The sequence below is a fragment of the Galleria mellonella genome, unplaced genomic scaffold, assembly GCF_026898425.1.
Source record: "Galleria mellonella isolate WM207_F2 unplaced genomic scaffold, CSIRO_AGI_GalMel_v1 utg109, whole genome shotgun sequence".
In the NCBI taxonomy this organism is placed as follows: Eukaryota; Metazoa; Arthropoda; class Insecta; order Lepidoptera; family Pyralidae; genus Galleria; species Galleria mellonella.
The window spans coordinates 706721-823981 of record NW_026441972.1 but is presented as its reverse complement, the minus strand read 5'-3'; the positions used below and the strand labels follow the sequence as shown (position 1 = coordinate 823981).

The window sequence follows — 117261 nt, the reverse complement described above, 5'->3', positions numbered from 1 at the left end:
TCTTAGAATAACTAAATTTATCGTTTATAATAAAAACTATTTAACTTATTTGGATGTTCCATAATTAATTTTAACGGTGCATAATTATTATTATACTAAAGACATTTTGGATTAAAAATTACGCTAATTTAGATTTTAGACTTTTTTATTAATTAAATTTTTTTACGCAACTTCAAAATAGATGAGGTTGTTAATTCGCTTGGATTTTTAACTTAAGGAGAAGTTTAGAGAATGTGCCATTTATTTATTTTAATACCTAATAATTATAAATAAAATACAAGGAGTAATCAAAATTAGATAATTTTTTTATTGCAACTTAGAATGGCAAACAAGCTGACGGCCCACCTGATCCGTGGTAACGTCCTATAGATATGAGCAGTACCATGGACATAACAGAGTATAGTGTTTCGCCCATACCCCCCATGCGTTGCCATTCCTGAGAACTCAGATGTTATTCATCTGTACCCTATAAATTCACGCCAAGCTCCAAGCTCATTTCACTTTTCTAAGTTACTTAAGTTCATTGCCATACCCCACCCTTCAAACCGAAACAGCTATGCAACACAACAGCTTCACGGTAGAAACACGAATGGGACAGAGGTGCCCAAGGAAACGACTTTTGTATAATCCCCTTCTGGTAGAGGGAGCTCACCTTAGTTTATCTGATGGTAAGTCATTACCAGAATCCATAGAGACTAACATATGCCAGAATTGCCTGTGCTTTGCAGATCTTTTAAAAAGATCTACTTCTCTTCTTAAAGATCTCCAAGTTTTACTTCATCGGAAACACCATTGCAGGTCTCTTTATTTATTTCTTTTTTCGTCTGATTTATGTAAAAAATAATAAAGTTTTTATACATTTCAATAATAGGAATCGGATGAAAAAAATTTTCTTACAAAATTTTACTTACACATTTAAATGTTTATACCAAATGTAGATTCAAACTCTTTATTTGCATTAAACTATGAACATTCATCTGTAAATCCCCTAGTATGTAATTCGTTAAGTTAACCATCTATTTAAAAGTGTTTCTGGCAAATAAATGTTCATTTCATTTCACATTACTAAGTAAAGTTAATAACAATCTTGTAAAAATATTGGAAAAAAAAACTTTTAATAAAACGTAGCGAATTAGTAATAAATGTCGTATAAAATTAGTGATAATTCAATCAGATAACTTTGACTACAGTCCAGGGAACCCAATATTAAACTATATCCTAAACAGCTAAATTTTTTATATCCATTTTTAGATAATTTAAAATAATTAAAACTGTGTACCACAAAAAACCAACTCCAATTGTCTTAAAACCAGTTATTTTATTTTAAAAACTAAACTATTGGACGAGTTTTGATTAAATTTCTATGGGATCAATCTGTAAGTTTAACCTTTCAGATAAAAAAATAATAATTTTCTAAATTGGTTTACAACTGACAGAGTTATGGGGTAACAAACATAAAAAAACTATTGAATTTAGAACTCCCTCTTTTATAAGTTAGTTGAAAATAACTGCCACTTTTGTATAATTTTTTTATACAACTTTGAATGGTACGACCGGATGGAAAGTAGTAACCGTCGCCTATAGACATGACAGACATAACAGAGTATCTGATAACCCCCATGGTAAGTCATTTATTCCTCTGTACCCTATAAATTCACGCCATATCCCACCCTTCAAACTGAAACACAACCACGCAAACACAACTGCTTTACACATGATGCCAGAATTGCCTGTGATTTGGCAGATCTTATAAAAATTGCTTTTAAATGCCTCTCTCGTACTTGAAATGTTATCTACTAATCATATTATGGAATGCAATAAGAAATAAATAAATAAATACGTTATAGGAAGCACGACGACCCGGCCCGCCACGCGGTCACCAGCTTAGGAAATAGTAGTAAAGTAAATTAATATGTAAATAAAAAAAATAACTACATTTCAATAAATTACCATACTCACCATACTGGGTAATATTTTATTGAGCCATGTATCTGTCTATGTAGTAGTTTATTCATGTCACACCATGGATAGACAAATAATTGCTACGATAAATTTCCGGCCACACAAATTAATTCACACTATCGAATTCAAAACAGCGCCATTGAAGCGAAAATTTTTGGAAGATTTCACAAATTGTTGCTTTCACGATAAATGTACATGGTATAATTTGTTTCTCATGTTTGCATTTGTGTTGATTTATAACCACAATTCGCATATTAAAGTGAAATTAACAAAAAGGCCGTAATTGATTTATTTAACGGTTTAAGATTTAGTAATATCAGATTGTTATTAACACTGATCGATGCAAGGAAAGCAGCGTAATTGTCTTCAATTAATTCTTCTTCTATGCATGTTGATGGCAAGACAAGTATTAAATTTCTAAAAATGACCCTGGGCTACATTTGGGCGTCTATTCTATTAGCTATTTCAAGTCAATTTATTTTATGTTTATGATACTTAAAATGGCAAACAAACTGACGGCCCACCTGATGGAAAGTGATAACCGTCGCCTATAGATGTGAGCAATAGTATAGATATCACAGAGCATATAGCGATGCCCTCTGGATCAGACAGCGACTCTGTCTATAGACAAGTATAGAGTTAATATATGATAGGTTACGAAAAATTCATGAACTCTCTGTGTTTTGTCGTTTCCGACAATTGTTTCGACTCTATTCGGAAGTCTTCTTCAGGATACATCGAAAAAAATAAAAATACATTTTAAAAGTATTTGGTTCTTTGGTCACATTTTAGAAATATTGCAGGAATTTTTTTTTATTGTTAGGGAAGCAAACGAACAAACAGTCTCTCTGATGGTGAGCGACTACCGTCGCTCATAAATACTTGCAACACGAGAGTTGTTGCTTTTGCGTTTATAGGTACGTGTTTTGAAATGCCCTATATTATATTGTAAAGGGAAAACTACAGATCCTTTCTGTAGTAGCTTATTCCACGACCTAAGTATACGAGATAGAAACAAATGGGATGCATGATAGTGGTAGTGATGGCATGTATCCAAAATATGTGGGTGAACTCCAGCTCTATGGAGGTACGGTAGTAAAAGGGTGATTAAGGCATCAGGTCGTATAATTCTTTGGAATATTTCTCAGTATATTGATGGTAGAAATTGGATAAATAAACAACACTCAGTCTCGAAATTAGGGAGTCCAAACCGTTCATAAGCATGGAGTCGTCGACCGCCCAAACCATACCACGCTGTATGGAATCAAGTTGAAGGTCAACTCTACTTAAGCCTAAACATCTTCTGTCTTATATCTGTTTCTGTCATGTCAGTCTAATAGTAAAATAAGTCACTACTGCATATTTGTAGAGGTCATTAAGTGCCTTTTTACGCAAAAGGCTTTCTAACACTTACTCGTAAATTAAAATTAAGATCCCTTATATTGTTTTGAATTAATGGCAATGTAAAGTAAAAATGTTGCTGGTCTCAATAAATGTCCGTTACAAAATAAATTTTATTACACAAATATTAACGAACAATAAAAGTATTTCTGTTTCCGCCAATAACTGTAACATACAAGTAAATTACGTAAAGATTGACAGGCAAGAATGTACCTACATTTATTATTATTTTAGCCATTCACTATTCACTGCTGAAAATACGTCTTCCCATACTTGTGCCAGTAGTTGCAATGAAATGAAATGAAATGAAATTATTTTGCTAGAATGTAATGTAGTAAATTCCATTATCTTTTTGAAACTCACGAACGTAACCTTCGTTCCAATAATAGTCTCCAATTATCTTTCCCCTCTCACTGTACTGGTTACGCTTCAAACTCTTTTCTCCTACATTCTTCACGACTCTGGAACGCGCTTCCTGATGCCATTAAGAGACTACCGACTAAACTGTCTTTCAAAAAAAGCGTTCACGCTCACTTTTTATCTTTATCCGAGCAGTAAGTGCTTTATATTATTCCCAAATTCGTGTATAATATAGTATATATAATATATGTGTAAGTATATTTGTTATTCATATATATTTATTCGTTTATATATGTAATTTTAGTATGTATGTATATCAATAATTAGTAGTACCGCATTCGAGTATTCTGACACTTCCCTATGGTTGACTGGGAGAGAATGTTTTTAGCATTAAGTCCGCCATGTACACATATTTGTACTAATGAATAAATAAATAAATAAATGTAGGTAGTTTTCGATGAAAGAGGTTTACATTTCCCATATACGTTCTGCCTCTATGTCGACGTGCAAATTATTAACAATGTCAGAAATTAACATATATTCTACACTATATTTCTTTTCATTAGTCATATAAATCAAATACATACATAATTTATTACAATAAACAGAAAATAAAACTTAAGAGCAAAAGTGCCAATTACATCTTTAGTATAGGTTGTCAAGTACATTTGTTTTTTTAGTAAAATATTCATTAATATTATAAAAACTATTAAATAACAGCCAACGTAACAGCAACGTTTGGCAGACAGGTTGACAACCGTGATTAAGCTTTCAGAGATGTTTTAAGAGGGACGATGCTGCCCATCCCTTTCCCATAAGCTCCCTTAGTCGCCTCTTACGGTACTCACGGGAAAGGAAGGGATGAACTATTCTACGCCAGGACACACATGGCGATATATCAACATAGTTATTTTTATCATTTTTATTTGTATGATTTTTGGATCACAATCTCACATGATCTTAAGTGACGATAAGTGTCCAAAATGTTATACGCCACAGACATAATATAACTTACTACATACTGACAGACTGGCAATTCAATCATAAGAATGAGACAAGAAAAAAGTTACACTAGTGTGCGTGTTTTGTAAATGTGTGCACGTGACAGGTTTGAATTTATATGGAAATATAAATTGCAAAAATAACAAAAATTCGTGTATTTATTATAATTTATATTGCAACTCGCAGACATTTAGAGGACTTTATTCACATTGAATTAGATATTGCTTTCCTATAACTCTTGTAAAATATATTTCTGACGATTTACTAAGTATTTGTTTCAAGAGTAATAATATTTATTTATCAAATACTTCTTTTAATACTATCGAAAGATTTACCAAAGGAAGACTGTGTACATAAATCGTTTGCTTGGGCACCTCTGTCCCTTTCTTGTTTCCACCGTGAAACATTTGTGTTTGCATAGTTGTGTTTTGATTTTAAAGGTGGGATATGACAGTGAATTTACAGGGTACAGAGGAATAACATCTGAGTCCTCAGGAATGGCAACATATGGAGGGTATCATGGGCGAAACAGTATACTCTGTTATGTCCATGATACTACTCATGTCTATAGGCGACGGTTACCACTTCAGATAGGCCGTCAGCTTGTTCGCCATTCTAAGTTGCATAAACAAAGATGCAGTTCCAGTTCAAATAGTTACAGGATACTTTTAACCTAATTATACGTACGTACGTATACCACTACTGTCCATATTATTTCCTTTAAAAAAAAAAACAATAACAAACCACATGCATTATCTCAATTTGGTTTACGGTTAACTCTTTTTTGTTTGACCAATGATGCCACATCAATTTCGTGTCCCATTACCTTCTTCCTCGAAACACTGTAATTTATATGAAAGATAACATAAATACTTAAAATACTGTGATTAAGATGTAAGAGGCAGTGTCTCTCCTTTTAATCGATTATAACGAAGTTAGCGAATTGGTTAATTATAACCGGTTCTGAGTGGGGTCACTGCACTGTAAGTGATTAATGTAATTAACGGACAGTTAGTGTCCTTATATTATATAACTGGTCTACAATATGTATTTGTGTAAATATGGTCCCGGATTCGATTATCACTTAGTTTAATTTAGACAGTTATATTTTCAATATTTTTAGTTTCGGACGGTATTCTAAAGTTTACGAGTCTTTTTGAATTTTTTTTTTAATAAATGATAATGGAATGGTAACCCCGCCTGCACTATCGGTATACACTGGCGGGGCACCAGTGAGGGATGACAGACGTGGACGAAAGCAGGTCCGTTTACCCATCGTAACGAATTCAACAATTAAACATGATGGTTTCCAGGTGGAACTGCATGAAGATCAACCTGATAGGAAATATTGCTAGCAATAGGGCTGTTGGGCTACTGACCACTAATAATCCCTTCCCCCCTCCCCCTCCCATTGATATCTATAGACGACGGTTACTCTTCTCCATCAGGTCAGCTGTTAGCTTGTTTGGCATTCAAAGATGTTTAAAGAAACTCAGTTTAAATAAATAACTAACATATTTATCAACACAGACCAACACAACAAATCAGTTTGCAGTATCCAAACTATTCAATTTCGAGTTAAACCAACTTTAACTTACTAGCGGTTAAACTTATTCCAATTAAAGTTAACCGAACAAACGATACAGAATACCAGGCTAACATAGGAGTAAAGGAGGTTAGCATTCCAGTATATCAAGCTATAATACAAATGGACAGGTTTATTTCAGTCCAACTGTAGCTATTTATAGACGTTGCTGAAAAGTGTTAAAGTTTGCTTATCTTTATTGTCCACTGCTGAATCCCATAAATTATCTATGTACTACCAATATCATAAGGAATAGATCCAAAATACCCGCCTCTAATAACTCCCTACTACACATACGACCCCCTTTTTTAAAAGTAGAAGGACGTGAATTCCCATTGCTAGAAATATACACTACGTTTGTCCATACGGATTCGCCACACAAAAATCTTTCTTCTCCATCGCTTGTCAGTTCTTCGGGCTATGTGACCAGCCCATTGCCACTTCAGCTTGACTATCAATTGGACTATGTTTACAATATTACAAGTCCAGTTTCCGTATGGTCCCGGAATAGAATGGGCCACTTCTTTCATTCTCGTAGATGTCGCGACTAAGAGAAGTTAATGGTCGAGACATGAGCAGCAGTATTCTTCTTAAAACATCACCAAAACCAAACTGCGATTGTGAACCCGGGTGCCAAGCGTGGCAACTACTGGCAACGTCCCCCCTATAGTAAGGGAAAGGACATTCCTTTAGCCTATTCCTATTCTATGCAGGGACCACACAGCAAATATTAATATATAATAATAATAAAAATGTTTAAAAAAAATATTTTTTTATAATAGTAATAATTACGTTTCTTCAAATTATATATTATATCTACCAGATGGAGACTTTGTACAAAAGTCGATTGCTTAGGTACCTCTGTGCCATTCGTGTTTCAACCGTAAAGCAGTTGTGTTTGCATGACTGTGTTTCGTTTTGAAGGGTGGAATATGGCGTGAATTTACTGGGTACGGAGGAATAACACATTAGTCCCCGGGAACGGCAACGCATGGGGGTATCATGGGCGAAACCGTATACTCTGTTATGTCCATGGTACTGCTCATGTCTATAGGCGACGGTTACCACTTTCCATCAGGTGGGCCGTCAGCTTGTTTGCCATTCAAAGTTGTATAAAAAAAAATATATATAGGATTTATATTTAGTTTAATTTTTATATTAAACCGTGAGAAAAACCTGAGCTTTAACAATGAAAATAAACCTTCAATTCTCGAGAGAAGAGAGAATTTTAGTCGAAAACACTTTGAATTATCGTAATTCAATTGTTCGAAACGAGCAAGTTTGCACTGGACATATTTTACGAAATGGGGGTAGTAGGTGAGTGGGGAGCACATGAGTTATGGAGACCATTGTTCGTGCCATTCTATGGTGTGTAAACGTGTTTATGGTACCAAAAGGGGTCAGTCATAAACAAACTATGAATGAAAGCTTTGCTCTTCGGCGTTTACCTATAATAACTAAGATTGGAGTTAGTAAGCCGCGGCCAATTGCAAATATCATTTTCTATACATATACTATACTACAGGCCCGTCCCGGCTTCACACGGGTAGACTTTTTTACAACATTTTAAAAACTAGTTATTGTGACATAACGATAATAGTTGGACATATAGTGTCGCGAAGTTTTTTATAGTTATTGATATTTTCTTCAATATTGTAGAACATACTTTTGTTCTATCATCAATAGTTTCCGGAACCCACGCGACGAAAGATATTTTATAGCATTTTGTACACCTTGATTTACGTTACTAAAGCTTTAGTAAGGATCCCTAATGTTTTCTAGCAATAAATATAGCCTATGTTACCCAGGGTAAATGTAGCTTTCTAATGGTGAAATAATTTTTAAAATCGGCAAAGTAGTTTTTGAGTTTATTCATTACAAACATACATAAACACAAAAATACAAATCTTTCCTCTTTGTAATATTAGTGTAGATAAATAAGTAGATAGATTAATATGAATTACTTTGTATATAATCTTACGACTAAGTATGATAATCTAAGATAATGTTTCTAGGTCTATATTCCGTTTCCCACTAACTTAGGGGGGGGGGGGAGAAGGGATTATAAGTAACGGATACTAACAAAATAGATGGATTGACAACCGCAGTTAGGCTTTGCAGATGTTTTAAAAAGAACACTGGTGCCCATCCCTCGCCTTTCCTTAGTCCTTTCGACACCCACTGGAAAGGAAGGGGTGGTTTATTCTATGCCGGGACCATAAGGAACAAATACTAATTATTATATATTGTTAAAATTAGTATAATTCATGTCTATCACTTTCCATCAAAAGGCTTTAAACATTTAATTCTTTAAAAAAAATATAGGAGATCATAAACCTCATATTTGTAAACTGATAGCAATACGACTTAAACCCGTTGATATAGAGTTCAAAATCGCGTAATTTAATTCCAATCGTGCAACAATTGACTCGATCAGACCATACTTTCGAGAGACCTTTCGCTCAAAGCCTATATGCGAATGCATTTACGGCGTTCATACTAAAAAGAAGAAAGTGTATAAATGCAATTAGCAAACAAAATGTACGAAGTTTATGCTGATATATCTTGAATTGCATCGCATGACTCTTTTTAACACGTTGTTTTTTTTTTAATGGGTGAGAATTAAATGGTCGAAAATTAAGTTTTACCAGAGTTTTTAGCAGAGGAAATTTTTTTACAGAAGTCGTCTCTGTCATACTCTTAGATTATAATGTATATAGATTGGCAATACATGAGACAGAAAATACAATAACCCGTATGTTAGAGCGAGAGAGACAACAGGATAATATTTTTTTTATGCAACTTAGAATGGCAAATAAGCTGACGGTCCACGTGATGGAAAGTGGTAACCGTCGCCTATAGACACGAGCAGTAACATAGACATAACAGAGTATACTGTTTCGCCCATGCGTTGCCATTCCTGAGGACTCAGGTGTTATTCCTCTGTACTCAGTAAATTCACGCCATATTCCACCCTACAAACCGAAACATAGCCATGCAAACACAACTGCTTCATGGTAGAAACACTTTTGTACAAACTTTTGTACAAAGTCTCCCTCTGGTAAATGTGCTTGCATGGCTGTGTTGAATTGTATGCATGAGTGGAATTTGGCAGTGTAATTATAGGATAAAGAGACATAATTTATTAGCCTTTAGGAATAGCAGTGCATAAGAAATACTGTATGGTCATAGTGTATTCTGCGATCTTCATATTTCAATACGACATTTAAAATTTCAAGCCTCATCTCATTAATATTAGAAATACGAAATTTTAAAAAGATGGATATTTAGATGTTTGTTACTCTTTCACGCAAAAACTACTAAACAGATTTGAATGATATTTGGTACATGGGTAAGATATATCCTAACTTAGCACATAGGATACTTTATATACTAATTCACGCGGATAAAGCCGTATCATATATCTAGTATTAAATAAGTTTGTAATTCTAGCATATCGTACTTTGACATACATTAGATAAGTACGGGTGTCTTTTTCTCGATTCCAAAATACATTTTGCCCCATAAAATAAGACGGCGAATAGATATTTAAAAATAATTATTTTTATTCCTATTCATTATTATATTTTTGTCATAGCAATTATAATATTTTACATTAGTCTATTGAGAACAATCCATCAAATTAGCAACCAGCTAATGATTTCATTATGATTGGAGATATTTGTACTCCAAGACACTTTTTAATCTATTTCCTTCTACTAAATGCTTCTTGTATATCGACATTCGATAAACCTTTGGTTTCTGGAACTATTATATAGCTAACAACAGCATTAATCAGGGCAAAGCCGGCAAATATATAAAACGCCCCGTGCATTCCTAAACAACTTGTGATATATGGAAAGATCGCTATAATAGCAAAATTTAAGAACCAAACCCATTCTCCTATTAATAGCGAGGCAATATTTTGTACCTGGAAACAAATAAAACATATTATTAATAAAACAACTCACAAAATCTTAGATAAAATCTCAGTCCTAGAGAATGGTAATATATGAGAGGGTACCATGGGTAGTACAACATATTTTTCAATGTTTATCAGGTGGGCCGTCTGCTTGTTTACTATTCCCTGCAAACAAGCAGACGGCCAATCATAAAAAAGTACGATAAAACATGTCACAAAAACAATAAAACAACTCACAAAATTATTATTGTGAGTTGTTTTATTAAAGACACTTATTTAATAAATATTTATAAAGACGGTTAATTTTTTAAAGAATGCAAATATTTATTTTTAAATATTTAAATATCCTTCGAGGTTTTAATATTAAAAAGAAGAAACTTCAATCAATGAAAGTAAGTTAGTATACAGGTGCAATTGAAAGGAATTGTGCTTTCAAAGGAATATTCAACCAGTAAAATTAAATACTTTAAACGGCATTTTTTTTTATTGATTTTGATTCCATGTTTATTTTTATTTTAAATAAATGTACAGTAGTCACCCTGTATAAATAATTAAAAAACTAATTTTACCATAGTAAGGTACAACTCAACATAATATTGGAACGACAGATTCCAGCACTGACTTTCTGTTAAGCCCATATTTATGTTACAAAAACCAGCAATATGAACAATTAAATTATATATATTAAACTATATTATATCTACGATAAGAACGTTATTAGTACATTACTGCAGCGGCCAGCAACTGAGGCATTGATGGACGAACGTACAAATGTGGGCCGAGGTGTAGCCGAGGCACACATACGTGAGTCCATCAATGCCTAGTTGTGGCCAAGGCTTGTATAGTACTTTTCTCAAACAATGCGCGGAAATCAAAAACTGAATTTTACTTTTTAAGTTCAATGACGAATAACGAACAATAATAATTTTTCACGCGCCATAATGTTCCTTTGTTTTTTTTTCAATAAACAGCTTTCTATTTGCAAGCCAGTTCGAAATTTAAATAAAACCTTTTATTAGTTATCTCCTTGGTAGCCATATTTCGAAGTAAAAGGTCATTCCATTTTTTAAATATACGAGACAGATATGAGTTTACATAGTAATTTATCTGGCCGCAAAACACGACAGATATGGATTTTCATACAACTTTTGCCGGCCGCTGCCCGCATGTAATTGACCAGTACGGCAATTTTGATTTATCTCGAAGAAGATTGTCAAAATAATGCTCACATTTCCAAGCATGTTTGAGAAATAATAATTATAATCACAATAAAGATTAACAATATTTTTAACAATAATGTTAGAGTCTCCATCTATGTTAAGAATAAAGAAAACAGTAAGAACGGAATGAACGTAAAGCGCTTGCTGTAACCTCGGATATTCGGATTATACAATAAAATTTTGTATAGATGGCGTTGTAACGAGATACACTACACGAGATACATTTATATATTTTAAATGATATAGAGAGATTTATTACTCTGTGTAGTCATAAATCGAAATAAATTATAAATTAATTACTGATTACCCAATTAGTACTGACATTAGAGTATAGAGTCTGTGAACACCTAACGTATTACTACTTACTAAAATTATATTTTTTAGCATTTGTGTCAGTGTAAATAACTAACTTATCCAGCTAAAGATTCGTGATACCTAGTTAGGTTAAGTTAGGCTCTATACCGATAAAAAGTAACACTTACTTTGCGTAATGTACAGCAGTAGCAACTGCTATTCAAAATTAAATTGCGAACAGATTTACATACCTCAAACTATCTTTCATTGCTGCATGATATATCTACTTCGCCATTGTTTCATCAAATATTAATTCCATATGCACAAATTCATTTGCAATCTAACATAACCTATGGGTCTCACTGCCCTATTGCTAGCAATACACCCTATCAGGTCGACCTCTAAGCGGTTTCCCTAGAAACCATCGTGGCTACTTCTAATGGAATTCGTGACTATGGGTTAACTGACCTGCTTTCATCCTTACCGATCATCTCTTACTGGTGCCCTGCCAGCGTATACCGATAGCGTAGGCAGGGTTACCATTATCACCCATTAAAAGAAAACATAACCTATTTGGGGGGAGCGATAGTGAGTAATGTGGAATACCAGTCCCAATGCCAACAATATACCCTATCATTTAGATCTCTCCGTGGTCTCTCTGGAAATCGTATCGTGCCAAAATTCAAGTGTATTCATCACGATAGACTAACTAACCCCTTCCTTTCTCGTGGGTGTCGTAAAAGTCGACTAAGGGACGGCGAGGGATGGGCAGCAGCGTCCCTTTGAAAACATCACTAAAGCCTGACTGCAGTTGTCAAACCGCCTGCCAAACGTGGCAACTACTGGCAAAAGCCCCCAAGGGGAGGCTCATGTTCAGCAGTGGACGGTTAAGGACTCATATGATATGACGATGATGATGTTAATAGAAGATATAAATACAAAGATAGTTTTACATTTGAAATTATTACTAACCTCGGGAGTAAATATTTCTGACATCAATACATAAGGGACCGTGCCAGCTCCACACATGAAGAAGAAACAGTACAATAGTATAATGACCACCGTCACCCACGGAGCACCCAGACTCTTCTGCGTCTGCACGCCGAGCATGACCATGGATATCGCTACCAAGCCCGATGAGTTGATCACCAGAACCTGTGAAGGTGGAGAAGTAAATAAATAACCGTCAAGATATCATACTACGTCATTTAGTTTAAAACTTTTTTTATACTATTTTGGTGGCAAACAGGAATATTGCACATGCGTTTCCAACCTTTAAGAGACCTTAATACACCCTTTTTGAAGAACCCAATGCTTTAAAGAAAACTTTGGCAGGAAGATTATTCTACAACCGCGGATTGCTCTCGGAGTTTTCACGGGAGGAAGCTTCTCTGAAACCGCACTGTGCGTGCAATGGCGAGCGGTGTGATATTGAAAGCTAGTCGTAGGCATCATATCGAAAAGTTCTTCAAAGTACAATCCGTTATACAGGCGGTAGAAAATGTAAAGACTCGATACCGCCTGTTAACCTGGGATCGGCCTCGGACCAAATTAAAAGGACTAAGCTGATGTCCAGGAGCTCCCGCCCATAAGTGAGAACAGTACTCCATATAAAGTAAGTATACTTTAGCCACTACTCGGCTCATAAACATACTTTTAGTACTGAAGAACGAATATATTAAAAAATTTTCATTGTTCTTCTCAAAAAAAGATACAACTACATAACAATATACACATAAAAAATCAGAATTGAATATGCATTAATAAATAGGAAAGTACGAGCAATATTTCTTATTGTTGTCAAAAGTTTTCCCAAGAGACTACAGCATGGGGTTCTTCAAAAGGGGGGTATAGAGGTTTCTTCAGGGTCAGCAACGCGCGCGTAATACCTCTGGAATTGCAGATGTTCATAGGCTACGGTAACCACTTAATATCAGGTGGGGCGTATGCTTGTTTGCCACCTCAGCGGTATAAAAAAAAGCTTTTCCAGAGATTTTTTTACAAATTCAATGTTATTAACCTGTTATTAATTTAAGATTATACTCCGCAAATAGAACAATATTTATATAATAATTTTAATCATAAATTTATTTTATATTATTATTATTATCAGCCATTAACTGTCCATTGCTGAACATAAGCCTTCCCCATAAGGGGAGTTTTGCCAGTAGTTTCCGGGCTTGGCAGGTGAGTTGCCAACCGCAGTCAGGTTTTTACAGATGTTTTAAGAGGGACGCTGTTGCCCATCCCTCCACCATAAGTTCCCTTAGTCGCTTCTTACGAGACCCATACGAAAGGAAGAGGTGACCCATTCTATACCAGGACACGGCGATAATCTATATCTATATTTATAATAAATCTGTAGAGAGGTCAATTCTATACATGAAATATATTTCCAAAATAACTATCAAGGGGTGATTAGTGATCGATAATGATGCCAAAAATGCAATCAGTAAATTTTTTGTTTTTCTGTCTGTATGTTCGTTATATAAATAAAAACTATTCGACGGATTTTAACAAAACTTGATACAATTATTCTTCATACTCCTGGGCAGGTTATAGTATACTTTTCATCACGCTACGATCAATAGATGCAGAGCAGTGCAGAGAAATGTTGGAAAAACGGGAGAAGTTACTCCATTTTTAAGCTACTTTTGAAAATGTAAAAATGTCCACCCGTGCGAAGCCGCGACGGGCCGCTAGTCAATAATATAAAAGAATAAACTCACCCTTCGTCCAGCTTTATCAGATATGAATGCAGTAACAAAACATCCGAATATCAACATTAAAGCAAATATAACTGAAAAAAGATCCGCTTTGCTTGGATCTGCTTCGTTGAACACCTTCTTGGCGAACACTTGTACTGGTACTAGACCCATGAAGACCTTAAATGAATAACGGAGAAGATAAATAGAAGAACAGAATGAAATGCAGTGTGGAAATGCAGCAAGTATCCTAGGCACCCTACCAGCTGGCAGTGATTTCAAAGAAATTTTTTATCTTTAAATATATATATATATATATATATATATATATATATATATATATATATATATATATATATATATATATATCTCTTCTATACTTAATAGAAGATAATTTACACAAACTAGATAAAATTGAACAGAAGATGAAATTAAAAATTATATGTGAAAATGTTTGAGGTATACAAGATGTAAATAGCATTATTGTAGGAAACCAATAAATTATTAATCAATTAAAATGTACCTGTAATGTTATTATAGTCAACAAAGTAAAAAAAGCTCGGCGTGATGACGGCGATGCAACTAAAACCAATAAAATAAATTACAGAATATAGAAATGACTATTTGCATAATTAGATTTAATCTATATCTAAGATATCAAAGAATGCATTAGCCTAGTATTATAACTACAGTAATACAACCAAAACCCAATAACATTGCCAATGAAATTGAACAATTTGTCCCAAAAATCGAACAATCGAAATTTGAAAATAATTTTTCTAGATTGACCCCATGACACGATATTGAAATTTTGAATTTCTTCCATGTAGAAAGTTGTTCAGTTTTTGAATCATTGGGTTTCGAAGCTCTCTTTGTGTTCTCTTTACAGCTAACCTTGTTGTTCCTACTGTTTTGTATTCGAAATTATTTACTTAGTATTAATGTTTTATCTACAGTATTATTGTCAATGCAAAAATCAACAATCTTGTCTATTGTAACAAAGATTATCAATAATATTACAAGGTGATGTTTATAATTAAACTGTAACAATAAAATTTGATATAATAAAAAACGTATAGCAGACAGTAGATGCTTGTATCAATGGTCATGCACAAATTAAAATCAACATTGTTAAACTCCCATTCAATCTGATAGATAAAGTCTCCAGAAAATTAAAAACAATTAAAGCTAAACGAAATAAAAGGAAATCCAAATAAACACCTTAGCATTCAGACAATAGATTTGATATACATTTCTAATGAAAATTACTTTTTTAAAGATTAGAATAATATTTATATAAAACAGGTGGAAAGGTGCTCAACTGAGCAATTAATTGAAATCAATTAGTAACATACTCACATAATGATCTCCAAGACGATTGTTTTTGTTGTATTTCAGGTATGACGCTATCAGAGTTTAACTTCTCCTTCTCTGCTTCCTCGGTCTTTGATAAAGAATCTAAATCAAGAAGAACATCAAACAGTTGTAAAAAATCTTAGGTGACAAATTTCAATTATGTTATATTTATATTATCTTCAATTGCATGCAGTATACCAAATTCAGTAATTAACTAGTTTATACACGTGACTTCGTTTGGGTAACCAGGATAAAAAGTAACCTATATCTATCCCAAATTGTACATGAATGCCAAAGTTAGAGACGATTATTTAAACCGTTAAAGTACTAAGACATAAAAATAATTTCATTTTGACCTTTTTATTATTAATTTTTATTATCATTAATTCAAACTAATTGTATATCATCATCATCATCATATCAGCCTTTAACCGTCCACTGCTGTGCATAAACCTCCCTCTTGGAGAGTTTGCCAGTGGTTGCCACGCTTAGCAGACGGATTGGCAACCGCAGTCAGCTTTTAGAGATGTTTTAAAAAGGGCGCTGCTGCCCATCCCTCGCCCTCCCTTAGTCGGCTCTTACGACACCCACAGGATAGAAAGAAGTGGCCTATTCTATGCCGGGACCACACGGGACACAATTGTTTACATATAATTAAGCAAAAATATTGTATAAATACATATAATATAAATATCTACTAATATATATGTATATTTATTATATATATTATTATCAACCATTAAAATTTCACTGTTAAACTGCTAAATGATTTTGGGTTCTGTAAATCTATCGATTTGTTATAACACCTTTAAAGTCATCGCTAAGATTAGTATTATCTGTTTATTTTTATAGCAAATCCTTATGGAGACATACAGCACTCTGTAACTGATAGAAAGCTGAATAAACCTTATCAGTATTATAAATGTGAAAAATGACTTGGTTTGTTCATTAACATTTGGTGTCTTAACGGCTAATCACTAATCATCAAAATATTTGGTATACGTGTACTATTTTTTTTTTGATGAGTGAAAATGGTACGGTAACCCCGCCTGCGCTATCGGGATACGCTGGCGGAGCACCAGTGAAGGGTGATAGATGAGAATGAAAACAGGTCAGTTAGCCCATCATGATGAGTTCATCATGGAATTGACCATGATAGTTTCCAGAGGGAACCGCGAGGATGTCGACCTAGTTGGGTATATTGCTAGCAATGGGATTCTCAGTCTCCATTACTAACAATCCCTTTCCCCCCTACGTGTACTATTTGGGACGAAGAAAAACATAGATTACTTACAATTTCAGTCAATCAATATATCACAGTTACAAAGTAGAAGTTGCATATAGAATAATACATTATAATAAACAATTTTATATATTACCTTCATTAATAGATATCAACTCAACAATTGGCGTTAAGCGTAATTTCAATTTAGATAACTCTTTCAACACAACCGTGGATGAGGGGGATGAACCTTTGTAATGGGCTATCGCATTTGTCGTGTCCTATAAAAAAAATTAAATATAATAATTATAATAAAATACATCAATCTACTACTATAAACTATGTAAACAGAAAGGACACAGTAACCTTAAATTTTTTTTATACCACAAAAGTGGCAAACTTGCATACAGCCCGTCTTATGGTAAACGGTCACTGTAGCCTATGGACGCCTGCAACACTAGGGGTGTCACGTGCGCATTGCCGACCCTGAAGAAATCTTAATATACCTTTTTCGAAGATACTGTAGTCTCTACTGAAAACCACGGCATGGAGTTCATCCCACAGCCTGAACGTTCGTAGGAGAAAATTTCTCTGAAATTGCACTGTACGTGACCATTTAGGCTCAAGCGTATGAAGATGAATTCCCTGTCGATGGCGAGCGGTGCTCTACTATAGCTATGACTAATATTTTTACTCAAATATCATAAATACTTGACCCGGATTTTCACATATTTGGTGAAAAAAAAAAAACAGCATTAAACTATGTTATACAGTTTAAGTACAATTGAATAATGAATTTAATCATTATCATAGCTTACTATAATTTACAAAACATAAAACTTACCTCTTCTCTGTTTTGTCTTAGTAAAAATATGGGACTCTCTTTCACAGACATAACTAGAAGGCAGCAGATTACAGCGACCAGTAAATTAATCCAAATCGTCACTGAGTAAGTGGAATACCATCCCAGAAGATAGGAGAAGAATACTCCTATTCCATAAAACAGATTTGGAACTGTAAGAGAAAGTATAAATATAATCAAGACTCATAGTAACATGTTCTACATTAAGATTTAGCGGATCATTATGACTTTCTTCCGCCATTCTGATATAAATTGTGTCTTTTAGAGCAAATATATTTTCAAATAACAACACAAATATAAAGAAATATAAAATATATCTAAGGAGTTAATCAATATTCTTTTTCTATTCTTTTAATTTGTGAAAAAGAGTATAACGCAATGCTTTAAAGCATTTTTCAATTACACAAGTTTCTTTTTGAATAATTTTATATTATTCGTGCGTTGTTCTTCCATTACTTTCCTCTAGTTCCTCTTTTTTAGTTCATATACTATTTTTCTTGTTATTTTAACTAAACTTAAGAAAAGTAAATTAGAATATTTCAACAGAAAAACCCCAGCAAAACATATTATCAAATTTCGATGAAATATTGAGGACACGTTGACTAATTAAGTATAAAGATAAGATAATTCAGGACATTACGAAGTAAATATAGTTGTAATTACATGTTGCTAGTAATCCTCTAATAGAGTCATCAGCTACTTCCGATATAAATACAGGTCCATAAATCAAATATGCTCCACCTGCTATGCCTCCTAGTAATCTTGCCGCAAGAATTAGGAGAGATGAAGACGATACATAAATTATAGCCCAAGACAGCTGCAATAAATAAATAATTTCGATACATAAATGTTGCAAAATATTCAATTAAAATATTAAAGTATTTGGCAAGAAAATAAATGTTATTATCAAAAGAACCTAGAATATAGATAAAAAGCCAGATTTTAAAGTATGAAACTTATAATTCGAAGTTCAGATCGTGAACCCTGAAGTCCAAATCCCGAACTCTGGACGCAGTACATTGGACTCGGATTTCAATCTTCAGAGTCTAATACTGGAACTCAGAACCATAGATTTGAACAAGACATGTTTATATTAGGGCTAATCTACAAAGATTAGACTATAGACTCCAGTCTATAAATCTTAAACATTAAACTTTAAACACTGAATTAGTATTATATATTATACTTAGTTTAGAAACTATTTCATTACAAAACGAGATAAATCGATTCTACGCTATTCATTATAAGTAATTATCGATATTTTAGTTGTCTGATGAAAACAAAGACAGCTTTATAATTCAACATACTTACCACAAAAGGAATCGTAATTGAAAGACCCCCTAATCTTCTACCAAATTTGTCAATTAATACACCTGTTACTGCAGTTCCTATCATTCCTCCCAAAGATGGAAGGCTACCCAATAATGCTACCTCCGAATCTGTCATGGGTTTTGCCAGATATACTGTGTCGTTAGCAGTGTAAAGATACTGCGTGTACGATGGCCAGACGTTAAGTAAGCCCATCGATGCAGAACCAAAAGAAGCTGAAATAAAATATTATAATATTTTAGCAAGTGACAATGACTATCGTCATCATATCATCCTTTAGTTGACCACTGATGAACATAAGTCTCTTTCTTGGGGGGTTTGCCAATAGTTCCCCGCTTGGCAGGTGGATTGGTAACCGCAATTAGGCTTTGGTGACGTTTTAAAAGGAACACTGCTGCTCAACCCTCGCCCTCCCTTAGTCGCCTCTTACGACACCCATGGTTGGACCACACAGCGACAATGACTATTATTTGATCAAAATTTATCCATTTTAGCTTTTAAGCTGTAGTACAAGCATTATGTTTGGTTCTCATAATGAGAAAGTTACAATAATAGAAAAATTACAAGAATTTAGTCATGAAAAGTGATCCCTATATAGGTGTATCGGATGTCATGAAATAGAATAGACGCTTAAACCACATTTGGATAATGTAGCATATAATACAACTGTAGTACAGTTGTATTATGGAGACCATATTAAAGAAAAGAAAGTTATTGAAAAAGGTCTCAAATAACCAGTAAAAAAAAAAGTTAAAAAGATTATAATTAAATTTTTAAAATAGATAATTTTGTATGTAGTAGTTTTGTGTAATTTTATAGATATAATACCTTACCTGCAATTGCTGTGAAAGTCTGAAACCATACTCCCGACACCATTTTGTATTTTTTACGTAAATACAAATTTGAATCTAAAATGTCCTTTTTTAACAACTACTAAAGATATACTGCGCGATTGTTACTATAATTATGAATGTCAACATAATGATATTAAGATATTAATATAATTAAACAAAGATTATGCACAGTTCAAATAACTTTAGATGTTGATAACACATTTTGTGCAAATTTTAATAGTAATTTTTCATTATTCTTTCACCGTACAGGCTAAGTAACTATAGGTGAGATAAATATTTCGAATTTCAACTCTTGCAATTGACATAAAAGAGATATAGTATAAAACTTTATTACGCAGATTTGTTCATCCTTTGTAGGCGTAAGTAGATAGATAAACAATACTAAAGATTATGTTGATGTTGGAGATTATTGGCACATTATGGAGTTTGTAATTAATGTTTATAAGTTAAACTTCTACATAAAATCTGTAAGAAGTAGTACAAGTGTTTTTATGATATAAATATAATCATTAAAGATTATATCATAGAAATACGTGAGACGCTCAGAAAGTTTTACGACACAAACAAAAATGTTCTATAGGTAAATATATTTTTTTTACATCTTTTCAAAATACTCTCCACCAGCCTCTATACAAAGTTTTATGCGTTTAAACCAGTTTTTGAAACACTTTTTCCAGTCCGCCACGGACACCTCGTTTACAGCCTGCTCGAACGCTGAGAGCGTATCATCCGGCGATGAAAATGGTATCCCTTCGAGCTGGTTTTTTTTATTTTTGGGAATACGAAGAAGTCACACGGTGCTAGGTCAGGGTTGTAAGGAGGGTAACCCATGAATTTGACCGGAGTGCTGTCTAGGAAGTCCCTCGTGTGGGCGGGCGCATTATCGTGGTGGAGCAGTAGCCTGCGGAGCCCTGTGTTTGGTCGCTTGTTGCTCACAACAGAGAAAACTTCTGCCAAGCATTTGATAGTATACTATTCGGCGTTAATCTTATTTGGTTTCGTAAAGGAATTGACACCAAGTAGCCAATCAAATTGAAAAATCTCGCGATCAAAATCTTCTCTCCGCTTCTAGGTCGCTTTACTTTGGTAGGCATTGATTCGTTTTAAAACACCCAAACCGTCGACTGGCGCTTTGTTTCTGAATCGTATTGATAAATCCAGAATTCATCACCTGTAACGATGTCGTAAACACGCCGAGACGAGCCTGCTTCAAATTTGTCTATCATATCATGGCACCATTCCACCCTTGCCTGCTTCTGAACATCGGTGAGGTCGTGCACCCAGCGTGAAGCTATCCTCCGCACCCATAGATGCATGTGTAGAATCGTGAAAACTTCCTGATCCAATCTGCAGTATATGCTGAATCTCTTGGTATGTGACTCGTCTGTTGTCTTGGATCAAAATTTTCACTGCTAGCACGTTTTCTTTCGTAACAGCCGTCAAAGGGCGACCACCTCTTTCTTCATCCTCCAAAGTTAGTCGACCGCGCTTAAATTCTTTATACTAACGATACACGGTTGCCTTAGAAAGGCCTTCATCTATGAATGCCATTTGAAGTCTATCGTACGATACGTCCGATTTCAGGTGTTACTTAAAATTGTAAAAAAAATCATAGCGTGAAAATGTTCTCGACGCAAATCCATTTTTCAATGAGACATGGTAATTTTTTTAAGTTTTGAATTTAGAATGTACCTATTTCTTAGTAGAAATAGGTACGTTCTATCATAGTAATCATAGTTTTAAATAAATTATAACTGGCCAGTCTCACATACATAAAAACTTTTTCTCGCAATACTTTCTGAGTGACCTGGTATAAGATAAATATACCATCCAAAAATGTCTTGGGCGTTCTTTAAGTTTTTTCAATCGCCGTGTTCTAATTTTGTTTTTTATGCAACTTACAATGGCAAATAAACTGATGGCCCACCTGATGGAAATTGGTAGCAATACCGTGGATATAACAGAGTATACTATTTCGCCAACGATACCTCCCATGCATTGCCATTCCTGAGGACTCAGGTATTATTCCTCTGTACCCTGTAAATTCACTGCCATATCCCACCCTTCAAATCAGAACACAGCCATGTAAACACAACTACTTCACGATACAAGTAGAAACACGGATGGGGTAGAAGTGACCAAGAAAACGACTTTTGTACAAAGTCTCCCTTCTGTCAGTCTGTTTTATTTTATTTCATTATAGTTAATAGTTAGCCTTACCAACAATAAAATTGTAGCAATGTGATACATTTTCTCATTGTAATAATTTCTTGTAATTGTTTGTATCTATAATAAGTTTACTACTGTAATCTTTCGGAGGAATCAGTAAAGGTTATCTATTTGTATATGGGAGGCATTTAAGATAAATTGTTACGAGAGGTCTTAATAAGGTTTTCACAGATATTACTCGTATTCTGAAGACTTAATTTAAAAACTGGTGTATGTTTTATCTTGATCTATCATATAAAAGTGGTATATACCATTTGTTTGAAGTAGTGGACAAAAAGCCAATTAATTAATGTATTATTATAATCATCCTGATGTTTGAACAATTGTCTTAGCTTATAGATAATTAGAACTAATATCAAATGTACCTTTACTGATCTCGAATAAGCCATTCCACGCCCCTTTTTAATCTTTTCTGTGATACGTTGTTCTTATCTACGAACCTCCAGTCACAATTATGACGTCAATATAACTAATTATAAATATCACATAAATCTATGATAACAGTATTAATCAAACAACAATTTTACCTATTGTTTAATGCAATATATAATATTCTCATCTTTAAGATATCATTATATAAATAACAATTATAAATTTAGCACACAATCTATTGTAATGTTTGTTAAAAAAGTTCAATACTCATACTGTCTTCACACATTCATATAACAATTTCTTTAATAAATAATTCTGTTTTGTTTGTATCAAAATCTACAACATGCTGTTTGAACAATTAAATATTTAAGGTATCTTCTCAAATAGTTTCTAATTTCAGAATGTCTGTCACATTAATTTTATCAAATTGTAATGTCATGAACACTTTAGATAATTTATTATCGTTATCAATTACATTTTACTAATATTTAGTTATGTTTTGTAAATCTTTTCATATTGTCATGATTGTGTCAAAAACGTTACATTTGTACTTCGTTGTTTGAATATGACAAACAGTGTTATGTTTTCCATTGATTTATTATTATTACTTTAAACGTACGTCTATTTTTTTCACGGAAATTTGTTAAAAGATCATAATTTGTGCAGTGTATAAAATACTTTTTAGTAAACTGGACAGTTATAAACATTTACAAACTTAGTGGCCTAAACTCAGGGAATTAAAAGAAAGAATTCTGAAACCTTTGGTGATTGCAGTAACGAATAGATATAATATAACTAATACTATAATATAACGAATAGATAAGATATAACTAATGATAAATTATCAAACACTAATAGCAATCTATGATGACAATAAACGATGGATTTGAAATATTGCTATTATAAAAATGCAGGCGTTTTTTACAAGCTTTCATTTCACATTCACGTATGTACATACCTACTTACGTGTACAATATTAAAATGCAATTTAATCATAATTTTGAATGTAAATTATTTTTGTATTACAGTAAAACAAATAAATGTTAGTTAGTAATATAATTACTGAAAATAATTTTAAACATAATAAAAACATTCCTAAAGCATAAACTAGTTATATCTTGCATTTAGATAACATTTAAAAATATTTAAACATTATCTCATAATGCCTAATAAAAAAGGTTTTAATTACTTTTCAAAAATAATAACTGTATAGCATCAACTGACAATCCTTTAGTTTCTGGAATACAGAAGTGACTATACACAGCACCAAAGAAACATATAACTGCAAATCCGCAAAATATAGGACCAAGTCCTAAACTGCTTACTAATGGATTGAAGATTATGAGAGTAATGAAATTCATTATCCACATAGCGGCTAAGACAAGGCTGTTGCAAAGACCACGGACCTGAAATGTTCAATACGCAATATTATTTTTTTTTTATACAACTTAGTATGGCAAACAAGCTGACAGCCCACCTGATGTAAAGTAGTAACCGTCGCCTATAGACATGAGTAGTATCATGGACATAACAGAGTATACTGTTTCGCCCATGATTAATTTCTCGAGAAATTAAAGTTAAAAAGTAAGCATTTCATTTTAATTTGCATAAAACAAAAACAAAATAAATGTAGCTGTTACATATTTTCGTTTTCCAATATAATTTAAAGTTATAATTCTGATTTATAATTAAGACTATGTTCAAAAAAAATAATCGACTTCAATTGGCATAATATAACTTAAAATGGCAAACAACCTGACGGCCCACCTGATGGAAAGCCGTCGCCTATAGACATGAGCAGTACCATGGACATAACAGAGTATATTGTTTTACCCATGACACCCCCCTTGCGTTGCCATTCCTGAGGACTCAGATGTTATTCCTCTGTACCCTGTAAATTCACGCCATATCCCACCATTCAAACCAAAACACAGCCATATATTGCTTCACGATAAAAACACGAATGAGCCAGAGCTACCCAAACAAACAAATTTTGTACAGTCTCCCTCTGGTAATATAAAACACAATAGGATTCTTAAAATTAAAAAACTTACTTCTGGCAGAAACACTTCGGCAGGTAATACAAACGGTACAACGGCTGCTCCCAAGTTATATACAAAACAATATAAATATATAAGTACCACCGTACACCATAAAGGTGCCCAGTGGAACCACAGCTGCGTTCCCAGAAGCAAAGCGCAAACACCTGATGCAACTGATGAGGAGGTCAACAAAGTCTGTCAAACATAGATTAATAGATACTTTTTATTGTTTCCTCTATAAGATTACAATAGTAAACTTATTATAAATACAAACAAATACAAGAAAATATTACACTGAGAAAACAATGGACGGCCTTATCGCTAAGACCGATCTCTTCCAGGCAACCTTTGGATGGAGAAGAGTTATAAACAGTTTGGCTGGAGGCATGACACGCTGTTCGTTTTACATACATACAACATACACCGGATTTAGAAATTTAAACAATATGATTAAAACAAAAATCATATAAAATATTACAGGCATTAAACTATAACTTTAATTAAGTCACTGAAGACCTAAGGAATCGAGACATGGTTCTACACGATAGCTTGTATGCAAAAGCTTCGAATTACTTAGCGAGCTATGAAGACAAATATGCTCGGAATTTCTCTACGTGACAAAATCCGAAATGAAGAAATCTGCAACAATACTAAAGTATATAGCCCGATGGATAATCAAGCTGAAGTGGCTATGGACCGGTCATATAGCTCAAAGAATCGACTATCGATGGGAAATAAATGGTCTTGAGTGACGATTCCGTATATGCAAATGTGGTGTGCGTTGTAGGGAGTCAGTGGATGTATGTGGCTTAGGACCGTTCCATATAGCAGTCTATGAGGAAACCCTAGTTTTAACAGTAGAACAATAGCTTATATGATGACAATTATTATTATTTTAATACCACTAAAAATCTAAGGAATAACATTTTTTTCTAATCTCTTTATAAATGACTCTTTGGCCCTTATCAAAATTAATTAAATAAACATTTTTTTTATTGTACACAAAAGGTTATTAAAATGTAAAAACAAACATAATAGTGCACAAAGGTGAGCTTATCTCCAATAGAGATTTCTTCCAGCAAACCCAATATGAGAAAATTTTAAATAGTGTATCAAGATAAAACATACACCAGACTTTAGGTTAGATCTTTAGAAGCAAAAGTTTAGAAACCGCATTCAATTTATTAGTGTTTGCATGACACCAGAACAAACCTACAGATAGACAGAGAAAATTTATAAAAAATATTGTTTTGACTACTTTATGAGATCTCTGATATTTTTTTTTTTTATTAAATCTCTCCAGATATATACAGACAACATCTACATAGTTACAGTTTTATTATATTAGTAAAAAAACATTATTACTTGACCTATCATATATCAGGATCTGATTGATGATCGGAAAAATATATATAATGTGTAAAAACAAAACAAATGTAAAAACTAAATACAAAATAAACTATACCTTACGTCCCAGCCTGTCAAGCATTAAAGCACATATCAGACTTCCCACCAATAAATCTGAGGCGAGAAGAATGGAACACAAATTCGATTCCAGCGACGGTAATGCCTCCTTGAAAAGTGGTTCAGCATACACTTGAATTACAATTGTTCCCATCAATATTGTGGCAGACATGATGACCAGGCATGATACGAGAGCACGTTTAGATGATGACGATTTGCCTATAAAGTTAATATTATCCAAAAATATAAGAATACATTATCTGTTTACATGCATAACGGAAATTTTATGAACTATCGTTGTTTCCAACAATTGTTTCGACGTCACCTGGAAAACTTCTTTCTGCAGTGCGAGATGTAACGTTCTGATGGAAAGTGGCATACGCCTCCCAAAGAAGACTTCTGGATGGAGTCGAAACAATTATTGAAAATGACAAACACAGTAACTTCATGAAATTAGCACCGTTCATATATATCGACATCGTTAAAAAATTTACGTAAATTTAAAAATAATAATGTAAGTAGAAAAATAATGAATAAATTTTTAAAACATAAAGCAATATTTCAAGCAAGAGAACCAAATTTACCAGAGGGAGACTTTGTACAAAAGTCATTTGCTTGGGCACCTTTGTCCTATTCGTGTTTCTATCGTGAAGCAGTTGTGTTTGCATGGCTGTGTTTCGGTTTGAAGGGTGGGATATGGCAGTGAATTTACAGGATGCAGAGAAATAACACCTGAGTCCTCAGGAATGGCAACGCATGGGGAGTATCATGGGCGAAACAGTATACTCTGTTAAGTCCATGGTACTGCTCATGTCTAAAGCAACGGTTACCACTTTCCATCAGGTGGGCCGTTAGCTTGTTTGTAATTTTAAATTGTTTAAAAAAAAGCAATCGCAAGCAGTTGCTATAAACTACAAATGCATATAGACCATTTATCAAAGACAATTTACTCGTAATACAATTTACTCAAGAAAAGGGACCAAATACTTTATGAAAAAAAACTTTTATTTTGTTTTCTAAATAACAAACTGTCTCTTATGCTAAATCTAATATAATAATAGTGATAAAACTAATATAAGAATTAAAAGTGACTCACAAAGAAACTTGATAAAACTAATATCAGAATTAAAAGTGACTTCACAAAGAAACTTGATAAAACTAATATCAGAATTAAAAGTGACTTACAAAGAAATTTCCATTCTGATTCATTATTTAATTCTTCATCCTTAGTTCTGTTATCAAGTAATGTCTCGGCAGCTTTAATATCTGTAACCAAATAAAGTGCCAATTTAATAATGCAAGTAACAAGTACAGAATGTGCATATTTTTTTACTATTATAATAAAATCGTAACTGATATCATGTACATGAAAGATATTTAAGATGATTTGTTTTAAAGATCGATAAAAGAAATTTGATATTTCTATATATATTTTTTTTTGTGATACAGTAGGCAACACTAGTGCAAAAACTACAGCAGCAAATTGGATATGGTTTCTATAGCTATGTTCCTAAAGGTATCATCATTATTTCAGCCGTTAACTGTCCACTACTGAACATAAGCATATAATATTTTATTTAAATTAATAATACACATTAAGCTAATTAATAGGTAATCATCTTTTTATTGATTTTTAGAGAGTTTTTTTGTTTTTGTTACATCTTTCTATTTTTAAGTCGTTTTAATTAAAAAAAAAAAAAACAGTTTGTTTATTATTAATTTTGTACCTTTCGTCTGTAGGATCTTTTCTATTCTCGGATCCAGCTGCAGTTTAATTTTTTTATCTCCATTTCAACTTCTTTAGATGTCACACTAACTTGTCTATAGAAAGCTATTGATTTCGCTGCATCCTGAAAGACATTTATAAATAAATACATATATAAATACAATAAATGAATAATTAAACTTTAATACACCTAGATAGTGTAAATAGCGGACTTAACACCGTATAATGTTTTTTTTTAATGAATGATAATGAAATGGTAACCCCGCCTGCGCTAACGGTATACGCTGGTGGGGCACCAGTGAGGGGTGACAGATGAGGATGAAAAGGCTGGTCAGTTAGCCCATCGCGATGAATTCATACACTTGGAATTCAGCACGATGGTTTCCAGGGGGACCACGGGGAGGTCGACCTGTAAGGGTATATTGCCAGCAATGGGACTACCGTATAGTGTTATCTGCCTATAACAGAAAATGCAAAAATGAAATTATATGCTAATAAAAAAAATCGTAATTGACATGTAACGGCTGATATGATGATGATGTATCATGATCCTAATGATATAGATTACTAGCTTTTACCCGTGACTTCGTCCGCGTAACCGGGATACGTTCACTGACCGGGATAAAAGTAGCCTACTGTTACTCTTAAAAAATTTTAGTGATTAGATTTACGAGCTTTTTTTAATAAACTTATATATTAGTTAGTTCATTTACATCAAGCCTTGCAAGCTAGATTTGAACCAGTTTATTTTAACTGATTTTGCTAACCTACTTCTGACGACAATATAATACGTTATAGTCAGTATTGTAATATTTACAAAATGGCTACCGCCACAAAATGGCGGATGGTATATTTTGTCTATCCTATCCTTTATATGGATATTAAATGAAAGAACTTGATAAGTATGTAGATCAAAATGGTTTTAAGCTGAATTATTCTGATTTTCTAATTTTTTTTTATTTTATTTCAATAGGTACACATTACAGAGAATTAATATGGTTACATTAATTTATACAGTACAATAATGTTTTGTTCAAGCTAACCCTCCAAAAAATATATATATATATATATATATATATATATATATATATATATATATATATATATATATATATATATATATTCTTACTTTAATTTTATAAATTTTATTAACAGTTCTTATCATGACGAGTAAATGCAATTGTTTATTACTTTACTTATTTTATAATATTGTACGTTTGTTTGCGTTTTAATTATAGACATATTATGATGTTTGTGAAGCAGGTTGATAACTGATAATATATTTAATCCACGCACGATCACATGTTGGTTTTTAAACGATTTAGAAATAATTAAATTATGGCAAAACCATGTTTTTTAAGTTAAAAAACTAATCTACTGAAGGGATTTTGATTAAATTTCTATGGGATCAATCTGTAAGTAATAACTTTGATGAAATTGTTATTGTCATTTTATCTCATATTTATATAATTATATACAGAACCCTCGGCGTGTGAGTTCAACTCGCACTTGGCTTATTTTATTTTTTTCATTATATAATATACCTAAAAAATTGACATTTCTCAAATATTTGAAAACAAACGACAAAACCTCATCGGGATCATAGTTATGAGAATTTATGTGCTTTTTTATACAACTTAGAATGACAAACAAGCTGACGGTCCACCTGATGGCAAGTGGTAACTGTCGCCTATAGACATGAGCAGTGCCATGGACATAACAGAGTAAACAGTTTCGCCCACGATACCCCCCATGCGTTGACATTCCTAAAAACTCAGGTGTTATTCCTCTGTAACCCTATAAATACGCTGCCATATGCCCCCCTTCAAACCGAAACACAGCCATGCAAACACAACTGCTTCACGGTAGAAACACGAATGGGACAAAGGTGCCCAAGTAGACTTTTGTACAGTCTCCCTCCGGTAAATATGTACGAGTACACAGAATAAAAAATATTTATAAACTATTTTTTTAGGATTCAACCTTACTTATATTACAGAATACTTGTAATTATTTACAACTAGCGTCATCAATTCATCCCAGCTGCGCACGAGTAGATAGGGGTTTGGAAAATAATACATAGCCTATATTACTCATTGATAATGTAGCTTTCTACAGGTGAAGGAATTTGTAAAATCAATTGAGAAGATTTTGAGTTTATCCGTTACAAACCATTTATAGATTGATATGTACTTTAGTACATTACTGCAGCGGCCAGCAACTGAGGCATTGATGGACGAACGTGCAAATGTGTAGAAAGCTACATTATCAGTGAGTAATATAGGCTATATATTATTTTCGAAACCCATATCTACTCGTGCGCAGCTGGGCTGAATCGCTAGTTATAAATAATTACAAATGTTCTGTAATATGAGTAAGGTGGGATCCTAAAAAAAGAATTTTACAAGCAAATACGTGAGTCCATCAATTCCTAGTTATGACCAAGGCTTTTATAGTACTTTTCTCAAACAATGCGCGGAAATTAAAAATACAGTTTTGCTTTTTAAGTTCAATGACGAATAACGAAAAATAATAATCTTTCACGCGCCATAACGTTCCTTTTGTAGCCATGTTTTTCATTCCATTTTTAAATTAAGGACAGATATGAGTTTACATAGTAATTTATCTTTTTGGATTTTAATACAATTTTTGCCGGCCGCTGCCCGCATGTATCTGACCAGTACGGCCATTTTGATTTATCTTGAAGAAGATTGTCAAAATAATGCTCACATTTCCAAGCATATTTGAGAAAAATAATTATATATATAAATGTATTATCATTAATTTCAAAATGTATTAATATTGTTATTTATCAAAATATTTATTTCATTTACAAATTTATTTTGTTAGATCAATGCACCGCCGTTTACTCTCTCACTCTCTCTGTTTCGTTTAGTATTACGGTTGACTGGTAGAGATTGCATTAATGAGGCATTAAGTCCGCCCTATAGATATATTTTAATGTATATGTATGTATGTTCAAAAGTATAATTTTTTTTCTACCACTAAGGTGGCAATCAAGCATACGATTCGCCTTATGGTAAACGATCACCGCAGCCTATGAATGCCTGCAATACCACAGGTATTACACGCGCGTTGCCAAACCTAAGCCTCTTTACCCCCCCTTTTGAAGAACCCCATGCTGTAGTGTCTTGGGAAAACCTCGGCAGGGAGTTCATTCCATAACCTGAGTGTTAATCAATTAAGACATGTATGAAATATAGTTATGTAAAAAACAAATCTTACCTCAATTCTTCCCTTTTGTACCAGAAAAACAGGAGATTCCTTGAGAAGCATTAACATTAATATATAAAGGACAGATATGAACAGAAATGCGTGCACCACTTGATGGTATTTTAAATAACCACCCATTATATAAGATACCAGTAACCCAACAAAATATCCTGATGCTACAGTGGATGCGAGAGCACCCCTTATGGAATCTTGGCATATTTCGGATATATAAATAGCTGATATCGCTTGACCAGCTGCCCCCACGCCAGCAAATCCAACCGCTGCAAGTACCAGGGGCACATAAGTTGTGAAAGATATCACTGTCCATGCAATCTGAAAATATCAAACTGCATTTTTAATTAGCCCTTTGGATGCGGGAAAGGGGTTGTTAGTAATGGGATCTAACAGCCTCATTGCTAGCAATGTACTCTAAATTTGCTAGCAATGCAGCTATCGCTTGACCAGCTGCCCCCACGCCAGCAAATCCAACCGCTGCAAGTACCAGGGGCACAGGAGTTATGAAAGATATCACTGTCCATGCAATTTTTATGTTTGTTACCTCATAACTCCATTAGTTCTCAACTAATTTGGAAAATTATTTTTTTTATCTGAAAGGGTATATGTATAAAGGTATTCCTTATGACATAGGTCTGTGTTCAGCAATTGACGGTTATTATTATTATTTCAGCCATTAACTGTCCACTGCTGGACATAAGCCTTCCTCATTAGTGGAGTTTTGCCAGTAGTTGCCACGCTTGGCAGGCGGGCTGGCAACCGCAGTTGGGCTTTTAGAGATTTTTTAAGAGGGACGCTGCTGCCATCCTCGCCCTCCCTTAGTCGCCTTTTATGACACTGACGGGTAAGGAAGGGGTGGTCCATTCTATGCCGGGGCACACACAACGAAGTTGACGGTTAAAGACTGAGAAAATCAGTTTTGTAAACCAACCTGTAACTGTTACAGATTTTTTTTTATACAACTTAGAATGGCAAACAAGCTGACGCCCCACCTGATGGAAAGTGGTAACCGTCGCCTATAGACACGAGCTATACCATGGACATAACAGTACACATGCATACAGTTTCGCCCATGATACCCTCCATGCGTTGCCATTCCTGAGGACTCAGGTGTTATTCCTCTGTACTCAGTAAATTCACGCCATATCCCACCCTTCAAACCAAAACACAGCCATGCAAACACAACTGCTTCACAGTTGAAACACGAATGAGACAGAGGTACCCAAGCAATCGACTTTTGTACAAAGTCTCCCTTTAATTATTCTTTAATTATTTGGAAGTCTGTTAAAAGTTGCAACAATATACGCCAAAAAGAAACATAATTACCACAAATGGCAATCCAAAAAGCATAGCCGCATACTTCCTACCAATTGTGCTGAGTATGTATCCACAAAATGGCGTAATGACCAATGCTCCAATATTCGTCAAGCTTCCCAATAGAGACACCTCTGTTTGTGACATGGGTGTTGATAGAACTGTCTCGTTTGACATGAAGTTGGCTAACGTGAATGATGGCCATGCATATATGAATCCTGAGAGACTTGTCAAGAGAGAAACTGTAAAAGAAAAATACAATACAACAATTTAATTGTATAATAACAAGAAAGTTAATTTACTTAAAATTAATTTAGTTAATTTCATCGTAATCACAACAACCGTTAGCTGTCGACTGCTGAACATAGAGTGCTCCCAAAAGGGAGGTTTTGCAAGTAGTTGCCGCGCTTGGCAGGCGGGTTTGGCTATCGCTGCAATAATTTAACTGTATTGAATGACAACTAAGTTAATTTAGATGAAATTAGTTGAAAGAATTTTTATATATAAAGAATCACTACATAGTATAAAACAAAGTCGCTGTCGCTGTCTATCCGTCCCTATGTATGTTTAAATCTTTAAAACCACGCAACGGATTTTGAGGTGGTTTTTTTTAATAGATAAAGTGATTCAAGAGGAAGGTTTATATGTATAATATATGCATAATATTGTAAAGAAACACTTATAATTTTAGAAGTTTCTAATGTGATGTGATGTAATGTGTACCCGCGCGAAGGCGGGACGGGTCGCTAGTATTTAATAAAAGAATTACGAGTAAGTTTCGTTTCGTTAAATATTTTACTTAACAGGATTTACTTTATCCATTTTTAGCGATCCACCTCAGCTTCACATACCCGTGTGAAGACAAAAAGATAAATGAATTAATTTACTATTAATTTAATTAAAGATTATATAAAATTAATTTGTCTCTTTAATGAAATTATAATTAGCTGTCCACTGCTGAACATAAACCTCTCCCTTGGGAGAATTTTGTCAGTAGTTGCCAGAATTGGCAGGCGGATTGGCAACCGCAGTTAGGCTTCGGGAATATTTTAAGAGAAACGCTACTGCACATCGCTCGCCCTTCCTTAGTCGCCTCTTACGACATCAACGGTAAAGGAAGGGGTGCTCTAGTCAATGCTGGGCTTACACGATAATTTATTATACTAGTTTAAATTAAAATGACAACTAACTGGCTAATGTACTAACTCCTTGTACTAGCAGTGCCTTAACCGTCACAGTTTCACCACTCATTTTTTGCACTTATCACTTCGATCGTGAGAGCTCCCTCTCTATCACTAACTTGAAGCTAATCTATACTATCATTTTAACATTCGCAACTAATGTTTATCTTTATAACTTGATCCTACATCGCACACAGATTATTATAATGGATACATTATGTTAACAATTGTACAACAATTTAGCAGTGTGCCATTGGATTAACTTTTTATGACATATTTGACGAGCTTGGTTTTTTTAAATACCGAAGAAGGATTGGTATACTCCGCCTGCGATATCTGGTATACCCTATAATCGGTGAGAGGTGATCAGGTCAGGTAAGCAGGTCATTTAATTCAGCGCGATGTATTTCACAAGAATTAACCACGATGGTTTCGAGGGGAAACCGCGTGGAGATCGACCTGATAAGGGTATATTGCTAGCAATGGGACTGGTAGGCCGTATTACTAACAATCCCTTTCCCCACCCCCCTAGATTAACTATTACGACATAGTTGATGAATTTAATGAGTGAACATAAAATGGTAACGCCATCTGCGTTATCGGTATACACTGGCAGGGCACCGGTGAGAAATAATAGGGGAGAATAAAAGCAGGTCGGTAAGCCCATCGTAATGAATACACCTGGCACAATGGTTTCGAGAGGGGACCACGTGGAGGTCGATCTGACAAGGTATATTGCTAGCAATAGTCAAGTATAGCTTGAACTATGTATCCTAGATAACTGACAGAAATACTATTATTATAAATAACGCGAAAATTTAATAACGGTGTTTTTTTTTAGGAGCGGATGGATGGATGGAGGAAGGTTGACTAATTTTATTATCATACATTAAAAAAAGCTCTACTTAGTTTGTAACTAGATGGCGTGAGCGAACATCTTGACACGGGATTTTATACATATCCCTTTCAGACCCAAGATTTTTTTTTCTTTCAGATTAAAAATATTTTCGTGTTTTGGAGCCAAGCCATCTTGCCGGCACGCACGAGACTACTGCACCACCTAACCGCTAAAATGATTTCTTATTGGCTGGTTTAGAATCTCACTATCATGTTATTTCAGCTTCGTGCGTAAAAATGAATAGCGCGCGGTTTTAGAATTTTTTAAAGTTACAACTCACGCCCGTATCGTTCAGCTCTGAAAGGGATATACATATATTACGGTGTAAATAGTAAACAGTGTGTCGATACATTTGTTATTTTTATTTTATCCAAATATTTTCAAAGAACCGTGTCCCGATTTGGGCCATGGTGCGTCCATTGATGAATCGCATACTAACGGTTAGGGGTTCACGAGTACAGTCACGGTAAAATATATTAATTAGGCAATTCAATATTGATGACTTAATTGACATTTATATCTGTGATGATTCTTCATCAGGACTATCAAACCTTAAAAATATGTCTCCCATTTCTGTTGATGTAAGTTTTATTGGCTGTGTCAGGTGCCTTGTATACCCAAAATCCTAAATAATAGTTACTATGTGAGGGCAACAGCTTACAGTTCTAGTCCCATTTTTGCAGAACGTATTAAATCATCATTTCCAGTAACTTGGCCGCTCAAAGTTTAAATTTTGACCATTACCACCGTCATCACAAGGAAGTGCTTTGGTCCCAAAGAGAATTACAGTGCCCTATAATATTTCACAGATAAATTATTGGCAATATTTTCACAAATGAAATGGGGTCCTGCCACCCAAATATAACGCAGTTAATTTTCTTGCTAACTAGGTGTCCCCACCAAATACGCTCATAGGAACAATATATTTTTTAAATGGATGATAATGGAATGGTAACCCCACCCGCGCTATCGGTATACACCGGCGGGGCACCAGTGAAGGATGATAGGTGAGGATGAAATAGGTCAGTTAGCCCATCGTGACGAATTCAACAAGAATTGTTCACGATGATTTCCAGGGAGAACCACGTGGAGGTCGACCTAATAAGGTATATTGCTAGCAATGGGGCTGTCAAACTCCATTGCTAACAATCCTTTTCCCCCCAAACAATATATTCTATCGATATAGGTGATACACTATAGGCTACTTCGGGACTCGTCATGGCCCAGAATCCATACTATCCGGAGCACGGTTGTTTACAATTAAAATATTATACTGGAACCAAATATATAATCTTTTAAATAACATCAATTATATAATATAATCGATAAAAACTGTAGTTATTCGAAAAGAAAGCTTTTTGATTGGTCCATTTTGTAGTATGTAAACTAAGCTTAAAAATTAATGTAGGCTGGTATTATCGGTCACGGACAATGTTACAGAACAATGTTATGGCGCAAAAACCAAAATCTTCAAAAATAACGATACGTATTACTTATACGTCCCCTGATGAAAAAGATTCGTGTATCTTTTTTTTTATAACACATGGGGCAAACAAGCTTGCGGCTCACCTGTTGGTAAGTGACCACCGCCGCCCATGACCACTCACAACACCAGAAGCATCACAGGTGTGCTGCCGGCCTTTTAAAAAGGTATATGCTCTTTTCTTGAAGGTTATGTTGTCGTATCGGTTCGGAAATACTACTGCTGGAAATTGATTCCAAAGAATGGTTGTGCGTGGAAGAAAGTGCCTTGAAAAACGCACGGTGGAGGACCGCCACTCGTCCAGATGGTTGGGATGGAACTTTAGTTTGTGGCGGGTTGCACGGTGGTGAAAATCAGCAGCAGGTATCAATTCGAACAATTCCTCAGAGCAACCCCCCATGATAAATTGAGCAATTTTAATATTTTTGAATAATAAACATCCAAATAGGTATCTCTACATGTATAAGTATATAATATTATTATAAACAATAAGTAGGCAGTTGTGTACTAATTCATTTAGAACTTTATTGTCCACAAAATACAATACAGTACAACAATAATAAGTTTACAGTAGGCGGACTTAGTACTAATAGAACTCTCTACTAGTCAACTTTAAAAAAATGAAAAGACAACCTGTTTATAATTAAAAAGTTTATTTATTATATTTATTGTTAAGTCTAAGCTTTATTCTACGCACCAATCAGATCTAATAAGTGTAGATGCATACAACTTAGATGTTTACAACTTAATCCACAATACATTCACAATGCTTTATTAATAATTAAAGATTGTGTCCCACAAAAAACAGACTTCAATTGTGACAGAATCGAATATTTTGATCTAAAGAAAAGATCGATTTTGATAAAATTTCTATTGGACTAATCTATAAATATATCCTTTCAAATAAAAAAAATAATTTTCTAAATCGGTTTAAAATTAGTGTTATAAGGTCATAAAACAAAACAGATTTCAAATTCAAATATAACAACATAATTATTTAATTCCCAAACGTTTCGATCAATGAAACACGAAAGCATTATCGGGAAACTCTTAGAATCACTTTTATAAGAACCAAAGCATACAAAAAATACTCATTCGAATGGCATCTCAATCAAATCATTCATTTTGATTTATTTCTCTTCAAGAATAGCACTTGTATAGCGTCTACAGACAGTTCTTTTGTCTCTGGTAACCTGAACTGACCATAGACAGCGGTAAGAAAGCAAATAGCTGAGAATATGTAGAAAACTGGACCGAGACCAAGCCTCTCCACCAGTGGATTGAAGACTAATACAGTAATAAAATTGCCCAACCACATAACGGACAGTCCAATACTACTGCAGAGGTCTCTTACCTGAAATAAAAAGAAATATTAGGCACAAAAAAGTAGTGTCCGACCGAACTTTCGGTTTCGGTTTCGGATAGTTTCGGCACGAAATTCTACTTTCGGCCTTAGTTTCGGTTTCGACCAAAAATTAGCCGAAACTTTCGGCCGCGCCGAAACTTTGTGTGTTTGTTTGTGTTGTGTGTGTGTCTAACTGAAAGTAGAAGAGTAAGTCGTAATTTTAACATGTTTTTACATATATTAAAGTATATAACAAAATTGTCATATATATTTAATATATGACAATTTTGTTACATACTTTAATTAGTGTTTATTATTAACCTTTAATTATCTGTGTATTTGTGTAAAAAAATTGTGTAAAAAATACACTACATATCAGTACAGAAGAGAAATTAGAAATATGTTTCAGTAAGTTTCGGTTTCGATCGAAACTGAGACCAAGGCGGTTTCGGTTTTGATTTCGGCTTTAAAATCTGTTTCGGTCGGACACTACAAAAAGTTTTGGTGTCAAGTTTCGGACCATTCTAATGGGATACTATGTAATAATAATTAAATTACAACTATTTATATACAGGGTGGAAAAAACAAATTTGCCAAAACAAAAATAGCTACTTAAGACGAATTGTCTGAATCAGATGGTAGATTATTTTCCCACCGTAAATGTACCACAGCCATATAATTAACGATCCATAGCTTTAACGCCGCGCAATGTATTTGAAATTTTACGATCCACACAACGTACCTACTACCTACATTTTCAAATAATTAATGGGAAATATTGAAAAATATTCATTTGTTTGTAAAGATTGACAGACAAATGCAACATTATCACACTTTGTCATGAACACACTTAAATAATTTAACAGTATACATTAAATTGTTGTTTTTTATAACATACAAACGAGCATGCAGCTCAGTTGATGGTAAGTGACTACCGCCAATGATCACTCGCAACACCAGAGGCATTGCAGGTGTGCCGCCGGCCTTTTAAAAAGATATATGCTGTTTTCTTGAAGCTTATAATGTCGTAATGAGTCGGAAATACTGCTGCTGGTAATTGATTTCAAAGCATAGTTGTTCGTGGAAGAAAGTGCCTTGAAAAACGAACAGTGGAGATCCATTATATAAATATATCTATCGATATAAATTCCGTGTGGTCCAGGCACAGAATAGGCAACCCCCTTTCTTTCCCGTGGTTGTCTCGAAAGAGACAACTAAAGGAGAGCGAGAGATGGGCAGCAGCGTCCCTCTTAAATTGTCTCCAAGGATCGACTGTGGTTGCCAATCTGCCTGTCAAGCATGGCTATTGGCAAAGGCCCCCAAAGAGGATGCTGACGTTCAGCAATGGACAGTTAAAGGTGTGTTATAATGATCAATATAAATATGTAATTTTACAAATATTACCTCAGGTAGAAACACTTCTGCCATCAGTACAAACGGCACCATACCGCATCCCAACGAGAAAATGAAACTATAGGCATAGATTAGGAACGCCGTGAACCAATGTGGCGCCCAGTGAAACTGTAATTGGCTTCCAAGTAGCAATGTACATAATCCACATATTAACGATGTGATGATGAAAAGATTCTGTGAACAAATATAAATAAAAATATTTAAACACATATTTGGATTTTAACTTATTACTTGCTATTACTTATTCCTATACTAGGGATGAATAATAATATTTATTTATTATTATTATAATATATATTATATTTGTAATATATATAGTATTATAACAGCACGTTGACAGCACTTATTCGATGTTCCATTACGAAGAACAGAGTTCGCTAAGCAAACTCCCCTATCTCTTGCATTGAAACTACTCAATGATATTTTGAGCCAATGGGATATATCTGCCTCCAACTTGCTGGAGTTTCGTCGAGTGACCACAGAGTATTTATGTTCAGACGTTTTTTGTTTCAGTTTAATATTTTTTTTATATTATTTTTTGTTCAATATTTTTGTATAACATTCCTTTTTTATATGTTATTGTGCTCATGCTTTCCTGGGTAAGCGTACTGGATGACTGTAAGGCTCACCCAGTGGATGTAATAAATAAATAAATTATAATATTAATACTATTTATTTTTATGGGTGAAAATGGCATGGTAACGATAAACCTGCCTGCGCTAACGGGATACGCTAGCAGAGCACTAGTAAAGGGTGATACATGAAAATGAAAACAGATCAGTTAGCCCATCATGATAAATTCATCAGGAATTAACCATGATAGTTTCTAGGGGGAACCGCGAGGAGGTCGACCTGGTTGGGTATATTGCTAGCAATGGGATTCTCAGTCTCCATTATTATTATTTATAACAGCCAAATCAATGTTATAAACCTAGTGTGCTAACATACAAAATTGGACTATTTTTCTTGTAAAGTAAACACCTATAATAATGTACCTTATTCCAGCAAATAAATGATTTCAATTTCAATATTCCGATATTTCATTCATCCTGCATTTAGTAAATAAATGTCGATTCCAAATTCTATTTCATTTCCAAATTATTATTTTATGTTTTATTGAAACAATTTACAATTTTAAAAATAGTAGAGAAATGTTTGTGATGGCAATTACTGATTCCCCTTATGGGAAAGGCTTATGTTCAGCAGTGGACAGTCAACATTCGATATAATGACGATTCTAACTTACCTTTCTACCAAACTTGTCAACGACCAAAACGCATCCAAAACTGGCTAACAGAAAGTCGATTGCTAAGATTATTGAACACATATTTGGCGGCATTGAAGGCACTGCTTCCTTGAACAGAGGCTCAGCGTAGACCTGAAGTACTATGCAGCCCATCAGAAGCGTTAAAGTCATCACTAGGAGCACAGTGATCAGAGCTCGCTTTGATGACCTTGATGAGGCTGCAATAAAATTATTCTCGGTTGAAATCGTTTGCTGAATTAGACAGGGGGGTAAAAATACCAGAGGGAGACTTTGTACAAAAGTCGATTGCTTGGATACCTCTGTCCCATTCGTGTTTCAACCGTGAAGCAGTTGTGTTTGCATGGCTGTGTTTCGGTTTGAAGGGTGGGATATGGCGTGAATTTACTGGGTACAGAGGAATAACATCTGAGTCCTCAGGAATGGCAACGCATGGGGGGTATCATGGGCGAAACAGTATACTCTGTTATGTCCATGGTACTGCTCATGTCTATAGACGACGGTTACCACTTTCCATCAGGTGGGCCGTCAGCTTGTTTGCCATTCTAAGTTGTATAAAAAAATGTTTAAGATTTCATTTCACAAAAAAAGGCTTCAATTGTGTGGCAAAATCAGTTATTTTGTTTATAAACTAGATTACTGGACCGATTTTGATAAGATTTGTATTGGATTAATCTGTAAGTATATTCTTTAAAAAAATAAAGAGGGTTATGAACGCTACTAAGTTGTCAGCTTGGGTACCGCTCTCCCGTGTTTCTACCATGAAGCAACCGTAAGCCATGCAATGTCTCATTTGTCCACTATTATATGTACTTTATACAAGCAGTATAAGTATTAAATACTATTCTCTTCTTCGTGTATAATATACTATATCTTATATATTTATTTTATTTATTTACACTTTATTGCACCAAGTAAAAAGAGAAATAACAAATACAGTAAATATTAATGAGAAGTGATACAAAAGGCGGCCTTATCGCTAAGCAATCTCTTCCAGACAACCTTTGGGTAGAGGGCATTGAGAAAAAGACAAAGGGTAGGTGGTACAAACATATATACATACATATACACATACATATATAATATATACATAATAAAATATATACATAACATACACATACTTAACAGCACACATACAACAGAAAAAAAATAACGAAGGAAAACGAAGAAGCGTACAGTAAGAAGCGAATGATAGCAACACTGGATGTGCCCCAGGATTGGTCCGTCTACGTTACGAAAAGGGAGCAAAACTTTGCTGTACTCGTATGTGTCAACGGACGACTTTCAAAAATTTCAAGTGGATCAACGCAACGGCTCTGATCTAAATTTATATTTTTATAACTATACGCAAATAAAATCGAATAATTCAAGCTTGTTTATATGAAATTGACCTTATAACGATCTGTTGAAGACATCAGCACGTACCAGAGAACACAGGAAAATAGTACTAAAGTTGTTTATATGTGTAAATTTTTGTATGTATGAAAATCAATTACTACCAATACTGCATGCAAGTATTCTGTTGCTTCTCTAAGATTGAATGCAAGAGAATGCTTTTAGCATTAAATTCGCCATGTACACAACATATATACATACATGTAACTAATAAATAAATAAATAAAAAAAATAACTGTATTTGTGTTTAAAGGGTAGGACACAACAACGTAAATACGATTTATGGAGAAATAGAGGCGTAACCAGTTAGCTTGTTTGCCATACTAATTTTTATAAAAGAAAGAACACAGAAATACAGGCCTATCAGTTTTTTTAATGGATGATAATAGACAACCTCGCCCGTATTAACGGTACACACTGGCGGGGCACCAATGAAGGGTGACAGGTGAGAATGAAAAGACAAGTCAGTTAGCATATCGTGATGAATACACCTGGAATTCAGTACGACAGTTTCCAGGGAGACCACGTGGAGATCGACCTGACAGGGTATATTGCTAGCAATGAAGCTGATAGTCCGCATTACTAACAATCCCTTCCCTCCCCCCTCGGTCTATCGACTTTACTACTTTCCACTAGCTTGCTGTCCATTTTAAATTGCATAAAAATTCTAGTTCACAGTTCAGTCATATTATCCTTATTCGTAGAGATCAAACTTAAAAAAATAATATAATAATTATTTATAATTTATGTAAATATTTATTTTAACTTCTGTTTAGCACTACTACTGCCCACTCACTACTTCCTATGTCACTGTGTTAAATTGACTGGAAGAGATCTCTTTTAGAGATAAGTTCGCCTTTGCTAACATTGTTATTAATTTATTGTTGTTACTGTATATTTTAGTGCAATAAAGAATATATATAATAATACTTACCTAAGCATTATATTGGTGTGAAACACGGACAATGATGCAGAAGGAAAGAAAGATGCTTGAGGCGTTCGAAATGTGGACATGGAGGAGAATGGAAAGGATAAGCCGGACAGAAAAACTAACGAACGAGGAAGTCCTAAAAAAAGTAAACGAAAAGAGAACATTGATTAAAATAATAAAGAATAGAAGAGGCAAAATGCTGGGCCACCTTATACGACATGACGATTTTTTTAAGAGCATAATAGAAGGAAAGATAGAGGGCAAAAGAGGAAGAGGAAGACCGAGGATTAACTACATGGGACAGATAAAGGAATCACTAGACGTCATGTCGTATAGGGAGATAAAGGATATGGCCTGGGAAAAAGCTGGCTGGAGGAAGATGCATGAATTAGTTGCACCGACAAGAGGAAACTCTTAAATGAACTTACCTAAAATTTTCCAAGGCGATTCCTTGTTTATTTCAAGATCATTCCCTAATTTTTCATTTAGCAATCCACTCGTTACTTCCGGATCTGAAATATGCATATGCGGTTTATGAAAGGTCTACGTTCAGCAGTGGACAGTTCATCCATGATACCTCAATGTAACGCTTGGAGGTATCATGGATGAAACAATATACTCTGTTATGTCCATGGTACTGTTCATGTTTATAGGCGACTGTTACCACTTTCTTTTAGATGTACCGTCAGCTTGTTTACCATTCTAAGTTGCATAAAAAGAAAGTCTTCTACACAAAAACTACTAAACGGATTTGAATGAAATTTTGTACATTGATAGCTTATATTGTAACTTAGAATACGTTAATTAAAGATTCACGCAGACATAGCCGTGAAATGTAGCCAGTATTCAAATAAATTTACCTTGTTGTTCAGCTAGAATCTTCTCCAATCTCGGATCTAACTGTAATTTAATTTTTCTTATCTCCACCTCCACTTCCTTGGAGTGTACGTCGACTTGATTGTAAAAGGCTATAGATTTCGCTGCTTCCTTTACATGAAACGAGAATAAAAAAGAATATTAATATTGTACGCACACTATCCGCTGGTAATTAATGCTCCTTTCCACTCAGGGTTTACTGGAAGAGAACTCTTACAGAGTTAAGCTCGCCTGTTGTACATCTTTATTTTATATAAATTATAACAATGTATATTTTGTGTACAATAAAGTATAAATAAATAATATTATTATTTTCATTTGCCAGAGTTTTTTTTTTTTATTATTATTATTTTTTTACACATACACTAAACAAACTTTTCACTTAAATAATATCATTAATTAGATACAATCTCTTTTAAAGAAAATAAATTATACATGTTTCATATGACAAAACAACATAATAATGAAGGTAAAACAATTATATAATAACATTACTATGTTACTTTTGAAATTAAAATAAAAAAAAAAAGAAAAACATAAAAAAAGTTTCTGTGCAGTATATCATGTAAGTATCATTATAAATTATAATTGTGAAAGTTTATAAAAATGCTTGGATATATTTATGAATATTGCTCAGTCACGATTGAACGGCTAAATGCAACTTTTTTTTTTGTATGCAACTTAGAATGGCAAACAAGCTGACTGCCCACCAGATGGAAAGTGGTAACCGTCGCCTGTAGACATGAGCAGTACCATGGACGTAACAGAGTATACCGTTTCGTACATGATACCCTCATCAGGAATAACATCTGAGCACTCAGGAATGGCAACGCATGGGGGGTATCATATATATATATATATATATATATATATATATATATATATATATATATATATATATATATATATATATATACATATAGTGTTATGTACACATTATATGTATCTATTACACTATATAATTCATACTCGTATATTTTGTAGTAAGCAAAATATGGCATCCCAGACAAACCTCTGTGGTTTTTGGTATAATTATTTGTGAATTTGGTTTGTATAGTAAAGAAAGAAAGAAAAAAAAAATTTTTATTCAACTAAACTTTAAGCATTTAAGCAAGATTTAAGCATTTTTCAATGGTCATCTTTTCACCACAGCCCATTCGGAACGCAATCTCAGTCAAGAAGAACGGACAAGAAACTTGGCTGTTGCTTTTTTTCAAAATAATTTATCTATACATATAAATAATGAATTTGTGTGAATACAATATACTAAGCAGCATTAGATCTTAAAAATAAATAAATAAAATAAAATAATTAAAAAATATTTATATACTCATAGTAATCATTTCGATTCTTTTAAACTGATTTGGAACTGATTTATCTTATATTAACACAAAATTATTTTAAAAGTCTGTGGTGAGATGATACTCATCAATGTTTATTATATATATCAACTGTTATAATATTACTGAACTTAAAAACAAGCAGACAAACAAACATTTTGTTATATATATACCAATATATATTTATATCATGACCCTTGGTCACGGGACTCACTCGCAAGATGCGCGCGCCGGTCGCGCAGGCGCTTTGTGATTGTTGGCTGCGCGCACGCGGCCATCAACCCGCGAGAGTGTTTTGTTGACTTGGACGATTCATAAACTTATTTGTTTTATTGTAAAGTATTTTTTGTATTTTAATCATTGATTAAATATATTTACAAGATGAATCCTACAATTCAAAATGATATCTCACAGCATGTAAAGACATAATTAAAAATCTATTATAATAAAATTTCCTTACCTCTTCTTTACCAATACGTAACAGATGAACAGGAGACTCCTTGAGGAACATAAGCAGCAACATCCCAGCCACAGACAGCGTCAAATGGGCATACACTACTTGGTAATACGTCAGGTAACCCCCGAGTACGTAAGATATTAGGAGGCCGAGGAAAAATCCTGACGCTGAACACGCAGTCATTCCACCTCTGATGGAATCGTGCGATATCTCCGATATGTAAATCAATGATACGTTCTGACCTCCAATTCCTATACCAGCCACGGTCATAGCTATTAGTATGAGAGTTACATTGGTTGTGAGGGAAATTATCGCCCAGGCTATCTGAAACGGAAGAAATTATATAGATAAAAAAATTGTAATACTTAGAATGGCATAATGCAAGAAAAGGTATGAATTTTTTTATACAACTTAAAATGGCAAACAAGCTGACGGTCCACCTGATGGGAAGTGGTAACCGTCGCCTATAGACATGAGCAGTAGCATGGACATAACAGAGTATACTGTTTCGCCCATGAAACCCCCCCCTGCGTTGCCATTCCTGAGGACTCAGGTGTTATTCCTCTGTACCCAGTAAATTCACGCGAAGAAGACAAAGGTAATGGTTTTTGAGAGGAAAGAAAGTTTAACGGTAAGCCAGAAGCAAGTGAGTGAGTTTCTATATTTGGGATCATTGTTTACGAGGGATGGAAAGTGTGACAGAGATATTAACAGGAGAGTAAAAGCTTAAAGATTGATGAATGTGGAAGAAGCGAAAGAGATTTGTTTAAATCGAAGCATTTGGCATTCCATTGTTTCCGCCTACCCTAATGGAAGACAGGCGTGACAGATATGTACGTATGTATATAAAATGGCATGTCGTCTATAGACATTAACTAAACCATGGATATTACAGAATATACTGTCACTTCTATGGTTACTATGCGTCCTTTTTGCATCGCCATACCCGAAGACGATGATCTTATGGCTCCGCACCATGTAATTTCTATGACATAATGCACTCTTCAAAGCAAGCCATGCAAACGCAACTGCTTGCAGTGTACAGCCACAGTGTTGGGACAGAGGTACCTCATTTATCATCTGCCAGTGTATACTTACCGAAAGCACGGGTGGTTTTTTTTAATGGCTGAAAATGGATCACTATTCCATCCCCGCCCGCGCTATCATTATACACCGATGGGGCACTAGTGGGAGATGATAAGTGAGAATGAATGCAGGTTAGTTGGCCCACCATGTTGAAGAAGAATTAACCATAATGGTTTCCAGGGGAACCGCGAGGAGGTCGGCCTGAGAGGGTATATTGCTAGCAATGGTGCTATTAGACCTCATTACTAACAATCCCTTTCCCCCCAAATACGGGTGGTTACCATTCCGTTACTATTTAAAAAAGTACTCATCTGATAAAAGTTGTCGGTAAAATCAATAAAAAAACACGCTTAAGCAGAAGATAAACTATTTTTTACTGAACAACGTATTATCTTGCGGAAGTCCATTGATTTTTAACAGTAGTGGCCAATCTTCATGTGTTGGCAGTCACATACATACTAATTGTAGTGGAATTAAACAAAATAATCCTAATTATCTGACCAGTAATAAACTATGTACTAACGTTTCTTCTTTTTTCTAATACCTTAATCTGTTTAAAGAAATACTAAAAAGTACCTTTTTATACAGCTATGGTGGCAAACAAGCATACGACATGTCTGCAAGCGGGGTTACCGTAACCTATAGACGCATGTAACTGCAAAGATGTCACGCGCGCGTTGCTGACCCTTAAGAAGCTTTACTGCGCCTTATTTTAATAACTTATCTATTTATCATTTCGATTTTATATATTTTTTTTATATTACTGAGGTGGCAAACAAGCATACGGCCCACCTGATGGTAAGCGGTTACCGTAGCCTATAAACGTCTGCAATACCAAAGGTATTACGCGCGCGGTGCCGACCCTGAAGAAACCTCTTTACCCCCCTTTTGAAGAACCCCATACTGTAGTCTCTTGGAAAATCCTCGGCAGGGACTTCCGACATCTTATTTCTCGAAGATTTTATTAAAATTAAATAAAAAATTTATACTTACAACATACGGCAATCCGAACAAGATTGTAGCATATTTTCTTCCTAGTACATTGAAAACGTAGCCACAGAAGGGCGTTGCAATCAAACCGCCTATATTCGGTAGGCTGCCCAGCAACGAGATCTCCCAAGTGGACATAGGAGTAGAGAGAACAGTTTCATTGGATCTGAAGAAGTCAGTGGTATAGGACGGCCACGCGAACACATACCCTGTCTGGCACGCTAAGAACGATACTGAAAATAAAATAAATAAATAGATTACAGTTTTTTTTTTAATGGATGATAATGGAATGGTAACCCCACCCGCGCTATCGGTATACACCGGCGAGGCACCAGTGAAGGATGATAGGTGAGGATGAAGCAGGTCAGTTAGCTCACCGTGACGAATTCAACAAGAATTGTTCACGATGGTTTCCAGGGGGAACCACGTAGAGGTCGACCTAATAAGACATATTGCTAGCAATGGGGCTGTCAAACTCCATTACTAACAATCCCTTTCCCCCCAATAGATTACAGTATACCGTCTTACCTTATCAACCGTTAACTGTCCACTGATGAGCATTGACCTCCACTTATTGGGTGGTATTGCTAGTAGTTGCCACGCTTGGCGGGAGATTTGGCAACAACAGTTAGGCTTTGGTGATGTTTTAAGCGGGACGCTACTGCTCAACCATCAAGCTCCCTTAGTCGTCTCTTACGACACCCACGAGAAAGGAAGGGGTGGCCCATTCTGTGCTGGGACCGCATGGCAATTTTTATATTATATAACATACAATAGCAAACAAGCTGATGACCTACCTGATCGAAAGTCTCAGGCGTCGCCTATAGACATAAACAAAACTATGCCAAAACTGCAAACTGCATCAACAGTGCTACATCAAAATATAGCATGCAATGGAATGGAATAAAATAAACTTGTAAAAATATTAACAATAATACAATACTAGTCACTATTCGAATGAAAGATTGAATTATAATTCGCTATCATTATTATATTTAAATCCAACATGGCGTACATACCGCTATCTTGAAATAACATTTTTAATTCTTTAAGTTTTACAAAATAAAATATGCGATATCGAAATTCTAAAGAATGTTATTTTTTTTAATCGACCCAATTTTAATTTATAAACCATTAAAACTCTATTTGGCGTAGTAATTTAAAATCAATTAGTTCACGCTTTTTAATGAGCATTCATATCATAGTGTACGAAAGTATGGCAACATAGGAATTATCTGTCAACTGTCAAAAACCGTCTATATAACGGATTACGTTCTAAAGAACTATTCAAAATAAACTTTTTTATATACATTGACAATTGTTTATAAATTTTCTTTTTTATAAAATCTACGATTGTCCAATTCTAAGTGGAATATGTTCAAAATTAACCTTTTTATATGTTGACAATTGTAGTTTTTTAAAAGAAAATTTATAAACAATTGAAATAGAAAAAAAAATACATACAATACTTCAAGTCAACAGACGGCATTTTTACTTACAAATAATATAATAATATAAATAATAATATATTATAACAAGAACCAGCATAGTTTACAAACAAGAACTTTTCGATATGATGCCTACAGCCACCTTTTACCATTACACCGCTCACTATCAGCAGAGAATTCAACCTCACACCTAGAACCAGAATGGTCGCACACAGTGCGGTTTCAGAGAAGTTTCCTGCCGCGAACACTCAGGTTGTAGAATGATTTTCCTGTCAAGGCTTTCCCTAGAGATTACAACATGGGGTTCTTCAGAAAGGGCGAATTAAGGTTTCTTAAGGATCGGCAATACACGCATGACATCTCTCGTTTTACAGGCATAGGCTATGGCAACCTCATTTACCATCAGACGGGTCATATGTTTGCCACCAAAGTAATATAAAAATCTCTTTTATAAATAATCAATCTAAAATATTGACAACTAGCTTTTACTGGCGACTTTCTCCGCGTCCATTGACCGGGATAAAGAGTACGCTATATTCTTCTTCATCTCCTATATGTGTATACAAAATTTTATGATGGAGCCGTTAAGGCGCTAAGTGGTAACAAACAAAAAGTCACAGTGAACAGTGTACATACGGGGGGTTTTGCTCGTAGTTGCCACGCTTGGCAAGAGAATTGGCAACTACAGTTTGAGTTTTACTAATATTTTAAGAGCGACGCTGCTGCCCATCCCTACACCATAAGCCTTACTTGCCTGTTATGACATCCACGAGAAAGAGTGGGGCGACCTATTCTATGCCGGTACCTACATGGCGAATCCATCACGTGATACTCAAGCTGACATTGTTATTTGGAACCCGGTAATAAACATCTGCATATTCACTCAATTCATAAAAATTTGTTTCTATCTCCTTTATTTATATGTGTATACAAAATTTTTTTTTTTTTTTTTTTTTTATCGAGGGGAAAATCTGGAGCCGTCAGGAGACCCACCGCGCGGGATGGCGATGGGTACTGTGGGTATGATTCTTACCCACTAAAACCACCTCGGTATTCCTCCCAGCGCCGTGTGCCGATGACGAGGGCTCGCGATTTGCAGTCGTCCGCGTGGTAACAAACAAAAAGTCACAGTGAACAGCTGTATCGACTCTCCGCCCCCGCGGCCATCTCGTGCCGGAGCACGAGCCTTCCGCGGTTGGCTGCACCTAGCCAAGCCACCCACCCTGTGGTCTGCCTTTCTGCCGGCCGCGGCGCAGACGCCGCAGTGATGGTGCAACACTTTGCGGACTTGTGACCCGCTTGTCCGCAGCGGAAGCACAAGACGCCTCCGCTGGGGTCAACACTCGCGGTGCACCGCTGCGCCACGTGTCCGGAGACGAGTAGCACCGCATTCGAGCGCCATCACCCAGCCGACTCGGATCCGGCCTGCCTTGGCCAGAGTCTTGGCAGCACCAATTTTAAGCCAGCACCTAAGGGAGAGCGACGGACCTCCCCCGTCTTGACGAGGGCCTCGTCGCATCCCCCTTCGCGCGCTACCGCGGCGACAACCTCGGCAGGTGTTGCCGAGTCGTCAAGATCCCCCAACCGTAGCTCGGCCGATTTGGTCGGCCTGGAGATCTTGACCGCTCGCTCCGGGAGGACTTCGGCTAGCCTCGCGGCCAGCTGGTCCGCCTTGTCGCCGCTGTCGTTATGACATCCACGGTTATACCCAATGGCTTGAACTTGGTGTACGCCTCGGCAAGCACCGACTTGTAGGACATCCCTTCTCCTCGGCCTCTGGCTGCAGAGACAAAACCACAGCCGATGAACGAGGCAGCCTAAAACGCCGCTTTTTCCTCTTTTTGGGCGCCTTCCGCCGGATTTGCGCCGCTTCTCTATCAGCCGCCTGCGTGGCAGGTGCCGCTTTTGTCGCGCCTTAGCCGTGCGCTTGCCACGCCGGACTACCTCAACGTTATCAGTAGACGGTGGCTGGGCGTCGCTCGCGCCCGGCTCGACGGTAGGGGCCGGTTGGGAGACAACGTCCTTGACTACCCGCGATGCAGGTGGCTGCGAGGCGCTCTTTGCCCACTTCTTTCGTGGCGGCTTCTTGCCGCCCACATTCCTCAATTCCGGCGAATCGGGCGCTAAAAAGCTCGCCGATTTGCCGGACGATCCGGGCCTCGATGCCCTCGTCAGGTGGAGGGACCGCACCCGGCTGTAAAGAAACCGGTAAAGATATTAACATCTGTCTTAGCACGGCTAGCGAGAATTCCTGGCGGAACTCGGCGTTCGCCGTTTGCGCCTCCTTCAGCTCGCGCTCGAGCTGCTGGTTGCGAGCCATAAGCGTCGCCGTGTCGAATCACGACGACATAAAAATTGCTGCTGTTCCATTTCTCCATTTTAAGCTCCGCGTTCTCTTGCGTGGCCGATCACGGATGGCAGCGATATTCGCCTTTATGTCCCTGACGATCGTCCCCTTTATATTGCCCGACCGCTTTAATCTAGGATCTGGTCTGCCCTCTCCTCGATGTCAGCACCCAAGGTGTCGGCCAGCAGCGCGTCCTCAAGGGAGCTACAACGAGTCACCTTGCTGGTCGAGGCCTTCGAGGTGCCGGTAACGGTAGCCGCAGCCAGCCTTTTTACAACCTTTGCCTCAGATGCAGAGGACGGTACCTCGACAATCTCCACGTCCTCCTCCTCACTGTCGCGTCCATTGTTGCGTTCAACCAACCGGCGCTTGCGCCGGGACGTCCTGCTGACTGCTCTTGAAGTCGTCCCTTCACCTGTGACATCGCTCTCAAACTCTGAACAGAGTGAGAGAGACGACGCCGTGTTCCTCATCGTATAGCGCGAAATACTCTCCGAGTAACTTTCGACGCTCCTCGTCCTTTCCTGCGCTCCCTTGCTCCACACTCCCACTACTACCTCCTTCCTGGCCTTTCGTGCCCCCCCCAGTGAACCATTACCCGGTGCGGTGGTGGAGATTAAAAATTTTCTCGATGAGGCCATATCTAGATTTCCTTTTTTAGCGGGGGAGGTCCCGCAAGGAAAAATGAAAATGAAAAGAAATGATAGATAACAAAAGAACAGAAAGAGACAAAATGGACAGAAAAGAAACAGAAAGTGCAAACCAAAACAAACTAAACAAACATAACAATGAATACAAACGAAAAGAAGAAGAAACAAAACGAAGGGCAGATTGGACGACTCGCAACTCATCACGTCCCTGCGACCGTCGAAAAGAGGGAGCGAATCCACCAACCTCCAAAGTCGCCGTCTCGCCCAATCCGCGGCGTCGGAATATTAGCAAGCGAGATCTCTAAAGAGACGTTGTACCGCCGTTGCCCGGGGTGCACCGTCCCCAGCCATTGTCAGTTCCCGCCGGACTAATCCACCAGGACAAGTGACCATACAATGGCCAGGGCGCACTAGGAGGTTTTCCGACCCAACACCCCTCGTCAATTGTTCCTAGAAATTGACAGATAACTCTAATGTTGCCACACTCCAGTAAACTCTGACAAGAACCATAGATTAAAAATCATAAACTCGCAATGACTTGACAAAAAAAAACAAGATATCAAATAATACGTACTGCAAAATGTCCCCCAGCATTGTATAGCAAATGCCGACGACTTCAATTTACCGTTTTCCATTTTAACACTTATTTTGTTTAATTCTAATCTTATTATTCAAATTACAAAGAAAAAAAAAGTATATTTCTTTATCTGTTTAAGTTGAAAAATGTATTCTTTAACGAATTATACGATTTAAAATTTAATATTTCTAAAAAAAAAATACTAATGTGACACTTCTTAAGTACATAAGTTTATTAATAAATACTAAATGTGAAGTAAGGATTCCTGACAGTAACATTTAGATAAGGAGACGACAGATTGTATTGTTTTATTGCCTAGTATTACACTTAGTAGACGTAAATCTTTATGTAAATATATTTAATAATAATAATACATCATATACTATCGTAAACTATGTTTTCTCCCGCTACTTCGTACGCATGGATTTCAGAAGTTTTTTTTTTTATAACACGGGGCAAACGAGCATGCGGCTCACCTACAGTAAATGATCACCGCCGCCCATGATCCCCCACAACACCAGAGGTGTGCTGCTGGCCTTTTAAAAAGGAATATGCTCTTTTCTTGAAGGTTATTATATCGTATCGGTTCGGAAATACTGCTGCTGGAAGTTGATTCCAACGAGTGGTTGTGCGTGGAAGAAAGTAAGGCACTTTCTTCCACGCACAAAACGCAACGGTGGAGGACCGCCACTCGTCCAGATGGTTGAGATGGAACTTTAGCTTGTGGGGATTTCAGTAGGAAAACCAATAAAGTAGGCCACTTACAGAAAAGTGTATAAAGAAAAAGCATATACCAAGAGAATATAACTCTTAAAACCGCATCCAATTGGATGCAGTAATTTTTACGTGATACGAGATATTTTTAGTATCTACCGTTATTTATTAAAACTTCCCTTTTGTATTTATTCTTAAATATTTCCAACATACAGACATCGTTTAGTTATAATTTTATTATATTAGTAAATCTGTAGCACCCACTGAATACGATGCTAGGATGACGTATTTGTATATAGATCAACTTGTTTCGACGTAATTAGAAAATGGCAAAAAATGTCGAACTTAAAACGTACATCATAACGAAGTATTGCAACGTCGCATTCGTCTGTCAGTTTTCAAAAACAATTATATGTTTTTCAATGATTCAAATTCAAATCATCTTTATTCAAATAAACTTATTTACAAGCACTTTTAAATCGACTTTTTTTTTTTTTTTTATACAACTTAGAATGGCAAACAAGCTGACGGCCCACCTGATGGAAAGTAGTAACCGTCGCCTATAGACATGAGCAGTACCATGGACATAACAGAGTATACTGTTTCGCCCATGATACTTCCCATGCGTTGCCATTTCTGAGGTCTTAGGTGTTATTCCTCTGTACCCTGTAAATTCACGCCATATTCCACCCTTCAAACCGATACACAGTCATGCAAACACAACTGCTTCACGGCTGAAACACGAATGGGACAGAGGTACCCAAACGATCGACTTTTGTACAAAGTCTCCCTCTGGTTACAACTAAACTCAACACTTACTCTTTTAAATCTCTTTTTAACATTATGTGAATTTATTTAATTGTACTATATCTAAAATTACATAATTCTAAATAATTTATTATTCTTAAAGCTGTCACTGAAAATTTGTATTTTGATGGTAATTTTTTTTAAATCCGAAACAAAATATGAAGTACATAGGTGCAGTGTTTTAATGATACATTAATATGTAATGTAAGAAAAAAATCCCCTAATTTTAATATAGAATAATATTAGTATAGAAGCATATTTTGTAGATTTTGATTTAATACTATCAAAAATACTATAAATTATAATTTGCATGCTTTCTACAAGCTAAATGCAGAACTGTTCGCTTATCTAATTTTATTTGCTTTGAATAGATGATAAAAAAAAAAACTTTGCTATCACCTATTTTCAAAGCAAATACAGTTTATTATTTTAAACTGAAACGTTAATAATAGGATACATTATAATAAATAATGTATTCTATTATTAACATTTTAGTTTGGTTTAGTTTAGCGGAGCACTTTTTGAATAATCAAACGGAAACATTAAAAATTATGAATTGTATTTGACAATTGACAGATAGCTGCGACGTTGCCACACTTCAGTGAGCAATATTTATGAACGCTCTTAAAGGAGCAGTATTTTATTTATTTATTTATTTCTTATTGCATTCCATAATATATTTAGTAGATAACATTTCAATTATGAACCCTGTTGGGCACAGCAAGTACGAGAGAGGAGTATATATATATATATATATATATATATATATATATATATATATATATATATATATATATATATATATATATATATATATATATATATATATCGACTTCAAAAAGAAGGAGATGATCAATTTGATTGTATTTTATTGTATTTGTTACCTCATAACTCCGTCAGTTGTAAACCAATTTGGAATTCCTTTTTATTTATTTATAGGATTACCAACATAAGATACAGCTAAACATTTTAGTAGAATACATTGGCAAATTAAATCTAACTGTTCTTACATTTATAGGCGACCACAGCGTGCCTTGTGTTTGATAAACATTAAAATAGAATTAAATTATTAAATGTCATTAAATAAGTAAAAATATTAACAATATGAATAATAACATAATATAAATAATGGAAATTGTAATGTAATTATTTTAAATTATTATTATATTATTATGTTTTTATTTTTTATTTATTTATCTGAAAGGATATACTTACAAATTGGTCCCATAGAGATTTTATCAAAATCGGTTCAGTAGTTTAATTATTAAAGATAAATAACTGTTTTTTTACAACATATAAAGTCGGTTCTCTTTATGTAATACAATATTATCATTAAATTTCAATAATTCAGCATCATATCAGCCTTTATTCGTCCACTGTTGGACAAAAGCCTACCCTTGGGGGGTTTTGCCAGTTACTACGCTTGACAGGCGGATTGGCAACCGCAGTTAGGCTTTACAGATATTTTAAATATGCTACTGCCCATCCCTCGCCCACTTTAAGTCGCCTTTTACGACATTCACGGGAAAGGAATTTTTGGCCTATTCTATGCCGGTACACACACGGCAAAAAAAAAAATTATACTCTTTAGTTATCATTAGATTTCCACTTAATTCAACCATTACGACATTGTCATGTAGAAAAATAATATATTTAGCATAATTACAGTAATAATATAAATTGAGATTATAATATTTAGACATAGTAATACATTTTTATTACGTAATCTTAGCTGAGATAAAAGTCTGTTTGCTGCCACGTTGTCACTTACGTGCTATGTTATGCATAAAATATATTAACAAAAAAAAAAGAAAATACCATTTCAAGAAATCTTATTATTGACACTTCTTTTTCTACCTATCCGTATCCCAATTATTATAATTATGGGATCGGCGTAATATGTTTTTTATACATATTACAAAAAGTTTTGGCTTGGTTTTACGACTTGACGCCTGTCTGACGTCAACACTTTTTGGAAATGGATACTATTATATGAAATTAACACTAAAAATAGGATTTGATCCCTTAAAGTTACTAATACATTTTAAATCAAAGGAAGAATCAGAAGGGGGTACTCAATTCGGTTGTATTTTGTTTTTTATGTTTATTAGTTCATAAATCCGACAGTTTTAAATCGATTTGGAAAATTTTTTGTTTTCATCCACAACTTAGAATGGCAAACAAGCTGACAGTCCACCTGATGGAAAATGGTAACCGTCGCCTATAGACATGTGCAGTACCATGGATATAACAGAGTATACTGTTTCGCCCATGATACTCCCATATGTTGCCATTCCTGGGGACTCAGGTGTTATTCCTCTGTACCCTGTAAATTCACGCCATATCCCACCCTTCAAACCGAAACACAGCCATGCAAACACAACTGCTTCACGGTTGAATCACGAATGGGACAAAGGTACCCAAGCAATGGACTTTTGTACAAAGTCTCCCTCTGGTATATATATTTTATAAACGCCTGGAATTTTCTATTAGCAATTCTACTAATCATCAGCATAATAATAAAATTTTTTTGTTCACCTATACCGTAACTATTTACATTATAAATAGTGTTTATGTGTATTTCTTGTGTATTATTATGTATAATTATTTCAGTATGTTACTATAATTATATCACATATTTTTCACTACATCTGCCCTTCATACGCTTTCTGTTTTTACGCAATGGTTAGCTGGTAGAGAATGCCATACGACATTAAGCTCGCCATTTGTAAAAAGTTTTATTATGCAATAAGGAATAAATAAATGAATATGATTAAAATAATTATATTTACCCAATTTCCAAAAGAAGATAATTAAGAATTCACAGGTTTTGTAGATTTCGTGATATTTTCACCCAGTCTGAATCGATTATGATTATTCTTTTTGGAACGGGCCTTACTCCTATTTTATATGTAATCTTGTATCTTACCTTATTTTATATGTAATCTTGTCTTATGTTACAATGAAAGATTTTTTGGATAAGCGTTTGCACATCAAAATCTTAAAATGTATTTTTTGCCATTTTTTTATTTTTATTTCTGGCAATATCTTGTGTATATATACTGAGACCCGATTGAATACAAGATTTGATTACCTGATTGATATATAAATATATTTCTTATTCTTTACTTAAATTAAAATAGGAAAAAAAATAGCAAATTCAGATCTTGACAACTTCATGTCATGGTAAAAGTAATATTATTGGGTGTCACTGTATATTTATTGCATTGTGCTGAACTCTTTATAAATGCGCCATTATGGGCCAACTGACCTGTTTCATCCTCATTTATCTCATTCCACACTGGTAGTCCACACCAGCGTATATTAGTAGCGAGGGTAGGCTTACCATTCCATCATCATCCATTAAAAAAAAAACATATATAAAGACAACACTTTGTCATTGACTGTTTGTCATTCTTGATTGATTGATTGAATTGTCAAAATGTAATTTAAATAGAGTTGATTTATAAGGTAATTGAACGGAGTATAATTCGATTTAGGAAAATTTGAGGGTAGAATGAAATAAATCAATAATACATTTATACTATTCTTTTAATTTACAATACAAAATCTTAACTAGTATATACATTTTTTTTTTTATTATATAACTGTAAACAAAACTGACAGAGCATCACATTTATTAAAATATATTTTAAAATAATCTTCTAATATTTTATTACTTATTTCAAAATAATACGTTGGTGTGTACTATAAATATTTCACTTAATATACAGTTTATTTTGTTACAATTACAAATAATATGTTGGCAGTGTTAATTAAATTATAGAATTAAATTAACAATTTTATATCTATACAAATTGTAATACACCTATGTTGTTAATTCATTTCGTTGGATATTCGAAATTTAAAAACTAATTAATGGTGTATCCAGTAGCGGACTAAGCCAAGGCTCGGGGAGACAGCTGAATGAAGCACTCAATTTAAGAAGTTGTATATAATTTTACAAGTTTTTTTTTTTTTTACAATTCACATTTGTGTACATTTAGTGTTTATGTATATTTAGTTAAAATTTCGAAAATGAAATTTTTTTTTTCAACACAGGGGACAAACGAGCATGTGGCTCACCTGATGGTAAGTGACTACCGGCGCCCATGATCACCCACAACACCATCGGCATCACAGGTGTGCTGTCGGCCTTTTAAAAAGAAATATGCTCTTTTCTTGAAAGTTATGATGTCGTATCAGTTTGGAAATACTGCTGCTGAATGTTGATTCCAAAGAGTGGATGTGCGTGGAAGAAAATGCCTTGAAAAACGCACGGTGGAAGACCGGCATTCGTCCAGATGGTTGTGATGAAATTACATACACACACACAATGATATACTTAAACACACTTAGAATACTGATGTGGATGAGGACAATGCATTTGAAGGCCCCCCAGAGGCCCCGGACAGATAACCCCTTGTGACCCTCCCCTTCCTTAATCCGCCACTGGGTGTATCGTAATTATTGTAAACTGATAAAATTCTCAAAATGAAGTGACAGGTAAAAAATAGTCCAATTATTATTGATCGTGGCACGTAACTTTAATGTTTACTTATATTTATTTTTCAAATGTCACAACATTTTTAAACGTCATTTTCGAACAGACGTGACGTCATCTAAACAATTAAATTGTAATTTCATTTCATTTCCAAAATGATAATTGTTGAGTTTTCTCGTATTATAATAATACATTCCTTTAAGGTCGCACATGTTAATCGTCATTAAGAAAACTTAACTGATCCTCTGGATTTCATCCAACATAACGACACCATTACACTGCTTAGTAATGAACCTAGCAAGACTAAAACACCGCCCCATAGAGCTGCTGAAGATGAAATACAAAATCCAGACGGCTCTGGAGGCAGATCTTCAGCGAATACAACTCTCAAACCTTTGCCAATTGTTGTGGATGGCTCCGTAGTACTATTACCCACGTGGATGAGGTCTCGTCGTCGCCTCTTGGGATCAATGCTTCCAGGAATCGGGCATACATCGCAGTCAGTCTTACACAATTCAACGTCGCATTGAATGATCAAGTCCATCTCGTCAGGGAATTTAAAGGCGTTGAAGAACGCATAAGCAATAATTGAAGCTCCCGTATTTCCTGTTTCCCTAGTCTTCTGGAATGCACCAAACAGTTTAGGTTTCAGCACGCAGCCATTGCTGTCTGTGAGTGGCACAACATGGTTGTTTTCAGAGTCTCTGGCGACGCATTCTCTAACTAAGATATCGAAACCAGCATCACCAGTAACTGATACAACCAAGGTCATTATTTCACCAATTTTAACCAAACCGTTCGCCTCTGGTGCGAATGGTCCTCGTCCTACCTGAATATCGAGTCGGGCCATAGCAGTGTCTCCACTGAAGTTGCTCGTGATCTGATTTAGCATACCAACACTAAGTGAGGAAACCAACTGCTTAGTTAGATTGCCTTCCCACAAACATCTTACTCGTCGAATGTGATCCCAAACTTCTTGGATGCCAGGTTCATTTTGCAGTACCAAAACATTTTCCAAATACGCCTGCCCTTCGTTCTGGAAGTCACTGAAGAATCTCGTACCACAAGTGTTCAAGCTGACGGTGAAGGAGTACTTGATTTGATTTGAGTTTTCTCTTACATAAACGCATTCAGGTTGGTTATAATGATCTTGAGAGTAGATGATTCCATTGTAGGGTTTATTGAACTCAATATTGATCGTCATCATTTCTTTACCGCAATCAACGGTGATGGCGTGAATGTGTGGTGGGTGGCGGTTTTCATCCTCAGTGGTAGCTGATGAAGTGCTTTCTTCTCCGACATCTGGCCGTTGTGGTTGCTGAGGTTGCGAGGGTTGTTCGAAAGGCGGCAGTGTGCTCTCATCAGGCTGGCTGGGCTGGAAAGGTGGTGATGTAGGCTGGCTAGGTTGGTAAGTTGGTTGAGAAGGTTGATAGGATGGCTGGCTAGGTTGGTATGTTGGTTGACTAGGAGGTTGGTAAGTGGGCTGGCTGGGTGGTTGATATGGTGGCTGGCTGGGTGGTTGATAGGTAGGTTGACTAGGTGGGCTATAGGTAGGTTGACTGGGTGGTTGATAGGATGGTTGACTCGGGTTGTATGTTGGTTGACTAGGTTGGTAGTCCGGTAATGAGGGTTGGCTTGGTTGATACGACGGAGAGCTCGGCTGGCTTGGCTGGTAAGAAGGTTGTGTTGGTTGACTGGGTTGATAAGATGGTTGACTCGGTATATAAGGTTGGTCTGGTTGGCTTGGTTGATTCGACGGATATCCAGGGCTCGATGTACTAGTGAGAGGTGGACTAGGAGATGGGGGTCCTTCGTTATAAGCTGGCGTAGGACGGGAACCACTCGGTGGATATCCGGTAGGAGGTAAATAGCTGGCTGGTTCGAAAGGCCGTGGCTTCTCGGGTTTGCCTCCAAAGTACTGTCGTGCTGGAAACAGTAAAAATGTATATTAGTATGCTTGCTAATTTTCTATGAGTAAATTTAAAGTGATATGTGCTAAAATGGTGACACTGCAATATATACAGTGCTTGTGTGTTGATGTGCAGGAATTAAGGGTGAACATATTTTGATAGTGCTTCGTTTAATACAGTGCTACAGTAAATATTTGTGTAATTTTTATAGATATAAGATGATAGTAAAAATAAAAAAAAAGTACACAATTTCTTAAAAAAAACATTATTAAAACATTGAAAATAAATAAAAAATAAATGTGTGATTATAATATTTAAAATATGTGTTTAGAAAGGAGGAATAATCCACACTGAGTCCATTTGCACTGTGGCGGTATATACACTCAATTTTGTGTATTATTGTATTATGTACTTCTATGTATTGTTGTGTTGTTGTTGTATTAATATTATTTGACTAAGTGTTATGTTTTCAGTGTCTGTTTGTGATTATAAAATGGTAAACAAACCTAACGTTTTTTTTTGATATAATATTTATTTTATTTTATCACTTTAAATAAAAAAAATGCAGCTGTGTATTTTATGTAATATTTGTGTGTGTACAATGCTGTGTACTTCCAGAGCTCATGTTGAGAATGTACCTCTAATGTTTAAGATCTGTATTGTTACAATATGGAAAAAAATCAATAAATTGGTTTGAAATTAAAAAAAAAAGAGACGAACATTTATTTTATGAATAATAGGGATTTATCTATTTTTTACCAAGTCCGATCTAAATAACTCTTACTTTCTCATAGAAACTTCGAGAATAACTATAAACAAATCAAATTCTACACAAACGTTCATCCACATAGCAGACCTTTCCTATTCTTCTGCTGATATAACCCCTGTATCCATTGCAGAAGATTGGAGACCATCTCATCGGCGTCTGCCTGTTGACTCGACTGAAGATCCGCTGAAAACCAGTTCATCATGAGGAACAAATTCACCATCGGTGGAAGAAGCCATCACCGACTCACAACTACGCCATAGCTGTTAGTCAATAAAATAGTTTTGGAAAACTCCTGTCAATAATCAAATTAGTATGAAAGTCCACGTTGATCTGAGTAAAAACGTACTAAGATAGGAAAGATATTCTTAGAAGAAGAAAAAACAATATTAAGAGATTAAAAAAGATTTTTTATAATTAGTATATAGTAAATTATCAATGTTTGATAACTGTTATCATATCTGTTATCATAGAATCGCCACAAGGTACCCACTTTAGGAAGCTTCCTCATATCAACAAATTAGTATAAAAATTGAAATTGATCTAAACCAATGCATGTTAGTTTTTTTTTTTTGGTAGATGAAAATGGTATGGTAACCCCGCCTGCGCTAACGGGATACGCTGGCGGAGCACCAGTGAAGGGTGATAGATGAGAATGAAAACAGGCCAGTTAGCCCGTCATGATGAATTCATCAGGAATTAACCATGATAGTTTCCAGGGGGAACCGCGAAAAGGGAGACCTGGTTGGGTATATGCACTATGTTAGTTATGAAAGATTTTATATCTTATATAATATAATACAAAGATATTTAATATTCTACAGATTTTTTTTCATATTTTTAATTATTAACGAATAAAATTATTTAACAAAATTAATCGACAATATATAAAATGATACATCGCATGTTTAAATCATCAAATGAATACGAAATTGGAATCAATCATCACTTGTCACCATTAGTCAATAAAAAAAAAAAACATTAAATTAGTATAAATTTTACATAAATGTACTATAATAGGAAATATATTGTATATAAAGAAAACTGATTCATAGTCAAATATAATACAAATAGGCGTAGACATTGTACGGTAAATGTATCATTACTTATAATTGTATAGACTTGTGAATTCATATAACACTTTTTTTAATGATGTTGATATTATTAATGACCGCCCAAGCACTTTTAAAAAGTTAATCCCTAAAAGATTCATGTAATTTTTAACTGTTCTTGTTTGCTTCAGCTATTTGTATTACGAGTATATTTGAATTTAAACTGTGGTAAACGGTGTTGGTGGCAAATTTACTCAATGTTTTCTTTGATTAATGTTATGTATTATTCTTTATTTTGCAACTGTTAGTTTTCCGAAATAAATGAGAAAAAAAAATTACTTATAAGTCTCTGATAAGTAACTTACATAAATAAATAACTTACGTACATAAATATTACCTGTAGAGTTAATCCAATAAACCGATATTAGAACTAAAACATTTGACACTCTCGATTTCCATACTGTTCTAGTAGATGTACATTAGTGCAACTTGTCAATGCAAAATATTGCAAACTGATTTCAATTTTAGTTTAATTAAAAAATTTTTTTTTCTTTCTTTATTCTTTATTGTATACAAAAGGTTATTGAAATGAAAAAAATAAACATAATAGTGCACAAAGGCGAGCTTATCTCCAAAAAGAGATTTCTTCCAGCAAAGCCAATATGAGAAAATTGACAGTTTATTAGTAGTTACAGTCATACATGAGTGTAGTATAAAATTGGCATTTGCATTACATTGTAATGCATGTAATGATATCGATATTAGATTCAAGAGTAGTAGAGTAGGCCTGTTGACATAATCTAATAAGTAATGTGAATATTTAACTAAATATTTTTCCTCAAACAAATAACAAAGATGTAGGAATTTTATTAAATTTTATTGTAACTATTAAATATCATTGCCATTTTTGTAAATTTTTACATTATATTTTGTAAATAGATATGAAATATTGTTTCCATATCATTTTATGTATTAATCATTTAATCAATAATTATTCATGTATTAATACTCGTTATTGTCTAATATAATATGTGATCAAGTTTCTTACTTACAATTTATACTAATTTATTAATTAAATTAGTATAAAATAGTATTACTACTTTATACTAATTTAATTCGATTTTAGAAATATTATTTTTTCTTCATTATATTTAAACAAATAAATATTACTGACATTGATATGTATTTTTTTCCACTTTAAGTTTGCTAGAAGAAAACTCTTGCAGAGTTCGGTCGCACTTATACATTTGTCTTCCACTATTATGTATCTGTATATATTATTCACTTGTACAATAAAGTATAAATAAATAAAAAATAAACATTGATAATTTACATAAAAAAAAAGTTAAAATTAAAAAGATAAGATATTCGACTCCCAGTGAACAAGAAATAGCCCTACATGGAGAAATGTTAATTCAAAGAAAATAAGATAAAAAAAAAGACCAACATTAGACGAAAAACAGCAGGACATGCAAGTTACGATTAATAGAAAAAAATCCACTCGAGCTAATCTAAAATGAAACAGTATTCTGTAAAGAAAGTTGGACAATTAGTTTATTAGTAAGTTATTTCAAACAGTATCTAGATATTACCAAAGCTGTACAATGGGTAAGGTATTAAACGATGTTGTTATAAGTTTCTACATTGTTATTATTTTATTGTTATATCGTCATAGTCGTAGAATACTGACGGATCTGACAAATATTACATATATAGACCCGTCGGTATTCTACGACTGTGACGATATTATTGTTTCTATACAGGGTGTAAAGGACAGGTTGGTCGTAACGTAAACAGCTGATACAGATGCATGATTTGAACCGGATGGCAGATTATTTCCCAACGGAAATGCACCACAGTCATATAATTAACGAGTCTTAGTTTCGAAAGCAAGCAATGTATTTGAAATTTTACGATCCCATCGCGCGATACCTACACCACCCCGGTCAATGACGCTTCTTCGTAGGTACCATAGTGTCGTACGTTTGTGGCGTTGACCTTACACCTGATTCCGCGCATCGCAGTAGAATTTTAATACGAATATTACATTGCTGTTTTTTTTTTTATTTAATTGTATATCACTATAAAATATTTTTTTTATATATATATTAGCACTTATTATGATGATTACATTATTTTAAATGAAAAAAATAATGATATTTTCCGGAAAGAATTTTAATTTTCAGTTTAGAACAATGGTCTGAATTCATTGTTTGGAAATTGGAAAAAATTGTTCTAACCTATCCCTTAAACCCCGTATATACAAACGTAAAGATAGTAATGTTGTATGTTTGTGAATATTGGTCAAATTTTAGATTAATAATTTACGTATATATTATATCGACTATAGGAGATATACGAGATATTGACTTTATAAATGCAGAGTGTTTAACAACCCGACTTATCCCTCTATAAGTGAATTTGTATTATAAATTTATATACAAAAATTGCACTTAAAACTTAAATAAATAAATTAAAAATTAAATAAAGTAATGATTTTGCCGTGTGGTCCCGGCATAGAACATGCCACCTCTTCCTTTTCCGTTAGTCTCGTAAGAGACGACTAAGGGAATTTAAATTGTCGAAGAATGGGCAGCAGCGTCTCCCTTGAAACATTACCAAAGCCTGACTACGGTTACCAACCCGCTTGCCAAGCGTAGCGACTGGCAACACCCCCTAAGGGGTAGGACTATGTTCAACAGTGGACAATTGACGGCTGATATGATGTATTAGATTTTATAATGCATGGTATAATAATTAGTTAAGTTAACAAATACTTTCACCAGAGGGAGACTTTGTACAAAAGTCGTTTGCTTGGGCAGCTCTGTCCTATTCGTGTTTCTACCGTGAAGCGATTGTGTTTGCATAGTTGTGTTTCGGTTTGAAGGGTGGGATATGGCATGAATTTACAGGGTACAGAGGAATGACACCTGAGTCCTCAGGAATGGCAACGCATGGGGGGTATCATGGGCGAAACAGTATACTCTGCTATGTCCACGGTACTGCTCATGTCTATAGGCGACGGTTAGCACTTACCATCAGGTGGGCCGTCAGCTTGTTTGCCATTCTAAGTTGTATAAAAAAAAACAACACCCTAAACTGCTCAATCAATAATAACAAAATACAATAGATTTTTATAGTATATAGCATTAAAAAGGAAATAAGTTGCTTTTTTATCTCCATCATACAGACAAAATCGTGGGCACAGATACGTGTTTATAAATTGTATTTCTATACTATTTTCGAAGAATTTAATATTGAGGGTCTCTCGACAGGACCTCGGCATATCATCAGGATGATATAATAGAATCAACAGTAGGCTGACCTTTCACATGTTTGTTTTGTAATGTTAATATAAAAACTATATACGAACGGTTTATGCAACAAAGCAAACTGTAAATTTTGTCACCAATAGACTTACTTTGTTGGTTTGAACTTGACCCACTTTTCCACTTTTAAGCATTGATGGCGATGACTATCAAGTATATCCAATAGTTAAAGTTCAATGGTAATGTGAAATCATTTTATAATAATGGGCAACCCTATTAAAATTTAAATTCTACAGTTTTATTGATTATATAATCTATGTCTAGACAAATAAAAGTCAATTTTCAAATACATATTATGGTTTATATACAAATTTACAAAAAATACTTTCTCCTTTCGGATTCTTAGGGCTGACTGTAAGAAATCCCTTTAAGGGATAAGTCCGCCTGTGTACATTTTTATTATAACCTAATATCTATATTATAAATGAATGTTTTTTTTTATACAACTTAGAATGGCAAACAAGCTAACGACCCACCTGATGGAAAGTGGTAACCGTCGCCTATAGACATGAGCAGTACCATGGACATGACAGAGTATACTGTTTCGCCCATGATAACCCCCATGCGTTGCCATTCCTGAGGACTCAGATGTTATTCCTCTGTAGCCTGTAAATTCACGCCAAAGCCCACCCTTCAAACCGAAACACAGCCATGCAAACACAACTGCTTCACGGTAAAAACACGAATGGGACAGAGGTACCCAAGCAATCGATTTTTGTACAAAGTCTCCCTCTGGTACAAAAGCATATAAATAAATTAAATAAATAAAGGAAATATATGTAAATGCATTTGTTTTGGAACGACGTTACCTATTTGGCTAGTTCTTTTTTTATTGTATTCATAATTGTCTGAATAAGTTTTGTATGAAATAAAAAGTTCAAAATATTGTACAGTAAAGTTAAAAATTTGAATAAAAAATGTCTATATAAAACAAAGAGGAAGAGTGAATTTTCAATTTTCTCACATTTTCCTCTATTGATACTGAGCAATTTTACATTTATTCGATTTTTATTTTCTAAAATTTGATATTTTATTATTTAGGGTACATACATAATACTCGTAAATTAAGAGCAAATAATAATATCTTGGATTTATTATTATTTAAAAAATTACATATAGCTGCGATTGCTAAATAGTCATTAATTATGTCATAAATTAGATATTACCATTACTAAACAGTCATTAATTATGTCACAATAAAATAATACTAGTTTAGAGTGACTTTTGTACTACATTTTATTGATTGGTACAAATTATTATACATAGTTTAATGCATTGCTTTGCATTGAACTATGTAATTGATCAGTTATTTTTACATAATATCACTATTTGTTTAGAAAACACAAATAAGTGAAAGGTGTAATTAAAAATGAGAATAAATTTCAATATTTAACGAGGCTTATGAAATTTTTAAACGATTGTGTGGCGGTTGCATATATTATGTGTTTAAGATACAAGCGAATCGCGTTTAGAGAAATACAATAACTCCAAAACTCGTTATTCTCTCGAATGGAAACAATTAAAACGTTTTTTTTTTATACAACTTAGAATGGCAAACAAGCTGACGGCCCACCTGACGCTATACGGTTCACGCTATATCCCACCCTTCAAACAAAAACACAGCCATGCAAACACAATTGCTTGACAATAGAAACGCGAATAGGATAGAGGTACTCAAGTAATTGACTTTTGTACAAAGTCTCCCTCTGGTAAAATCATCATCATTATTACGTCATCATTATTTATTTATTAGTACATGTATGTGTACAAGACGGACTTACTGCTAAAAGCATTCTCTCGCAGTCAACCTTAGGGAAGTGTTAGAGTACTCGAATATAGTACTACTAATAATTTATATACATATTTATTAAAAAGAAGAAGCAAAAGAGGTTTGTTTGAATCGACGCATTCTGCCTACTAATGCCTAATGAGAGGGAGGCGTAACAGATATGTATGTATGTATGTATATATATATATATATATATATATATATATATATATATATATATATATATATTTGCGACTTTATCCATTTAACGGAGATATTACATTTTGTATGGATTGAATGAGATAAAAATTAGTCTATATCCTTTTCTATCCTAAACACTATTATCCTTATTATTAATTATTATTATTAATTATTATATATATTATTGCATATTTTTTTCTTTATTTATTTAAACTTTAATGCACAGTAAAATTCTATGTACATTTATCTTGTTATTTTATTTATAACCTTATATCCAATAAATAAAGCTATACAATTAAACAAACAAAATGTATGTGTACCAAATTTCAAGACAATTGATTGAAGCTTTTGAGTTTTTGACCTACGTATTTTTGGTCAAAATTTTCAATTTCTCTCTCTCTCTCTCTTTAATGATAAAATACTCTCTTAAAATAATAATCGGTAATGAAATGGCTTCGTATGGTGATGTCATGATCAGAAATGAGAGCCATGTTATAAAAGAAAATGTTAAGTATGGGAGTGGATGGATGTAAAGGAAGGAAACAACTGAAGAAAAAGTAGATATAGTCCGTTTTGTTTTATAGTTTTATACAACTTAGAATGGCAAACAAGCTGACGGCTCACCTGATGGATAGTGGTAACTGTCGCCTATAGACATGAGCAGTACCATGGACATAACAAAGTATACTGTTTCGCTCATGATATCCCCCATGCGTTGCCATTCCTGAGGACTCAGGTGTTATTTTTCTGTACGCAACAATTCGATATCCCATTCAAACCGAAACACAGCCATGCAAACACAACTGCTTTACGGTTGAAACACGAATGGGACAGAGGTATCAAAATCGACTTTTGTATATAACGTCCGTCTTTTGTGAAAGATGATATGCATAAAAGAGGAGTGAATCCGGAAATGACAGTTGACAGGGATTTACGGAAGAAAAAGACATACTGCACCGACTCCAAATAAACGGGAAAAGCCAAGACAATGATGTATACTATCTTAAAAGAATTGTTATTATTCCAATTTCCAGTATCACTATGTACGCTTATGACTTGTACCAAACCAAATAGAGATACCAAGGTATGTGATCATATGATCTATGTGACGTATAAACGTTTGGAATATTACGGATAACACTATCTAGACATGTCTGCAATATATGTGATACCCATCCGTATATATTTACATTATGTACAGTCGGACAAATTTTTTTATATATATTCTTATTACTAATGTATATATATAATTATATATATAAATTTATTATTAAGGAGGCAAACGAGCAGACGGTCCACCTGATAGAAAACGGCTACATGAATGCCTGCAACACGAGAGGAATTGCTTGTGCGTTGCCCGCCTTTATATGCTTTAAATTTGTATATATATAATATATATATACAGTGGACGCTCTATATAAGCAACTCATTTAAACCAATTTCAATAAAAAAAATCTTATTGGGAAAAGTTGCTTATACGGAAAAAAAAAGAGTATAAAAATACTTACAGTCTAGAATTATTTTATTTTTTTTATCTATTTTTACTTATTTCTCTTATTAACTAAGCTGAGTAGAATATATATTAGTTATTATATCTCATAATGCTTATAGTTGTTTTGATGTATGTATATGTATAATATATATATGTATGTATATATATTTCATATGTATTAGATATATTAATGTTTATGTATTATATGTGCATTTCTTATGTATATATTATATTTATATTGTGTATTGCCTTGATGTGTTACTATAATTGTCACATATTTTTCACCACATCTGCCCTTCATACGCTTTCTGTTTTTACCCAATGGTTAGCTGGTAGAGAATGCCATATGGCATTAAGCTCGCCATTTGTACAAAGTTTTATTGTGCAATCAAGAATAAATAAATAAATAAATAAAATATAAAGAATGTTGCTTATATAGAGTGTTCACTGTACTTACATATTTCCAGCTATAATACCTAATAAGATTATTTATTGACTGTTCCTATAGTAATAAACGTAACAATCAACATGCTCCTCCAAGTAACCCACTCTCCCCCGGACATATTAGAATCCAACATGGCAAAGAGCGGGTCTGCCGTTGTCACTTGGATTAATGATGAAATACGCTGATAAGAATTCTTCTTCCAATTCTTATCAGTGTGAAATTTTCAAAAATGGAAGAGTTATTTTTGCTCGAGATTTTTAAGATTTTGTCGTTGACTGTACAGAAGATATATTACGTGCATAATTTAAATACAGTGCAAACAAGGCAAAATATATGTACATAATTTATTCATAAATAATGTATTAATGACTTTATAAATCTATGTATGGGCATTATGTTTTTTATGGCAATGATGATTTTAGAATAAATTAAAAAAATTAAATAAAAATAGAACATAAATGTATATTTAATAAAAAATATTATTCCGTTTTTTAAATACAAATATAACATATATAGTGAAAAAACCAGTCATATGTTTATAATTGATTATTCTTTGTAGATTATTTAATAAATGTAACTAATAATAATTATTTTAGAACATTTTTTTTTTTATTGCCAGTTCATTTAATAAAGAACGATCGCCTATACAAATAAATAAATAATAAATACAATGCCATGGCTGTCACAGAATACACTGTACCAGCTATTGTACCTCAAGCTGATACTTCTAAAGACTATCGCATTAAGGCTTCTATTTGTTATAATATAAAAATAATACATAAGTATGTATTTATGATTTAAACTAAATATATTTTACCTTTTAAAGTAAGTGAATATAGTGTAGTATAGTGTACTATTGACACGTGTATAGATATTGTTGTCATATTTAGTTAATTATAGTATATCAAATTATATATATAAATATATATAATATATAAGATTAATAAGTTTAGCTTTCCTCATGAATTCAATTACTTTGCAAAAGCCCAATATTTTACAAAACAATTTTATAAATATTTAAATGACATTCACAAAATAAATTTTCACAAAATGCATTTTAATATATTTATTTATTAATGTTAACCCGTAAATTATGTAAACGAAATGTAAACACAACCTCGAAATTTAAACAGATTAATTTATTTGTTATTTAGAAATGTAAACAACTAAATATGACCAATAATATAAGCGTGAAGAATCAATATAAAACAAGTTAGTCAACGTTATTTGCACGAGATTGCATAGGCATTGCATATTTTGTTGACACTAAGTGTACGTACCATTCCTATTTCTAGGCTTGCGTGGTTCTGTAAGAATATATATGTATAATTATATTTTTGTGTTCAATCAAAAATGAATCGTCGTAACATGTATACATATACCAATTTCGAGTGAAACAAAAATATAAATCTTGTAATATAAATTTCGTAAATTACAATATATTTCATGTTAATGTTTAATATAATTACTAATAATTTATAAATTAAACAATATAAATTAAATATTTTCAACAGTTAAAACAATTTTTTTATTATAATATAATAAATTTAACACCGATAATACATGTATAAATATAATTATATTAATTTTAACAAGTTTATTTATAGATTAATAATAAATGAAAGTCTAACTAGCATGTAAGTGTTAAAATATAATTTACATATATTTTTAACTGTTATAAATGTTTTATTGCATTAAATATAATTATGTAATATAATTTGTTAAATCTCTTTACCAATATGAATGAATTGATAAATATTACGAATTATGATGATGAAATTATTTATTACCAGTATTTTATGGCTTTTCTGTAATATTACATGCATTTACCTAATTAAAGGTTACATCATGCACTATACAAAATAATTAATATAATATGAATTAAATTATTCCCTTTCTCATTTTCATCAATTATATAAAACGTGTAAATATAATAACTAGTCTCAATAAAAAAAATATATAATAAATAAAATAAAAAATAAATAAAAATGAAACTTAGTGTTTCAAGTTAAAGTTTAATTTGCCGTTAATTTTTAAATATGTCACTGAATTTGTTTTAATAAAAGGTACACACAAACGAGGAACTAATGTCGAAGTTCTTTTTTATCCGTCAAAATAATAAATATAAAATTATATTGTATAAAATACACGTGCAAATTCACAACTGTATCAGTTGGGAATTTTGTCGTCCCCTCCAGACATTAAAGTCCCTCGTTTACGCGAAAAAAAAAAGTTAAAACTATGATTTATTATATATTGAACTACTTACGGAATCTAGACTGCGTGTCGGCTGCGCTCGCGCACACCACCAGCGTTAGAAGCACAACGCTAGCGCACCACCGCGCCATCTATGGAAGACAGAAATGTTTAATTTAGATGAAAAGACTAGAATTAGAATGATGTCACACCGATATAAAAACAAATACTATGTCGGTTAATACCCAGTGGCCTAGAGGCTGTGATCTGCGGAGTTGAAGCCCGGGTAGTGGGGTTCCCTACCTGACCCGCCACTTTTATACGGCGAGTAAGACTAAGTAAGACCAGAGGAAGACTTTGTACAAAAGTCAATTGCTTGGGTACCTCTGTCCCATTCGTGTTTCTACCGTGAAGCAGTTGTGTTTGCATGGCTGTGTTTCGGTTTGAAGGGTGGGATATGGCATAAATTTACTGGGTACAGTGGAATAACACCTGAGTCCTCAGGAATGGCAACTCATGGGGGGTATCATGGGCGAAACAGTATACTCTGTTATGTCAATGGTACTGCTCATGTCTATAGGCGACGGTTACCACTTTCCATCAGGTAGGCCGTCCGTCAGCTTGTTTGCCATTCTAAGTTGTATAAAAAAAACCACTCCATGGAAAATAAATCCATTAATTAATGTTAAACATTTGCAAAATTAAACTGACCCCCCCCCCCCCATCGTAATTTCAAGGTACAATTAGCATCTCGTGTCAAAGATAAGCACTATTGTTGCGCATACGCAGCACCGATGATAAATCAAATGCCTGAGAATCGAACCAGCTACCACAATGCACAATAACGTGTAACGTGAGACGTTTTACGCAACCACTTTGCAAACTTCACCTTAAATTTATAAACGACGTTTGAACCTCAAATTTGATTGTTAAATTGGCAAATTGATAAGAATCTACAGCTGTTATGAGATTAAGTTGGCAAATTAACAGGAACCCACGGTCGTTCAACAGTACTTGTTGTTAAAATTATCTATGATTGATCTATTATTAGTAATATTACTATACTCCGCACGTTGTAGTATGGTGCGTGTGACAAGATATTTAAACTCTTAGATTAAACACTTCTAGATAGGGCATCTCAATAGAAACGCTTTTACTAAAACGTTCCAACTGAGTGCTTTATGACAAAAGATACATAAGAACTCTTATGGTACAGCTTTGCCTGTCCATCTATTCATGCGTCTGATTGTTACTGTGCAATGTTTAAACCTTAGCCAGTACTAATATCCGCAGAGACTTAGCGTTAAAATATGAATAAATGAATGAGTATACTTTATTTGCATTATACAATATAGGAAATAAACAAGACAATTTATAAACGCAACGATACAATTGTATAAGTACAGTGAGACGGTCTTATTGCTGAGAGCAATCTTTTCAAGACAACCTTAGGGTAATAGTTAGTCTATTTGTACAAGTGTACAAATAGAATAGTATTGTTGTACAAGTAGGTATTGTATATATATATATATATATATATATATATATATATATATATATATATATATATATATATATATATATATATATATATATATATATAATCGGTAACCACTTACTATCAGGTGGGCCGTATGCTTGTTTGCCACCTCAGTGGTATAAAAAAAATATATATATAAACTGATGCTATCGGATTAATATTTGGTATAGTTTTGGATATTATTTGGCTACCAATATAATTTTTTTTTTTAAATTCATTACTTCACTATACATTTTTTTTTGTTTGAATATAATGTTCTAAATTTAATCTGAAGGATTTTAATCGATTTACTTACTAGACTGATAAAACTATTTATTTGTGTTGAGAGTAATTTACTAATTAATAATTAAATATGTATGACAGTAGCAAACTAATTAAGTTAGGCAGCAAGGTCTCCGACCTTAGCCTGTTCCATAACGGAACAAACGTCCTAAAAACCAATTAAGTCAAATTTCTTTCGTTTAAAAACAATATGCGTCAGATAAATGTTATTCATCTGTCATTATGACATATTACAATAAAAAAAAAGATTATAACTACTCTACGCTCAGATGAATGCTTTATGGGTCTATGTTACATTATGCTTATTTCACAATGGCAATTTTTCCCCATTAGTGTTACTAACAAAATTACAAATAAACCTGAGATGTAACCGTTATGTATGTTTAGTTTTGTTTCCGATTGCGTACTACACAAGAACATACATTTTAGTATTAAGAACTCGTGAGAGGGCTATTATAGTAAGTATGCGCTAAATATAGTGAATCCACTTACATATATTTGTTTCAAAAGCACATCGATTTTGAAACAATCTCTCTAAAAAAATTTTTATACCACAAATGTGGTAAACAAGCATACAGCCCGTCTGATGGTAAACGGTCACTGTGACCTATGGACGCCTGCAATACTAGGGGTGTCACGTGCACGTTACCGACCCTGAAGAAACATTAATATACCCTTTTTGACGAACCTCGTAGATAGATACTCTTTATTGTTTCCTCCAAAAGATTACAATAATAAACTTATTATAAATATAAACAATTACAAGAAATAATCACAATGAGAAAACTATGGGCGGCTTTATTGCTTAGAGCGATCTCTTCCAGGCAACCTTTGGATGGAGAGGAGTACTTTACTTAACTTAGAATGGCAAACAAGCTGACTGCCCACCAGATGGAAAGTGGTAACCGTCGCCTATAGACATGAGCTGTACCATGGACATAACAGAGTATACCGTTTCGCCCATGATACCCCCCCCCCCCCCGGAATAACATCTGAGTCCTCAGGAATGGCAACGCATGGGGGGTATCATATATATATATATATATATATATATATATATATATATATATATATATATATATATATATATATATATATATATATATATATATACTAACACATATACAAATACATACATACATACTGTAGTTTCTCAGCTCATTTTACGGCCTGAGCGTTCGTGGGAGAAAATTTCTCTGAAACCGCACGGTACGTGACCATTTAATATCAAGGCGGCTGTGAGCATCATTTCAAACAATTCCTCAGACAAGCTAACTGACCTGCTCTCATCCTCACCTATCATCCCTTGCTAGTGCTTCGCCAGCGTATATTATTCCACAAACGGGGTTACCATTCCGTCGTCACTCATTAAAAAAAAAACACTGCCCTAATAACCTGATGCTTATCAACCATCTATTAAAACATCACAAAGTCGGTCGCATCGTTTGAGATACGACTAGAGATACGAGATATCTTTCTATGTTACAACCTCAAATTGAACACCGACTGTGAGTAAGTACGTACCATTGTTTTAATAAGGTTTTTGAAATGACCTCTGATGTAATGAAATGCCGGTTGAAAACAGACGGGCGTTTTAAAAGCGGTTGGAACGAGAGAGAAATATATTTTTTGTCAATCGAGAGTAATTTATAAGTATTATATCTACCATCGTCTTAATAACATTTTTGAAATCACTTTTCATGTTGTTTTATAAATAACCTTTCAGACTGGAATAAGGTAAAGCAAAAATATTGTACTAAAAATTTATATCTTACTCACTTTTACTTTATAAAAAAAAACTACTTAAACCGTTACAAAATAATTTCACTATTTTTTATTTCGTAACAAATACATCGATTAACCCTTAATATTTTTTTTATGTGAATAACTGGCAAACGAGCATGCGGCTTACCTGATGGCAAGTAAACACTATAACCCATCGACACTAAAGGAATTGATTCATAGATACGTTTATTTAGTTTTGAAATATTCTTTAGAAATAACAGATTTTAAATTTAGAAAGCATAATGAAGTCAATCGTAATGGTCCATGTTACACTCAATGCGCCCACATTTCGCCTATTTCATTTATGAGTAACTTCTAAATTTTTGAGACCAATGTGGGAGTAGATCGTATAGATTACAAAAATAATTGTAAAAGTTGACTCAGAATTGATGACTTAATCACGTAACGTGACCGCAAAAAAGTTTAAACAAATCGAGAGCCTCCTTCTATTGCGAGTCGCTTAAAACTGTAAACGAAATGTAACAGTTTATATTAAAATCTTATATTATTTATGTAATAATATGTCAACAATATGACTCTTTTTACTTGGTGCAATAAAGTGTAAATAAATAAATAAAATAAATAAATATGTACTGCGTAGGAGATACATAAAGTGTCAGAATAAGGACAATAAAAGCTAAAATGTTTGTTTCTCTAACTGTATATTTGTTTCGATATCACTTAAAAACTACTGTACAAAATTGAAAAAAATTATTACAGTTGTATTATTGAATATCTAAATAAAAATCTGGGGCATACTTTATCTAGATACGTCATCTATAAGTGGTCTATCTCTTTTTCTTCTTCCAACCCTTAATCTCAGCTCTATTTGGGGTCAGGTCTCCTTGTATAACGACTGTAGGACATTCTGTCCTGGATTATCATACTATAAATTATCAATTTTATTAGTACAAAATTCACTCGTATGACATTTCTAAAGAAAGCTAGTAAATAAATAAATAATAATTTTATATTGAACACGTTCTTATTTTTTTACACATTGACCGCTTTGTCAGTCACATGTGACTGACACATAAAAATCCTCATAATTTCCCACATAAATGCATACCAGAGGGAGACTTTGTACAAAAGTCGATTGCTTGGATACCTCTGTCCCATTCGTGTTTCAACCATAAAGCTGTTGTGTTTGCATGGCTGTGTTTCGGTTTGAAGGGTTGGATATGGCGTGAATTTACAGGGTACAGAGGAATAACACCTGAGTCCTCAGGAATGGCAACGCATGGGGGGTGTCATGGGCGAAACAGTATACTCTGTTATGTCCATGGTACTGCTCATGTCTATAGGCGATGGTTACCACTTTCCATCAGGTGGACCGTCAGATTGTTTGCCATTCTAAGTTGTATAAAAAAAATCAAAGTAAATAAAATATTCATATCTCTACATAATTTATTAAATATAACTTGCAAACAAAAGAATTTTTATGAAAAATGTGTTAAGAAAAATATTCAATTTCGTTTCGACCGCCCGTCTGTACAGTACATCAGACTCACAGACCTATATACATTACATAAAGCACATCAATGTATGCCGATGGTACAATGAACCGTTATGTAATTGATGTTTTGTCAACTAATTCAATCAGATTTGTTGTAATGGGGTATTGTCTAGGTCTGGTCTCAGTTTCAGTTCAGTACAAAAGTTTACTCAATCAGGGTAAGGTTACAAAATTTGCAGGCTGGAATCGAAGTCGTTAGACGTATGTAAAATTAATAATCTATCTGTGCTCTAAAATATCATCATCATCGTTTCAGCATGTATATATCGACTGCTGGATATAGACCAATATCAGAAGAGGTAAGTGAGAGAACTTAATCGATAGATGGGCAGCTGCATCTCTCTTTAGACATCACTAAAGCCTAACTGAGGTTGTCATCTTGGGGGGAAAGGGATTGTTAGTAATGGAGACTGAGAATCCCATTGCTAGCAATATACCCAACCAGGTCGACCACCTCGCGGTTCTCCCTGGAAACTATCATGGTTAACTCCTGATGAATTCATCATGATGGACTAATTGGCCTGTTTTCATTTTCATCGGTCACCTTTCACTGGTGCCCTGCCAGCGTATACCATTAGCGCAGGCGAGGTTACTATATCATTTTCATCTATCAAAAAAAAAACGCCTGCCAAGCGTGACAACTACTGGCAAAACTATCCTTATGAGGAAAGCTTATGTCCAACAATGGACAGTTAACGGCTGAAACATTAAAAAAAAATACTAACAATCTCTACTAGATGCAGGATTAACAATATATGTACTTTATTTTTATAAATTTACCTTCTGGTTCTGGAATCGATCCCACATAATGCGATATCTGTTTATAGTAATCTGGTTATCATATGTACATAATAATCTATGTTTTGTATTGTATATCCATTAGTTTTCTATTTTTTTTTTATACATCTTAGAATGGCAAACAAGCTGACGGCCCACCTGATGGAAAGTGGTAACCGTCGCATATAGACATGAACAGTACCATGGACAGAGTATACTGTTTCGCTCATGATACCCCCCATGCGTTGCCATTCCTGAGGACTCATGTGTTATTCCTCTGTACCCAGTAAATTCACGCCGTATCCCACCCTTCAAACCGAAACATACAAACACAACTGCTTCACGGTTGAAACACGAATGGGACAGAGGTACCCAAGCAATCGACTTTTGTACAAAGTCTCCCTCTGGTATGTACATATATATTATTGACAACTCACTACTCTAGTTTTCTAGACTTACGAAAACAAACATATATTTATAACATATATAACATATATTTCTAAATACACTTCCTCTATTATTAACATAATTATTAAATAAAATAACTCGTGACCGAATCGCGAATAGTGATGAGTATTACTAAATCGATTCTATTGTATCGATATATCGATCGAATTGCATAATAGACACTAATCGAGAGACCTCATTCGCCCCGATGTAGAATGCCTAGTCTAATTTTATGGTGTTCCGCGTTGACAGATGAGTCACGATGATGAGATGGGCGTGTGGTAATAGTTGTTATTCTTTACCGACTTCGGAATAGGTGGTTTTCAAAGAATGTATAAATTTACACTATGGTTACTAGAAAACTAATGGATATACAATACAAAACATAGATTATTATGTACAGATGACAGCCAGATTACTACAAAAAGACATCTTATTATTCGGGATCAAACCCAGAACCATTGCTTGGGTACCTCTGACCCATTCGTGTTTCAACCGTGAAGCAGTTGTTTGCATGGCTGTGTTTCGGTTTGAAGGGTGGGATATGGCGTGAATTTACTGGGTACAGAGGATTAACACCTGAGTTCTCAGGAATGGCAACGTATGGGAAGTATCATGGGCGAAACAGTATACTCTGTTATGTCCATAGTACTGCTCATGTCCATAGGCGACGGTTACCACTTTCCATCAGTTGGGCCGTCAGATTGTTTGCCATTCTAAGTTGTATAATATATATGGATACCGATCCGTTATCTATATACCAGGACCAGAGGGCCTACCATGAAATGTTTTCCGAAATTTCGCGTCCGAACGAAACAGAAATTTGATGTTCAAATTACATAATACCTACCGTTGAAAAATATTAAATACATTAAAATATCATTCCAGTGGACTTTTATGATAGGATTTATGATGAACGAAATGTTAAGGCTCCATTTACTGAGAAGATTTCTGTATGAACGAAAACACGAAATTGGGTCCGAAATATTCGTAATTTTATTTCATGCTAGACCTCCAGTGTATAGATATATTACCCATCCCTACTCCGTTAATCATAATACCCTAGTCCTCATGAATATCAACACGCAAAATATATGTATGTGTCACAGTATATTCTGTCTGTCTGTTAACTTTCCTCACATTCCAAGTTGTATAAAACAGTGAAATTAATTAGAAACTAAATGACGGTCTGATTTGGCCTGATAGTTGAATCTGGTTTGTATGTTCAGGTATTTTGATATTAGACAGTTCTTTATATACGATACAACCTTTGTAATTGGCAGGATGGTTTCCTTCACAAAGACGCTGCAGCAATTCGTTACTGGTACAGATACTTTAAATAACGGCCTTCACCTATCAGTCATATTACGCGTCCATCATACATTCGCAGTTCTCTCATACATACATACATACATACATATCAGCAATGACACGTGTCCACCGCATACAATTAACGATTGAAATAATTGGATGTTTTACTTGTCATGTGTAGGTGATGATTCATTATCATTCTTTAATTTATATTTATTCTTATATTTATATATATATATATATATATATATATATATATATAACTGTTAAAATACCATTTACCGTAACATGTTAGGCGTATAATTAACTAAACTGATGCCCTTTCACTTTCAAATTGCTGCAATTTAAAGATTATCATACTAAAAGTGAAGACGCTATATTTATTTTCACTGTTTTTTGGGTTACACTACTATAGTGTTGGAGCATGCAACAGGTCAGTGACTTATAGTATATGTATTATGAATCGTCATCGAGATATATTTTTATTAATTAAAGTTCAACTAATAAACATATAAATATAAATGGAGTAAAATGATAATGTTTTGGTATACAAAAGACAAAAAAAGGAGAAGAGGAAGACCACGTAGAAGATGGGTAGATGACATTAGGGTTGAAGCAGGTGGAACTTGGACAAGAATTGCTAGCAATAGAGACCATTGGAGGCAGTTGGAGGAGGCCTTTGCTAATAAGTAAGCAGATAACAGCAATTAAATAAATAATTTGTTATAAAAAAAATTTTGTCTGAATAAAGGCTTATATTATTAATAACCATATAGGGAAAAGCACTGCTTATCCTAAAGTACAGGATTTACCTATTTAGGAAGCAGGGTTTCACTTATGTTCTACCGCTTGTACAATGGATTATGCTCAAAGGAATTATTCAATATGATGCCCACGGCCACTTTCTATCATTGTACATCTCGCCATAGACAGGGAGTTCACCCTCATACCCTACAGCCTAAATGATCGCGTACAACGCAGTTTCAGAGATGTTTCCTCCCACGAACACTCAGGTTATAGAATGAGCTCCCTGCTGAGGTTTTCCCAAGAGATTACAGCATGGGGTTCTTCAAAAGGGTGGTAAAGAGGTTTCTTCAGGGTCGGCAATGCGCGCGTAATACCTTTGGTATTGCAGGCGTTCATAGGCTACGGTAACCGCTTACCATTAGGTGGGCCGTATGCTTGTTTGCCACCTCAGTGGCATAAAAAAACCTATGTTTAAAGATGTTTGTAACATTTATTGTGAAATAAACTTAGCAGAAGCACAGTCGACCGGGGTTTAGGGCCCCAGGGAGAGAAACCGGCGTACAATGCAATATTATTAATATTAATAAACGCGTGGTAACAAAGTCACAAAATAAAAATACTAAAGTCGACTTTGAAGTATCTTTTCGCATTTCTAAAATTTTAATTTAATATTACACCAAATTTATTGTTCTACATTTAATTCACATGAACGAAGTCGCAGGTAAAGCTAGTACCTTATAAGCATAGTAAGAACACTTGATCAGTTCTTTTTGAAGTCGGTTTCAATTATAGATGAAACTTGTCCTTTTAAAAATTAACTTTTAAATTAAATTATTAATTCACTCTTGCGCCACCTGCCCATTTCTATCTGTTCTCCTTTAACCAAAGGTTGTCTGTAAGAGATTGCCCTAGCGATAACGCTGCCTTTTGTACCTTTATGTGTATATATTTCAATCTGTATTTATGTTACTGTATTTCACTTGAATTATACAATTGTCATTGTTTATTTTTATGTTTCTAGAGCAATAAAGAATTCAATAAATAAATTAATTAAATTTTACTACAAACCCATAAATAATAATAATAATAACACACACACACACACACACACACACACACACACACACACACACACACACACACACACACACACACACACACACACGCGCGCGTGTGTGTGTGTGTGCTGTGTGTGATGTATGTATATAATTAATTTCTTAACCATTTTTAGCAGCAATAAACAACTAAGGTTTAATATGTGTGGGCGTTTGTGGGCAGCGGGCAATATGTGTATTGCTATCCAGTAATATAGCAAAGAACAGTCCTCTCTCAAACACCTACATTTTACAGCTGTTAGTACTAGGCACGAGTAATATTAGTATCGTTCCAATATCTATATATTGAGTTCTTCTGGACATCAGTAGTTAAAAAGGTCATCATCACCTATTTCGATATCGCACATACCGGTCGAATATCTATATTCATTTCGATCGGCTTCTTAATTTCGATATTAAATATTGGATAACAGATATTTTACATATTCGTTGTCTGGGACAAGATATTATAAGTAGAATATATAGATATTGAATTACTATATATTACCCACCCCTAGTGAGTACTATTGCGAACGAAACGACTTGATAATTAAATTGAGTTCCACAATAAACCGACTTAAAACCAGAGGGCCTACCATGAAATGTTTTCCGAAATTTCAGAGCCAAACGAAGCACAAATTTGATCTTAAAATTACATAATACATGCCGTTTGGAAATATTAATAATGTTAAAATATTGTTCCTTTGGACTTTTATGATAGGATGTATGACGAACGAAATGTTAAACTCCATTTATTGATCCGATTTTTGGTATAAACAAAAACACGAAATTGTGTCCGACATTTCGGAATTTCATTTCATGGTAGACCCGCAGTTATCTTATTTTAAAAACTAAACTACTGATTTAGATTTTATTAAAATCTTTGTAGGGCTAATCTGTAACTATATGTTTTCAGATAGAAAAAATATTTTTCCAAATCGGTTCACAACTGATGGAGTTATGACGGTAATAAACATAAAAAAAAAATACAACCTTTTACAAAGTCGATTAAAAATTTTAATCTGTGACATAATTGTCACAGATTAAAATTATACGCAGGTCAACAACAATACACAATAAGAGTACACCAAGTAACGACCGAAACCCAAATAACTCTATGCGAAGTAGGCACCAACGACCATACCCATTATATAATGTATGTACGTCTGCGTACTCTAAGTGTTAAAGGTCGTAAACTTCCGTGTGCCGTCGTAGAAATGAAAGTGATTTACACTTTCAAATCCATACATATTACATACAAAATATTAGTTGCGTCAGTTTCATTGAATTATGTAGTTTTGCTTAAGTGTTGTTTAATGTTAAACAAATTCACACGTAATTTGCAGTTAAGTGTACTCAATTCTAACTTGGTCATCGTCGGCTTACACGTATCTGTACTAATGTATACTTTTTTTGCATACTCTTTTTTTGAGGTGGCAAACAAGCTTACAGCTCGCCTGATGGTTAGCGGTTGCCGTAGTCTATGAACATTTGCAATACCATGGGCATTACGCGCGCAATGACGAGCCTGAAGAAATCTCTTTACTTCTTTTAAGAACTTCATGCTGTAGTCTCTTGGAAAAATCGCGACAGGCAGCTCATTCCATTCCCTGAGCGTTTGTAGAAGGAAATATCTCTCAAATCGCACTGTACGCAATCATTCCGGCTCTAAGGTATGGTGGTGAACTTCCTGTCGATGGCGAGCCGTACGATGGTAGAAAGTGGCCGTATGCATCATATTGAACAATTCCTCTGAGCACAATCCGTTATACAAGCGGTTATAACGCAGAGTGAGACAAACTCTCTCTTAAAACTTAAGGGTTGGATACCGCTTGCAAGCTTGGGATCGTCGACAATTTTTACAGCTGGTCGTTGCACTGTTACATACTCGTATATTAATAAAGAGGAAAGATTTATTTGTTTGTTAGTTTGTAAAAGATAAACTTAAAAACTACTAAACCAATTAAAAAAGCCGCATTATCAAAAAATAACTTATATTATTTTCGAATATTTATTTATTTATTCTTGATAGCACAATAAAACTTTATACAAGTGGCGAGCTTAATGCCATATGGCATTCTCTACCAGCTAACCATTGGGTTAACTGATAGAGAATATTCTATCTATTCATGCGAAACCGGGCCGGATAGCTAGCTAGTAACTAGTTTAAATAGTTTAATAGATTTTACGTTACACCGGTACAGACATATAGTCTGACAATAAGACAAAAATTCTAGAAATTATTATTCTGGATTCTATTGTTCCTATTAAATTGAAAATTGTGTGCCAAAAAAATCCAGTTATGACAAAACCAGTTATGTTGATTTAAAAACAAAACTTCTGAAACAGATTTTAATAAATTTTCTGTATAACTAATTATATATTACATCCTTTCAAATAAAAAAAGATATATACCAGAGGGAGACTTTGTACAAAAGTCGATTGCTTGGGTACCTCTGTCCCATTCGTGTTTCTACCGTGAAGCAGTTGTGTTTGCATGGCTGTGTTTCGGTTTGAAGGGTGGGATATGACAGTGAATTTATAGGGTGCAGAGGAATAACACCTGAGTCCTCAAGATTGCCAACGCATGGGGAGTATATTGGACGAAACAGTATACTCTATTATGTCCATGGTACTGCTCATGTTACAACTTTCTATCAGGTGAGCTGTCAGCTTGTTTGCTATTCTAAGTTGCATAAATAAAATCCAAATCGGTTTAGATCTGACGGAATTATCAGGTACCTAACAAACATAAAAAGAAAACCTTCTTTTTGAAATCGGTAAAACATCGTCCAGAACAAAATAGACATCGTCCAGTTCCCATTAACTAAGACTAAGGGACGGCGACGGATGGACAGCAGCGTCCCTCTTAAAACATCTCCAAAGCCTAACTGCGGTTGCCAACACGTCTGCCAAGCGTGGCAACTACTGGTAAAACCCCCCAAAAGAGATACTTATGCTATAGTTAGACAAGATATAATATATAATTATGAATATTGAACTCATTTCAACAATACAATAAAAGTACAATACGATCAATTTGAAATAATGGGCGTGAGAGATGATTTTTTTCTTGACACCATCACATAACTCATTGTATTTCAAGTAGGTAAATTAGACCGTAACTAGGCGAAGTGTAGAAATACAAAAAGTTATATGTATGATTGATGATGTATGACGAGACCGGGTTACCATTATAGTAATGTTTTAACTACCAAAAGATTTTTTTTTTTTTGTAGTTAAGTTAAGCAATTTCTTCGCCGATTCTGAGTCGATATTTATTTATACTCAATGCCCCATTATATAAGTAAGTGTATATGTGATGGATTTAACAGCTAACGGCGTTCTCTACCAGTCAACCATGAGGCAAATAGAGAATTAAGTAGGCGGTGCATTTACTAATAAAAAATACAAATTAAATTGGAGTGTTTACTTTAAATATTCATTAATTTAAATAACTTTATTGAACAAATAAAAATATGGTACAAAAGGCGGATTCAACCTTTGGGATATAATACATATACATTTCCCATAGAGGGTTGACGTCAGGCAGGCGACCGGTCGTAAAACTAAAAGCCAAATCTTTTTGTAATATGGTTAAAATCATTACGCCGACCACAAATAATACATGGGATAAGAATAGGAAGATGATGATAATACATATACATATATATACATAGATATAGTATATAATAATAATTCCATTGATAGCAAGTCAATTCTAATGATAGCAGATAACAATAAAAAAAAAACAAAAAAATACCTACGACGGAAAAAAGTGTACAAATAAAAAGCAAAAAGATAGAAGAGAAAAAAAGACAAAAAACATATATTTTAATTATTATTATTATAATTGGAATATATTATTATAATTATGTCCAGCAGTGAACGGATGATGGCTGAAAAAAATTTAAATTTGTAGGAAATGGAGATATTGGAGATTCTTTTTCAAACGATAGGAATTCGCGTTGCTTCCAGAGTAAGAAACAGTTTACTGGTTATTCGATCAGATTTTTTTTTAATTCCTCTACCACTATTCTTCTATTCTTCTTTCGTCTTTCTATTCCTCTAATTTCTCTGTATGTATGTAACTACCAATACCCGAAGATTGCCTGCCACTATTACTACCGACCGTTCTGTTTTTTTTTTGATGGGCGAAAATGATATGGTAACCTCGCCTGCGCTAACGGGATGCGCTGGCGGAGCACCAGTGAAGGGTGATAGATGAGAATGAAAACAGGCCAGTTAGCCCATCATAATGAATTCTTCAGGAATTAACCATAATAGTTTCCAGGGGGAACCGCGAGGAGGTCGACCTGGTTGGGTATATTGCTAGCAATGGGATTCTCAATCTCCATTACTAACAATCCCCCCCCCCCCCGGCAGTTCTGTTTCATGGACATAACCCGAAGGATAAGCAAGCTGTAGTGCCAATGGACTGGTCACATAGCTTGTAGAACCGACAACCAATGGGGCAGAAAGGTTCCTGAGTCCAATGGCAACACATGGAGGGTATCATGGGCGAAACAGTATACTCTGTTATGCCCATGGTACTGTGGTAAGCGACGGTTACCACTTTTCATCAAGTGGGCCGTCAGCTTGTTTGCCATTCTAAGTTGTATAAAAAAAACTAATTCACGAGCAAACCCGTGGGGTATCCGCTACAAATAATCACTGCGTAAGTTAAAGACCTTGTCAAACGTTGCGCAGGCGCAGGTTCGATTCCCACTCGATATTATCTAGTAGCATTTCCTCTATTTCAGATATTATCAGCTCACAATTAAACTTTACGACCGTATAATATTTATGTTAGTGTTAAAAACATGGTGTCAGTTAACACAATGGCGCGAGCGAATCGACCCCGCAAACTTTGCATAACGCGTGAGAGTATTAAAATAATTGTTTGCAATAAACGTAACTAGAATATGTACTCCATATTCTAATATGCCCTAATTACTTGCAAAAATAAACTTAGCTTTTTTTATAATATAAAACAATATAATATAATATAAACTTAACTTTTTCTTATAATATAAAACAATATAATATAAACTTAACTTTTTCTTATAATATAAAACAATATAATATAAACTTAACTTTTTTATAATATAAAACAATATAATATAATATAAACTTAACTTTTTTTATATAAAACTGATAGCCACTAAGTCCAGTTTCAAAATTAATTTACAAAAATTCTTAATTGAGAGGCAAAAGTTAGACATTCCAGCAAGTTACCTCTATGTTCCATTTGTCTGCTAGATAAACTGTCGTATCTGTCTGTTTATTGTATATCTATCTTTTTACTGTACGGATAATCTGGTAGTATTGTTTTATTGTTACCCTATTCCCTTTGGCCGCAACACAATATCAGTGCTTTGCTCTTTTGAGGGCGAAGCAATAAACTGAGTTGTGGCCATTTTGGATTGCTATGGCACACTCACAAACGAAAATTGTATTTAATTTTATGTATTTTTGTTTTATCATTTATGTTATCTCGCTTTTTTTTTGTATATGTATGTTGTAATTTGTGTGCTGTAAGTAAGTAATGCAAATAAATTATCTATCTATCTATAACACAGGGGGCAAACTAGCATGACCTTCACGTGATGGTAAGTGACTACCGCCGCCCATGATCACCCACAACACTAAAGATATTGCAGGTGTGCTGTCGGCCTTTAAAAAAGGAATATGCTCTTTTCTTGAAGGTTATGTTGTCGTATCGGTTCGGAAATACTGCTGCTGGTAGTTGATTCCAAAGAATGCTAATTCTAAATTCAAAATACAAATTGAGAAACGGACGTGTCACTTTTGTTTTTTTTTTTTAATAGTTTTTATAATAATACTGCCACTGTCGATCGTGATAATTTTTATTCAGAGTTTATCCTTTTTTTTTATTTTGGTTATAGTTTTTTTTTTTTTATTATTTTGTGATCAATGTATTGAATCTCCCATCCGAAAAATGGGTATTAGCGACCCGCACGAATACTAAAGCTAAACGAGTTAAGGAGCCGCCTGATAATCAACACTAAATAGATACATCTCGCTGGATGTGTGCATATATAGCAACAGCTGAGACGGCTCCTATTATCAGCAAATAAATGGTTTTTTTGTCGCTTTTTATACTCTGTTATGTCCATGGTACTGCTCATGTCTATAGGCGACGGTTACCACTTTCCATCAGGTGGGCCGTCAGCTTGTTAGCCATTCTTAGTTCATGAAATAAGAAAAATCAATCACAGTATTCTTGAATTATTATTTAATTGGTCTCCTAATATTGAAATCTACGTGTACAAAGACCGTTTTATGGCAAAAAACTAGTAACTAGTCGTACTAATAGACAGGTATACTGCATTTTACCAGGAAACCTAACAATACGGTAAATACAAAATGTATATCTCCTTGAGATCGTTTACCTAATTGGATGAAAGTCAATCGTGACAAAAGCAATCGATTCAGCTTCGATGAAAGGAAAATAAGCTATTTCGCTTCCACAATTTCGCTTAAATTTAGATGGTATTAAGGTAGAGCTTTCCCGCGGGTGTCGTAAGAGGCGACTAAGGGAACTTAATGGTCGAAGAATGGCAAGCAGCGTTTCTCTTAAAATATCACCAAAGCCCAACTGCAGTTGCCAATCTGCCTGCCAAGCGTGGCAACTTCCAGCAAAACTCACAGACGGCTGATATATTAATGATACGAAACGAATTAACAGATTTACACATTTATAATTGTTATTACTGTTGTTGGTAATAAAAAATCTATCTATCTGTTCATATATCTATCTATCCATTTATCTATCTATCTATCCATTTATCTATCTATCTATCTATCTGTCTATAATATTAATTATAAGCATAAGAAGAAGAAGAAAATACACGGATAAATGTGAAAATATTTACAGGTTTAGACTCCTAGTAATATTGCAAAAAAATTTGTAAGAATGCATGGACAGATGAGCAGATGGATGCATGAATATTTGTTACTCTTTCACTCAAAAACTACTGAACAGATTTAAATAAAATTTAGTATTCTAACTAAATACATAAGTCCCTTCCTATACCGTGGGTGTCATAAGATACGACTGATGGATACTTAGTGATCGAAGGGTAGACATCAGCGTCCCTGTGGGGAAAAGGAATTGTTAGTAATGGGGTCTAATTGACCCATTGCTAGCAATACACCCTGTCAAGTCGACCTCCATGCGATTCGCCCTGGAAAACATCGTGGTTAATCGTAGTGGAATTCGTCACGATGGGCTAACTGACCTGCTTTCATAGTCACCTATCATCTTCCACTGGTGTCCCGCCTGCATATATCGATAGCGCAGGCGGAGTACCATTCCATTATCACCCATTAAAAAAAAACGTTCCTCTTAAAATATCTCTGAAAGCCTAACTGCAGTTGCCAACCCGTCTGCCAATAATGGCAATTATTGCCAACATCACTCTCATGAGAGAGATCTATGTCCAGCAGTGGACAATTAACGGCTGATATAATAATAATAATAATTAGTACATATTTACATATTTACTAAATCACGTGGTTAAAGTCGCGATATATTTAGCTAATTTCAACTAATTCCACAATACCTTTTGTAGGACTACTAATGTCTCCTGTCTGTGCTGCTCTACTGTCTCTCGCAAGACCAATCGTGAGTAGGAAATATATCTGCATTCACAGAAAAGCTGCACTTCCTTATAGATTTACATGGAGGTGACATACAAAATGTGTGCATCCGACGTATTTCCTTGTTGACGTTGCATGAACAGATCTCTTGCACGTATTTGTGATAAGGTGAACGTGTTCTTTCATAACTAATCTTAGATTTGTTGAACGCGAATGTAAACTAAACTACCTGTATCACACAACGTCGCTCGTGGTCATACCGTGATGTTAAACAGAAAAATTTTAATTAAAAAAATAAGCTATGAAATGAAAAAAAGATTTTTTAAATCCGACTGGTAGTTCCGGAGATTAATGCATTCAAACAAACAAAATCTTTCGCTTTATTGTATTAGAAGGTATAGAAAATAATTGAAGTTTATCATCATCATAATATCAGCCATTATCCGTCCACTGCTGAACATAAGCCTGCCCCATAGACTGCCATAAAGAACGGTCCCGAGCCACCTGCATCTACTAACTCCATGCTATGCATTTGAGCTCGCTACTCTATCCAGTAGGGGATCGTCTAACACTAAGTTTGCCCGTATGGGGTCACTTACGAACCTTTCTTCTTTATCGGTTGTTAGTTCTTCGAGCTATGCGATCAACCCACTGGAGTAAATTTAACAGTATTCGAACAATAAATTTTTCATAAATGATAAAACGTGGCAACTACCGCAAACCCGTCCTTATGGGAATAACCTATGTCCAGTAGTGGACAGTTAGCGGCTAATATGGTATGGTATGGTACGTTAGCAATAAACATATGGCCTGTCTGATGGTAAACTGGGTTATAATAATTTATGGACGCCTGTAACCCCAGGTATACCACGCGCGCTTAGCCGACCATTGTAAAACCTTAATACGTCCTTTTTGAAGAACTCTATGAAAATATATCTCTAGAGAAAACCTTGGTAGGAAGATTCCATAACCTAATTGTTTGCATGAGAAAGCTCCTCTACTGTGCGTGCCTATTCTGGTTCTAGGGTGTGAGGATGGATTCCCTACCAATGATCTATAATATCAAATAGGGAATGTTGCGTTGTGTCATATGTCAAAAAGGGAATGTTGCGTTGATTTGGTCATTTGGAAATAAAAATTACGAAAAAGATTTATCAAGTAAGAATGAATGAAGATGTCGGTAGGGACCACCCTTAATAAACATACTGACATACTGAAGAAGGGCCAAATTAAAAGTACCCATAACCAGCGAGCGTGTTTGAAAAGAAGCAATTGGCGTTCTATTGTTTCTGCCTACCCTAATGGGAGACAGACGTGACAGATATGTATGTATATATGTAATATAATATTGTTAGCTGGTAAAAATAACTCGAAAGAATTTACTAAACTTATTTATTGAAGATTGAAACAATAATTGACAATCTTCACACACACTGAGAGGAAGTCTAGAGCAGGTTTGTAAACGTGCATAATGCATTTTCACTATCGACGGCGCATCCAAGGTTCACGGGGCGAGGAAAGTTATTCCTCTCACAACCTAGTCACAGGTCAGCGAAAGTTATCCTAGGTCAAGGCACCGCCATCAAACTGGCTTCCCACATTTCCACAGCTAACTGGTCGTTATGGATTGGACCGGATTTATCTAGGAACTATCATTGCATTACTGTCTTGAAGGCTTTATCATCGTGTTATTGGACAATCATGCAATTTTCCTTTTGATTTAGATATAGAATACAAATCACTAGCTACCGAGATACTGATATTGAGATACTTAGATATACTTAGATCAGAGGTTCCAAACTTATTTTTTCTACTGCCCACTTTGAGAATAAATTAATTTTTAGCGACCCCATTTTTTCACCTACTTAAAAACCACTATTACTTCAAATTACAAATCACCCCCCGAGCCTCTACACAACCTCCCCATTTTTTTCTGAGTCTCTTACCGCCCCCCTTTAGGCCTGCAGTGGCTACAAGGGGGCGTTATCGCCCACTTTGGGAAAGGCTGACTCAAATACTTTATACTACAATATAATAGTAAACATATTATTAAAAACATAACTTTTATATTTATGTTTTTTTTTCTATTTAATTATGGTATGTATAACCATGGCAAATGCTTCTAACTACCCTATTAGGGATTACCGTCGTGAGTATATTTATTTATATTTCTTTATAAAGGTCAATCCTTTCTAATATCATAAATGTAAAAATTTGTTTATCTGTATGTTTGTCACCTTTTAGCGTATTAAAAGCTTGACCAAACACTATGAAATTTAGTATACACGTATTATATAGAATATATAACGTAGGCTACGTTTTATCCCGGTCAGTGAACATATCTCTTTTCGCAGACAAAGTCACGGTATAAAAACTAGTATAAATATCACCAGAATTAACGGCCATGCCACATCATTGGCTCTTTTAATATATGCACAGTTTTGTCATACACTACACTATACCATAGTGATAGAAGAATTAATCACTATATTTGGCTATATGTGCGTAATATATGTTGAAATAAATTATATGTGAATGCCATATTGTTAATAGTAAACAAACAAGTATGAGGCAAATATTACTTTAATATTTAGATTTTATTAACATAATTTAAAAAAAAATTACAAATAATTATAAACTAATAGATTAAGCAAAGAGGCAAAAAGCTAGGCCATCTTATACGACATGACGATTTTTTAAAGAGCACAGTAGAAGGAAAAATAGAGGGCAAAAGAGGAAGAGGAAGACAGAGGAATAACTACATGGGACAGATAAAAGAAACACTAGGTGTCATGTCGTATAGGGAGGTCAAGGATATGGCCTGGGATAGAGCTGGCTAGAAGAGGGTGCATGAATTAGTTGCACCGACAAGAGGAAACTCTTAAATTAATAGAGAGACGATGAAATCTCCAATAATGGTTCCGGCATACAATAAGCCACCAATTTCGTTCCCTTAGTATCGTAAAAAAAAACCGTCTTTTGTACCTTATTTTCGCTTGGTCAATAAAGTTGTTTACGTAAATCAATTAACACTTTACCAGAGGGAGACTTTGTACAAAAGTCGTTTGCTTGGATACCTCTGTCCCATTCGTGTTTCAACCGTGAAGCAGTTGTGTTTGCATGGCTGTGTTTCAATTTGAAGGGTGAGATATGGCGTGAATTTACAGAATACAGAGGAATAACACCTGAGTCCTCAGAAATGGCAACGCATGGGGGGTATCATGGGCGAAACAGTACACTCTGTTATGTTCATGGTACTGCTCATGTCTACAGGCGACGGTTACCACTTTCCATCAGCTTGTTTGCCATTCTAAGTTGTATAAAAAAATCTGTCTTTTGTACCTTACTTTTGTTTGGTCAATAAAGTTGTTTACGTAAATCAATTAACACATAATGCGCCCAATGCCATCTCGTATACTTTAATCAATAAAGTTTAGTTTGAATGTATTAATTAAATATGATACTTTGTAATATCTCTTAATTAAATCCCCGATAAGAATTACACAATATTCATTAGCAAAACTCATACAATACCTACATTTCATTACTCAATTAATGTATGATATTCTTAGATTATAAAGATAGAGTGTCCCCATACAAATGCTTCGAAAAAAGCAGGTTTTTTTATACAACTTAGAATGGCAAACAAGCTGACGGCCCACCTGATGGAAAGTGTTTACCGTCGCCAATAGACATGAGCAGTACTGTGGACATAACAGAGTATACTGTTTCACCCATGATACCCCCCATGCGTTGCCATTCCTGAAGACTCAGGTGTTATTCCTCTGTATTTATCTGACGTATCTGAATATATCTATTTTTGTAATCAATAGGATTTACTAAGTTCATATAATACTATTATCCGCGACTACGTCCGCGTGACCGAGATATATTTATTGACCGGGATAAAAACTAGCCTATATCCTTCTTCATCCTATATAGTACGTGTATACAAAATTTCATAGTGATTGGTTAAGCTGTTCAGACGCTATAAGGTAACAAACAAACAAACTCATATAAGATTAGTAAGGATTAATTTATTGAAAATTATAATTTATGACAGACAGTCATTTTAGGGACTACTCACACTTATTCAGCTCCATTCGCGTTTCTCTGAACGATTTTGATCACACTTATACAGCTCTGTTTCTATTAGCCGCGTACGACGTCGTAAGAATGAGAAAAGCCGTCATAGCGTGCTATCTCCGCTGAAACGCTTGTCTACTGCGTAAAGCGTAAAAAAGAGTCGCGAAACAACATCATGTGAATGCGGCGGAACAGCGCTGAAAGCTCTCTATAGCATTCGCATGATAAATACACATTTATCCTCATTTTTTACTGGGTTGCCCCGAAAGAAGAATAGACGCGGAAAGCTGAATGGATGCTTACACGTCTCCATACAAAATCGTTGTTTTCTATGGACGTGTGAGTAGCCCCTTAGAATGTATGTATGTATGTAACTGCTGAATGAATGTGCTCTTAGATAGATCTTGTTTTTATATTAATTTTATGTGTTCGAAGTGGATTTTTATGATTGCAGTTATGAAACGAGATTTTTAATTATTACAAACTAGCGATCCGTTCCGGCTTCGAATGAGTTGATGGATAGAGAGAAAGATCAATATTTTTTATTAGTTTTAACATGCAAATTTTTGTTACCATTTGTTACATTATTGTAATGTTCGTATTTATGTGTATTATTAAAAAAACGACGCTGGTATTCTAGCTTTTTATAGGTGAAAAATTTTAAAATCACTTGAGCATATGTTCATCCATTACAAACAGACAAACATATACAAAATCAAATTTCTTTATAATATTTATTTATTTATTTATTTATTCATTGGAAAACCAACACGACTAATAACCAACCAACACGATTAATAAAAAAATTCATGAATTGGATCTCTTTTATGTATCCCTTTACATCTTGAAAAGTAAATAGATTTAAAAACTTATATGTTGAAAATAAATCGGCATTTCTTTTTTTAGCTTTGATTCTTATATTATTATTATTTATTTACCAGAGGGAAACTTTGTACAAAAGTCGATTGCTTGGGTACCTCTGTCCCATTCGTGTTTCAACCGTGGCTGTGTTTCGATTTGAAGGGTGGGATATGCCGTAAATTTACTGACTACAGAGGAATAACATCTGAGTCCTCAGGAATGGCAATGCATGGGGGGTATCATGGGCGAAACAATATACTCTGTTATGTCCATGGTACTGCTCATGTCTATAGGCGACGGTTATCACTTTCCATTAGGTGGGCCGTCAGCTTGTTTCCCATTCTAAGTTGTATAAAAAAAAATACATTGTGATGGTCCCCCCCTTTGCACCCCTTATAATAACTACCCTCTGAACTAAGCTACACATGGAAAACCTACAAAGCCTAAGAAAAGCCTACGAAGGCTTTACCTAATGAAATCTATGAAAATATAATGAAAATCTACCCTAAAGAAAGGCCTAACACCCTCAATATAGCCCATACCTATATTAACTCATACACCCTAAACATCTTATGAATCTTAAAAAACCTCACAATAAACACATAATATTGAACAGATCTTTAGTAGAACACTTGATCATCTGGCCAGATAAATAAATGTGTGATCGTCTAGTAATGTAGGACCCGTTGTGTGTGTAATAACCAAAAGGTTCTTTAATTGGTATATGATAGGAGTTAAATAATGAAGATGATTGATAAATCTTTAAGGATTAAGAATAATTAATGAATTATACTCATAATTCATGTAACTAGGAAGTTATGTTAATTTAATAGTAAATTACAGAACAACTGTAATAATAAAAAAAATGGGGGAGCGGTCGGGCCCCTCACACGCCCGGACCAGTGGAAGACTTTCCAACTATCTATAACTCTTCCTCCTAAAAGGTAGGGAAGGGTATTACTATTTATTAATGCACTCTGATGGTAATAAGGGCATGAGTATTCTCAGTTCCAAACCAAACATAAGTACATTTACTTCAACATTACAGTGGCTCCACCAGCCCCACGATGCTTCCAGTATAAATTGGTGTTTGCCAGAGGCAAAAGGATCGGAACTGAAATCCCAGGATCACTCCGACACGAGAGCTTACTCATGGGCGATGACCCTTTCAGTCCTATATGGCGACATAGAGATCACCCACTAACAGTACGAAACTGTTTCCCAGCGTCACCCTGTTACGAGCTTACTCAATGGGGGTTTCCCTTCGGCTCCACAAGAGATCAGACCAAGAAGCGAGATCACCCAGACACCAGAACTTACTTTGTTGGGACATAACCCTTCGGCCCTATAATGTGACATTAGAGATCACCTGTGAAGACAGTCCGATAGAGATGAAGATTTGTGTGATAGGGGATACCTTCCACGCCCTGGAATTGGCCAAGCCATATAATATTGATAATTGCTATATCATAACATAGCATTGTCAATTTAATATTATTTACTTAATACCAAGAATACTCAAGGTTCAAGTTAAATCTGTTGATTAGGCCGGAGCCTAAGAACGAGTAGTCCAACCCATAGGTCGAGAGCTACTAAAAGTAATGAGTGCTATTGAATGAACTATAAGTCCAGTCAATTATATATAATATTATTGTTGATTAACCACATTGTGAATTAACCAATTATTTATTCAGAGAGATATATCTAAAGGAACTATAAGTCCTTTAAAAGACACTGATTAATCACAAGTTAACAACGTCTCGTGAAATAACCAGTTGGGTTTTCTATAAGTTTGAGGACACTAAGTCCAACAAGCTATTATTGTGTTGAGAGTAATAGAGATCTTTTGTAATATTTGTAGAGGTTTGATTAATCACATTGTGAAATAATCGGATTAAATAATTATGTAGCTTTATAGAGAGGACTAGAAGTCCTAATTGGTTGTTGTCATAAGTACTGATAAATTACACATTAAAGTGCCAGGTCAATTATTATATATAGGTATATAGGAAGGACAATAAGTCCTATTTGTGTATGTTGTAGTAGTAGAGGCAATATATTGCATAATTATAATGTGAAAGATATAGATTAAATATATATTTGTATAGAAAGGACAGTAAGTCCCATACAATTATTGTAGCTGTACTATAGTTATACTATATCTACTTCCTTTTAGTGTCTTAGTAAACCTATTTACTAAGAGGATTTCTCAGATAAACAAATGTTTTAGTGTTTAAATCATCATGATTAAATCCCTAAGAAATTAGGTCTTTAAATAATTATCATATCATTTAAGTAAAATTTCTCATATAAATAATTCCAATATTTCCCCTACAGTTATTATAAAATAACAGAAAATTATATAAATTTTCTATAGACTTAGATATAGAATCATAACGTGTATAATCTCCTTTTGTTTGACATCTGTCATATTAATGACGTATTGAATGACGTATTGATGTATTGAATTGAATTTTGATTATCTATCACAACTGTCAACGTAACAAATACTAGCAAGTTTGTTTATTTGTATTTGTTTAATATATTTAAATATAAAATCATCATATATCAACCGTAATATACAACTAAATTATCAGTGACATAAATAATCATGGTTTACACCAGAAATAATTAATAGTATCCAGTAATGCTGCAGTTTTATATTCATATCAGCAGCCAAGCTTACTTTCAAATTCAAGAATGAACAGAAGATTAGAAGTTTAACATTCTTATTGCAATTGTACTTGCAATAATATATACATACAGTACTAATTATCAAGAACATTCCTCAAATACATGAGTGGTGAAGATTTCCCAATATGCTATCTATTTGATTCCTAACCTCTAATGTAAATTTATTAAAGAAGTGAATAATCAGTGTTAATGTTTGCTTTATTAATATTTAAAGTAATTGTCCTAACTTGATATTAATAGGATAATATCTCCTTGGATACAGTCCGACATAAACATATAACTCAATAATTAAATTTATAAAATACTAATATTATATTTTACTACTTGTATATCTCCATACTATTCCCATAAAATATTCAAAACATGTATATTAAATATAAATCCAGTAAATATTCACTAATATTAACCCTGTCCGAACTTGTCTAGTCAATATAACATGAACAAACAACATACATACAAACCCCATCGCCAGGACAACTTCCTTTCTAAATATGAGCAAAATACATAGCCTCACAAGTGTCATACAGTACCAATTCCATACTGAACCCCACACCTAGTCAAGAGCAACTATAGTCAGAGAATCTTTCAGTACTTTTATTACCATTAGGAAATAAATCCACACCTATAATATCAGCATAATTAAATATTATTAGTAATCAGTAATACACACAGAATTGTTATTATCAGCTTGCTTACTACAACAAAATCAATATTAAAGTTTATAATAAATCAAGACAAAATATCTATTTAAACAATACAGGCTTGTTTACCATAAATACCCCACAGTCACATGAATTTATTTAGTAACACAATTAATAATGTATTAAAAGTATTACATTCACATAATATCACTTGCAACAGTTAAGCTGTCTCTTTGTACATCTGGTGTAAAACAAATCCCCACATGTAGTCATGGATAATCAAATATAGACTAAGAATCATTAATCTGGTCGACCGAGTAATGGTATAAAAACACTTCACCATGAAGCGTTAAGTATGAACAGATATTCCAAACCAACACTGTAATAGTGTAATAAATACAAATATTTCATCATCATCATCGTCTCAACCATCACCAACCCACGACTGAACACAGGCAATTTCCACCGACTGAAACAAGGAACGGCCCCACAATACACATAAAACAGTCACTCCAAACAATGGAGGTAGCCCACATCGCACTTGCATTTACAGGGTCGCCACTCAATAACCCCTCTCTCTCATCAATGGCTGTTTCCCCAGCAATGAGACCAGACCATAGTCACTTTAGTCTATTATCCTCAATAAATAAATACTTTATAATAACTAGATATGAAACTAGTTAGTATTATAATAGTTTAATAGCTGATTTAATAAATATTTTCCAAAACTGGACAATTAGAACATTGAATCAAATTGATGAAGTTCTATCAAACGACCATATAATTGGATTTTGTATATGAGTAGAATAACGTAAGTACGTAAATTATATTGATGTAAACTTTGTTCAAATGTGATTGCATTTAACGATATACGCATTACCTAAAGGTATATAGACTCGACTAAATACGTATTTTAATAGTTGTTGGGAAAAATATTAAGTATAGACTTTGCCTGTGATCACAGTCAAAAATCTAACTACGTAGTAATAAATGGAACAAGCTCACCGGATTCTCCAGTCTTCTATTGATTAATTTCACACACTTAATCGATAGTGATACACTAAGATCTCAAACCCCTTCATCGAACCAGTCCCTCCTAGATCTATATCCTAGTTATTTTTTTATTTTATTGCGCAGTTCCTTAAAACACGACTCCTGCGCCATCTTTTCGTCCTTTTCTTTTCTTTTTTTTTTTTTTTTTTTCTATTCTTTCTCTAATAACGTCATAGATTATGTCACCGAAGGGTAGATATTTCAATAATCAGATTTAGCCTATTATTCGAACTGAACTTTTCTTTAAATTCAATTTAATTATATGTTAACGTATTTTGGTATTTTATATTAAATTGATTATCGAATTTATAAAACTTTAAAGGCTCTCATAAACCTTATTAAACTGTGTTGTATGTATCTTTTTTACACCTGATGATAAAAAGGTAAACTATAATTTGGTTAATATAAAATATAATATTTTTTTGTTTAATTTATTTAATTTTCTTGTTACGTCCACTACACTCTGGAAACACATCAAAGGAGTTTCCCTTCTGTGTCAATATTTCATATATGGTAACGTCTTCTCTGTATACTATTGTGAACCTTGACTTTAAAGTTTGTTTATATTAAATAGCTCAGCTTTCGCAGCGGTCACCCATAGGAACCCCTGTTTCTTTTCTATGTACTTATGGTATTAAACCTATTGTACTATAGTCGAACCGTCACAACATACATATATGGAACTTCATTAATAAAAATTCTATATTTAAAATACTGTTATTAGCACTCTAAGGTGTATTGCTATAAAACTATAATATATATTTCCGGTTTGTACCTGGCTCAAAGGATATCTCTGTTAAACCAATGCGGAAATACCGTAAGTGTCATAGGGGCCTTAAGGGCCGGTACGGATCATAAATTTACTGCTTATTAGTTTAATTAATTTTTTTATTAAAACATTATTGTAATTTAATATATATTATATTACTATTATTAAATGACTATTTGTTGCCATAAATAAATAAAAAAGTAAATTAAAAGTATAGTAGAATTAAAAAACTTTAGCTGTATAATAATTACTTCCCCCGTACAGTAATAAATTCCGAGTTAAGTCATTACGCACATGAACTGCACTATTAGGTATTCTGTCATAAAACCTCGGGTTCGCTACATTTTGACCTAGTTACAGGTCATTCAATACATGGAGCATCATTAATATAAAATCACATAACAGTCGTTGGGCAATTTGGCACTGTCGTGTCATACAAAAAATTACATTCTGACAATCAGTCATAGAGTAGAAATTTCAACGATTGATATCTGTGATAAATGTGATTGAGATGGCTTGCGGGAATCTACGCCCTTCAGTTGGCATATTGAGTTACTAATTGATGATTTTAAATTTTAACAAGTGACACAATCATGACTGTTAAAATACCAAAATCATTTTTTGTTTTATAACTTTTTCGAACGTATATTGTTCTTTATAATTTTTTTTTTAATGGATCCACTACGGTATTCGCTGGCGAGGTATATAATAGCTAACAATAAAAACAAATTTTGGTCAGTAAAAAGGCTCTTACTTAGTAAACGTCGGGAGTCCTTACGACTCACCGACGTTGGTCTTCCGTCAGAGCCTATACACAACGTTTTTGGCATTTGTTACTCTTAAGACACCTTTTATAAAATTTTCCTAAATATCTCTCTAGTAAAGACATACATACAATGTGGACATAGAGTAGAATGGAAAGGATAAGAATAATAAGAAGATAAACAATAACGAATGAGGAAGTCCCGAGAAGAGTGAATGAGAAACGAACATTAATTAAAACAATAGAGAATAGAAGAGGCAAAATGCTGGGCCACCTTATACGACATGACGATTTTTTAAAGAGCATAGTAGAAGGAAAAGTAGAGAGCAAAAGAGGAAGAGGAAGATCGAGAAATAACTACATGGGATAGATAAAGGATGCACTGGATGTCATGTCGTATAGGGAGGTCAAGTGTATGGCTTGGGATAGAGCTGGCTGGAACAAGATGCATGAATTAGTTGCACCGACAAGAGGAAACTCTTAAATGAAAAGAAAAAAGACATACAAGATAGATATAATTTTATTAAATACTAGCGATCCGACCCGGCTTCGTATGAGTAGACAGAATTTTCGAAAGTCAATACATACTCGTATAATGAAAAAAAATTTCAGCCAATTCAACTGATCGGTTATTTTATAACAATTTATGTGTGATTCTTTAGATTGATATATCTTTTTTATTTATCAACCGATTAAAATAAAATAAACGCTAAATGTTAAGTATAGTAAACCGCAACATATCAGTGAAAACCTCATTCAAATCAGTTAAGCCATTTCTGAGATTAGCATGCACAAAAGTGTACAAACAAAAAGTCTAAAAATCATTATATCGAGTTCTATGCGTTCATAAAGCTGCCCTATAATATAGTATATCTTATACATCTTCCATGTACAGACAGCGACCAATTACGATTTTATTATATGTATTGATGATAACATACGAGACACTTCCTCGATTCACCTTATAAATGTAGACTATAAAATCATTATGTAAGTTCGTATTACGAAAATAAGCTCACCTGAGATACGACTCCATTGTTAGCTTATTTGTGGGTCGAATTATTTCGATATACCGTTATAAATACAAGATTACATTATTACTTGAAGATAAATAAAATAGCTAATTATATTTTAATATAATAACAACCGGTTTAACTTTTTTTCTATACAACTTAGAATGGCAAACAAGCTGACGGCCCACCTGATGGAAAGTGGTAACCGTCGCCTATAGACATGAGCAGTACCATGGACATAACAGAGTATATTGTTTCGCCCATGATATTACATACGTGTAATTAGATAAAAAAGCTCGACTATTTTCGGGATCAATTCGTGATCCTTAATCATGAGTGAGTGATCGGCCCGGTGAGTATATAACTGACTTTGTAATTGTTAACGTATTAGAAAAATCAATAAATGCATATCATAATGCTATATTTTAGTAACCATAAACTATAAATATCTAAATAGAAGAGATAGTTAGATATATAATAAGAGATATGGAATTAAAAAATAAAAAAATATATATATTTAAAGATAAAAAAATGCAAATTACATAACAGCAGTCTCAGCACAGAATATGTGTAGAACGCGCGCGCGTGCGCGTGTGTGTGCGTGTGTGTGTGCGTGTGTGTGTGCGTGTGTGTGTGCGTGCGTGTGTGTGTGTGTGTGTGTGTGTGTGTGCGTGCGTGTGTGTGTGTGTGTGTGTGTGTGTGTGTGTGTGTGTGTGTGTGTGTGTGAGTGTGTGTGTGTGTGTGTGTGTGTATGTATGAGTGTGTGTTTGTGTATATGAATGAGTGTGTGCGTCGCAATATTCATCAAAACGAGGCCTGTACTCAGTATATTGCTGTAATGTCAGGGAAACTTTATCATATAATTTCCTCGAACCAAGTAGCTTTGCTTACATGGCAAAATCTCTAAGGAAAATCTAAAAGAAAAAAAAATTGGAAAAAATGCAAGTACAATTTCAATGAAACTATTTCATACACTCTCTTGAAACAAAACTAATTATTCCTAATTTAACTTATGTATAACTTTCTATAATTTAGATATACATTTCAAATGTCTTAGTTGCAAATTATATAATTTAAATAATAAATATTTAACTTATTTAAATAAATATTTAATTACGAAATAATAATGTGCAATAATTGTTGGTAACATTAAGGTTATGCGAATTATTATGCAAAGTTAAATAAATATAAGTACAATTAATTCAAATTATTTTAATGTATTCCTTTCAGATTTTATAGTTGTATAATACTAATAAGTACCCGTAGCATTTCTTGCATGAATTAAAATAAAAAGTGGCTTAGGTATAGCTTACAGTATTTGTCTATTGTGTAAATTTACCAGAGGGAGATTTTGTACAAAAGTCGATTGCTTGGGTACCTCTGTCCCATTCGTGTTTTTACCGTGAAGCAGTTGTGTTTGCATGACTGTGTTTCGATTTGAAGGGTGGGATATGGCGTGAATTTACTAGGTACAGAGGAATAACACCTGAGTCCTCAGGAATGGCAACGTATGGGGGGTATCATGGGCGAAACAGTATACTCTGCTATATCCATGGTACTGCTCATGTCTATAGGCAACGGTTACCACTTTCCATAAGGTGGGCCGTCAGCTTGTTTGCCATTCTAAGTTGCATAAAAAAAAATTATATATGCAAATATATATGGAATAACTATATATTACTCCTACTTCTAAGTGACAGAAAGAAGCGTCTCTGAATCTGTTATTAATCTATGCGTGAATATGCGTACTATTGCGTACAAGGTCGAGTGTGCAGAATTGATATAATATTTTATGGTTTCATGGTTAAAAGCTTTTAATTTCGTCATATTCATTTGTTATTCTGTCCATTTGTCATATTATACATTATAAATATTGCAACTTACCACTGAGTCAACTTTGCACTTTTATAAAGTTAAAAAATATGTGATTTTATTTTAGAAGAGCATAAAAATAAGTGGTATATTAGATATTTGAATCATTTTTTTTTTCATTTCTTTTTATTGTCATTAAATGCAATAGATGTTCTTAAATAAATAAAATAAAATTTTATATCGAAATACGTTGCATAGAAAAATTCATGCAAAAAAATATGTGTAGTTAACATATTATTTTCACAGGTTAAAAATTCAATGTCTAAAAAAGTTTTATTATAAGTTTATTATAAAAACAATTTTATTTTTAATCGACTTGTACATATTAAGTTTATATCACGTAAAAAAAATAAGAAAAATAAAAAACAAACAAGAGAAAACTTGAAACTTTTGTTTGTTATTAAACTTTTTTTAATATATTATAAAAACTTGCTTTGATGTGAATTATGAATATATGATATATAAAGCTTAGATTAGGTAAATAAAGTATCTCCATACATATTGTAAAAAAATCACAAACTATTATTGAAATAATGAAATAAATTCTCAAACAAAAAACATAATAATCTATTAAAAATCTTGAATGAACGTCAGATTGAATGAAATGACAATAACTGCACATGGTAATACAACAAAAAACACGTGAGAAAGCCTATGTTTGTATGAGTTCATTGTTTTTGTTTTCTTGTAAAATAGACTGTTGCACATTTGCCTAGAATCTAATAAATGTATGCCTTTAATTAGGAAAAAAAATTAAAAACAAATGCCTAGGAATTAAATCAGTTTTTTTTTTTATTTTCCAAATGATTAAAAAAATTATTTTTTCATACCCAATTCATTTTTTTTATATAAAATATAAATAAAGCACATAATGTTAAAAAAATAAATTAAAAAAATAACACTTACCTTAATAATTTAATGTTTTCTTCTTTTTCTATACAGAAGATGGCAGGAGACCGAAGTAAAATGCGAAAAACTTGTATTCACAACACTACAGTCACTGCGATGTGTGTATCCATAAAAAAATATCACGTTCCAATTTCAAAAATTTAAAAATGGTCGTCTAACTTTTCAAATTCAAAAATGGAATGCGCATGCACTGCGAATGGAAGGCGAATGTACGCGTGCGAACCATAGACCACGCTTATAAGCTCTTCCCACATTATTACCGCCAATTTAGTGAGACCCCGTGACATTCGCTTTCATAGCAGATGCATAGGTCTTTGTGTTGGAATGATTTTCCGCGCGTTGTGGCGGCTGACAAATTAATGAAGATTCGGTAATTAGACAGAATTAAATACATTGCGTCTCGACCGGGCTCCGCTTGCGTAAAACACAATAAAACGAAGGCTGCCTCTATTCAGATGTCTCTATAATGGGTGTTCTTTCGCAGTCCAGACATATTTGTAACTGATAGTGGCAAATGTCAAAGAGTTTAACAAAATAACTATTGTACTGTGCGAATGAAATGCTCAGGTTAATGTTTTAATTATTTTATTTAAATTATTTAAAAGTTTGCAATAATAGGTACCAACATATGTTGCAATCTTTTACCTTTGCGTTACTTGTCTATAACATCTACTCAATTTGTCTTTTCTTAAACGACTTCCAAAAGAGCAGATTCTTAATTGGTCTGAATTTTTGTTTATATATCTTACATTATATAGATAGAGTGTCTCTATAGAAATGCTTCGAGAAATACGGGTCAACTTTTTCATAAAATTTTGCGTGATAAATAGTGATAATGAGTGATTCCTTTATAACTTCTATATTTATTTTGTCTTATAATTTTTGCATCTTTTTAATACGTAAACACTCATTTTATTTATTAAAGATACATTTTATGCGTAAGTATATAGAACGAAGTATATAGAAGTATAAAAAAACGAGTCAGCTAATATGATAATTAGCTGGCAAAAAGTTCACTCGTATTTTCATTTTAAAAATAAAAAATCGATAAGATCTATACGAATAAGAACACGCCTTTACTTAGAAAAAAATTTTAACATCCTTTTTTAAAAACTCATATTTTATTTTTAATTTTTTTACTTATACTTTATTGTACAAAGCAAATGTACAAAGGTTTCTAAAACAGTTCTCTTCCAGCAAACCCAAAGTGGAAAATAGAATCAATGTCAGCGAGTAGAGCGGTGTACAATATTGTGACAATTTTCAAACAAAAAGAACTAGACAAAGTTAAGTTTATACATAACTATATATACTATGTAACTATATTATATCATATTTTATACATATGTATATATATTTATCTATTTACTTATTTACGTATTTATTTATATATTTATTCACTATAGTGTTTGTTGTATTTACATTATTTTCACCGGTACCTTTCCTGCACTGGATTACCCAAATTAAATTATTTTCTCTCTAACTACACTGGGTTGGCTGGAAGAGATCTCTTTCAGAGATAAGTTCTCCCTTGCTAACAAGTTGTTAAACTAATCGTCGCATATATTGTTTAAGTGCAATAAAGAATATATATTTTATCGTATATATACATACATAAACACATTTTAGTAACTAAAGCATCCTGACTAAAGAGCTTATTCAAAAAACCAACCTTTAGTGGGAGTTAAATCCTCTCAAATATTTCTCTACGTGATACTAGATTATAGAAAAGTAAATGATCCATAAAACATTGAACAGATTTACATCATAGTAATGAATCATGCCGCGTGGTCCGGGAATAGAACGGGCCATCTCTTCATCTTCATCGTCTTTCAGTCCACACTTCTCTCTATAATAAAGTGGCCATGATTAAGTAAGCCATAATTAAGTGATTTTGAAAAAATGAATCTGTTTCATTTTCTTGGGGTCTTTAATGTTAAGGTAGGGCATTAGGCGTTTTAAGGTAGGGCATTGTCCCTCAAACCCCCCACCCCTCACCCCATAGCTACGGCCACATGTCAAAAGTTTTCTTGTAAAGCTATCGTGGGTATCTAATAAATACATAAGAATAATTATAATATGTGAATATCACGTAAAGTAGCATGCGTAACCTAGTTAAGAATACAACCGTGTATGTTAAAAGATCATAAAAAAATCAATTAATATCGATCTTTCTTCTTATTCCAATGTCAAGTTCACTAATTCGACCATAAAGAGTCGGTGAAAACAGTACATGTAAATTATATTTAATCATGCAATAGGTATTAAACGAATATCTATTTTAATTCCCAATTAAAAGAGAAACAACATGACACCGTCATCATCATCATCTCAGCCATCCGTCCACTGCTGAACATAGGCTTCCCCCATAAACTGGCATAAGGAATGGTTATCTGTCTGACTGTTATGTCCATGGTACTTACTGCTCATGTCTATAGGCGACGGTTACCACTTTCCATCAGGTCGGCCGTCAGCTTGTTTGCCATTCTAAGTTGTATAAAAAAAATGGTCCTGAGCCACCTACATCTACTGACTCCCTGCAACGCATTTGACGCCATCGCTCCATCTAGTAAGGAGTCGTTCTACACTGCGTTTCTCGTACAGGGTCGCCAGTCAAGAACTTTTTTCTTCGTCAGTTGTCGGCTCTTCGAGACAGCAGCTACGCTATGTTGATTACTTCGGTTCTTTTACGGATATCTTCATGACACCATTGTCCTCAAGAATGGCAACGCATGAAGAGTACTATGTACATGAGTCAGACCGGATCACTAGTAATATTAACTAGAGGGAGACTTTTTTTATTCTTTTCATTTAAGAGATTTCTTTCATTTTTCCTCTTATCGGTGCAACTAATTCATGCATCTTCTTCCAACCAGCTCTATCCCAGGCCATATCCTTGATCTCCTTATACGACATGACACCTAGTATTTCTTTTATCTGTCCCATGTAGTTATTCCTCGGTCTTCCTCTTCCTTTTTTGCCCTCTATTTTTCTTTCTACTATGCTCTTAAAAAAATCGTCATGTCGTATAAGGTGGCCCAGCATTTTGCCTCTTCTATTCTCTCTTATTTTAATTATTGTTCTTTTCTCGTTCACTCTTTTCAGGACTTCCTCATTCATTAGTTTTTCTGTCCAACTTTTTTCTTTATTGTACACAAAATATAATGTTGACCACAATTCATTTTAGACGTACAAAAGTCGATTGCTTGAGTACCTTTGTCCCATTCGTGTTTCTACCGTGAAGCAATTGTGCTTGCATGACTATGTTTCGGTTTGAAAAGTGGGATATGGCGTAAATTTACAGGGTACAAAGGAATAACACCTGAGTCCTCAAGAATGGTAACGCATGGGGGGTATCATGGGCGAAACAGTATACTCTATTATGTCCATGGTACTGTTCATGTCTATAGGCGACGGTTACCACTTTCCATCAGGTGGGCCGTCAGCTTGTTTGCCATTCTAAGTTGTATAAAAAAAATCACTAGTAATATTCTAGGAGTCCTCCTTCCTAAATCGTCCTGACTGGGAATCGATCATGGGACCTCAGAAGTAGATTGTAAAGTATACTGCCATATCATTGGCGCAGGAAATAAACAACGTACTATGGTAACAATGACCGTGAAATTTATAAATTGCCAAAATTAAGCGTATATTTCTATTGAAAATTACTATGTCATCGCACATATAATTAAAAATTAACGTTTTACATTTCAATATAAAAGAGTTATTAGTTCCAATCATTTAATTTTGAACGCATTCTGTTAAAGTAACTTCCGTGGTCCTAACCTAATAATGAGGGAGGGGGGGAAGGGATTGTTATTAATAAATACTGAGAATCCCATTGCTAGCAATATACCCAACCAGGTCGACCACCTCGCGCTTCCCCTGGAAACTATCATGGTTAATTCCTGATGAATTCATCATGATGGGCTAACTGGCCTGTTTTCATTCTCATCTATCACCCTTCACTGGTGCTCCGCCAGCGTATCCCGTTAGCGCAGGCGGGGTTACCATACCATTTTCACCCATCAAAAAAAAACTAATAATGAGGGGGTAAAGGGATTGTTTATAATGGGATTAGCAACCTTAATACTAGCAATATACCCTATCAGGTCGACCTCCTCGCGGAAACTGTCACGAGTGATTCACTAGTGAATTTGTCACGATGAACTAACTGACCTGCTTCATGTTCACCTATCATCTGTCACTAGTGCCCCACCGGTGTATACCGATAGCGCAGGCGAGGTAACCATTCCATTATCATCCATTAAAAAAACCTAATAATGAGGGGGAAATTGTTTAATTGTTTATTACTACCTTATTATTTTTTATATTATTTCAGCCATTAACTTCCCGCTGCTCGATATAAGTTTTTCCCATAAGGATAGTTGCTTGCCAAGCGACAGGCGGGTTGGCAACCGCAGTTAGGCTTTTAGAGATGTTTTTAGAGGGACGCTGCTGCCCATCGCTCACCCTCCCTTAGTCGCCTCTTACAACACCCACGGGAATGGAAAGGGTGGCCTATTCTATGCCGGAGCCACACAGCGACTACCTCATTATAAAATAGTTAAATATATGCGACCCACTTGATGTTAAGTGGTTATGCCTATGAACGCCTGCATTAGCAGGGGTATTACGCGCGCATTACCGACCCTGAAGAAACCTCTTTACCCCTTTTTTGAAGAAACCCATGCTATCGTCTCTTGGAAACCCCTCGACAGGAAGCTCACTCCACAACATAATTGTTCGTGGGAGAAAACATCTCTCAAACCTTTTTTTTATGCAACTGCAGAATGGTAAACAAGCTAACGGCCCACCTGATGGAAAATGGTAACCGTCACCTATAGACATGAGCAATACCATAGACATGACAGAGTATACAGTTTCGCCCATGATACTCCCCATGCGTTGCCATTCCTGAGAACTCAGGTGTTATTCCTTTGTACCCTGTAATTTCATTGTCATATCCCACCCTTCAAATCGAAACACAGCCATGCAAACACAACTGGTTCACGGTAGTAACACGAATGGAACAGAGGTGCCCGAGCAAACGACTTTTGTACAAAGTCTCCCACTGGTATAGTAAACCTCGCTGTATGCGACCATCTAGGCTCTAAGGTATGAAAGTGAAATCCCTGTCGATGGCAAGCTGTACGATGGTAACGGTTAAAAGACTACCAACTAAACCGTCTTTAAAAAAAATGTTTATGCTCACTTTTTTACTTTATCCAAGCAGTAAGTACTTTATATTATTCTCAATTTCGTATATAATATAGTATATGTCATATATGTGTAAGTATATTTGTTAACCATATATATATTTAATCGTTTATATATGTAATTTTAATATGTATATCAATAATTACTAGTATCGCATTCGAATATTTTGCCACTTCCCTATAGATGACTGGGAGAGAATGCTTTTAGCATTAAGTACGCCATGTACACATATATGTACTAATGAATAAATAAATGCAGTAATTAATCGATAAATTAACTTACAAGTCTAATTCACAAATATCGATTGATAAATCCTTTTGGATATTGCTTAAAAATTAGGAGCAAACGTTGCGTTAACTGAACAACTTGAGAAGGTCTCGACATGTTACGTATGTACGTACATATTTCTAAATATTTAATAAACTGCCTATTATTTTGGTAATAAACCCATTGCATGTCGGCCACTTTATGACCCTAGGAGCAGCCGTGCATCACAATATGCCGGAATTAATTGGCTTTCATAGAGAATTCTTCATTATGAAATCAAGTAACGAGAGATGAAGGAATAAATTAAATTAGTACATATGGAAGGTTTCTGGTCATTTACAAACATAGTTTAACAGTTGTATTTCACTTTACATACGTTTTTAGTCTAAGCTGAATCTAATGACTAAAGTCTTAGATTATGTAGACACTATCTACATAATCTAAGGCTAGTAGCCTTAGATTATGCAGAGCCTTAGATAGTGGTCTATGGATATTCATAAGAATTTTGTTTTGATTTTCCAATTCAACCTTACAATATTATTTTTCCCACACCTATGTCATCATATTAGCCGTTAACTGTCCACTATAGAACATAGACGTCCCCTTGGGGGGAAGGGGGGTTTGCTAATAGTCGCCACGGTTGCCCCGCTAGTGTATACCGATAGCGCAGGCGGGGTCACCATTCCATTATCATTCATTAAAAAAAAATAGTCGCCACGGTTAACAGGCTAGTTGGCAACCACAGTCAAGTTTTTGTGCCGTTATAAAAGAAACGCTGCTGCCCATTTTTCAACCATTAAATCTCTCAGTCGCCTCTTACGACACCCACGAGAAAGGAAGCGATGATCCATTCCATGACGGGACCACACGGCGAATTTCTCCCATATACTAATTAATCAATATACATTATGGCAATGCTCGTCGTGTCAGTCCCGGCACAGAACAGACCACCGCTTTCTTTCCCGTAGATGTCGTAAGGGGCGACTAAAGGAGCTTATGATGGAGAGTAGGCTAGCAAGGTCCCTCTTAAAACATCTGTAAAAGACTAACTGTGGTTGCCAACCCGCCTGCCAAGCGTGGCAAATATTGGTAAAACTTTCCTTTTGGAGAAGGCTTATGTTCAGCAGTGGACAGTTAAGGGCTGAAATAATAATAATGGCAACCCTATTCACGCACACATGGCTAAAAAGGTGAACCTGTTTTAGCAAAGCATTTGTATGGAGACACTCTATGTATATAATCTAAGCGTACTCTAAATACACCCACATTTTCGATGTTAGCTATCATGTCCAATGATGTTTGGTGAAATCCAGACATGTTCTTGTCATTCATATTTATGTTGACTTGTCAACTATTGCAATTGTTAAATACGCTTTACTATTACCTAACTGTATTTACCCGTGACTTTGTCCAAGTAACCGGAATAAACTGGCAGTAAATTTACAGGGTAGGTACAGAGGAATAACACCTGAATCCTCAGGAATGGTCACGCATAGGAGGTATCATGGGGGAAACAGTATACCCTGTTATGTCCATGGCACTGCTCATGTCTGTAGGTGAGGGTTACCACTTTCCATCAAGTGGGCCGTCAGCTTGTTTGCCATTCTAAGTAGCATAAAAAAACTGACTGACCGAGATGAAATATAACCTACTACCTTTTATTTATTTACGTACATACTTATTTATTTATTTATTAAACTTTAGTACACCTAGATAGTGTAAATGGCGGACAAGTATACTCTGTTATGTCCATGTACTAATGGGGGTACCATTCCATTATCATCCATTAAAAAAAGGACTAAAAAATACCACGCGGACAAAGTAGCGGGCATCAGCTAGTAACTACTATCTGTGTGGTCGTATTTTCTATTAAATACAAGTAAAAGTAAATATACTACATGGAGAAACATGTCTCCGAAGCGGTTGTATTGTTTACGCAATACAAATGTATTAGATACATTTATTTGTGTATATATTTCTTATGAACACCGCAGTGTTAATTTTGAAACGCATTTCGATTCATATCAATAGTGATTTGTTATTGATGTCCTAATGACTTGTAAAATCCGCACAGGTATAATTTGCAAATAAATATTCTACCATTTAGCATGTTCTAGATATGTTCAAGTCCGCTAGTAGAACTGGAGTTACTACATATATATATATATATATATATATATATATATATATATATATATATATATATATATATATATATATATATATATATATATATATATATATATATATATATATCATCATCATCTTCCTACCCTTATCCTAATCATTTGGAGTCGGCGTAAAAGATTTTATCCATAATACAAAAAGATTTGTTTTTTTAGTTTTACGACCGGTCACCTGCCTGACGTCAACCCTCTTTGGGTTACTGACGATATATATATATATATATATATATATATATATATATATATATATATATATATATATATATATATATATATATATATATATATATATATATATATATATATATATATATATATAATGGGCGTCAGTTATAACACCCTCACATTTGGAAAATTATTTTTTATATGACCAAGTATGGTGAGTGAGGGAGTCCGCCCATCCTATACCCATCCCCCCTTATCCTAAAATCCTCCCCCAACTCCGTCCCCCCATCTTTCAATACCATGGCAGTGGAATTTTGTAAAAAAAATAACGTCTTGTTTATTTACCAGCAGCCATGTTGCTGGAGAATCCTCCCTCGAAAATACGCTCGGGCTGCCCTGCGTATTCTGGGGGGGCTCATGGGACCAAGGGCAAACAGAGCAGATTGGTAGTTTAGTAGCCTCTGTAATATCAAAATTCAAACCTGAACGTGTCCACCACCACTAGAAACGGTTTTTTATTATAACACAGATATCCCCTCTTAACGAAACATCATCATTGAAAAGAAAGAAGAACATTGTTTTGTTTCGCAAGATATTTTTATGTCAGAGAGGATATCTGCTGTCGACGATTTGAAGGTACGGATTCCATTCTATGGCTGCGCGTAGTTGCAATGACCATCCCCGCATCTATTTTACAGGTAAGCGGTAACACTGAAACCGATTAATGATGGCAAAATGGATTTTATTATTAGATTCCTTCCGCTGAAGTCGTATTGTTGGCGATATAATGCCCACCATGCCGAATGGCTTGGTTCGCGTACAACCGACTATGCGGGAAGATCTGTTCATGACTTTGCTTTGGCTTATGGTCTGACACAGCTTGTTTCCTCGCCTACGCGAATCCCTGATGTGTTGGACCATTCACCTTCACTGCTGACCACCCACCCAGATAACTATGTGATCTCCGTCGAAGCCCCGCTTGGAAATATCGGATCATTTGGTGCGGAAAGTATTTACGAGTCCGACTCCACCTTTCTACGTCGCATTTGGCACTGTTTTTAGATTGGGATGAGATGCGGATTTTTTTCGCATCTTACCCATGGAGGCAGCTTCACACTGGATGATCCCGACGCCATTGCCGATTCCATTGCTGATGTGGTGATCATGGGAATTATTTATTCCTAGTCTGTGGTGCCCGTCGGCGGGAAATCCCAGCCCTGGTATGGAGCCTCCTGTAGAAAAAAATGAAACATTTTATAATATTTATGCACGCAGATCCGATATCGAAACTTATAACTCTGCCTCTATTTTAAAAAGTTAAAATAAATTCAGAGCATATTAGTAGATATTGGCAAGAGACTATGTTACCCTCTGGGACTCGAGCTTTCTATCTTATGCCAAAGCTGCACAAGGGAATTTTTATATCTTTTCCATTTAATAAATGAATAAAATGGCCCAGAACGCTAAAATAAGGCCGATAATATATATATATATATATATATATATATATATATATATATATATATATATATATATATATATATATATATATAGCACATTTCTCGAAATCCATATCGCAACTATTCCTCCAATTGAACGTGGCACCAACTCCGGTTCTTACGAATTTTTCGCACTACTTCGATAGAAAAGTTTTGGAAGACTGCTCTGGTGCATCCGATCCTATCGACAGATCCAGCTAACTATAGGCCCATATATCACTTCCTTATTCTCGAAGGTTATGGAATCCATCATTAACCGTCAACTGCTCCGGTACCTAGAAGAGCACCGGCTGATCTGTGATCGCCAGTATGGCTTTCGACAGGGACGTTCGCCGGTGATCTTTTAGCCAACACACCGATGGGCCAATCGAGAAACATACAGCCATGCAAACACAACCTAGTGTGGCATAGAGCGCTGCTTTCAAAGCTACCTTCATTTGGGGCAGAGATGGGTCGCCAGTTTTCTCAAGGAACGTAGCATTAAGGTCGTAGTCGACGGTCTCTCTGATTTAAATATAATGCTATATATAAGGCTGTACAATATCTCCGACTGTTTCTTCTGCATATCAATGATATGTTACAGATAAGTAATATTCATTGCTATGAAGATATAGCAGGAGAAATTATACCGGTACAAAGATCTCATAATACCGATGAGTGCCGGAATAGACTCAGGTCTGAAATCGAAACTTCACTCCATCAAGTTTCGATCTGGGGAACAAAATCTTGTCCAATTTAACCCCAAAAAGACACAAGTCTGCGCGTTTACCGAAAAAAGACGCCGTTTGTCGTTCTCCTCACTGACTTCCCTTGATAAAAAGTCAAGTCTAGGAATTCTGGGCGTTGATATATCTTGCGACGTCCAGTTTTGCGGTCATCTGGAGGAGAAGGCTAAGATAGCTTCCAAAAAGTTAGGAGTGCTCAATAGGGTGAGACGATATTTCATGCCAGAACACCGCCTGAAATTATATAAAGCCCAAGTCAGGCCGCATATGGAATATGTTCTCACCTGTGGGCAGGAGCGCACAGTACCAACTCCTTCCGTTAGACCGCATTCAAAGTCGGGCGGCTCGATTATCGATAGTCAACGCCTTACTGTCCGAGACCCATTGATGCGCAGAGATGTTGCGTCTCTGTGCATCTTCTACCGAATTTATCATGAATTGTTCTGACGATTGTTCGGATTGATACCTGCTGCTGATTTTCACCACCGTACAACCCGCCACAAACTAAAGTTTCATCCCAATCATCTGGACGAGTGGCGGTCTTCCACCGTGCGTTTTTCAGGGCACTTTCTTCCACGCACAACCATTCTTTGGAATCAACTTCCAGCAGTTATTTCCGAACCGATTAACCTTCAAGAAATAATATTCCTTTTTAAAACAAAAAGAGGGCAATGCCGCTGGTGTTGTGGGTGATCATGGGCGGTGGTAGTCACTTACCATCAGGTGAGCCGCATGCTCGTTTGCCCCCTGTGTTGTAAAAAAAAAAAAAAAAAAAAAAAAATATGAAAGAATAACTGCTCTCAGCAATAAGACCGCCTTACTGTACTTATACAATTGTATCGTTGTGTTTCTAAAATGTCTTGCTTATTTCTATATTGTATAATGCAAATAAAGTATACTCATACTCATATACTTACAGATTGGTAGTTTAGTAATTTTATCAAAAATGATTCAGTAGTCTAGACGGTTTTTTATTATAATAAATACAATCTTAATTATCATTCATTGAAAAGAAAGAAGAAAAAACGACAAGATATTTTTATTCAAGTAAACTTAGATTTAAGCATTTTTTAACTCGTGTTAATACTATTTTTAATACTATTAATGATGGCAAAATGGATTTTATTATTATTTCTTATACAACTATATGGGCATATAATCATATGACCGGTCTACAAATAATAGTTACACTTACTTTAGCCTATGGATGCCTGCAGTACTAGCGGTGTCACTGAATGAACCTTAATACACTCTTTTTGAAGAACCCCATACTGTAGTCTCCAGGGAAAATATTATTTAAAATATTTGTATTTTGTCCCACTGTTTTTAGAAAACACCGGCAGCACACCTGCAATGCCGCTGGTATATATGATCATGATATCACTTAATTAGGTGAGCCGCATATCGTTTGCCCCCTATATAAAAAAAATTAATATTTTATAATATTTATGCACGCAACCGATATCGAAACTTCATATTCAGGCATATTTATAAAAATTAAAATAAATTAGTTATAAATGGATATTTCTAACGCATTATGTTTCGCAGACTATTTCTATTTTATATGACATTTTTATATCGAATTTAATACATGAATAAAATATTGGGTTATAATATAATATATATATATATATATATATATACGCCCGCCCACACATCATCTAGCGGGCAAGAGATGACCATGTATGATTGATTGAACTTTTTTTTTATACAACTTAGAATGGCAAACAAGCTGACGACCCACCTGATGGAAAGTGGTAACCGTCGCCTATAAATTGTTTTTTGCTGTTATCTCTATAGACGCCTGTTGCTATCCACCAAGTGAACTGTCAACTTGTTTACACTTCCCAGTTGCATTATCAAAATGTCATAACAAAACCGTGTCACATCTATTGGGAAATATGTCCAAATAAAAGTGTTTTGCGGGTATTGAATCCAGTCACACGGAAAGATGCAACTGATGACTTAATATTGAAGTGTTAATCAGTAACTTTCATGTGAAATCATTACGCGAGATTAAAATTGAAATGCAATCTCGTTATTAAAATACTAGTTTTGCCTGCGATTTTGCTTACAGCCTAAACGGTCGCGTACAACGCGGTTTCAGAGATGTTTTCTCCCACGAACACTCAGGTTATGGAATGAGCTCCCTGCCGAGGTTTTCCCAAGAGACTACAGCATTGGGTTCTTCAAAAGCGGGGTAAAGAGGTTTCTTCAGGGTCGGCAACGTGCGCGTAATACCTCTGATATTGCAGGCGTTCATCCACCGCTCACCATCAGGTGGGCCGTATGCTTGTTTGCCACCTCAGTGGTATAAAAAAATTATAATATGGCATCAAGAGTCATTCAATTCAAATTCAAATGATTTTTATTCTAATAGACTTGTTTACAAGCACTTTTAAATCGTTATTTATTTTTAATCCACTGCAGAGTTCGGAAAGTTGTCGTCTAATGAGAAGAGCTCGTAAGAAACACAACAGTTACTCTTTTAAATCTCTGTTAACATATAAATGTATAAGTACACATATATTTATTTAAATGTACTATGTCAAACATGGTCAATAAAAAACCCGTACATGATCTAATAAAACCATGCACGTTTGTCCTTCAATTAAACGTAATTATAAACAAAAAAAAAAGTTCTACACTAATTTCAAAAACACTTTTTTTTTCTCTAAAAGAATATATAATACAGATTGGTTTCTTTAGTAGAAATGTTATTAAAATCTATACAGTAGTTTAGTTTTTACATCAAAATAGTTATTTTGATGGTTTCAATTGTGACAAAACCAACTGGTTTTGTCACAGCCAACAAAACCAGTTTTTTTGTGGGAAAAAATTGTGTCCCATAACAAATATTTATTGAATAGTTTTTTTTTTTATTCTACCACCCAATATCTATTATATATATGGTGTTCTATGGCATAGCTATTACACGCTGTACATTTCAGCTTGACTTTCTATTCCAACATGTCATACAATTAACAACTTTGACGTACCCACTGAAGCTGTTACTTAACATGTCCCATATCATTTATATATATACGATACAGGGTTGTCAATCAAATTAACTTCTAAATAAACTTAAAAATTACTATTTTTCTCTTTAAACTGTCTTCAAAAATATATAAGTTTTCAATTCAGTTATATGTCCGTCAGGGATATGGCGTGAATTTACTGGGTACAGAGGAATAACACCTGAGTCCTCAGGAATGGCAACGCATGGGGGTATCATGGGTGAAACAGTATACTCTGTTATGTGCATGGTACTGCTCATGTCTATAGGCGACGGTTACCACTTTCCATCAGGTGGGCCGTCAACTTGTTTGCCATTCTAAGTTGTATAAAAAAAAAGTTGTATAAAAGTTATAGTTTACTTGTATGAGTTGACAATAATAATATACAATTATAATAAAATCGATTGAACAATAATGATTATAACTGGCACACACAATTAAATTTATTTATTTATTTATATTTATTTATTTGTCGAGGAATCTCGCGGCTAGCTTTTGACTTTTGACCACAAAAAAAAATTAGTGTTTTGCTCTTTTGAGTGCGAAGCAATAAAATAAATTGTGACCATTTTGTGTTACTGTAGCACACTCACGAAAAATTATTGTTACTTCTTTTATGTATTTTTGTTTTTTTTTTTTGTATATGTAGCCTTTTATTTTTTTTAATTATGTACCAAAATCAGATGTTATTTGTGTACTGTAAGTGACGCAAATAAAACTATATGTCTATGTATCTAACAAGATTTTTTAACACATAAATCGTTACCTATATCATAGCATATATATTACATAGGTCAATAGCCATCAACGTGACGCTTTGAGAATTTTACGTTCCCGGAGTCGATATTTTAACATTTTTTCCTAAAAATATTATAATTTTTATACTGAACACAATCGAATTAGCAATGAGGAGGTCCTGCTTAGGGTTAAGGAAAAAAGACAAATTATTAGAACTATTGAGGACAGAAGGGGAAAAATGTTGGGACACTTGATACGACACGACGAACTAATGAACATTATAATAGAAGATAAGATAGAAGGAAGGAGGGGGAGAGGGAGAC

At 34.4% G+C, this 117261-nt stretch overlaps 4 protein-coding genes across 8 annotated transcripts; all 4 read right to left on the bottom strand.

Moving 5' to 3' along the window:
- Positions 1 to 9854: 9854 nt before the first annotated feature.
- On the bottom strand, positions 9855 to 20205 carry LOC113511102 (solute carrier family 2, facilitated glucose transporter member 8-like). Its single transcript, XM_026894692.3, has 10 exons — positions 20054 to 20205; positions 19203 to 19435; positions 18555 to 18708; positions 17874 to 18043; positions 17187 to 17310; positions 15811 to 15909; positions 14975 to 15033; positions 14476 to 14631; positions 12719 to 12901; positions 9855 to 10241 (listed from the first exon to the last, which is right to left on the bottom strand). The coding sequence occupies exons 1-10, from the start codon at positions 20094 to 20096 to the stop codon at positions 10017 to 10019; spliced, it is 1446 nt and encodes a 481-aa protein (XP_026750493.2). The 5' UTR covers positions 20097 to 20205; the 3' UTR covers positions 9855 to 10016.
- A 3513-nt stretch (positions 20206 to 23718) lies between these two features.
- Positions 23719 to 33786, bottom strand: LOC113511268 (facilitated trehalose transporter Tret1-like). The gene is given in 9 exon segments (XM_052892556.1): positions 23719 to 24081; positions 24730 to 24912; positions 26183 to 26400; positions 27367 to 27447; positions 27909 to 27965; positions 27968 to 28031; positions 31154 to 31474; positions 32483 to 32712; positions 33661 to 33786. Coding segments are annotated over 9 exon segments (1440 nt in total). The 5' UTR covers positions 33722 to 33786; the 3' UTR covers positions 23719 to 23856.
- Positions 33787 to 36538: 2752 nt separating this feature from the next.
- LOC113511270 (facilitated trehalose transporter Tret1-like) lies at positions 36539 to 52383 on the bottom strand. Of its 2 annotated transcripts, none has more exons than XM_052892541.1 (8): positions 52149 to 52383; positions 47133 to 47362; positions 45057 to 45377; positions 43241 to 43367; positions 42809 to 42892; positions 40037 to 40254; positions 38782 to 38964; positions 36539 to 37386 (listed from the first exon to the last, which is right to left on the bottom strand). In XM_052892541.1, exons 1-8 carry the CDS (start codon positions 52207 to 52209, stop codon positions 37153 to 37155), a joined length of 1458 nt encoding a protein of 485 aa, XP_052748501.1. In that variant the 5' UTR covers positions 52210 to 52383; the 3' UTR covers positions 36539 to 37152. The 2 variants fall into 2 exon arrangements, with proteins under 2 accessions (XP_052748501.1, XP_052748506.1); XM_052892546.1 differs by lacking the exon at positions 52149 to 52383 and adding an exon at positions 47927 to 48184.
- A 4834-nt stretch (positions 52384 to 57217) lies between these two features.
- LOC113511271 (uncharacterized) lies at positions 57218 to 103320 on the bottom strand. 4 transcript variants are annotated; one of them, XM_052892383.1, is made up of 5 exons: positions 103119 to 103320; positions 71409 to 71487; positions 70420 to 70446; positions 60943 to 61038; positions 57218 to 60102 (listed from the first exon to the last, which is right to left on the bottom strand). In XM_052892383.1, exons 2-5 carry the CDS (start codon positions 71485 to 71487, stop codon positions 58400 to 58402), a joined length of 1905 nt encoding a protein of 634 aa, XP_052748343.1. In that variant the 5' UTR covers positions 103119 to 103320; the 3' UTR covers positions 57218 to 58399. The 4 variants fall into 4 exon arrangements, with proteins under 4 accessions (XP_052748343.1, XP_031767952.2, XP_026750689.2 ...); XM_031912092.2 differs by lacking the exon at positions 60943 to 61038 and having other exon boundaries at positions 57219 to 60102; XM_026894888.3 differs by lacking the exon at positions 70420 to 70446 and having other exon boundaries at positions 57219 to 60102.
- Positions 103321 to 117261: the final 13941 nt, after the last annotated feature.

Excerpts from the sequence above, each read along its gene's own strand:
- LOC113511270 (XM_052892541.1), bottom strand. The coding sequence starts at position 52,209 with ATGGAAAACGGTAAATTGAAGTCGTCGGCATTTGCTATACAATGCTGG. Across the intron at positions 47,363-52,148 it reads ATGCTGGGGGACATTTTGCA|TATCGTTCTTAGCGTGCCAG; the intron begins GTACGTATTATT and ends TTTTATTTTCAG. Across the intron at positions 37,387-38,781 it reads CAGAAGTGTTTCTACCTGAG|GTAAGAGACCTCTGCAGTAG; the intron begins GTAATATTTGTA and ends TTTTTATTTCAG.
- LOC113511102 (XM_026894692.3), bottom strand. The coding sequence starts at position 20,096 with ATGGTGTCGGGAGTATGGTTTCAGACTTTCACAGCAATTGCAG. Across the intron at positions 17,311-17,873 it reads TAAGACAAAACAGAGAAGAG|GACACGACAAATGCGATAGC; the intron begins GTAAGTTTTATG and ends TTTTTTTTATAG. Across the intron at positions 10,242-12,718 it reads CAGAAATATTTACTCCCGAG|GTACAAAATATTGCCTCGCT; the intron begins GTTAGTAATAAT and ends ATTTGTTTCCAG.
- LOC113511271 (XM_052892383.1), bottom strand. The coding sequence starts at position 71,487 with ATGGCGCGGTGGTGCGCTAGCGTTGTGCTTCTAACGCTGGTGGTGTGC. Across the intron at positions 70,447-71,408 it reads CGACACGCAGTCTAGATTCC|AACCACGCAAGCCTAGAAAT; the intron begins GTAAGTAGTTCA and ends ATATTCTTACAG. Across the intron at positions 61,039-70,419 it reads CAAGCCTAGAAATAGGAATG|CGGATCTTCAGTCGAGTCAA; the intron begins GTACGTACACTT and ends ACTGGTTTTCAG.